The sequence below is a fragment of the Peromyscus maniculatus genome, chromosome 7 (assembly GCF_049852395.1).
Source record: "Peromyscus maniculatus bairdii isolate BWxNUB_F1_BW_parent chromosome 7, HU_Pman_BW_mat_3.1, whole genome shotgun sequence".
In the NCBI taxonomy this organism is placed as follows: Eukaryota; Metazoa; Chordata; class Mammalia; order Rodentia; family Cricetidae; genus Peromyscus; species Peromyscus maniculatus.
Genome location: NC_134858.1, coordinates 29,529,098 through 29,673,276, shown reverse-complemented (window position 1 = coordinate 29,673,276; position 144,179 = coordinate 29,529,098). Strand labels below are relative to the sequence as shown.

General features: G+C 43.2%; 1 protein-coding gene across 1 annotated transcript; it reads left to right on the top strand.

Moving 5' to 3' along the window:
* The first annotated feature begins 24,987 nt into the window (after positions 1–24,987).
* Positions 24,988–96,714, top strand: Barx2 (BARX homeobox 2). The gene is made up of 4 exons (XM_006994495.4): positions 24,988–25,570; positions 83,458–83,764; positions 88,372–88,456; positions 95,730–96,714. The coding sequence occupies exons 1-4, from the start codon at positions 25,384–25,386 to the stop codon at positions 95,994–95,996; spliced, it is 846 nt and encodes a 281-aa protein (XP_006994557.1). The 5' UTR covers positions 24,988–25,383; the 3' UTR covers positions 95,997–96,714.
* The last annotated feature ends 47,465 nt before the right edge of the window (positions 96,715–144,179 follow it).

Genomic DNA, 144,179 nt, shown 5'->3' with positions numbered 1-144,179 from the left:
CTTAGTCTGTCCACCCTAGCCACTGTTTCCTGTCCTAAGGCCGCTTCCCCTGGGCATACAAATAATTCTTGCCCATCTTGTACTGTGTCACTTTGTGCGGCTGGTGCTTGCGGATTTTCTTGCAGAATGTCGGGTGGGTCTTAGGAACGAATGTTCACTGCTTTCGTGGAACTGACATCCGCACAGAAAGCCAGTTGATTTGTTTTAAAAATGCTGTTATGAACGGAGGTTCCCTGAATAAGAAAAAAATCTCACCTACATTGACGAGTCTAAGGACTGAGTAGAATTTCATGACTGTGTAGAGTTAGTTGTGAAGAGAATGTGCTGGAATCCAGAGCCCAAATTATCTTGGAACATCTGAAGTCCCTGAATGGCCATCTGCTGGCTGCCCACCGCGGGAGTCTGCTCTGCCATCCGGGCCTTCCTGACCACCCTCCCAGGGTGTTGTATACATGTATTGACTTGTGACTTTTTGTTCTGTAACTATAAAAGTTCATGTAACCATTTCCAAGTGCAGCATGCCATTTGATGCAACCTGAATCAGTGTTCCCAGGTCATATGCACGCAAATTTGCCTCACAATAAACTATCTTTTATCCCTTTGGAGTGAAGGGTTTATTTTTGTTTGTTTTTGTTTATTTTAAATCCTAACAGTGCCAAGATAGCATGGTTGAGAAAATTAACTTTTTATCCAATGCGTCTAGGACAGCTGGGTGTCCATAGGAAAGAGGATAAAGGGACTCTTTCCTCATGCCATTTGGAAAAAATTAAGAGCTAAAATGATAAGACTCTTGCCAGTACATTTTAGGAGTTAGTCCTTTTGATTTTATGTTTGGCAAAGCCTTGTTAAATACTACACTGTAAGTGTAATCTATAAAAGAAAAATAAAAAATAAAAAAGACCCCAACAAAATGCAAGTATTTGTGCTTTGAAGAAAATTTAAAAAGTGAAAAAAAATCAACCCACAGAATAGGAGACAATATTTGTAAAGACATGGCTGGTAAGAAACTGCGGTTGGGCCTGGAATGACGGATCGCTGGTTGAGAGCACTGGCTGCTCTTCCAGAGAACTGGATTTCCATCCCAGCACCAATATGACAGTTCACAACCATCTGTGACTCCAGGCCCAGAGGATCCAAACCCTCTTCTGACCTCTGGGGGCACTACATGAATGTGTGCACACTTGCAGGCAAAACACACACACACACACACACACACACACACACACACACACACACACACACAGTGTTTTTTTAAAAAGGAAAGAGAAAGAAACTGGTTGGATACACCCAGCAAAGTGACGGGAGATGGTAGCTGACGTGTGACACATGAACCTGTCGTAGATTGTCCACTGCCTGGGTAAGCCGAGAACATGGGGACTGAGAAATGTGCTGAGGAAATGTGCGACAGAGCCATGAATTCATTGCACATGAATGGGCTCGATCTGAAACTTGGGAGAACTCCAGGGTAGACACCAAGAGACACAGTGGAGCACTGGTAAGGCAAACATTTCCAGCTCTAAATATGACCAACAGAGGGGCCACATCAGAACTGAACTTAGAAACCCAATGCCTGTGCACCAATAACTGGTGGAGATTTCCCACAATAGTTCACGCTGAGCTCTTGGGAAAAAGACAAGGGGTGGGCTGACACCTACTGGTGACTGGGCAGAAGCTCAACTTTTTTTTTTTTTTTTTTTTTTTTTTTTTCCGCTCCACTGGGACTTGGCATTTGGTACACCAGCAAATGCTTTACAGGTTTGAACTGGAGCTGTAAACCGCACCTGCTGCTTCTGCATAATTCAAAACCAATTCTCCAAAAGGAGCAATGCTATAATTTAAAAGACAGAAACTTTAAAATGTATTTATTTATTACTGTGCCGTGTGTGTGTGTGTGTGTGTGTGTGTGTGTGTGTGTGTGTGTGTACAACTTTGGGGAGCCTGTTCTCTCCTCCCACCTTTATGTAGGTCCCAGGCTTACTCAGCAAGCTCTTTTGCTGCTTGGCCATCTTATCTGCCCACTATTAATAATTTTCAAAATCTATTTTACGTTTATTTAAAAATTTGATTCCTCTTCATGGCTTTGCATTAGTTTATATTGTTCATTATTGTTTATGCTTATTCTGTATGTTTCTACACCCATTCCACATCTACTACCCCTCCTACACACCATCTGTGTACTACACCCCTCTCATTTCTACCTTATTTTCTCTGTCTTTCCCATCCCTTCCCCTTTACTTCTTAACTTCCTATGGCTTTAATTCTCTCTCTCTCTCTCTCTCTCTCTCTCTCTCTCTCTCTCTCTCTCTCTCTCTCTCTCTCTCTCAGCAGGGATTCTCTGTGAGCCCTGGCTGTCCTGGTACTCCCTCTGTAGACCAGTCTGGCCTCAAACCCCAGAGATCTGCCTGCCTCTCCCTCCCCAAGCACTGGGACTAAAGTCATGTAGCACTACCGCTGCTGGCTGGCTTTGATTATCTTTAAACTCTGTGGGTCTTAACACCATCCCAACCTCCTCTTCCCACCTACTTTCCCTCCTGGATTTTTTTTCTCAGTTGGGCTAATAGTAATTTCTGACCTGGGTGTGGCAGTGTATGCCTGTAATTCTAGCACTTGGGAGGTAGAGAAAAGGGGAATCATGAACTCAGGATGAGATAATTAATGGGCTTGAAGACAACCTGGACTGAGATATTGGGAGGGAGAGAAGGAGACTGACGGATTCACACCTATCCTCAGTCTGATCTATTCCGTCACTAACCTTAGACACTAATGTCCTCAGTACATGCGATGCTATTCTTGTCACTTTATTCCAGAGTTGTTATTGAAGTTAGAGATGACTGTGGCTGAATTTTTAGTTGATAATCAGTTGGGGTTCTCACCTAGCACCCTGAGCACATGGGCTGCGGGTTTAACAGTCGGACACAGTTCCCTGCCCTGGGGAGGAAAAACATCTCAATTTCCCTCCGAGAGTTGTCAATACCTAGTTGAATCAGTGTATATTGTCTAAAAACATTATTTTCAATAAAAAACAAGAGTAAATGCTGAAAGAACACAGCTGAAATATATAAATCCAACTAGAACAAGGCCCACGTGAAGGTGATTGAGCAGAGTTGGTAGCTACTTTTTCTTTCTTTCTTTCTTTCTTTCTTTCTTTCTTTCTTTCTTTCTTTCTTTCTTTCTTTCTTTCTTTCTTTCTTTCTTTCTTAAGTTTTTTTTTTTTTTTTTTTTTTTTAAGATTTATTTATTTATTATGGATACAGTGTTCTGCCTGCACATATCCCTGCAGGTCAGAAGAGGGCACCAGATCTCATTACAGATGGTTGTGAGCCACCATGTGGTTGCTGGGAATTGAACTCAGGACCTTTGGTAGAACAAGCAGTGCTCTTAACCTCTGAGCCATCTCTCCAGCCCGGTAGTCACTTTTTCTGTTGCTGTGGTAAAACGCCCAACAAAAACCTCTTAAGAGAGGATTGATTTTGGCTCATGGTTCAAAGGCTACCATCTATTTTGGTGGGGAAGTCCTGGTAGCAGGAGCTTGGGGGAGTTGGTCACATGGCATCTGTAGTTGGGATGCAGAGAAGAATGAAGGTGTGTGCTCAGCTAGATTTCTCTTTATATAGTCCAAGCCATGGCATGGTGCTCCCACCTTTAAGGCGGGTCTTCCTACCTGAATTAACCTAATCAAGACAATCCCTCACAGGCATGCACAGAGGCTAATGCAATCTAGATATGCTCTCACAGGCATGCACAGAGGTTAATGCAATCTAAATATGCCCTCACAGGCATGCCTGGAGGCTTGTCTCCCAGGTGATTCCAGATCCTGTCGAATTGACAATGTTAACATCAGGTGCACACACATGAACATTAAATTCACCCCCCCCCAACACACATACAATGTCTAGAAGCTCACAAAACTTACAAGACTCAGAGGAGACTCTTCTGCTGAGAAGCTGCCTGTAAGTTTATCAGGGATGCAGCCTTCTGAGTCCTCACCCATGCTGATTGGGCTTTTTAGTGACGGGAGTGCCTTTGGGTCACCATGTTTCTCATGTCCCCATAAGTAACTATAATAAACTCATTGGCTTACCTAGACTTGCATGAAATAAATTTTTTCTTTCTTAATTTTCTTTTTATTTATTCTTTATGTCTTTCACATCATACATCTCAATTGCATTCAGTTTCCCTCCCTGTGTATCCACCCTATGCCCTTGCAGGCCCCCCACCCTGATAAAATTTAAGAGAAAAAAGGGAAAAGAATCTTGTCATGGAAGCTGTAGTGTGACACAGTGAGTCACACAGTATACCCTTTTATCCATGTATCTTTGCTTGCAAGTGTTCATTGCAAAGAGTTATTGATCTGGTTTGAGGGCTCTGGTTTCCACTACACTCTCGATGCTGGGCCCTCATTAGAACTCCTCTTGGTTACCCTGCTGTTGCCCTGTGTTATGGAAATCTTGAAGCTTTGGGTTTGCAGGACCGATCCCTTGTTCACATGCTCTAGCAGAACACAGATGGGTTCTGTTACTTTGGCTGGGGTGGGCCAACCCGTAACCCTGGTTCTGGGACTGGGTAGTTGCAGGGTTGGTCAGCCTGCCAGCTCTCCCTTGTTCTCACCACCAAAGAGAGATCTCCTGCGTTGCCTTGTCGGAGGAGTTCACTGTTTGCAGCAGCAGTGAGCAAAGAGGGGGTGGGGCCAGTTCTCCAGCATTCTTGTCCTCAGGGTCAGATCTCCCACACCTACACCTCCAGGACCAGCTCTACTCTGTTGCCCAGGCATGGCGTAGAGACCACTCTCCTGAGTGCTGCAGCAGATGATGGGCAGCTCTCCCACCTGCCTCAGGCATTGATGGGTGAAGGGGGTGGGGTGGAATAGGGGGCATCTCTCCTCTCTCCCCCACCCATGCCACCATATGATAGATGAGTAATAGAGACAGCTTTCCCACACTCACAACTTTGGGGCTGGCTCACCCACATCTCCACCAACAGGATTGGCTCTATTGTGCTGCCCATGTGAGGTGCAGGGCCTGCCCTCCCAAGTGTTGCAGCTGGTGGTGGGCAGGGCCATCTCCCCCACCTGCCTCAGGTGTTAATGAGTGGGTTGTGTGTGGGGGAATCATTTCGTTCATCTGTTGTTTGTACCTTACCTGGAGTTAACACATGTTTGTTTACATTTCTCCCAAAAGTCTTATTAACTGGTACTCTACCTAATGTCTCTATAAATTTATCTATTCTGGTATTTGGTATAAAATTCTTTTTTCTTTTCTTCCTTTCTTTCTCTCTTTCCCTGTGGGAAACAAACTTCCACATTTACTTACCCCAGGGTACTCTTGAGGAGTGAGGGATAAGAGACTTAGAAGTATGGGGGTCTGTGGGGTGGGGACAGAAACACAGGATAGCCTCGGATGGATCTAGATCCTTATCCACTGGTCTGAACTTTATTCAAAAGGGCTTTTTATTACAACACCAAGGGGAGGGGCAAAAGACCTCCCCCTTGCTAGATACAGCCAAGTGTAGACCCTTCCAAACACCTGGTACCCAGGCCTGTGGCCCAGTCATCCTCTCATGCAGTCCTGCTGGGTAAAGCCACCAGGAAACCTTGATGGGCTCCAACATTCCCCTTCCCTCTCCTTCTTTTCTTTCTTTGAAACTGGGTCACAATATTAGCCCAGGCTGACCTCAAGCCATGTCCTCCTACCTCAGCCTCCAACATGCTAGATTTATAGACACGTGCCTCTATGAATGACAGGCCTATACATTTAATTACACAATACTTATATACTTGTATCTGGCTTATTTCAGTCAGTACAACACTTAACTCATCCATGTAGAATGTATCAGAACTTTATTCCTTTGTTTAGCCAAATAACATTCCCTTGTGTGTATATAACATTTAGTGTTTATCTAATTTTTTGTTGGTAGACTCATGTTATGTTTATTTTTTTTAGTCATAATAGATAATAGTGTAGTGAATATCTGAATATACTTTTGAAATTCCTTTTTAAGATTATTTTGAGTACATTTCCAGGGCTGTATATCTAGATAGTATGTGTGGTGGTTTGAATGAGAAAGGCCCCCACAGGCCTTTATGTTTGAATATTTGGTCTCCAGTTAGTGGGACTGTTTGGGAAGGATTAGGAGGTGTGGCCTTGTTGGGGGAGGTGTGTTCCAGTGGGTGGACTTGGAGGTTTCAAAAGCCCATAGCATTCCCAGTTAGAGTTTTCTGCCTTGTGTTTGTGAATCAGGATGTGAGCTCCTAGCTACTGCTCCAGCACCATGCCTGCCTGCCATGATGGTCATGGACCCATCTTCTGAAGCTGTAAGGCCAATGTAGTAGTTTGAATGTAATTGGTCCCTGTAAGTTCATAGGGAGTGGCACTATTAGGAAAGTGTAAATTGGTTGGAGTGGGTGTGACTTTGTTGGAGAAAGTGTGTCACTGTGGGGGCCGGCTTTGAAGTTTCCTATGCTCATGATACTGCCCAGTGTGTCAGTTGACTTCCTGTTGCCTGCAAGATGTAGGACTCTCAGCAAATACTCCAGCACCACATCTATCTGAATACCACCATGCTCCCTGTCATAATGATAATGGACTAACCTCTGAAACTGTAAGCCAACCATCCCCAAATAAATATTTTCATTTTCATTTATAAGAGTTACCATGGTCATGGTATCTCTTCACAGCAATAGAAACCCTAACTAAGACAGAAGTTGGTACCAGCATCTGGGTTATTGCTGTGATAGGCCTGACTGCTGTAGGGTGCAGGAATATATCATAAGAACTCAGCTGGTTATGGCAAAGTCACTACCTGGGGGAATCAGGGAATTCCTCCAGAGGAAGCCAAATTCCAAGGAGCTTTTGGTGTTACTTGGCTTGTTATATATCAGCTGTCTCCTGTTATGAAAATCATGTGTGCCTTCATAGTTTTCCCAATTGATTTTTCCCTAAGAAGAGCTAACAGTGTGGACTGATCACTCTCTGGAAATACACATTCCAGGTATTTGGAGAACAGCCTCAGGAAAGGCTTTCTCCAGAATCAGATATCTCCCTTGGCCACTTTTAAGGACTAGCAGTAATAACAGTCCACATGCAAATCTCCTGATTTAAGACAAATTCTACAAGGAGACACTGCCTAGGTCAGGTGGATGTTCAGTAATAGCTTTAAACAATTTAGCTCGGACCCTCCTTTCTTACAGCCTTACTAACTTTGTAGACCTCTAACTCCTTATCTAACCACTTCTAGGAATATTTAGATAACCTTCTGCACTAACAGCTATGCTCAGCCAGAACTCCAGTTCAAGCCTCCCTGTAATTATCATCATTGGCAGCATCCAGCCAGGTCCATCCCCAGATGGAGGAAAGTACTTTATCAGAGATACCTCTGTACTCTCTAAGAACAGACTTAAGCATCCGGGCTACCTGTTTGAGAAGGCCTGGCGGATATGCCAATTAAGCTTTACTTCCTCCTTTCCCAAACCTTACCTCTAGTTCCAGATCTCCCTTTAACTATCACTAGAGGCATCTAGCTGTACACAGGTTGCCTAGCGACTGAGCACACTTTCCCCCACCCTGCAGAAAAATGGCAGATAGCTTGGACAGATACGAGTCACAGGAAAAAAGAAAACAGCTTTATTTTCTCCCATTGACCTAGCAACTTATAGATTCATAACATTTTCTACCAATTACGTTTAAGATTATAGTTGAGCACATAAGATCCCTCTTCTTAGATATTACCTGAATTTAGCCTTTAGTTAATTCATTTCCCCATTGGTCACTTCCTTTTGGGGTTGTAAATGATAATTAATGGTTATTGCCTCCCTATGTGATTCTTATCACCCCTCCATTTGACACTGGAAGCCTGGCTTTGCACTGCTAAGGGAATACTGCTTGTAAGTGTATATATATGAGTACTTTCAGGGCGCGTGGGGGACAGAGAAGAGAAAAGAGAATGGAAGAACTAGATGGATAAGAACTTGAGAGGAACAAACTGAGATGGGAAAGAACTAAAGTGAAGGACTAGAAGAAAGTACTAGAGGAACAAGATGGGAGATGAGGAAGAGCCAGATGGGCAAGAACAAGATGAGGAAGAACGAGATGAGGAGAGAGAAGGAGATGGGAGAGGAGATGATATGGGAAGGAAAAAGATGGATGAGAACCTAGAAGGGCAGAACTAGATGAAGGAATTAAGATTGAACCTAGAGGGGACTGCAGACAAGTGTAGAGAGAAATGAGCTAAATATGAAAGCAGAATATAAGCTTTTAACTGATACAGAATAATAAAGTATATGAACTAAGGAGTTTTGTGTACATAGATTCATTTCTTCTCATCAAAGATTAATTATCAGCTGGTTGTAGATTCTTCCCGGACCCTGGGAGGGGCTATCGAGGGGCTGGACCCCCATAGTCCTCGATACCTGACCATGTTTTTGTTTGGAGTAATATGGACTTTGGGAGTTTGGGTTAGGTAAATGTGGAGGCTCACAAAGGTTTCCTAGTGAGATCTGAGCTTGCTTTACCCAGCAGAGCTGCACTAGAGGATAGCTTGACCACATGTGTGGTTACCAGGTGATTGGAAAGGGTCTGCACTTGGCTGTGCTAGAGGGAGGTCTTTTGCTCCACCCCTTGGCATTCCTATAAACAGCCCTTTTGAAGAGACAGAAGGGGCCAGTGGATTGGGATCCAGGCACTCCTGAGGCTATCCCGTGTTTCTGTTTCTCTCCCCTCTGTCCTTCTATCTAAATTTCTCAATCTTCAAGAGTGCCCTGGCGTAAAATATGGGAGCTGGTCACCCAGCTGGCCTCCCACAGGAAAGCAGTGGAATGCTGTCTTTAAACATTGATTAATGGGCCATACTGGTAGGAGCATGGAAGACAGTGGTTCTGGATGTGATTTGAACTGTGGGGATCAAGAGGTTTCAGAAGAGAATGATCTTGTGATATTTTGGTAAAGAAAGTGGCTGCTTTTGCCCTTGTCCAAAGAGTCTGCCTGAGGCTAACATGAAGAGCTTTGGATTAATTCTATTGGAAGAGGAAATCTCAAAACAGCCTAGTGTAGACTCTGTCATATGGCTATTAGAGGTAACCCTTATAACGATTTATAATGGAAGGGAGCAAGCTGTGCAGGGTAAATTACAAAATGTGAATTCTGAGGAGAAAAAAGAGCACCAGGAAGTGGAATGGAGCTAAGTCCTGTGTTCAAGGAGGTGAATGATTTAAGAAATTGAATAAAGGGAGTGGTGAACTCAGGGAAAGATTCCACCCAGCTAAGATTCCAACCTGTGAAAAGGAACTAAAGAAAAGCTTAGAGCCAAGTGTGGTGGTGCACACCTTTAATCCCAGCGCTTCAGAGGCAGAGGCTGGCAGATCTCCGAGTTTGAGGCCAGCCTGGTCTACATTCAGAGCAAGTTCCAGAACAGCCAAGCTTAGGCAGTAAAAGTAACAATCAAAACCAGAAAGCTGGTGAAGATGTAATTGAATGAGGGGGACATGTTCCAGCCCCAGCAAGAAGAACTTGGCAGCTTCGTCCACGTAGTTCTAGCTTTAGACTTAAGGATAGAGGAAATGGGTTATGGAATTTGCTCCACACCTAAGTAAAGCTGCTGAGACTAGACATGTGTCAGGGGTGTTCCTGTGTGGAGGCCTAGAGAGGATATTGTGTGAAGCTGTGAAGTTGAAGCTTGGATTGGCTTGAAGAACCTAAAATGTTAGAGATGCCAGAGTCCTGGGATACCAGATTCCAGAGTCCTGGGATACCTGCTGAGGAGAGCTGCTAACAAGGAGTGGAACGAGCCCAAGAGAAAAAAGTGTGGAACAGTCAAAAAAGCTGAGCAGAGTTGGAGATCTGAAGAGCATTTTGATATCAAGCATGAAATGCAGAGTTTGAATTTGCCCAGCAGGTTTTTGGCCTTGCTATGGTCCAATATTCCCTATGTTCCCTTCCCTATGTTTTGGAATGGTAATGTATATCCTGTGCATATGTTGGAAGTATGTGATCTGCTTTTTGCTTTTTGCAGGTGATTACAGTTAAGAGATGACTCTTAGAAGAGACTTTGAACTTAGGACTTTAAACCATGTTAAGACTGTGATAGACTATGGGGACTTTTGAAGTTGGACTGAATGCATTTTGCATTATGATGATGTTACAAGTTTATGGGGGCCAGGGAGTAGAATGTGGTAGTTTGAATGTAATCTGCCCCCATAAGCTCATAGGGAGTGGTACTATTATTGTTGGAGCGGGTGTGGCCTTGTTGAAAGAAGTGCGTCACTGTGGAGGCAGGCTTTAAGGTTTCCTATGCTCAGGATACTGCCCAGTGTGTCAGTCAACTTTCATTTGCCTGCAAGATGTAGGACTCTCAGCTACCACTCCAGCACTGTGTCTGCCTGCATGACGCCATGCTCCCTGTCATGATGATAATGGACTGAATCTCTGAAACTGTAAGCAAGTCACCCTAATTAAATGTTTTCTAAGATTGCCATGACCATAGAGTCTCTTCACAGCAATAGAAACCCTAACTACAACAGCCAATAAACTCTCCCTTCTTTCTATAAGTTGCCTTGGTCATGGTGTCTTAGCACAGCAATAGGAATGTGACTAAGACGGTGTGGTGACTTTATGTTTACATTTCCGAGACACTGAGAAGCTACTTTCTACAGCACTTGCACCACTTAACTTCTTCACCAGCCATATCAAACGCAAGGGCTCCAATTTCTCAACATCCTCACTGAGACTTTTGTTTGTTTCTTTTTGGTGGTAATATGTGTGAAGAATCATATCATTATAGTTTTGATTTATTCATTTAATTTAATTAATCCTAGTGATGAATAATATTGAGCATCTTTTCTTGTCTGTGTTTGACATTTCTATAATTTCCTTGGAGGAAAAATTATTCTATCCACTTTTTGAGACAGGTTCAAGTGGGACTGAATTCACTGTCTAGCCCAGGCTGGGCTCAAATTCCTGGCCACACCTGGGCTTCAACCTCCCAAGTGTTGGCATTATAGCTATGAATCAGTACACTGGCTCCCTTTTGAATGGAGTTGTTAGGAAATTTAAATGACCTGGATATTAAATTGTATCATCTTCTCTCTCTCTCTCTCTCTCTCTCTCTCTCTCTCTCTCTCTCTCTCTCTCTCTCTCCTCTCTCTTCCTTCCTTCCTTCCTTCCTTCCTTCCTTCCTTCTCTCTCCTCCCCTCACTTCCCTCCCCTCCCTTTCCTTTCCTTTCTTTCCCTCCCCTCCCCTCCCCTCCCCTTCCCTCCTCTCCCCTCCCCCCTCCCCTCCCCTCTCTCCTCTCCTCTCCTCTCCTCTCCTCTCCTCTCCTCTCCTCTCCTCTCCTCTCCTCTCCTCTCCTCTCTTTTCCTTTCCTTTCCTTTCCGAGACTGAGTCTCCCTATGTAGCCCTGGCTGGCCTGGAAGTCCCTGTGCAGAGTATGCTGACTTCTAACTCAGAGAGATCTGCCTGTCTCTGCCTCCGGAGTGCTAGGATTAAAGTCATGCACCATCCCGCCCTGCTCTCATTCTCATTTTGAGGAAATGTCTTTCTATATAATGGCCTAGGCTTGCCTGAAGTTGCTATGGAGTCTAAGTTAGGCTCGAACTGCTTAGTATCGTTCCACAGCCTCCCAAGGCTGGGATTATAGGAAGGATCACAGGAAGGGTCACTATGCATGGCCAAATGCAGCCATTCCAGACTTGGCTTTTCTCACATCAGAGTAATCCTCGAGTCTCACAGGTTCAAAATTCCTCAAACTGCTTCCACCTCTCCTTTTACTTCTTCTCCATCACTTCAGGAAATAGCTACTACTCACCAACCTTCATACCGTAACTTCTTAAGTGGTTTCCTGTCTCTCTTTGCTTTTCTCACGTCCACACATGTCTGTTTATATCACTCTCTTACCGTGGAGGTGACAGGGCACCTGTAGGTCTTCAGGATAAAGTTAAATCGGTGACAGTTTAGAAGATGCTTTATGGTCTTGCCCATCCTCTCACCCTGCCCTCTGCTGACCTTGCCCTCTCTGTAACTACATTCAAGCCACACGTGCCTCCTCCAGGCCACCAGACGCTTTCACTTGCCTCTGGACTTTGGATGCTTCTCTTGTCGACCTTGAATGATTTTCACATCCCCTTCACTTCTTGCAAACTTATCATCTTCTTTCAGACCTTAACTTAGATGGAAGTTTTCTTTTCTATTTCTGAAATTCCTCCGTGATCTCTTCTAAGACTGGGCTATGGCTGGGCTAGTTCCAAACACACCCTTTGGGCATAGGTAGCTGCCTGCTGACTCATTTGTCTGCTATTCTGAGGAAGGACTGTCTGCTTTTTACCCATGTTCCTCTGACAACGCCCCCCACCCCCACCCCAGGGCTTCTGGGACAGAACTGACACTCCACAGATAATTAGATAAATTATCTCTATATTTAATTTATGTGTACTCTCTCTACCACACAGAATTATAATACATAGCCGTGATTGTGAGAAGGCAATGCAGTGCACAGGAAAAATGCTGCTATTGAACAATGTGGTATTAAATATCAAGAAGCAACAATGTCCTGTTCCCAAGCTCAGATATCTGATTGGCTAAACGGTCACCAGGAATGCAGTACTCAAGCCAGCTTCTTAATGATTATCCACAGTGCTTTGTAGTTTGTGCTGGTTTCAGCCAGCCACATGAATTGGAGCTCTGCTCTGAAAGGTTCCACAGGGCTGAGGGTTGTAGAGACATACAAACTTGCTATTCATGCCTAGCCAGACTGGTTAGCTTGGTATGTCCTATTGCAGAGAAGGGGAGAATAAGGAAATAGGCATTTCATGTGAAAACACCAATGTCACTGCTGCCAAGTCAACAGTGACCCAGTCATTTCTAAGGCCAGGGCTTTTTCTCCGTGGTAGGAAAGATGAGATGTTTACAGTTTATTTTCTTTTATGTGCATCCCGTTATCAACATTTTGTGCCTTATATTTTGTATTTCAGCCATGTTCTCTATTCCTTTTCCCAGAAGGTTTACAGCCTTAGTTAAAGGAGACCAAGTGTATCTGTAAGTTCGAGGTGATGTTAAATGCAATCCTCAGAAGCTGGATGTGTTAAAATATGGCCTGGAGCTGGCACACATACACTAAAACACACTGTAAGTACATAGTGTAGATCACATTGGAGATTTGCTGAGTGCATTAATGAGGTCTCTGAGGCTAACTCTCTCGGGTCAGTGGGCTTTTAGTATTGCTTGAGGTCCACAAAGGGAGCTCAGACTTGGGATCCCACAGAAGCATCAGGACACAGCCCAGGTCCTTGGGTAGGGTGCTGTAGACATTCTTCTTGTGTTCTGATCTGCTCTCACATCTTTCTTTCAATACCTTTGTTACAAAGTAAATTACTTTAGATGCACATTCAAGTCCTTGATGGTGGGGATTACCAGGACCTAAATGAATATAAGATCAGCCAAGAGTCTTCCTTGTCACATCTAAAGCTGGTTCCGGATCTGGGAAGAATAGTGGTTAGTGATGCTTCCTACAGAGTGTTGAAGTTAGCTCCCTAAGGGTCCCTAGAGAACACAATTTAGAGCTGTCTTGGTGTCCCAGGGGCCCTGTTTTCAGGGACATTCCCATGTCCTGCCAATAGAGGGAGCCATGATTCCGCACAGAGGCCATCCCTGTCTTCTGACAGAGGGCAGTAACCACCTAACAGCAGCTCTGAGATGTTGTCTATGCCTCAGGCTCCTGAGGGTTCCAGGCAGAGTCAACAGCTAAATTTGCTTGCTGATGAATCTCCGCCAGGCTCCTCGCTGGACTGCTGGCCCGAGAATGCTTAGGAGAGCTCACAGCCATCCAGTTGGCAGCTTTTACTCCACATACTTAGTCAACTAATTTTCCTTGCTCATGAAATTTCTGTTAATTCCAAAAGGCAATTGGAACTATTTATATTTAGATTACTTCATAACTGAAGCTTCGTGGCCCATGAGATGATTAGGTTTCTATAAATATGTTTTGCTGTCAGTCTTCTTAATATTCAAATAATTTCGGTGTTACCAATGGCTTGACATAAAAAGACAACAAAATCATGGGGCAGACAAATGAACAGTGGAAATTCGATTTAAAAAAAAAAGCATAACTGGGATCAATAAGAAAGCATTGTCCAATAGACAGTATTCTGGACTTGGACAAAAACAAACAAGCAAAACCTAAACAACCTGGATTTGGCATTCAGCTCTAAAAATTGAGCTGTCATTGGAAAACCTAAGGGAAGCAGGTGACTTCCTTTTCCTCAGTGTGAAACAGGAGTAGTACACACATTGGTTTCCATACACAGTATTGCTCGAGGCTTCTAGGAAGCAATGCACACAAAATACTTCTGTAAATGTGTTATTCAAATATGTTATTAACGTACACTTTACATTGTTAGACTTCAGTATACAACTTTTGCTTTTCTTCCTTCCTTCCTTCCTTCCTTCCTTCCTTCCTTCCTTCCTTCCTTCCTTCCTTTCTTTCTTTCTTTCTTTCTTAGACAAAGTCTCACTCTATAGTTCTGACTGGCCTAGAACTCACTATGTGGACCAGGCTGGCCCCAAATTCACATTGATCTGCCCACCTCTTCCTCCAGAGTGCCGGGATTAAAGGTGTGTGTTACTATGTCCAGCTATTAAGTATACAGTTTTTGAACCTAACTATTATAGTTTTGGGGACAATTGTACATTTTAATATATATAGTATATATTATATATATTTACTTTATATAGATAATATAAATTAGTGGAAATATTTGTTTAAAATTTCAGATAAATCCTGTAAATATCCACCAGCAAGAAATTATATTTGAACATGTTTTGGGACATGTCTGCATGTACATACATGTCCATGAACAATATTTCAAAAATTAAATTTTACTTTATATTATATTATTTAAATGGACTTTTTCTTTTTTAAAAAAAATGAACTTTTTCACTGGGAGTCTAATTAGTGAGAAAGAAGAGGGTTTATATGAGCGAGAATTGTTGAAGCCAAGGTTGGATAAAGCACAGGGACAAATAACCAAATGAATGGAAGCACAGGATCTATGAACCAAAGGCTGAGGGGCCCCCAACTGGATCAGGCCCCCTGAACGGGTGAGACAGTCATTTGGCTTGATCTGTTTGGGAGGCAGCTGTGTGTTGGTGCCGGGTCCTGGGCTCGTCGCATGAGTTGGCTGTTTGAATCCTGTGACCTATGCAGGGACGCTTGGCTCGGTCTGGGAGGGGGGGACTGGACCTGGCTGGACTGAGTCTACCAGGTCGATCCCGGTCCTCGGGGGAGACCTTGATCTGGAGGAGGTGGGAATGGGGGGTGGGGTGGGGGGAGGGGGAGGGGTGCGAGAGTGGGAGAATAGGGGAATCTGTGGCTATTATGTTGAACTAAATGATGTTGTAAAATAAATTTACTAAAAAAAAAAATGAACTTTTTCATTCAGTATTAATAATTAACAGTTGTTCATCTTTATGTCAGGCATTGTTTAAATGTGTATCTTTTCTAAATCCCATAAGAGCTTCAAGAGATCTATGTGTGTATGTATATATGTATATATATGTGTATATATACATATGCATATATATCAAACACAAGAATACTGAGGTTCAGAATTGTCTCTAATTTTTGCAATTTAAATGAATCTTACAATTAACATATATCTTCCTGCTCACGACCTTCCCACTTTTATTGTAAAACCAAGAGCAGACTGCTTATTTAAAAATGTCGATTCTTGCCTGGCATGGTGGCACCTTCCTTTAATCCCAGCACTCTGGAGGCAGAGGCAGGCAGATCTCTGTGCGTTTGAGGCCAGTCTGGTCTATAGAGTGAATTCTGGGACAACCAAAGGTACATAGACAGACCCTGTCTCAAGAAACAACAACAAACCAAAAAACTCAAAAAACAAAGAAAGGTCAAGCCTCACACCTTTCTTTGTTGACAGTTCTCAGGCAGGTTCTCCTAGACTCTAGGAGAAGTCGAGGACTCCAGGACCCAGACATTATGTGCATATCGCACTGGAGAACCACAGCTGTGGTTTCTAACGTACCGGAGAACCACAGCTTTGGTTTCAGTTGCTAGATTGGGATTTCTAGATCGCTTTTGAATTAGACATGATGCCAAGCAGCCCTCCAGAAGTGTCATACCAGGCCACATGCCCACAAACAGCGCGTGAGTCACTTAGCCTCTTTTATGTGTGTCTAACTGTGCTCCAGACTATGACCTTGTAAATGACTTCTCAGCTTGTCATTTGGACAGTAGCTCACTTGTAGGCTGCTAGCCTGCTAGCCTCCATGTGTCTGAAGGCAGGTATGCCATTCTAGAGTTGGAACTACAGGTCTGGCATTTTCTTCTTGCTTGTCAGTAACTCGGAGGTTTTAGGAGTTGGTTGTCATAGTCTGTCCCAGGATGTACTCTCAGCTCTTCAGTGTTCTTTCGTGCCCTGCTCACCCTTTGTTCTCCAAGCACTCTCTTCAAGGCACACTTTCCCCATAAGGTACAAACAGCATAGGAGCTGGTTGTATAACTCAGTGTAGAATACACACATGGGGTTGTCTGGGCTCCATCCCAGCACCCACTCTGCTCAAGTAGTGTGAACTCAGGACTTTCATTGTTAGTCTGAGTAATGAGTAAAATTTGTTTTTACTTATTTATTTAAATTTGTTTTTTGTCTATGGGTGCTATACTTGCATGGATGTGCACCACATGCTTGCCTAGTACCCTTAGAGGCAAGAAGAAAGTGATGGATCCCCTTGAATGAGAGTTATAGGTGGGTGCTGGGAATCGAACCCAGGTCCTCTGGAAGAACACCCAGAGCTACTAATCACTGAGTCATCTCTTCAAACCTTATTTATTTTTTTAAAATAAAGCAAGATTCTATTCATACTGAGATTTTTAAATATTGTTCCCATAAAAAAAACTTTCTCCTACTGAGAAAATGAGTTCTTTTAAATTTCATTGTCCTTGAAGCAAAGAACTACATTCTCCCCTTTAGAAGAAAGACTTTAAACAAAACAAAACAAAACAAAAAACTAGTTCATTAACAATCAACTCTGAACCATTAAGCTATAGCCATCTAACAAGTTCTACACACACATCAGCATAAATGATTACGTGCTCTGGAATATTCAGTAGGAAAGTGAGTCACCCCCGACCTTCACACAAAGTTTATGTTGTATGGTATGACAATAATTGTTTCTAATCGTCTCTGGCTTTCCTTTTCAGTTTAAAATTATATGCAGATAAGAAAGCTATAAAGTAGACAAAGCTAGGTAATCTGTCCCCAATGTCACAAATCAATAGGAAAATGTTTTCTTTTTCTAGTGTGTTTTTTTCCTCAAGGGAGAATCTATAGTCTCACGCAGATTTCTGAACCAAATCATTCAACAGAATGTTACAAATAGTAGGATATTTCCTCCCCAAGTAACATATGGGGAAGGGAAATCAGGACAACGTCCTCAGAATGCCAGGCTCTTGGGGCTTTCCCTCTTGTTCTCTTGGGGCTGTGGCCCTATGATTCATAAAGATAATGATTTGAAATTCCGGGTATCAGTTGAGGATGTCAGATGAGAGGCTGAAGAAATCAAAGTTCTCTGTTGATCTCAGGTTATACTAGATCTGATAGAGAAGCATTCTGTGTACAAAGGTTCCCGAGAAAAGCTGTGGCTAGACATCCTTTAGGCAATGAAAATCACGTGTGTGTGGGGGGGTCTGTTACAGTGAGGACACCATTCTGTGATTGCTAGCACGGCTACTTTTATTTTTCAGCATTCAGGGAATACCAAACAGCTTCAGTCCGTTGGCTTGGTTCCAACTTCCAGAACACAGAATTCAAATGAACACAGACTTGTCTCACAGAACAAGTAAGTCAGCTTCACACCCATTACGTCGTGAACTGAAGATCTGTCAGAATACTTTGCAAGCATTAACTGATAAAAATCACAACCCCTTTCAGGAATTATGGACTGTATTCTGGTTTCCGAAGAGAAAACCTAAGCCGGTGGAGCTATAGCCACTTACTGTGTGCGCGAGGGAAACAAGCCCTTGTTCTGCCTATACAAATGAGTAATCGGACTAATATTTTCCCCCTGACTTGGCACAATCTCTCATTGACCTGATTGAAACCACCAGATGTTTTGGCAGCTCCTGGAGACATAACCTAAGTAACTCAATAATTGATTTAAGTAAACGTATCAGAATGTGGGCTGGCAGTGGGATCAGGGATTGATTCTCTGTTCTGTGATGACTTTGAATGTTAAAAAAAAAAAAAAGTGGTCTGCTCACATAATTGAAATGAATAGAGATTGGCACCATCTCGTTCATTTTCTTTGGTAATTTACAGGCTGTTTTAGGTCTGTACATATCTATAACTGTTGAAAGAAATGAAAGAAAATCCATAACATCAGAGAAATGGAAAAAGTGTCCTGAGGTTGTCTGTTGGAAGTTAAGTAAAATGTTTCTCCACAGGGAAAAAACCCTGACTAAAAAAGAAAAGACAGCAACAGAGATTCCTTTGACTGATTTTCTAGGAAGGATATTTTAGCATTTTTAGTTTTAGATTATTTCATGTGATATTGTTTTATGCCAGAATTTTTCATACTTTTTGTTTCTCTGCTTTTCCTTGAGTACATTTGCTATATTATCATCTCCACAGATGATAAAGAATATTCCTTATAAATAGATCTTAGAAATGGAAACGGTTTATATCTCTTTGCATGCAGCAAAGACTGGTTGAGAATAGGGCAGAACTATGCTTTCAATGTGAAACTTTGGGCTGTTGAGTATGCTTAGTTTTTTGTGTTTCCTCCTGTAGTATGGGGCTAGTTCTCTTGACTGTGCTTAATAAATACAATTTAAAAATGTCTTTCCCCCCCTTTCTCCTCTCTTCATTGAAGAAAAACAAAAACAAAAACAAAAACAAAGCCACAATGGAGAGAGAGAGACAGAGAGAGAGAGAGAGAGAGAGAGAGAGAGAGAGAGAGAGAGAGAGAGAGAGAGAGAGAGAGAGAAAGGATAGACAGACAAAAAGTTTATGGAACAAGACCATATGGGCATACAGAGCCTCACACACACACACACAGCCTCACACACTTACTCACACACACCCTCTGCACTTAGACCTAAGTAGGTGATTAGCATCTGTGTCCAGGACTCTGTACAAACTTCCTCTTTCTTAAGGGCCTGGAGTGCAGAGACCATTACACTCTTTGATTGGCATATTGCACCCAGTGTTCTTGGTAAATATTGTTCTGTATTAGCAGAGTAACAACCCTGCCAGCAGATTCCCCTAATCGCCCAATGCTCTCCGTGAGTGTTGTTTTTCATCGAGCGCGCTCTGAAGGCAGACTGGCTCCACAAGCCTTTTTCCAGGGCTGCCTGACAGGGAGACTTCTGTACTCATTAGCATAACAGCCGATGCTAATGACCCAGGGACTGCTGGCTCTCATAGAAACCCATCTCTCTTGGTTGGCTACTTGCCCTGGGTTGGGGAAGCCTACAGAGAATATACACACAATCCAGTTCAAAACTACTTGAGAGCAAGAAGAGAAAAACATATTTTAAGAAATGATTTGGATGAGCTGTCTCCTAGTGGATGCATGATCAAACGTAAGAATCCTAAGTGATCCAGGCTCCTATAAAGTGCTGGGTAAACTGGTTAGGAAACTGTAAGGTCCTGGGTAAACCTGCAGATGTGCCTTGTCTGATGTGGTAGGGCCAGATGCTTTTAGGGGTCCCAGGTAGCCAAGGCTGTTTCTTTACTTTAGTCCTGCCCTCGAATTCATTTAAATATATATATATGTATACATATATATATATATATTTCTTTTTTGAGCGAGGGTTTCATGTATTGCAGGCTAACCTTAAACTTGCTTTGTAACCAAGGATGAGCTTGAACCCCTGATTCTCCTGTCTCTGTCTCCTCAGGCATCACAGGCACATGCTGTCATATCTGGTTTAATGTGGTACTGAGAATCGAACCCAGGCAAGCATTTTACAAGCTGTGGTGCTACATTCCGTTTCTGCCCTCCCACTCTTAATATCTTGGTTGATTCTGGGCTGAGAACGTTGAGAAAAATCTAACACTAGGCATATGAAGCAGGAAAGGCAGGCCCTCACGCCTATTAAGGGACAGTTTTGTGTGGTGAAAATCATTTATTTTATTGAAACAGTGAAGGCGGCATGGACACTAGCAATTCTTGAGTTAGTGTTGGGTACATGGAGCCTCACCGATCTTCCTTGAAACTTGCATCTGCTCTCCATATACACAGGTGGCTGGAGACCAGAGGTCAGAGAATAGCTCAGTGTTGAGCTAGGAACGGAACCCAGATTGGCCTGACTCAAAGGTTTATTTTTCTTACCCCAGATGCAGTTTCACTGTGTGCCTTGAACTGCTGCTGCTTTCTTGTTGCAGCTTTCTCCTTAGCGAAGGGATAATGGGGAGGTGGGAGGGGGGTCGGGTCAGCATTGTCAGTGATGCTCCAGGCTTCCCATGTGTTTCGCACAATATTATGGTAAACTTCACAATGACAAATTTTAGTTTCCTGGCTATACCAGCTGGAATAACTGAGGCACATAGGCCATTTGCTAAAACATGTCTAAATGATATTGGCATAGTACTGCTAATAAGGAGAAACACAGCCAGGTAGTCCTATAATCTCAGCACTTGGGAGATGGACATGGGAGGATCTGGAGTTCAAGGCCAGCCTTGGCTACATAGTAAGTACAAGGGAAACCTGGATACATAAAATAGTATCTCAAAAAAAAAAAAAAACGTTCAAGCATGCGTGCTTGTGTGTGTGTGTATGTCTATATGTGTGAGAATCTATGAATCTTCATCTGCATGCTAAGCTTCTCAAATTTGGAACTACCTATATTATTTCCTGAACCTTTTCATCTTTATATTAATGCTCAAGGCTTTATAGACATAGCTATTGTCTTACTTTTTTTTTTTCCCCCGGTTTGAATTTGGCTTTTGGGCAAGGCTCAATGTCTCTAGTTCATCCTTTCTAAGCTCATTGGTCAAGTGGATTGCATTTGTGGCCTCTCTTAAAAAGGTGCCTTACAGTGTACCAGAGCAGTTTTGTAAATTAATATCATCATTAAAAATAAGCTGGCCTCCTCGTCCACCTCCTTTAACTTGTTATTTGAGGCTGCCGGGTCGGGCTGCACAGACAGCCAGAGGTTTTGGCATGGACCTGGGGCCCAGGGGAATATTAACTTACAAGACTTTCCCTATTTTGCTTTTACATGTCTGAGACTATTTCAGAACTTAGTGGCTGTAATACAAGTTATTAAATACACGTGACCAGACTATAAGAAATGCTTTCTGCTCCCTTGGTTCCCTTTGAAGAAATGATGGCTGGGGAGTGAACTGGTGTATTTGTCATAATTATACCCGATTGCATTATAATCAAGATTATAAAAGGGTGGTTAGCTAAAAGTTAAGGTGATAACACCCAAGCTAGGTTCTACATGTAATTTAAGTGTCACATTTGGAATTAGAAGAATTATTTCATTAAACTTCGAGAGTTCTTGATGAGTAGAGATATTGGGTGTAAGATCTAAAGGAGAATGGAATCCTTGGTTTTTAGATCATCTGGTCCAACTTTCATCCTTGTACCCTTCTCTTGTGCTGGCTGGGCTGTCTCAGGAATCAGGGGCCAAAGTGGGGAGGGGTGTGTGTGATCCTCTGAAACCAGGGTGTGAATTTTTCTCACCTTGTATGCTCACCACTCAGTGTAAACAGTCTGTCCCTCTCTGTGTGTGTTCCTCTGTGGCTGCAAAGGCAGACACTGCCTGGGTATGGTGATGGGGACTCCGAAGAGTGTCTGCCAGTCTCCAGCAGCTGGAAAAGGTTTGAGCCCCTCTGGCAGATGTTTGTTGTTCCAGCCACTTCATTAACTTTGGAAACAAAACCCCCGACTATTCTGAACAAAGTTCCACTTTGTGATTGACAGCTGGGGTGTGCTTCCTCCCATGGAAATGCTTTACAGTCTAAGAGTGGCAGAAAGGGGCTGGAAAGAAGGAGCTTGAAAGACGAAAAAAAGAAAGAAATCGGGCTGCATGCCATTTGCTCAAAGCTCAAAATTAACAAGGAAAGGGGAGAGATTCATTTAACGAGAAAGACACATTTAGTACAACTAATTAAGATTTGATGTCCCATCAAACACATTATGTAATTTTGTTTCCAGAGCTTTCATTCAGTCGTTTTATTCAGGACACATTTACTGAGAAGGGACCAAGTGTCAGGGAGTAAAGTATGTGGACATTGATGGTAGGAGATGAATAATGTTGAACAAAGCATTGGCCCGCAGGAATTCATTGTTCAGAGGTGGAATGAGCATGCAAAGGACACACAGTGAAGGAAATGGGGGGTAGAGGCAGGAACAGCAAGGGACAGGCCTGAGGATGAGAAAGGGCTTCTTGGAAGGAGGTTATGTTTGAGATGGGTCTCTATTGTTTTCTGCTAGAGAAGGGCGGAGGGGAGAGGTGGCAGGGCATTCCAATCAAAGGCAAGGCTCCTAAAAGGCCAACCTCATGAAGTAGAAACTAGGATTAGCGTTTGCAAAAGAAAAGCCAAGGTCAGTTTGGGAAAGGAATACCAGAACTCCAAAGACTCCAGATTCCAAGATCCAGAACCACTCACTTCTCCCTCCAGCGGGGATTTGCTCCTACAGACCCCTCTGAGATTTCTGGCCATCCTAGTAAAAAGTGGGGAAAAAAGAGAAAAATCGAAGGCATTGATGGGGGATGCTCTACTTCTTTGGCTACCAAAATTCACTAGATTTCAAACCAAATCTACAGCCGGGTCTAAGTGAATCTTGTGCCCGCAGCTCTGTGGAAATAGAGAGTAAGAGGGCTGGAAGATGGCTGCCTTGTCAGGGGGGCGGAGGCCAGTCCAAGGGTTGATTCCTGCCATCTGGGATAAGGGTTCGAAGCTCTGTGTCTTCTGATGAGCTTCCGCCGGTATGGGGTACATAAATGCCACCCCCGACCCGAGTTGGGGAAGAGAGAAGGTAGAGAAGAAAAAGAGAAAGGAAGAAAAAAAATAAAAAAGAAACAAGGACGCGCTATGAGGGAGAACAGAACAGAAGCAAGGAAAGAGGAGAGGGGAACTAAAGAGAGAGGCCCCAAATGCGACCACAAATGAGGGGAAAGGAGAAATGAGAGGGGGAAAGAAGAGTTAGCAGGAGAAGGAGTGAAAAGTGCCGAGCAAAAGGTTGACGGAAAGGAGCGCAGTACGTAGACTGGGTTCCCGCAGAGTGAGCTGGAGCGCCCGCCTTCCGTGCGCCCACGGGGGAACCTGCCGGCTTAAGCACCGCCGCACTCTCATGCTCCGGCCCTGCGGCCACTCCGGTGCCGGGGCTCCGAACCCCGTAAGCCCGCCTCTCTGTTGCCTCGGTTAGAGGCGGATCCCGCCAAGCATTCAGCTTCTCTGCGGCGGCCTACAGTGTGGCACTGTCCTGGGGACGAAGAGAGCTTCCCAGGATTGCCCTGGTAGCGAGCGTTGCGCCCGGGTCTCTGGCCTCATCTCCTCGCGCAGCGGGTCGCGGCGAAGGGTAGCAGCGCTCAGACTGATCAGGGGCAGGTCCTAGGTCCTCGATCCCTCACAGCAGATAGGCCACAGGTCCAGGGATGAAAGCAAGGAACGCGCCCACCACTGTGGTACTTAGCTGCAGTCCTGGCGGGCTGCCTCTGGAGAAGAAATGGAAGCAATTCCAAATGGCGAGGAGGGAATAGGGCAGACGCAAACTCGTGGGAAATAAAGATCGTCAGTCCCGGCTGCGGGCCATAGCAAACGCTCGGTTGTGATTTGGTCTATTAATGACTATTTTCCCTAAGTGCTTCATTATTAGTTGAACGAGTTTGTCCCTTCGCGAGTTTAACCACCGGCCCGGGTGCGCGTCCCGACTTGCTTCCGCAGCTAGCCATGCTCGGAGCGCGCAGCCCCTGAGAACACCCAGAAGACTCGTGGTCACCCTCAGGGTGCGAGTATCGAGGAAGCATTACCCGTTGTCCGTGTCCAAAATTCTCTGTCCCACTGTCGGTTTCCTTCCCAGCTCGCGTACACCGCTTCAGGGACACAGCTTGGGGCCGGGAGTGCACCGGGAGGTCGCTTTCCACTGCAGGGCGCGTCGCTGACAGCAGGAGCTGTCCCGGGCGCGTAGGTGCCGGCGCGGTGTCTTTCACCCAAGGACTGTGGTTGAAAACAAAAGTTCATCCAGACATTGATTAGGACAGACTCTGAGATTAGGACGCTAAGAAAAAAAAAAAAAGAGGCAAACCATCCCTAAACACCTGAAGTCCGTCATGCCTGGGAATGAAAACTGGGATTGGGCACAAGGAAAAGCCAGAATTTGGGCTGACTGTAGAAGGGCCACGGACACGCCGCGATCCCGCTGTTTTAGCCCTTTCCAGCAAAGAAAACCGTTTTATGAACAGAATTTAAACACACACAAACACACATTATTCCCTCGGTTTATTATTGGGGTAACGGACTGCGCTAAGGTCATTTGTAGTTTGGGATCCGGAGGCAATCAAGTTTACAACCTCGGTGCAAACGCCTCACGCCGGGAGCGCACCGGTGCAGCGCGGGCTTGGGAGCTGCGGGCTGAGAAGGGGACGCCGTGGTCCTGGGAAACCGCCCAGGCGGGGACAAGTGAGGCACAGTGGCCATCGGGAAGCGAGTGCTCTGGGGCCGGGAGCCTCGGGAGCCTGGACGAGGACTTCACTACTACGTGGCAAGAGACGCGTTCATAGCTACCCGCAGGGGATTGGGAGCCGTGCCCCCTCTGGCAGGACTAGCTCTAAGCGGGGACAGAGGAAGATGCAGCTCGGAAAAGCGGCGGCGGGGCGCCAGGACCGTAGGAGGAGGCGGCGCGCGCCGGCCGTACTGCGCGTGCACACACACACAAGCGCGCGCGCACCCCGGTACACACACCTGGAGCCTGGGGGAGGGGGGAGAGGAGAGCCGAAGCGAGTGTCTTAAAATAGAGAGCCGGCGTGCGGAGCGCTCGACTCGGACCGGCGGGAGGCGGCGAGCACGAGCAGCCCGACCCTGGGTGCGCAGGTCAGCGCCCGGACAGCACGGACACGCAGGGGCGGGGTAGCAGCCGACGCCCCTCGGCTCGCGCTCCGCACCTGGCCCTGCAGGAAGTGCGCGCTGATTGACAGCTGCGGTGTCCCAAAAAGGCTGTAGTCAAAGATGCTGCTCCGCGGGTGGGTGTAGACACTGCAGGCAGGCGCGCCCGTGCCCTCACTGGTCCGCGCTCCTCCCCGGGCCCCGCCGCCCCTCTGGCTGCGGAAGAGCGGGGCTCAGGCCCCAGCCCGCGCGCACCAGCCCCCGCGGTCCCGCACGACCCGGCGCTCGCAGCACTCAGGTCGTCAGGCTCTAGTCCGGGCTCACCATGCACTGCCACGCGGAACTGAGGCTGAGCTCACCCGGCCAGCTCAAAGCAGCCAGGCGGCGCTACAAGACTTTCATGATCGATGAGATCCTCTCCAAGGAGACCTGCGACTACTTTGAGAAACTTTCCCTTTACTCTGTGTGCCCGTCGTTGGTGGTGCGACCCAAGCCCCTGCACTCTTGTACCGGTAAGACAATCGTTGGGAGATAGTGGGCTGTGGTACTTTCGCCCTTGTGCGGTCGCCGGCCGCTGCTTTTCAAACCGAGAGCTAGAGGGACCAAGGGATTCTTTTCCTGCGTCCTTGTAAGTAGAACAGACTCGCGAGCGGCGGACCTTCAAAAACGAAGCGTTTGCAACCCCGGCCCGGGCAGGTACTTAATGTGAGATAGGTTAAGACCAAACGGTCCTTGGAGTGGGACACCTCCGTAGCGCCGGGTCCTGCTTCTTGGAGAAAACTCCCTCCTTTCTGGCGCTATGGAGTTCCAATGAGAAACTTCAAAACACTTGACCAGATTCAGTGCCTAGGTGGTTTCACGCAGTGCGTTTGTCGGTTTCAACTTGAGTTTGGTGGTCTTCCCCTTATTGCCCAACTTCTTATGTCTTCTTTGTAATTTTACAAGTAAATCTGTTTCCTGGGCTTCAAAACAAACTACTGAATTCACCGAACGTGACTTAAATTGATCTCTCTTTGGGGAAGTAGTTTTGGACTATGCTGCGTTTTGACACAAGCAGAGAATCAACCCCTTGTTTCTTTTAAGTGACTAAAACCAACACTAGTAACAGTAAAAATATCTCTCAGACCCGGTGTCCCCTCTTCACAAAAGCTAGACCAATAGGAAAGAGACAGAATTTAGTAATAATACTGAAAACGTAGATATGTAGGAAACCAATCCAAAGACTTTAAAACACTTTGAGTGCAGTGAGAGAAGGCCCGGCTTTCAACGTTCTTGGCGGGGTGGGAATTCAGGCTCCAAAAACCGTGGGAGTAGCTAGGAAAAAAAATAAAAGTTGAGGCAAAATTTTTTTTCAAAGAAATTCTTCACCATGCTTTCCATTAAAAGCAAACATTTATTGCTTCCAAAGGAGAGGGGTCTGTGGCATTATGCTTGTTGTATGACTGCCGTGAAGTAAGTTCATGAAATCCTATTTTGAAAAATTGAAGTGTGTGCTACAGTGGTTCTCAAAGACCTCTTATGGGAACTGTTGGGATAAAAAGCTGCTAAATATAACGCTTGGAATCTCATTTCTCCCTTGCTTCGACTGACAGCAAGGACCTTCCAAAAGCAAGATATTCCTACATTTGTTTGGCTATAAAATTAATATTACACATTTTGTCAGCAAGATAGAATTGGATCTGTTATCCTAAAGCAAACCTTGTAATACTGAATTTTACAAACAAGGAAATAAATAAAATACACAAAAGAGATTTTAGAAACAACACAAGAGCTATCCATCATGTTGACATTTTTACTTTTGTGTGTCGGCTATATGTGGTGCCTCACATGATGAGTGGTCTGTGAATAGGCTGGGCTGGGAGAAGTAGGCTGAATCTTCTTTTAAGAACATCTATTTGCTACAATAATGGAAATCCCATTGAGGATTTGTGTATGTGGCAGACGCCTATGCACCCTGTTCAGTCACTGCCCAGGAGAGAGACTCCTGGGAGGAAAATACAGTTCCTGAGGACCTAGGGGTGGTTTAGTACCTGCTGACTTTCAGGGGCTCTGCCATAATTCTAAGGCAGCTTTTCATGGCTTGTAGGAGTCACAGAATTGGGTCATGAAAGAAAAAAAAAACAAACCTGCTGGAAAAAGAGAGGGAAAAAAAGGCCCAGAAAATCATCATACAGTCAGTCTAGGCTGAGTAAGTTCCATGATTTATTGAACCTTGTGTGGGAAATAAAACAGAGAAAATGTAATGATTCAAAGGCAGTTTTGTGAGTGCTAAAAGTGAGTTGACAGACGTCCTCGTTGCAGGCTAGTCCTGTGCTCCTAGAAGTTCCTTGATGGTCTGCAGCAGAAGGGGTTCTTGGCTGTGCTTTTCTTGCCTTATTTTCCCATCCTTCCTCTGGATTGTTCCTTTCAAAATGCGTCTTGATTTTGCTGTAGTTGAGACTTAAAATATAGAAAGTAGGATTTGCTAGTGGAATTAAACTCATAAAAACTGGCTACAGCAGTTCATACTTTCGGATCTTAAGCCTTCCATGGGTTTACGATTTCACTGGAAGCCTTACATGTAAGATCATGGGAAGTCCATTAGTGACTTCTCTGGGGCTTCATGTTTTCAGAGCCCCTTTGCACTTTTTAACTGTCAAAGGCAGGCTCAGAAATCTTAGCTAGGATAAGTATGATCTTTTAAAAATCAATTAAAAATAGAAACCATAAGTTGCTGGTATCTATAACAAAACAGCAACTTATTTTTCTGTGTAGAGACAGATTTTTAGCTTGTGTGGCAGGAGCAGTGTACAAGAAATTCAGAGGAAGTGGAAATTTATACTGAATTAAAGTTACCGAATTTTCTCATCTTTTAGTTTGCCCATGTCCACCAGCTTACATAACTGGAGCAGAAGAGAACTTTGTCAGGCAAAAGACTGGACACTAAGACTAGAAATTGACTTACCAGCATGTACAATAATCACACAGTACAGGAGTGGAACAAAAGCCACATTTAAAAGACTTCTATCTAATTAAGCAGTCCATGTTGCTTGATTTAGTAATCCAAGTGGCAATGCATGATATCAAATCTCCTCAGGCAGATGAGTATGTATTTATGTAAACAGAGGAATGGAAATCTTTTTCACTAGTCAGATAATCACCTGGAAGTAATTTATTACTAAACATTTTCCCCTTGATGGAATACTAATCATCAAAAAGTATTGTTTAACAGGCCCCTTACTGAAAACACAATAATTTTACTCTTTGAGAGTGGTCTCTAAATCTTGTTTCCCAGTAGTTCCCCCTAAATTACCTTAATAGATGCTGAGGAGAATTGTTCTCTTTAAGCCAAACTAAAGAAAGTTTATCATTAAATTACAAAAGAAAAAAATCTAAAGAAAGACTCCATTTAAGCAAAGTTTGCTGTCCACACTGTCAGAATACTTTTGACTTAATTGTGTGTGTGACCTGTACGTCTTATCTTTAAAACTGATAACAGTAATCCTCATACAGAGTCAAATATATTGCCAATGGGAAGTCAGTAATCATCTCTCAAACATTAGGGTGGAGGCAGTGATCCAAAGTTTACCCAAACAAGGTACACTTTATGATTTGTCTGTTTTAGATTGTCATTAACTCTTGATGGAAAGTCATTTGAATAAAACTGGCCCCTCACAGTGGACTAGATTGTAAAGCCATTGGCACTGGAATTTTTGAAAACATTGCCTCTGTGTTGAAATCTTTAGAGATGGTCAGAGTTTCTAAATTTGAGGAATGTTCAGGGAAAACAGGTAACTTGTTCCACAAACACAAACATGCAACAGTTCACCCTAAGGGTTTTCCTGTGAGGTTATTGATAAACACACCTACAGTATTAATTACTTATAATTTATTGTTGCTATTTAGAAGGAGCTTACATTTCCACTTGCTCATCTTGGGGAGGAGAATACAGATATTTGGACACTAGACCTGTGTCTTTCAATTATCCTAGTACAATCTTTAGTCTACCTCCTTTCCCCTTCTTGGGTAGGATGGTTCTGCTGAATCTATTCGTGACCTTCAGAGTCAATCCTTTAGGCCTGGCCATGGCTTTGGAGCTGGCATGGGTCAAGAGGTCAATCTCCCCAAGCAGAAGATAGATTTATCTATCTATTTTTTTTTTCAGAGTGCCAGCATCACACTGGTGTTTCAACATATCCAATCCACTTTTTACACCGTTGCCCTTGTCAGGATTCTCAGAAATCAGGAAGATTTCTGTATCTTGGTTACACACCCTGGATAAACTCGTGCGGTCGCACCCAGGGGACAGTCAACCAATTAAAAGGGGCGTTTGGGACAGGGTGATTATCTTAGGAGGTGGCATTGAGAACATTTTATCCTCTGGTGGGTCCATGAGAAACAAGTTCTTTGGGGTGGTGTCCTTGGGCACATTTATCACAGAGACTGGGTTGTCACACTGGTGAAAAGTTAACTGAGGCCCAGACGTGCAGGACTCTGTGGCCGTGTTAGAAAACCAGCAACTGCTTCATGAAGTCCCTTCCACTGATTCTCCAAACCTCAGCTTCTTCAGTTGGAGACCAAATCCCGTAGCATATTGGGAACTTGAGAATTGGGCCCTGGAATGTTAATGGAGAAACGTAAAGCAGGGTCTGGGAAAATGATCGTTATCAATGCTGCCAGAGGCAAGCAGGCTTTAGTAACAATTACTCACAGTGGTTTCTCCTATTGCTGTTTGAAGGGTGAACACACTGAGGGACATACAGCGTCGTTGGGGACTTCCTCAGGGTCAGGATAGATTCGGAGAGGAGCTGTTGACTTACCCCCTCTCAAATTTTATAATTTCTCTTTAAAGAGATTCAATTGAGACACTGAGGGGTTCCTTAGGAACTGGCTTTAAGAGCTTATGAACTGTTTACCAGCAGAGTCTGGGCTGCCGCTGATCTCTCTAATGGCAGGTGGGAAAAAGATTGGAAATTTTGTGCAGAGTTAAAATGCCTCTTCCATTGCTACAATCCTTGGTATCACTGAATTCAATAATTTAATTAAATGAATATTTATATTTGCGTGGAATACACACACAGACATAGACATACTCATTTATAAGGCCAGTTACATACAGGCATGCAGGCTATTTATTCTTTGAGATGGAAGACTGAATTTATAATGCAAATATAGACAGTGTAACGTTAATTTTAGCACACTGTAGGTTTTGCAGCAGTCTATATGAGAAGCAGTAAGGATTGAAATGGTTGTTTAAATTGTAAAGCGAGACTAGAAAGGGAAAAAAAAACAAGGTAATAGAGACAAAGAGAAAGAGTCGATTTCTGTGAAATCTTGAGGCTGCTCAGGTTCCATTTTCTACCACAGGATATTTTAGAGCATTTTGTTGTACAGACCAAATAAAGGTGGCTTCTGAAATCACTGTCCACAGACAATAAACAGGTAACACTGATTCTACTTAGATTCATGCTAGGCACCTTAAGTGGAGTTCCCTGCAGCCTGGAACTGCCCATCATTTACCATTCATGGGGGGTGGATAAGCGGCAGCGGCGGATGAAATGTCATATGTAAAGCATTTTGAGGGTTTATTTCTCTTTCGGAGGATGGCTTGGAGCTTCTGAGCTTGGGAGGGCTGCAGGAGGAGCAAATGACAAGTGAGCAGCTCCGATGGCCCAAGCTTGTCACCTTGTGTGGGAGTGGGGGAGTCAGCTCTCCCATTTCTGCCATTTGTCCTGTCCTGGAGTAAATTTTGTGGCTCATGGTTGAGCTAGTTTACCAGCACTTAACTGGAATACGATTGAAGGGCTGCAAGGATTTGGGTGATAGGAGATTTGTGCATCTTCTTTTAGGAAGTACTTGCTTGGTATTTCTGTTGGGTAGAAGAACTGTTTCCAGTGTGTCCCCTGAGATGGGGTCACATCTGGATGAGCCAGCATCCACCTTCCTACCCAGGAACTTGCAAAAGCCATGGGTGCCCATAGACTGCTCACAAAGCATTCTGCTGCAAGGATGCATGTCTATCACAAGCTGCAGGACAGGGAAAAGAGAGGACCAGGGGGCCTACACATCAGTGCCCGCTGTTTTAGCTGCCAGAGAGCTTCGAACGTATCTCTCCACAGCAAGTGTGGCTGATATAGAATCAGCATTAGGACTCACTAATAATGAGATTCTGATCTGAACCTTACACAGACTTCATGGCATTAAATAAAATAAATACTCTCCAGGAGAGTGCTCATTTTTTTTTTTCAAAACAGAATGTCTTTGTAAATTCTCAGAATTTAATTTATTTTTATTGCAATTTAATAATAGTTTGAAAAAAAAGTCTTGTTAAAATAAGTGCTCTAAATAAAAACACAGTTAATTTTCCATTCCAGTGTCTAATTACTCATCCTTGCTAGAGCATTTTATATGGCAGTTTAAGTTCTGGAAAGTGGAAACTTGGCACTCCTGTGAGGAAGAAAGCCTTGCACCTAGATAGTTTCAGAGGGCGGTCTAATTATATTTGGGCTTCAGCTGAGTCTGGAGTCAGTTCTGGAGAGGAGAGAGAACCTCTGAGCGTGGTTACTGAGGAGTTTCTGGTGTCTGCGTGCCAGTTGAAATTGATTGCAGGGGATAGTAATCATGAACTTTAGGTGATATGAAAGCACATCCGAGGAGGCCCTGCCAGTCACCAGCGGGTGCTGATGCCAGGACTACGAGATAGGGCTAGCATGCAGCTGTGTATGTTTCCTGACTCTGCCAGCTAAGGTCGCAAAGACGAGCACAGCTGTCCACAAAGGAAAGGTCAGAAGCAAGTGAAGGCAATTGATCATAGGGCATTAAATATGTCACGAGTCTGGGCAGAGCACACCTTTTATTTATTTATTTTTTTTAAAGATTAGATTTCACTATGTATTCTATATTAGATTGGAATTCACTGTCCAAGCCCACATCAAATCTGAAATGCTACTGTCTCAGCCCCCTGAGTGAGGGAAGACAGATAGGTGCCACTCTGCCTGCTCAATATACTCTGTTTGTTTGAGACAGGGTCTCACTGTGTAGCCCTGGCTAGCCTAGAACTCCATTTGTAGACCTGGCTGACCTTAAACTCACAAGAGATCTGCCTGCCTCTGCTCTCAGAGCACTGGGATTAGAGGTGTGCGCTACCTTGCACAGAGTAATACACTTTTGATTATTGCTTTTATAGCACATGACTTAGTTTTTCAATAAATGCATGATCACCCTTTCTCTTTGCATATGCAAGATCACTGTGGCCCTGTGGGGGACATGGAACGGCCTTGGGACTAGTGGAGTTTATGAAGACCTGGCTATATTTCCACTCCAGGAAATACTTGGGCATGGCAAGTCCCTGTCAACCTCTACCGCCCTGTTTTTCAGAGTTCCCTTTACTCTGTGACAAAACAATTGCTGAGATTCAAGATAATGATCCTGTCACAAACAAGGGGCCAGTCACATGTGTATTGACTGAGGTCTAGTTTACGTAACACCTTGTGTGGCTGGCTGCACTTTTCCTGAATGGACACTAGAAACAGACAGGACGGGCTTCTTATCTTGGGGAGCTGTCTTGATTGAGCAAGAGAGGTTGCAACGAGTCTGCTTTCTGAGGCTTGCAGTAATCATCCAGAGGAGACTACAAACTTGGGAGAAATGGCAGAAGCATTTTCTGTTTCAAACCTCCTTATTCACATGCATAGCCATAATAGCATGAGTATCTCAGTTTTCTCCTTGCACCGTGTGGATCCAAGCGATCGAACTCAATGTTGTCAGAGTTGGCGGCAAGCTCCTTTGCTTACTAGGCCATCTAGCTGATTTTTTTTTTTTTTAAATCTACTGACATGTTATAGCACTGGAACAAATGCTTTGTAATCAGTTCTAAAACATCCCTGAGAGGGGGCACTATTATCTCCATTTGCTAGTGAGGACCTGGAAAAGTTAAGTCACAGTGATGGTCTAAATGGCCAGTGAAATGCAGGGATGCTCAGCCTCAATGTGGTCAGGAAAATGTAATGAGACGCTGTCTTATAGCCACCATGTAGGCAAAGCAGAGGATCTGGCAGTCTCAGTTGGGGATGAAGATTAAAGAAGTGGACCTTCTCAAACCCCAGACGCTGATGATTAGGGTGTTATTTAGTCTGATTACTTTTGGGGGGGATTATCAGATTTTTTTTTTTTTGGTGGTGGTGGTGGGCTTTGTGGGGGCTGAGTCAGGATGCCAGTCTTGGTTAGATTACTGCAAAACAACAACAACAGCAGCAGCAACAACAGTTGGCAGCTCCTGGTAATGCCATGGATACATGTACCCTGCAGTACAGTGCCTTGAGAGGTTGTGCCTTGAGGAGTCATGGTAGATGTGCACTGGGACATGGATACGAATATTCATTTCTGTGTTTTTTAGATTAAGGAAAATTAAAAACAAACAAACAACCTAACTGGCCTTTCAGGGAATAAAATAACATGTGCTGTAATCATGCAATAAACTTTATGTAGTAATTAAAATAAATGAACTAAATGTGCTTGTGTCAACATGGATCATTTTTAGAAATAAAAATGCTGGGGATGAACAAGCTGTAGATTGGTGTGTATAGCCCAGTACTATTTATAGGGTGACTGAAAACATTCAGTGCAGTACAGGATATTAGCCGGCGGGAGGGTGGTGGTGGGGAGAGGTACCCGCAGATTTTTATTTTCCTAGGTAATTGTTTACCATTTAAAAGGGCCTTCTGTGACTCAGTCTAAGCATTACAAATCTGTCACTTGGTTGTGGGTACACAGATGTCCATGATATTTGCACTTCAGTGTATAGTTGAAACTTTTCATAATGTAAACATTGAAAAGTGATAGGATATGGGACCACACATATCCATGAAACTCTTAATCTTGTGGAACCTTTGATGGCTTTCTCAGTAGCTTTCCATCCTGAGACAAAAGCTTTTAAATACAGAGCTTGTCGACAGTTTCACAGTGGGGACGCAAAGGTCGCTTTATAATTAGATACATGAACAGCTCATACTGAACAGCCACTGTGGCTTCTGAAGCTGGAGTTGGGGTCTTGCCCACCTTCCCAGCCTGGTTGAAAATGTTATTTCTCTCCAGGGTAACTGTTGTACCCCATCAATGCTTTGGCATGCAAGTAAAGAAACTCTAAAATTCTGAAGAAATTATTAGAACTCTTAGCTCTTAAATGTTGTTGCCCGCTAATATGTATTGATAATTATGTAAGTCTGAGTTATTGGGATTTCTTTTTGTTAACAACACTTAAAGTCATAACAAACTGCCTCTGCTTTACATCCTACTTTTATAAATATTTGCTGATATGGTAATATGCTACCCTTGGCTTTTGGCCAGTAGCTCATTGGTATTGGTATTTTAATTTACAAAAATTGTCTACGATAGTTGTGATTAAATATTGAAAAAATGTAACCTTACATTGTAGTTTCTTTGGCAATGGAGATAAGACAATTGGTATGTCATCTTAAGTTTTCTTTATGTTTTGTAACCATATTTAATTTAAAACTGTTCAGTGTGTGGTGTCAGGGATTGTTGGAAGGGATGAATGTTACCATGGTGATCTCCAGAGAGATGTCTGTTACCAGTAATAAATGGTCATCTTGTTGTTTGGAGGTGCTAATCTCAACTACATTATTCTGTAATGCCAACTCTAGTGGCAGATGCTTTATTTAGCTCTCTTAGCAGTCCAGACATTTTAATTATCATTGCATGGCAGGTCTAATTTAGAAATACTGCTTTTAGATATTTTGGCAAAAATAGAGCCCTTTGTGAGCTTTGCCCTCCTTTATGTGAAGTTGTTGGTCGAGTTGAATTTGCCAGAGCATCCCCCATTCACCAGACTATGCCTTTACGTCCAGATAAATGTATGAGCAGAGATACAGCTAATATCTCATAAGATGGCAAGAAGGGTAAGAACAGTTCAATAAGATGTTGGTAGAGGCATTGCTCTTATATAAATATAGTATGTATAAAATTAATGAATTTTAATGAATACAGTTGTTCTATTTTATTATTATTACTCAACTACTGTAGTTAATAAATTAAGCTTTATGACAGATATATATGTATGGAAGGAAGCCAGCAGAATACACAGGGATTGGTACTAGCTACACTTTCATATATCCATGGAGGGTGCAGAAATGAATCATCTTTGGATAAGGGTAAGGGTGACTGAATTCCAAAGAGCTTCCAGGCAGCCATGTGTATGTCTATGAGAAAAATGCAAGGGACATCATTCTGCAAGTTATGAAAGTCTGTTCACTGGCATCACATCTGAGATCTGCTTTTAAACCTTCATGTTGAAATTACCTGGGACAGGGGCTGGAGAGGTGGCTCAGTGGTTAAGAGTACTCGTTGCTCTTGGTCTACACAGCAAGATCCAGCCTGCTCAAGGCTACTCTGTCTCAAAGAACAAATTATCAAACAAACAAACAAAAAAAGTAAACTACTTGAGACAAGGAGAATTAAGATGTAGGATATTCAGGATATTCAGGGAATGGGGCTTGCATTAGCAAACTGGGGGGAGAAAAGCCATTTTATCTAAGTTACTTCTTTTTCATGATTCAATTTTTTTAATTAAAAAAATTAGTATGTCATCTCTGAGGAGATTTTATTTGAGGGTGTCATTAATCTTGTTTTTCCTGGATATAATGATAACTCACTTTTGCTCTCTGTGCGTTAGACAGCTGAGTCTACTGAAAGCTAATTTTCTGAATTGCCTCTTCAGATCATAGTGCGACAGATCACCTTGTCCTAGGGCTAGCTATGTGTTTTTCTACTGGAATATTCTGCCTTTGATGCTCGGAACAATCAGCCTAAACAGAAGGTGTTTTGCTGTTTAGGATGGGGAGGGGGGAAGGCAGCTGTGTGCCAGGCCCTGTGCTAAGAGCTTGTAGACATGAGGGCAGTTGAACTTAATAGAGACCCTGTATGAAGTTGTCCCCATTACCACTGTTTATGGAAAATTACGGGCAAATGGCCGAGTTAAGACTAGGCCACACGTCTCTTTCAATGTAAAGTTACATACTTCATGTGATTATTAGGCATGCAAATTAGAATTCAAATCTGTCCCCTTTTATGCAGGCTTCATAATATATATATGTATACACACACACACACACACACGTGTGTGTGTGTGTGTGTGTGTGTGTGTGTGTGTGTGTTTATAATATACACAACAAAGTCCAAAATTTTCCCTGTGGCTGAGGTTTTCAGTGATTCCAGAAAAGTCTCATGAGGCAATGGGATTTTGGGTGGGAAATGAAGTTATCTGGAGTTTCAAATCGTCATCTGCTTCTGTGACTCACCTGTTCCTGAGTCTCTCTTGGGCAGCATTGAGCTATGATTCACTTCTTTTCACAGAAGAATCAAGGGTTGAATCTACAGTCCTTCATTGTCATGAACTGGATAGAGAATGCTTAGCAACTCAGATCCAGCCGCCACTTGGTTCCATTTTAATTGACACACGCATGTGGGGTATAGTGTGATAATTCAATGCATCATGTGGTATATAGTGATGAAAACCTGTAACTGTCATTTCCATGTCTTTGAACGTTTCTTACTTCTCTGTGTTTTGAGGTCCGTCTAGTTACCCACAGCATATGTCATAGATGGCTATAAACTGCAGCCTTCCATTGTGCTATAGAATAAAGATGCTTCCTCTTCCATCTAACCATTTTTTGATCCCCATTGTCCATTTTCTCTCTATCTTCTACCCCATTTTAGCTCCTTAGAGATCAACATTTTTAGTTTCTAATCAGCAGGCATAATTTGTTTTCCTTTGCCTGGCTTACTTCACTCAATATACTGCTGTCTGGTTTCATTAATTTTGCTGTAAATGACAAGATTTCATTTAAAAAAATGGTCACAATCTTTGTTTTTCGAGACAGGGTTTCCCTGTGTAGCCCTGGCTGTCCTGGAACTCACTCTGTAGACCAGTCTGACCTCAAACTCACAGAGATCCTCCTGCCTCTGCCTTCCAGGTGCTGGGATTAAAGGCATGTGCCACCACTGCCTGGCACAATCTTTGTTTTTAAAATGTTTCTTGGAACCACACATTAGGAATCACTGGTTCGTGGCTAACTACGTAAGGATAAATTTGATGTAATTTGTGTCCCGTGTTTACAGACACATGAAATTATTTAGTGGAGGCACACTGTGTACAGGCTTTTAGTTAGACAGTCCTCGGTTTGTATTTTATTGTCTGTGTGACCTTAGGCCAGCCACTTAACCTCTCTGACACTTGATTTCCTCATCTATAAAATGGAGATAATAATGACTACACAATAGGGTTAGTTGTTTAAGTTAAATAAGGTAAGTGTTTATAAAGCTATTAAGCATCATTCCTGGAGACAAAGCACTCAGTAATTGATAGCTTGTATTAAAAATAATTATCTTATAAAGAGAGTGTCTTCTCAGTTGATTGAGGCGCAGCCCTTTAGGGAGAGATTACCATTATTTATGAATTAAACTCAAGCAAAATTAACTCTCTCTCAAAAATAAACCCACTTTACTCTAGGCACCCTTCTGGATTACGTCATTGCACGGACTGCCTTTTAGGGCAACGTGGGTGGTCTGTGTGAGGCGTCTGAGTTCAGGTCTTCCTGAATAGGTATGTTTCATTCCTCCCACTATTCTGTTTTACAATGGGAGCTCAGAGTTTTATAAATTTAAATGAGTGGCACAAACAGGTCAACACTGTAGCCTCACAAAATGAGCTTTGTTGCTTTCTTTTCAATGGGAGTTGCTTAGGATTAATTACCCATAGGAAATGTTTCGTCACTGGGTGTTAGAGACTCCAGAACAGTATTAGGAAAAGAGAAGAACTCCTCAAGGAGTTTGATTTCTTTTCTTCCATAAGAGTAGAGTTTAGGGATCAGCTTTTAGAGAAGAATAGGAGTTCATGTTCTTTTATTTCAGAATACTGAATGAGGAGGAAAGAACTTGACAGAGATATTTTTTGCTAATTGGATAGGATGGAAGAAAATAGCAGTTTGAGGGTGACTTGCTTTTTCCTGGTTTATTTCTGGGTCTGTGATTTGGGGTGCATTCTGCATAAAGCCGCTATTTTATAATTTTGAATGGGTGGTGAATGCTTTGGTGATCTTCTAAGTGGTAATGGGGGATGGCCATTATGTGGAGGGATTGCCTAGAGAAGAGTTCTACATGGATCTTTGTGGAATTGTGTCTCAGAGGATCACTAGTATCTTAAAACGTTTAGTATCTGCTGGTGATACTTTATTTGGTGATTCCCTATAGTGTGAGAAAAGTCCCCTGACAAGCAGTTCTGACTGAATCCAGGGGCACAAAGGAAAGGCTATGCCAGGGCAGTGCATCTGTCCGACTGCTCAAATGTTGAGTCCTGTAAACAAGATCCAGTGTCCTCTTCCACATTCATGGTGGTGGGGGCCAGGCAGGAGGAAGCGAGAGGGTAAGAGAACGTGGGTGTGCCACCATGGCAAGGTAGGGTAGTGTTTTCGAGGAGGGTGGTCAAGTCTCTGGAGGACCTCCAGCCACAGCCTTGAGTTTTGACTAGCTAGGACAGGATTCACTTGAACCTACGGACCTTCGGCAGCTTGTTGAAAATATTCTGTGAGCCTTGTGTTTCCAGACAAAGTGTGTGTGTGTGTGTGTGTGTGTGTGTGTGTGTGTGTGTGTGTGTGTTCTCATGGGAGGACAGGAGTCAGGAATGGGGTGGGGGTGAAAGAGGAATGCTACTAGACGGGGGACGAAAACTCAGGCACGAGGACACGAGCCAGTGGAATGCAGCAGGGTCCCGAGATGCTGGCTCAGCACCTGCTGTCCTCAGGAGGAAAACAAATGTTAAAAACAAGACCGGAATACTGTATCCGGGGACAGCCCTGTGCATACGTGCTCCTCTCAGAGGCGTTCCTGCTAACTTGCAGCAGCCACTGATTTCTGATGGGGCAATAGCCTGCCCAGCCACACATGTAGACTAATTATCGCACACATTAATGATGCATTAAAGAGTGTCATCATCCTGGATCATGAAAGATCCTTAAGATTATATTTTAACACAGCCACGGTTATTCATGCAGTGCCACACAAGAAAACTGTGTACTTGATGAACACAGACAGTGGCCAAGCAGGGATCAAGGTGGAAATCCTGCCCAAACCACCTTTCTTCCTGGGATGGGGATGTAGCACAGAGGCAGAGTGCTTGGCTAGCATTTGTGAAGCCCTGGGTTCCCCCTGTGGCACTGCACACAAACCAAACCAGAATAAACCAGCCCGCTCCCAATGCCTGATTACTGTGGACCTTCCCTGACTATCATGTTTGAATGCTTTACATTCTGTTATTGATAAAACAAGCCCCTACTTTCCCATTGTGTTAGGGAGGAATGACTGATTAAGGAATATTAACTTAGTTCTGAAAGGACAAAAGCACGATAAGCGTATAGGAAGCTAAATGGTCTTTGTAATTATATACATTACTGTGTTCTGTAGATGGGTGGGTGTAGGGGCTGGCTAAATCTGGCCCACTATCTATTTTTTGATACTGTGAGCTAAGAATAGTTTTCATATCTATAAATGCTCACAGAGACATCAGTAGAATATTTCACGATCTGTGAAAATTTTATGAAATTCAACTGGTGCCCATACATAAAAATTTCACTGGAACTTAACCGTGTACTCCGGTTTCTGTATTGTGCCTCTTTTACGATGATCCGTAGAGGAAGGGAGATGTGACAGAGACAGTGTGGCTCACAAAAGCCTTAAGTGTTTATTTTCCAGAAAATGTTGCCAACCCTTGACAGAGGCTGTTAGAAGGTGAGTTCCTAGCCGTGAAATAAAGCGGTTACTGATCCGCAGCACCTGATGTCATCCCAAGCCGCACAAATAACTCTCTTCATCCACCAAGGCCCCGGGTGCTGCTGTCATGCTTTGACGTGTGAAGAGCTGAAGGTGAGTGTGAGTGGGGATCTTTGCAAGGACTCCCAAAATTGAGATCAGGCTCAGGCTCTGAGGATAACTTCCCAAATTTTTCTCAAAATAATTCTGTATCGAGAGAGTGGTCAAAAATACTCCCAATAAAGTGAGTTTCAGCCACAAGAGAGTGGTGGGAATTCAACAAAATAATTTTAGGATTCCCTTTTTGCTGTTTCAACCTACACTGTTTTTCCGGGAGGGAATCCGAGGGTGAGAAGTGAGGGCAGTCTGGAGTATCAACTTGACTGGTAGTTTCTGCCTGAGATTTGGTGACCGTTCATAGGCTTCTTAATTGGGTTTAACTTGTCACCCATCCCTAGATATAATATTAAGTACAAAAAAAAGTTATGTAGTCATTTACCATAGCCCTGGCTGGAAGGAGAATGCAGCATAGGATGAGGCAGTTCACTGTGGTTGTCTGTCCTGCTGTGGAGTGGATGTCTCTCTATGCCTAGGAGTTCTCAGATGCCTGGGTCAGGAGCTCACAAATCCTTCCAGGAATGACAAAGTGTGATCCTCTAGCTCCTCCGTGGCTCCTGTGCTTCCATTTAGAAAGTTTACTCATGATGAGGCAGCCTTTGAGCAAAACCCTTTAGGGAACAGGGTGTTTGACAGTAAGCTGGTTTTGTACAGCTGCCTCTGCATTATAGGGTTAACCCAGACTCTACAGCTGCCTCTGCATTATAGGGTTAACCCAGACTCTACAGCTGCCTCTGCATTATAGGGTTAACCCAGACTCTACAGCTGCCTCTGCATTATAGGGTTAACCCAGACCCTACAGCTGCCTCTGTGTTATAGGGTTAACCCAGACCCTACAGCTGCCTCTGTGTTATAGGGTTAACCCAGACCCTACAGCTGCCTCTGCACTATAGGGTTAACCCAGACCCTACAGCTGCCTCTGCATTATAGGGTTAACCCAGACTCTACAGCTGCCTCTGCATTATAGGGTTAACCCAGACCCTACAGCTGCCTCTGCATTACAGGGTTAACCCAGACCCTACAGCTGCCTCTGCATTACAGGGTTAACCCAGACCCTACAGCTGCCTCTGCACTATAGGGTTAACCCAGACTCTACAGCTGCCTCTGCATTATAGGGTTAACCCAGACTCTACAGCTGCCTCTGCATTATAGGGTTAACCCAGACCCTACAGCTGCCTCTGCACTATAGGGTTAACCCAGACTCTACAGCTGCCTCTGCATTATAGGGTTAACCCAGACCCTACAGCTGCCTCTGCATTATAGGGTTAACCCAGACCCTACAGCTGCCTCTGCATTATAGGGTTAACCCAGACTCTACAGCTGCCTCTGAACTATAGGGTTAACCCAGACCCTACAGCTGCCTCTGCACTATAGGGTTAACCCAGACTCTACAGCTGCCTCTGCATTACAGGGTTAACCCAGACCCTACAGCTGCCTCTGCACTATAGGGTTAACCCAGACCCTACAGCTGCCTCTGCATTATAGGGTTAACCCGGACCCTACAGCTGCCTCTGCATTATAGGGTTAACCCAGACTCTACAGCTGCCTCTGCACTATAGGGTTAACCCAGACTCTACAGCTGCCTCTGCATTACAGGGTTAACCCAGACCCTACAGCTGCCTCTGCACTATAGGGTTAACCCAGACCCTACAGCTGCCTCTGCACTATAGGGTTAACCCAGACTCTATAGCTGCCTCTGCATTATAGTGTTAACCCAGACCCTACAGCTGCCTCTGCATTACAGGGTTAACCCAGACCCTACAGCTGCCTCTGCACTATAGGGTTAACCCAGACTCTACAGCTGCCTCTGCATTATAGGGTTAACCCAGACCCTACAGCTGCCTCTGTGTTATAGGGTTAACCCAGACCCTACAGCTGCCTCTGCATTATAGGGTTAACCCAGACTCTACAGCTGCCTCTGTGTTATAGGGTTAACCCAGACCCTACAGCTGCCTCTGCATTATAGGGTTAACCCAGACCCTACAGCTGCCTCTGCATTATAGGGTTAACCCAGACTCTACAGCTGCCTCTGCATTATAGGGTTAACCCAGACCCTACAGCTGCCTCTGTGTTATAGGGTTAACCCAGACCCTACAGCTGCCTCTGTGTTATAGGGTTAACCCAGACCCTACAGCTGCCTCTGCACTATAGGGTTAACCCAGACCCTACAGCTGCCTCTGCATTATAGGGTTAACCCAGACTCTACAGCTGCCTCTGCATTATAGGGTTAACCCAGACCCTACAGCTGCCTCTGCATTACAGGGTTAATCCAGACCCTACAGCTGCCTCTGCACTATAGGGTTAACCCAGACTCTACAGCTGCCTCTGCACTATAGGGTTAACCCAGACTCTACAGCTGCCTCTGCATTATAGGGTTAACCCAGACTCTACAGCTGCCTCTGCATTATAGGGTTAACCCAGACCCTACAGCTGCCTCTGCACTATAGGGTTAACCCAGACTCTACAGCTGCCTCTGCATTATAGGGTTAACCCAGACCCTACAGCTGCCTCTGCATTATAGGGTTAACCCAGACCCTACAGCTGCCTCTGCATTATAGGGTTAACCCAGACTCTACAGCTGCCTCTGAACTATAGGGTTAACCCAGACCCTACAGCTGCCTCTGCATTATAGGGTTAACCCAGACTCTACAACTGCCTCTGCATTACAGGGTTAACCCAGACCCTACAGCTGCCTCTGCACTATAGGGTTAACCCAGACTCTACAGCTGCCTCTGCATTATAGGGTTAACCCGGACCCTACAGCTGCCTCTGCATTATAGGGTTAACCCAGACCCTACAGCTGCCTCTGCACTATAGGGTTAACCCAGACTCTACAGCTGCCTCTGCATTATAGGGTTAACCCAGACCCTACAGCTGCCTCTGCACTATAGGGTTAACCCAGACCCTACAGCTGCCTCTGCACTATAGGGTTAACCCAGACTCTATAGCTGCCTCTGCATTATAGGGTTAACCCAGACCCTACAGCTGCCTCTGCATTACAGGGTTAACCCAGACCCTACAGCTGCCTCTGCACTATAGGGTTAACCCAGACTCTACAGCTGCCTCTGCATTATAGGGTTAACCCAGACCCTACAGCTGCCTCTGTGTTATAGGGTTAACCCAGACCCTACAGCTGCCTCTGCATTATAGGGTTAACCCAGACTCTACAGCTGCCTCTGTGTTATAGGGTTAACCCAGACCCTACAGCTGCCTCTGCATTATAGGGTTAACCCAGACCCTACAGCTGCCTCTGTGTTATAGGGTTAACCCAGACCCTACAGCTGCCTCTGCATTATAGGGTTAACCCAGACTCTACAGCTGCCTCTGCATTATAGGGTTAACCCAGACCCTACAGCTGCCTCTGCATTATAGGGTTAACCCAGACTCTACAGCTGCCTCTGTGTTATAGGGTTAACCCAGACTCTAGGCTGATGAGCTTCTAGATTTAGCCCTTACTGCTAAGCGGGAGCTGGAGCACCATAAGGTCAATTAATCTCAGAGGAATAAATTAATTGATTTTGGTGGGTAAAATTCCACTAAGTACAAATTTTCTTATTCAATCTTAGGTGAAGTTCATAAAACAATAATGTTATCAAACACACATCATAGCAAACACTTGCATATGCTACCTTTGGCACCCTGAATGTTTTACATGAGCTCATTTGTGTAATTCATACCATAATCGTGGTGGGCACAGGGTAACTTACCTCATTTGACAGAGAAGGGATCACCCAAGACCTCCCTCACCTGGAAGGAACAGGATGGAGAAGATGAAATAATTCTCTGGGTGGGGCGAGGTTGCTTGCATTGAGGTCAATCTCAGGTTTCTGCCAAATCACACCCCCAAACAGAATGGGTAAAGGGTCAGAAGACAAATCCAAACCTTAACATGCTAAGGGTACTGCTGCCCAATTTAGATCTTGGTTATCTGAAAAAAATATTTCTAAAAGTATATTCTGTGTAGAGAATAGTGGATCCTCAGCAGTACATATATTTAAAAATTTTCTGGTTTTGAGAGGAAAATTTATTTATTTATTTATTTATTTATTTATTTATTTATTTATTTATTTATTTATTTTGTGTGTGTGCACACACATGCACGCATATGTTAAGGTGTGAAGGTCAGAGGATAACTTGTTTTCTCCTATCATGTAGATGCTGGGAATTGAGCTCAGGTTGTCAGGCACATTCTCCTGAGCTATTTTGGAGGCCCTCCTGCTTTTAATTTAATTGTTACTGGTTCAATTTGTAAATTAAGAATATACCAAATTATCCCTAAAAAAGGATATCTTTTTATTTCTTTCTTCGTTTTAGAGCCATTCAAATCTCATGTGGCCGAAGTTCTAGGAAGGTACTTTATGCCGAATTTGCAAAGCCAGTGAGTGACAGGGAAACCACTCCACTCTTGCCCATTAGACTTTGCCGGTTAGGTGCTGTTCAAGGATGCAGATATCACATTTCAATCACTGTGGCTCTGCTTTAAAGTTTGGTTGAGCGTGTGGTTCAGTGGTAGAGTGTGTGCTTACCATGCATGAGGCCTTGGGTTCAATCCCAAGTTTGAATGCGCACGCACGCACGCACGCACAAGCATATAAAATTATTGATAAAATACAGTTAGAACATCAAGAATTGCAAAAAGGAGCAATAATACACCATCAGCCTCTTTGGAAAAGAGCATCTTTGCATGATGCCGGTCCCATTAGAGGCCACCCAAGTCTCAGCTCTCTGCTAGGACTGCTTTGCTCTGTAGTTTTGACATATTTGTGTCCCTGTCATGTACTGCTTTGCTTTGTTCACTTTTGGGTGTCACATCAGTGTAATTGAGCATGTTTTATGTGACTCACCTTTCCACCTAGTGTTGTATTTCCAAGGTTCCACCTTGCTCTTGTGTGTGGCAGTAATTCACGGATTTTCATTACACTGTATAGAGCACAAATATACCACACTCTGTTTCCTCATCTTATTGATGGACTTTAGAAATATTTTCTGTTCCTTTTTTTTTGTTGTTGTTTTTTGTTTTTTTGAGACAGGGTTTCTCTGTGCAGTTTTGGTGCCTATCCTGGATCTTGCTCTGTAGCCCAGGGTGGCCTCGAACTCAAAGAGATCTGTCTGGCTCTGCCTCCCGAGCACTGGGATTAAAGAAGTGCACTGCTGCCACCTGGCTGTTTCCTGTTCTTGTTATTGTACATATTGTTACTTGAAACTTCTTGTTAAATTCTCCCCCAGCTCATTAACTTGAAGAGTCATTTAAATAAAATAATTTTTTCCCTACAGTTTATAATTGCCAATGGCAATTATATCTGTTCTGAATACTCAAAGATACAGTTTTAACTTGGGGCACAGATTTACCAGTTACATAATTTTATTTTTAGTTGGTTTATGGATTAATTTTTTTCTAGAATTGAATGACTTGTTTAATTTTATAAAGTAAATCAAAGCATTTATGATTTAAAAAAACACCAAAAGGTGTATATTTAATAGTTAAGATGTTTATATTTCACAAAATGAATAAACTTAAAATATTAAATTGTGATAGAATGTGAAATACTTTCTTTTGAAAACTAAACATTAAGTAAGCTTTTCCGTGCAGAACAACAAACAATATTACTATATAATATCCGTAAGATGATCTCTGTACCACACATTTATTAATAGACTGGAAAAGAAATTTAATTTTTTCACATTTTTTTTCAGTTAAAAAAGTAGACCCTAAAACCATTCTGGAATAATCTAGAGTTATGCAGAAGGGTCGAGTTGGAGCAGAGGACCTATCTCTGAGTCTGCTTTAACTGGAGAGGAAAAGCAATGCCCAGAGTAATGAGGTCATTTAATCAAGATCCCTGGGAGTCCTGCTGTGTGTCCTTTAAATGTGGTGCCCGAAAATAGTTCTGGGAATTTGTCATTTCTTCTCAGTTTGAAAGCCACAGGCTTCTTCATGTATAAGTATTTGCCTCCATGCAACTTCGTCCGAATATTGAATATTATTTGAAGACACCAAGTCTCTAATACAGTCTCCGAGTCTTAGAGGTGTGAATATCATCACACCAACTTTTCTCCCCACTGAAGCTGCAGGGGTCTCTGCTTCCTGGTGGTGACCATATTTCCATTGTCTTACAACTTGCTCTCTACCAATGGTATTCCAGGCTGAGTACTGTTGCATCAACAGAGGCCCAGGCCTCTCCCGACAGTTTGTCCACCCTCTGTATTATGCTGTCTGGGTTGGGGTAGGGTGGGGTAGGTGGGGTGGGGTGGGGGTGGGTGAGGCTTTTCTCCTTAAGGAAACAGCAGCTTTGCAAGGGAGCCCTTCAGGAGGGCATTTGGATTAGCCTGGGTTAGTGGGAAGTGAGGGCCTCCATTTAGGGCTGGGTGTGAAGCTTTTCATGTTCTTGACATCCCTGTCACACCCCTGGGGCCAGCCCCCCACCCTCCGCCTGTGTCCTCATCCTGAAATAGCCATGGTTCAGCATGGAAGAAATGTAGTCCCTTAATCCCTCAGGAGCTGGTGCACTCTACATTTGCTGGTCGGGTGGGCTTTGCCTTTCTGCTCCTTGAGAAGTCTCCGCATGCTTAAAATCTATTTAATTGAGAACGTTAGAGGAATGCAACCAGGCTTGGAGCCGGCTACCTCGGACTCAGCTGTGGACAAAACTTCTGAGATAACTTTTAAAAAACCAACATGTACTTCTTTAGATATTGTAAGAGAAAGCCAGAGAACAAGAGGCCCTACTGACTCTAGATGCAGATTTCTGCAGCTTGAGCTATGGGGCCACCAGCTTCTCAGTCCACTATGTTAATGGCTTTTATTGGCTCCTCCCTGCTAGGAAAGCTAAGCTTTCTTTGGGCAAAGGCCTACCTTCTTAATCTTTTGTCTCTAGCACGTAGGGTGTATTTTGGCATCCTAGACACTAAAAACTCTGCTTTTCTTGCTGTTGTTTGTTTTACCGTACTGGAGATCAAGAAAAAAGTTGGCCTTGGCTAGACAGGTACCCTCTCTCAGGGCTCTATCCCCAGTCCTAACTGTGGATTTGAGCCTTGGCAAACTGCTGAGAATTATCTTTGCCTGATGGTTCTTGGCCTTTCCTTTCTTACTACGAACAATTCATAATTTCTCTTCCCTTGACCTTTCCCTGATTCTTCTGTCTACGTGAACCTTTGCCAGGCTTGGGGTCCTCTGACTCTACATGTGCAGTTTTCATATGTTGCAGCTCCCAACTTTTTCCCCCGCTTTGGACTAAGTACTTAAAATATGCAGCTGGAGTTGTTGTCTGGAATGTTCTGCTTCAACTTTAAAATCCTTAATATTTAAGGCCTTATTTATAGACATTAAAGTGTCTGCTGGCTGTGTGTGTGCGTGAGTATCTAAATTCTCTAAGTTCATTTTGATTGTATTTCATCCTGAGGGATAGGAGTTCATTTCAAGTTAATCTACAAGACTAAAGTGTAGCCTCTTTGGGTGGATGTGGGGGGATAGCTGTGAAGCGGCAGCTGTTAAGCGTGCATAGCAACTCTTCACAACAGCTTAAACATGAAAAAGAAATCGGAGTCATAGAATATGCTGGAATTTGATGGGGACACTGAGAGCGGGTAGACAAGGACTGTCTCAGACCGGAACTCTTGAACCTTTGCCCCAGGATGTCCCAGGAGAAAGGCTGGCGGGATCCTCAGCAGGGGCACTTACTCCTGGAACTGTCTCTACTGCCTCTGCACCTCGTCTACTCTGTCCTTCTCCAATTAAACTTCTGGGAGAAGGACAGCATAGGTGGTGTCACCTCACTTAGTGTTCTGTAAAGAAGATTCACAGAACCCTTTAAAGCCTTCAGAGATAAGATGATATACCAAGAAACAGGGAACATTAAACCCTCAGCACCTAATGTGCGTAACTGCAATTAAACACGTTTTTTTTTTTTTTTTTTTTTTTTTTTACGAGAGAGTCTGGCCTTTGCTGGCAGATAGTGGAAAATTCCCTGGGAAATTTATAGCGTTTAAGAGCGCTAACCCACTTGGAAATGAAATTATTAGTGAGCTCATTTGCCTCTTTTAACTCACAGGAAATTGTCTAAGCATTGCAGGGTTTTAAAAAACATTTATTCAAAATCAAGTTTCAAAGACATTAATAAAGAAGTTACAGTGCAGCGTGGCTTCTCTACTCAGAAAACCTTGAGTCCAAAAGGCACAAAACCTCAAAGTTTTAAGAAGTAACGAAACACCCAAGAGCTTTGAGATTGTAGAGCAGGGATGGGTCTGGAGAATAGATCTGAGGTTAAGACACTGTTCTTCTGGAGGACCTGGCTTTAGTTCCCAGCACCTGCATCAGGTGCCTTCAGCTCAGGGTATCATCAGCTGCACCAGCTCCATTGCCCCCTTCTGGCCTCCACAGCACCCATATCATGTAATGCGGGCACATAGACCACAAATATATACATTGATAATAATAATAATAATAATAATAATAGTAATAGATTGTAAGTGTTTTAGATTTTTGGATTTTTGGGTTAGGGATGCTCAATTGCTAAATTCTATGAAAATATTAAATCTGAAATAACTCTGGTCCCAAGCATTCTGGATAAGGGACACTCAACCCATATCTACATGAAAAGAAACCTCATTGAATTGAATCCAACTCCAAAATGATTGAGTGATCTTACTACTTGACTAAAACAATGAAAAGCTAATGGCCTTTATTAATTCAACTAAAGCTTAAAAAAATGTCCTTGCTCCTGACTCTCACTGTGCAAGAAGTGGAAATGGAACATTAGCATCTAAATCCTGCTGGTCTCTCACATGTAGGTGAGTGGGTCTGAAGGGACCATGCCAACACTTTCTGACAGATCCCATGTTTGGAGGTGGATGTGCTAAGGGGGCCTTGAAATCCCACTGGGACTTGGAACAGTAAGGGAATGCAGCTTGAAGCTGAGCCTACAGGGCAATCGACTGGTTAGAAGGAGTGCCCCACGAGAGGCAGAAGCTTTCTAAACGCATGCCCTTTTTCCTGAGTGGGATAAAGAATATAAACAAACACGTGTGGTGGTTGAGGTTCTCAAAGCTTTTAGGGTATTAACTTTTTATTTTTTTATCACTAGTCTTTACACGGTGTCATAAATGTCCCATATAAAAAATATAAGTGGAGTCTGAGTGATAATATAGTTGCAAATGTATATTTCCATGGTATGTTTGTAAACTTGTATTAATGTTTGTGGGCACAAGATGACACAGTGAGTCATATGTTTGAATCCATACTTACTGCTACTTCATGAATTTCAATTTTTTTTTCTTTTTGACATAGATGCCTTTCTTTTTGCATAGTATCTATATGTTTCGATGAAACTGTGGCTTTGTGCTTTACCAGGAACAGAGGGGCTCACTTGACCTGTGACATTTACTCATAACGTTGTAATGAGCCCCCAGAGTGACATGGATAGGTTGTTTCTCCTTTGAACTCTTTCCCCCTCTTGTACAGAGATATCAGCCTCATTGCATAAGTCCTTGACATTCGTACACAGCAACTAAGAAACAGAAAATCCAAAAGAAGAGTTTTTAGGTGTTCCGAACATATATATGTTCTGCTATTTAAATTTCAGAGTTTAAAAATTCACAGTTTATAACAAAGCATTAGAATTGTAGTTTCAAGCTAGATGTAGTGGCACAAGCCTTAAAGGCCAGCACTGGGGAGGCAGAGGCAGGCAGGTCTCTGAGTTTGAGGCCACCCAAGTCTACAAAGTGAGTTTCAGGATAGCTAGGACCACACAGAGAAACCCTGTTTCAAAAAATGTAACAAAACAAAACAGAATCCTTGTTGCAGCTGATGAATAAAAAATTCTGTATTATTGCTGTTCCCATTGGAATTTGAGAGTTTCATGTTTGAATAATTTCTATTTTGAGTCACATGTCATTTGAATATGTATTAGTTCACCTTGTGTATAGAGTATAGTTTAGAGCCATTGGTAAAAGCTGAGTTGTAAGTTCTATTCCCTACAGTAAGGGGCTACACAATGATATTTCTGCTAATGACTGACTCCATCATATACACTTGTGATGCCATAAGATTGTGTTTCCTAGTGACACTGTAGCTGTCTTTGTATAATCACACTATACTGTTTGCACAGGGAACTACCTGGCTGTGATGAGGTGAGAGCAGGGGTCTGATGAGCTGTGAACTTGTTCTTCCATAACACAGTGGCTCAGAGAAAACATTGTGTGCTACTTTATCTTCCTAAGCTCCCATTGTGGGATTGTAATTCAGCCCCAGAGTTATTGTCAAAGAGAGAAGCATGACCATTACGCTGTAGTTTTAAAGGACATCTCGACAACCTTGTCCATCAGCTCATGTCTGTCCACAGTAGCCAACCAGTGTTGCATCTGCGTCTTTCCCCAGCTCCGTAGGCTTTCCAGAGGTGTACTTCATGACTTGTTAGCATTTGGAGAATTTTCCTCATAGGAAGACATTCAGGTTGATCAGAGCTCACACTGGCTAATAGCCGGGAGAGCTGACAGGGCAAATTTGACTCAGCTGGCTACTTTTCCTTTGAAGACAGAGAGCTGGTTCTTTGGTTTGAACCACAGACCTTACACCAGAAAGATACCTAGGATTCCTTTCATAAACATTTTGATTTGGTGGAGGAGAAATAGAAGTGAGGTCAGTTCCAGAAACATTCATCAAGAGCTTCCTCTTCACAGTGTTGGAGAAGCAGTTAGAAGGATGAATTACCCCCTACAGAGCTTTCTGACTAATAAAGGGAGGGGTACAAGCAAGTAAGAAGTCAGCTCGGATACCCGGATACCCCGGGAAGCTCTGCCTGGGAGGCAATAAGCAGGGGGGCATGCTGGAAGTGCAGAGGAAGTGGACTGGCCCAGAGTGCAGCAAAGGGAGCAGGCAAAGGCTTTAGAACACTTTCTGGATGAGCAAACCAGACACGACTGAAGGATGGATAAGAATTAGCTAAGCGAACGAGATGATGAGGTAAAGCAGGAAACAAACCTTCTGAGAAAAGAGAAAATGTCACCAAAGGCGAAGTGGCTTGAAGCAGCACATACATTTGGGAGTCCAGGTAAGTCCATGGAATTTGAAGTTTTATAAAGAGAAAATATTAAGGGGTGAGATTGGAGAGGAGGGGCCCAAGCCATGTTGTAAGGCTCTAGAGAATCATGAAACTGACTTAAGAAAGGGAAAAATATGACTGGAGTTGGATTTAAGGAAAATGTTTTTGAAAGATGACCTTGACAAGGTTATCAGAATGATGATGGGAGAAGCCATTTGGAGGTGTTTGGAGGCTCCTACCAACACGCAGGCAAGAGACTTGAGGAGCCACACGCAGGCAAGAGACTTGAGGAGCCAGGTTGAGTTCTAGCACTTACCAGGAAGGGGAGGCAGGGAGCCTGAGCAAACCCAACTGGAGGATAAAAAGAAAATCAGTCAAATATCAGGGCCCCGCTGGATAAAGACGATGGGGCTACCAATCTGCAGGTCAGGGCTGAGCAGCGCCAGCAGCTTGTCAGGACTGCAAACTCACCCTCCGTGCTTGGAGGTGCTACTGGAATCTAGAACTAGTTGTTGATGACCTTGACATACCATTTAATTGAAATGGTTGGGACAAAGAAGCATTACTGAAAAATTGCTAGGGATGAAAAAACTTACTAGGAATGAGAACGTAGAGACAATAGAGTCTTAAGAAACTCCATGACAGCAGGAAAAAGGGGCAGTCGTTAGAGATGGATGTAAGTTAAGTAAAACATTTTTATTATGACAGCAGAGCAACCTCCTTTAGTTGATAGGAAAATAGAGAGTTTGAGCCTTATGAAGAACTTGGAAGATGGATGTCCAAGGGATCGAGTTCAAGATGATAATAAAAATACCTTTATTTATATTAAAAATATTTCAGCCTTCAGTAGTTTGACCATGGGCTTTCTGTAGTTAAGAAAAAGTGGTTGTATTGATTATAGATTGGCATACAGGAGATGGAGACAGAATAAGAAACAGCAACTAACTCTAGCCAGAAGTTTATATATAGTAAATAATGCAAGCTTTCTATGTAAAGGTTTGTAATGAGCATCATCAGCATTTAATGAAATAATGGCCAACTTCTAGCACACAGGTTGGCAGAGGTCTTGTTTATTGATTGAAGCATTACCAAACATGCAGAAGACCGGTGACTTTATACAGAAGTGTGTGAGCAAGTATGAATCACTGCAGTGTGGGCTGACATGAAGTAACTGCTGCTACCCAGGGGTGAGGCCTGGCTTTGAGGCCTGGCTCTGTCTTGCGTTGCATTGAGAGATGTCGGTGTACCTTAAGAACAGCTTGTAGTTCGAGAGGGACAGGCCTCATGTGGCTCTTCGTGTGATAAAGTGGTCAGATGACTTAGCCACTTTGAGCGTTTGTTTCTTCATTTCTAAAACAGGCATGCATGCTAATACCCACTCTACAGGGTTGCCATGGTGACCAAATGGGCAAGTGTGTATGCAGACTGTCAGGTGTGCCACATGAGTACCCGCAGACACGATGCCCAACAGCTGTTTGAATGATGTGTGAGTGAATGCAAGAATCACCGGATGACTAGGCAGCCACTTAAATTGGAATGTCACAACTTCCCCAGCTCCCCCTTCCCCCTAAAAAAAGAGGTCAGGGAAGCATTCTTCTGTTTATAAGATTTCATGATGAAAAAAATGAGCTATTTATGAAAAGCACTTTTATGAAATGAAATGTTTTGGAAGCTGAAGGAATAATTCACTGAGTTTGTACGTACTGAGTAGATGTTGGTGGTGAGATGGTCAGCTGGATGTTTAACTCTTCCTGCCCCCCTCAAGTTCCTAGTAGGTTCTCTACATGAGAAATAGGCCCATCAGTCAACAGATTGCTAATTAAGTCCCTAGCACATATAAGTCACCATAATTCATCAGGAAGAACCAGAATAAACAGCGGAGGGCAGGACTACCAAAGGGACGAGATGCTGGGAAGGAGAATTCCTCAGAGGAAGAGGAGCACTGCTGTGAACACAAAGATGTGCAAATGCGTCTTTGGAAGAGAAACCGGCCTTTGAAAACCCTGGGAATGAGGTGCCCCAGGTAGCTCTGGAGCTGACGGCCACCTTCCCTCTGCTCTGCTGAAACACAGACCTGCTTTGCTCGGCCTCTAGGTTTCCTAGTTGGAATTGTCATCCGTCATTTACTTAGAAGTGGCTTCTGCTTCTTCCCCACAGAAGAAGTGGTGGGTGGAACACGGGTGGGTACAAGAGGGCAGTGTGGCAAGCTTGCTTTCCTGGTGGAAATTGGGGGTTCCTGTGCTGGACCGCCTTGAAAGTTTCATGTGAGACGTGGATCTGCCTTGGATGTCACTTCAGACTTACTCAACAGGAAGCACTGGTTTCTCGGCCTGTGCTCTTGGACCATTTCATATGCATAGGACATTTGTCCTGCCACCTTTGGCCACAGTCCCCGCTTAGCCCTCTGGGAGAATGTCCCTGCTAGTCTGCATTGTACTAAGTGTGCTGTACCCTGCTCCCATACTGCACAGCCGGTTCATGGTTACCATGCTGCCAACTGGTGTTTCCTGCTGTGGATTGCAGGTGGAATTACCAGAACCTGGTTGAGAAAGCAGTGGCCTAGCAGTCACCCTGCTTCTTGCTGATATAGTCCTTGGTCATTTCCATGGCTATGAAGTCTGTGTCAAAATTCAACTTGTCTTTTTCCCACATGGAAAGGTCAGCAGATGTAAGGACAAAATTGAAACAAGGGTCAGGGCCCTAACCTGTTCTACATAGTGATTGGATGGAAGATACAATTCTTATGTACTCTCATCTTGAAAATTTCCAAAGGAAAAGAACTATTGAGACCCAAAGTCACACCTGCCACAAAGCCTTTTTTTTTTTTTTTGGTTATGGTGTTGATTATTATGACTATTTCCATAACTCTGAGCAAACCCTAGGCAGCTTGGAGAAGGCAGTAGGTATGGCGCAGGCTGATGAGATGAACAATGCACCATTCATAGCTCACAAGGGCATGCTTGTCTCCAGAGCCAACCAAAATGGTGATGGATATAAATGTCACCCTACAGTTTTGCTTGAGGTGATTAGAACCAATTAAGAGGATGACATTGTAGAAAGGGGGGAGCAACACCCCAGAAGGTGCCAGCTTTTTCCTTTAGGCCCAAGAGAGAAAGCGAGAGTGTTTGCCACCTTCCTGAGTCTGCCTACAAACGGCTGGCTGGATAACCTTTAGTTTGCCAATTGACCTTTGCAGGCCTTTTCTTTTTAACCCCACCCCTTTTGGTTCATAGAGCAGTGTGGTGCTATGTGCTCTGAGATAGGAATATGGCCTCAATAAACCTGGTGTGAAATGCTTTTTCTTTTGAGAGTTTCAATGTTATTCCATGGTTCACTCCCAGGGGAGCAGAAGTATGTCCATCTGGTGTGAGCAGTGAAAGGAGGATCCCAACAGGTGCCGCCACAAGCCTGCTGCTGGGGAGCCAGGCCAGGGCCGACGCAGCCTCATTTTGATCTTTGCTTATGTGCAAGGCTGGAGTGGAGCACTCTCCCAAGCTGGCTAGGGACTCTTTGATGTGCCCGTGCTGAATAGGCAGAACTCTCTTCTCTGTTTCCTCTAAGGACGAAAATAAACAGACAAGCTGGGTTTGCAGACAGCTGCATAAACAGTGCAGTTTGGAAGTATGCAGAGAGTATGTGGGTTGTATACACATTTGTGCATGGATGCTCTCCATCCCCGTCTGTCTTTTGCATCCCTGGGATCATAGCTTGATCTGGGGGAGATTTCTTTCTAATGCAGGGAAATCCAGGCCCTTTTATGATCTGAGGGGTTTAAGGTCTCAGAACATTGGGGCATTTCTCTTGGCCGAGGATCATTTCTGAGATGTCACAGCTACATAAGGCCTAGGATTGCCAGTGCTTCTACTTAGGATTTCTTTAATTGACCTTTTATCACAAATAGGCTTTAGATGGTTTTACACAACTGTAAGCTAGTTGTATGCACTCTGAGCACAGTAGAGGCAGGTTATATGTATTAACTGCATTTTTGACCTGCATTATTACAACTCATAATGGTTTTATTGGGACAGAATACCCTAAGTTGAGGAATCTCTTAGTGAGATCTTCTTTAATATGCCAAAAGGCTTCCAACACTCGGGGCAGAAACATAAGGTGCTTTTCTGAGTGTGGTGAGTATAAACATGGATGTTGGAGTTTGCAAGGCTGAGCCCAAACTTTCCTTTCCTTTCCCTGTTCCCTCCCTCCCTCCCTCCCTCCCTCCCTCCCTCCCTCCCTCCCTCCCTCCCTCTCTCCCTCCCTCTCTCCCTCCCTTCCTCCCTCCCTTCCTCCCTCCCTCCTTCTCTCTCAAGGGTCTCTTTCTTTTGACTTAATGGGATTGCCATTTGCTTCCTTACACAGAGTGGAGAAGCCTCTCCCTCTTCTCTCTCACCAGTCTCCAGAGGCCATGCCGACTTTCTACTTTGTGATCTGCTTCTTCACTAATACATTCAGCCCAGGCCATTATTACCAGATCTGAAATCCTAATGGGTGATCAACCCTCACACTGAATGATGACAGAAAGAATTAAATTTTGGGATAATGCACTAGGCGGCGGTGGTGCACGACTTTAATCCTAGCACTAGGGAGGCAGAGCCAGGTGGATCTCTGTGAGTTCAAGGCCAGCCTGGTCTACAGATCGAGATCCAGGTTAGGCACCAAAACTACATGGAGAAATTCTGTCTCCAAAAAAAAAAAAAGAAAAGAAAAAGAAAAAACGAAAGAAAGAAAGAGAGAAAGAAAGAAAGGAAGGAAGGAAGGGAGGGAGGGAGGGAGGGAGGGAGGGAGGGAGGAAGGAAGGAAGGAAGGAAGGAAGGAAGGAAGGAAGAAAGAAATTGGAATAATGCATATGATAGGATGACAAGTTCAGGCATTCCCTGTGGGACCTCGGGGGGGGGGGGGTCATAGAAGAAGCTGTGACTTGGAAAAGGTCACATACTTTGAAAGCTTAGAAATTAGATTTTGTATCTTGACATAAGTCTCCACTTACCTTCCATGACTTTTCCTCTAACCTATTATGGACATTTTTGTATTTTAGCCTCCACCCTGAGGTTCCCTTCTGCCTGGAATGCTTTCATGCCTTGTCTGCTGGTCAGAAATCTTTTCAGAGTCCAGCTTATTTGCCATCTTCTATCAGGACACTCCAGGCAGATGGTTTCACTCTTTCTTTTTTGTTTGTTTTTTTTGAGACAAGGTTTCTCTGTGTAGTTTTTTAAAAATTATTTATTTATTATGTATACAGTATTCTGCCTGCATGTATACTGCATGACAGAAGAGGGCGCCAGATCTCATTATGGATGGTTGTGAGCCACCTTGTGAGTGCTGGGAATTGAACTTAGGACCTCTGGAAGAACAACCAGTGCTTTTAACCTTTGAGCCATCTCTCCAGCCCCTCTGTGTAGTTTTGATGCCTGTCCTGGATCTCGCTCTGTAGATCAGGCTGACCTTGAACTCGCAGAGATCCTCCTGCCTCTGCCTCCCAAGTGCTGGGATGAAAGGCGTGTGCCACCACTGCCGGGCAGTTTCACTCTTTCTAATGAATACCTAGAACACTTAACATAACTGATTCTACTTGTTTGACTTAATCCCAGAATGTGAGAGCCTGAAGCAGGGAATTGTCATGAATTGAAGGCCAGTCTGTGCTACATAGTTAGATACAGTCAGTCCTGGGCTACAGAATAACTCATTGTCTCAGAAAAATAACCAAAAAAGTAAATGGGTGGTATTAACCTATGACAACCACATATTCATCTAATATCACCTTTGTCCATAAATCTAAAATGAAGATGCAAAGAGATCTTCATTAATAAGACTCATATAAATATCATTTAATCCTCATGATAATCTCATGGAATAGGTTTTTTTTTCCTTTAACTTTTTTCATTTCATTTTAGAGAATCAGGCCTCAAAGACCTCAATTCCTTCCAAGCTATCCAACTTGTTGGTGCCCGAGTCTGAGCTCAAATTCAGGTCTGCTGACTCCAAAACCATGTTTGAACTGGTGAACTGTGCTTTCCTCAGAAACAGAAGATAGAGCCTAGCCAGGCTAGTGGGGGAGATGGGTCTGCAAGTTCCAATGCAGTGACAGCCACTGTGGGAGAGGCCAGGGAAGCCGAGGAGTGAGGACATTGCAAGACATTTCACCAGTGAGAGGAGAGGGCACTGTGTAGGACGGACTCACAGTCCTTCTCACGCTGTGCTGACCATCCTCACCATTGATTCCCCTGGAACTATCCCTTTTCATGGTCTTAGCAGAGGGAAACCTGTTTTCACAGTCAACTGGGACACTGACCTTCAGTTTTGGCATCTGTATAAAACAGAGGGTGTGGTGGTAAGGATGGAGATGAAAATGATGATAGGCCGAGAGAGCATATGAAAGGCTAAAGAAATAGGTCTATAGATTTTGTAACTAAAAAAAATTAGGTTAAGGGGCTGGAGAGATGGCTCAGTGGTTAAGAGCACTTGCTGCTCTTGTAGAGGACCTGAATTTGGTTCTCAGCACCCACATGGAAGCTCACAATTATCTGTAGCTTCAGTTTCAGGGGGACCTGGCACCCATTTCTGGGCTCTGTGGGCACTAGGCACACATGTGGTGTACATATGTACCTGCAGGCAAAACACTCATAGACATTAAAAAATAGGTTAAGTATGAAATTGCTGAAGAATAAATAGATTATATTCTAATTAAAATTGGGTTGAGAATGTAGCCATGAGTTTTCCTTGCTGTTAATGAAGACTTAGCTTGTTTTGGCTGTCTTGATCTATAGCCAAACTCTACCCTCGTCTATACTCCACAGGCAGCTGCTATGGCGTTTTCCATGTTGTGTTTACTATAACACGCTGTGGAGAAAACCCAGGAAAGCACCGAGGGAGCATCTAATGAAAAATCGGACAGTATCTATAGGAAGCATGTTCTTGGATTTTCTCTGCACACACGTGTTTTTCACATGTTCTCTGTTGTAGACTCTGGGTCCTAGAGCCTGTTAGCATATAGACCAAGACATTACTTGGTTTAGTATTCTATATACCGTTGGTCCTTTATTCTCAGGTCACCGTGCTGGATGGCGGCCTCTGCTCATGCACAGCTGGTATGGAGGACTCCCGCTTATCTGCCTATGCAGTCCCCAGGCACCTTCACTGGACTATAATCACCCCAAATCTTACCTTTCACTTAGCCCTACTTCACAGGCAGCCGCCAAGGCATTTTCCATGTTGCATTTATTTATTAGATACATTTATGTGACAAGCCATGGGTATCTATGAACTATTAAGCCTTTTCCTATGTACTGTTATTCTAAGATATAACCCATGGACTAAAGTATGTTTTTAGATTCTAGTTGAGTCCAATAGGGAAGACAAACAGAAATAATCAAAATATCATGTTGAATGCTATGATGAAAATGCACGCAACAAGGGTTTTTCCCTGACTACAGAGGAAAACCCTTGTTTCTCACTTACAATGGAAGAGGGCCAGAGAAGCATTTCTGGGTCTGGTACATTGGTTAGAACTTGGAATGCAAAAGCTTCCACTAGTACCCCTTTTCTCAAGATTCCATCATGTCTCAGTAGTGCCACAAGCTGATGACCAGGCCCCAACACATGGACCTGCAGCATGTTTACAGATGACTATGACATGTTTAGATGGTGCCCAACACTGCTGTTGAGATTTTCCAGTGTTTGCTTTTTTGCTTTACTCTTCTTAGTGTATTTGATAGCTATATGCTTTTAATTTACTTCTTGTTTATTTGTCCATTCATTTATTCTTAAGATGGAGTCCTGCTGTCTGGTCTAGGCTGGTCCTGAACTTGTGATCCTCCTGCTTCCTTCTCCTGAGTGCTTGGGTTAGAGGCATGGCCCAGCATGCCCAGTTTACTGCCCATGTTATTTTTATGTTTCAACTCTATCTTTGGAAACACTGGGGTTTTGTTGCTGTTGTTGTTTGTTAGACATAAATCAAAACATTAACTGTCATCTATCTATCTATATCTATCTATCATCTATCTATCTCTATTGATCTATCTATCTATCTATCTATCTATCTACCTATCATCTATCTTCTATCTGTTGTGTATGTGGAGATGTGCATAAGCCATGGCACACGAGAAAAGGTCAGAGGTTTATTTGTGGGAATTGGTTCTTTCCTTCTACTGTATGGGTTTGGAGAGTGAACTTAGGGCGTTAGGCTTGGCAGCAAGTGTCTTTTCCTGCTGAGCCTTCTCACTGGCCCCAGCTATCATATTTTTGTGTTCGAAAAGTTTGTCCTTATCCTCTAATAGTTCCTTCTATAAATAAAATAGCATTCTATTTCATGAATATGAAAAATTTTCTCATTTCTCTGAGGATGTTAATGAGTTTTAAGTTTTTCTTCTACTTCCCCGAATTGTCTTTAATTGCACCAATTTCCCTTTTTCTCTCTATTTTATTTTTGACTTTCATGTTCAAGGCTTGCTTCAATGTTTAATGACTTGGGCTGTGTCTTTTTTATACCAGAATGGAACTGTAAGCCACTGAGTGGGAAGGCTGTGTGTATAAGAATGGCTGTGTGCACACCCCCTCAACAGGTGTGCTTCCCGTGGGGTGTCCAGGCATGGGGAAGGCAGTCCAACTGGGGGACACACAGAATTATCAGTGCTAGTAGATCTTTTGCCAAGGCTGTTTCTCCCCCACCCTGCCCCCCGTGAAGGCTCCCATAGATTTCTGTTGGAAGGTGGCCTGAGATGTGTCTAATGGGTCAGGAGAGCAGAACCCCAGCAGGGTTTTCATATTAAGGCTCTGCACACAGACACCCAGTGAACCTGCCTGCTCTATGCTCCACCTTGCTTTGTGGAGTCTAGAGTCCTTATGGATCCTGGAATGTGGAATGTTGAAACAACGATATCTTCACAACATAAGCTGTGTGGCTGCATTCTAACGTGTCTGAATTATTACAAGATTCTTTCCAAGTAAGTTCTTGGACAGGCTTGAAGTCGATCTGTGCTAGACAGATCTAGGCTCTCAGTGCAGCAATAGCATGCTGAATGGAGAGGGAGGGGGTATCAGAGATTTGCACAGGGATGCAGCTGAGGATAAAATGGATGAGGAGTCAAGGGCAGCATATAGCACTGAAGTTTGCGGGGAGCTTGCTTAGGTAGCAAGTCTGTAACTGAGGTGTGGGCCCATGTGTTAGATGGAACCGGGGAGAACAGAAAAACCTGAGATGAAGTCCAACAAGGGTATGTTTGGAGAGAGTAAGCTCACTATCATGAAGACAGGGACAAAGAGGCTTCGCTGCAGTCCACAAGCTTAGCATCAGTCTCTCCACAAGAACTGTGTGATTTGAGCTCGATGGGAAATCACTTCTCAGCTCTAGCTGTGCAGTACAATCACCAGGGCCCACCACATGCCAGTTAATCAGAATTCCTGGGTGTGAGGCCTGGGAATTACTGTTTGTTAAAAGTTCTTTGGGTCATTTTGATTTAGAACTATAATGAAATCCGTGGGAGAGGCAGAGTCTTACGGAAAAGAATCAGATATGAAGTGATCTGTCGGAGCTTGTAACTTAACACTCAGGATCTAAGTTATAGTATGAGATATCTATAAGTCACAAATAGGCAGCTTATGAAATGTAATATAGGAGTTAACAAGATGGCTCAGGTAGTAGGCGTTCTTGCTCACCCAGCCTGAGGACCCGAGTTTGATCCCTGGGACCCACGTGGTGGAAGGGGTGAGCTGACTCCAGCAAGTCATCCTCTGACTTCCGTGCACACACTGTGACACACACTGCTTCATACACAAGAAGAAATAAACGGAAAGAAATTCTTTTAAAAGTGAAAAAAAATATACTCATGTGGTTGAGCTTAGAAGAGGGAGCTGGCTGTCTTTATAGTTGGGATGGTTGGATAACGCCTCCTAACGGAGGGCTAGTTTTGGGGTCTGGTCTGAAATATGTTCCAAAGCAGATACAACAGTCTGTATTCTGAAGAAATTTCTATTTTAGATTGAGGACAGTAAGAATAACAAGCTTGAAGAAATGGAGATATTTGATGCTAAATTATGTTTGTGAATTTGAGTGCAAAAAGAATTTGAAGATAGTTTGGCTATGTTTGGAAAAAGTTCCTAGTTGCACATCTAATTTGAGTTTTGTCATAAAGAACTCCAGAGAAGAGCTTAGTAACTTAAGCAGGGACCAATGAGCATTTCAGTTTCCCAGTGAGCATTGCTCTAAACATTTACACAGGGCGCCTCTTACTTTCCAGGAGGCATGCGTTATTGTTATTATCTCTGTTTGGCAGGTGGAGAAGCCAAGGCTTACCAGTTGGAGTTTTCCTCTGAAGTGGGGCTGTGTGGCTCTCATTCTGGGTTTGTCAGCACCATTTGCAGAACCAGAGTAGGCAGAGGAGACGCCAGTGTGGACCATGTGCTTTCTGAACCATGACTTGATGACCCGTTAGCATCCAGCATCCATAAATACCTCCATCTTAGGTTTTGCGACAGATCTCTCACTGAACCTGGAGTTGGCTCAGCTCCCCCGTGCAGGAGTTTCAGATATGCGCCACGCCTGGCTTTTTCCGTGGATGCTGGGGATCTGAACTCAGATCCTCACGCTTGTGTGGCGAGATCTCTATCCACTGAGCCATTTCTCACGCTGACAGTTTGTCAAGAGCTTCCACTGCCGTTCCCCAGAACTCAGTTTTATGTTTTGGATACTGTGGAATACTTGAAGGTTTTTTTTTGGGGGGGGGGGTAGGGAGAGATGGAAAGCATTGTTTTGAAAGACAAAACAGGAAATCCTGGAGACAGTTAAAAAGGTCAGTTAAAAGGAGATCTCCGTAGTCAAAGCATGAAGGCAGAGAGACCTGAGCAGGTGGGAATGGAAGGGCAGGAAAGAGCAGGAAAGGTTGACACTCCTGTGAGTCTTCCTACACTATAGTAAGCAGGGAGGTCTTAGAGTTGAGACTATATATTATTCACAGACTTTTAAGAAAAAGGTGTTTTTCTTAGCTGGTGTAAGTTCTGTCTTAGTTCTAGGCTTATCAGGACTACATGACCTTTGATTCAGCTCAGTGTTGTGTATAATTGAATTTTGGCCTCTGTGACTAAGCTATTTTATATGCCTTATCTAAGAAGTTCTGAGATAAAAGGATTATGTTAATTAAATACAATCAGATTCTGATGCCGGACTCTGACAATATTTCTCAACTGGCCAGTAAATTGTTTTCTTATTTCCTTGTTTTCTTTTCTTTTTTGTTAATTATAGCTAACAAGTTAAATACACCTTTTTCTTGAAGAACTCTAAACCATTGTCTGCCAAACACCATCTTCTCTGAGTCTAGGGAAAGGAACATCTGCACATCCTTTCCTGGGCTCCCATGGTGCTCTGTTTCTGTATCTCACCAGTGCCTTTAAATGTGTTAGCATGGCATGCAAATGACCTCAGTGGGGAGAACCAGGCAGTAAATCAGGGTGTGTTTATACCTCTCTTGTGATTGCAGTCTTGTGTTAGCTTGAGAAAGACCCTGGGCCTTGATTACTCCTATCAAAGGTATGTGGAGCTGCTACCTGAACTAGGTGTGAGAAATTCAAATGCATTCTTACTAATGATTTTCATAAGGGCTAAAGAGTTTAGGCCAAAAATAATTAAAGTGAACAATAGCACTGTCAACAACACTCCCAAATAATGAGATAGCAATTATTGAATGAGTGAGCTCATTGTCCTTTTTGGCTCCAGGCAGCAAGCATCTCACATGATAACTGGTGCTCACTTATACCTTTACTTCCTACTGCTCTTTTAATTTCGATCTGTTTAACTTTCGTTTGTTTCTACTTAGTTGTCAGTTCTTTAAACAGAAGATGACCCCTAAGTCCCCCTCCCCATTATAAGCTTTATGAGTAACTGTGGCTTCCCTACTGGGGAACTTCCTCAGCTCACTCCCTGTGGTAGGCCCCATAATTAGGTTCTTAATAGACGGTTTGATGGTGCTATTGATGATAATGATGAGTTTTAAGTGTAGGCCTATTGCCTAATAGGCCAGCCTCTTTGATGTCTTCTCTGACTTTGTTATGTGGGCTCTGCCTGGCCAGCTGTTCTTTTCTTGGCGATTTCCCCCTCCTCCCCCTCTGAACTCCCCTCTTCACAGCAAAGCCTGCAGGGAATCATGGGAAGAAGCCTTCTGAACTGTCTCAGGCAGTAAGCTAGCTTCCTCTGTAGCTGGCCTGACACCTAAGAGAAGCAAGAGTGTCTGTTCTGTCTATTTTCAACCTCTTTCCTTTGTCCCCAGGCAAAGCTAGGTACTCTGTTCACACTACCAAAGCACTGAGTTCTGGAAACTTGTGGTTCTTTTTCAGGCCTGAATTGTTAGTGAGCAGAAGATGAACACATCCTTTAGTGCATACGATGTATTTAGACAAGACACTTACCAAGTTGTTTTATATCTGTGCTATTGAAAATAATAGGGTTGTATTCCTTGTTTTTCCTTGTGCTGCTGGGGATCAAACCCTGAGCCTTATGCATGTTAGGGAAACACTTTACCACTGAGCAATAACCTTAGTTCCTCTCCCCACCTATCCCCCTGACCTCCCTGAGACAGGGTTTCTCTGTGTATCCCTGGCTGTCCTGGAACTCGATCTGTAGACCAGCCTGGCCTTGAACTTAGAGATCTGCCTGCCTCTGCCTCCCAAATGCTGGGATTAAAGGCTTATGCCACTACTACCCACACTACTTCCCTCTTTTTATGGCTGAGTAATAATAGTCTATTATATACACGCTCTACATTTTCTTTATCCAATTACCAGTTAGTTGATGGACACTTTCCATTTACCAGATATCACGAAGAGAATTACAGTGAATACAAGAGTACAAATGTTCCCCCCCAACACACATACCTCCTTATTTTTGGTATTTTGAGACATGATCTCTCTATGTAGCCCTAGATGTCCCAGAAGTCTGTGTAGATGAGGCTGGCTTTGAACATACAGATATCTGCCTGCTTTTGCCATGCAGACCTCAATGACAAATGGACTTCACTTCTTTTGTTTATATGTGGATTATACAATACTGAGACTAGAATGGTGTTTAGCCAAGGCTGGGAGAGTGGGGGGCAGGGGCAATGAGGAGAAGTTGATTAGTAATAGTACTAAGACAGGAGTCAAAACTGCTGTGCCCTTGTACAAAAGGGTGACAAAAGGCAGTGATGGGGTTTATATATTTCAAGGGGCTGAAAGAAAGGATTTTGAATATTTTTACCATAAGGAAATAATAACTATTTGAGGAGATAGACAGGTTTACTCTAATTTGAGTATTATGCAATGTATATGCAACACACACACACACACACATACACACACACACACACACACACATACACATATGCAAGGAAACATAAAATGGTCCACTCATAAATACATATGATTTTATGTGTCTGTTAAATTAATTTTAAAAGATTTTTTTCATAACAATCTCTTCCCTTCCCTCCAATTTTTCCTTGTGCCTCTCCTCCAGAAGAAAAAATGTTAAAATTCTTTGATAAGTCTTATTCTGCAGTCATGGATGAGCCTAGATATTTCTTCAGTTAGTTGTGGCTTAGGTCTCAGAAATGGCAATGTTTCCATGTCTTTGTATTGGGTCTGACACGGGCTGGGCTTTTACGTTCTTTCTTAGTCTCCCCATGTTTATCCCTAGAAAGACTCATCTAGTTTCAGAGGTGAGGATTTCTTTATAAATCTCGGGTTGCCTGTTTGTCTTTGTCTCTTACAGGAAAGATTGATTGGGTGGGTGGGGCTGTTCTCACATGAGCTCTGGAAATACCGCACCTTCACGTCTTTTTTTTTTTTTTGGTTTTTCGAGACAGGGTTTCTCTGTGTAGCTTTGCGCCTTTCCTGGAGCTCACTTGGTAGCCCAGGCTGGCCTCGAACTCACAGAGATCCGCCTGACTCTGCCTCCCAAGTGCTGGGATTAAAGGCGTGCGCCACCAACGCCCGGCTGCACCTTCACGTCTAACCGGCAGTTAGTTTCCTAGATGGGGCTGGGACTCAGAATACATCTGAATGAACTTTTTCAGTCTCTCTACTCTTAGACCCATCATTGCATCTTATAGGGTTTTGACATTTCTGAAACTGGGTTTTTTTATTACCCACAGATGACATTTGGGGGTGGGGGCTGGTTATCAAGAGAGGAGGGTGTGGTTAGGGATGGAGGTGGGATGGTTAAGGCTAGCCGATACTCCCATGCTGAGAAGGAGGAGGACCAGGCCTGGGTATGGAGACATTAACAAGATGGCTCTTCCTACAGAAACTTTCTGAAGAGTTCTCAGAAGTGATTTAGCTTAGCATCTCTGGACGCTTCCCTTTATCTGCAGTGCCCCAAGGATTTTCAAACCAAGAATTGTATGGTGCCTCATCAGTTCATACGATTAAGAAATTGTGTGGTCTATCAAAACACTTGGGGCTGATATGTGGAGGCTGCTTTGAACTCTGACCAGATAGAAGCCCTAACTGGTGAGTGGGTGGGCTGACAAGTTGACAGTGGCAGTTTCTGCTTAATTAACACGTTGGCAACTGGAACCTGGCTTCACTAACTTCATTATAGGCATAAAAATGTAAGAGACCAACTGGTTCTTCCTCTCCTCAGGGATGGGCAGTATCTGTCTGGATTTCGGCGTGATATAACTCAGCTGCTATTTGAGGCTGTTTGTTGGAGACTTGTGGGATATTCTAGGAGTGCATCTATCCAGTGTCTGTTTCATTTTAAGGGATGGTACAGCACTCCTGCCTCTTCTGGTCCTTCGCTGAGTCACAGGATATAAACATGGGCAAAGTCCAGTGAAAAGAAAACCCCGCTCTGGCCCAACTCCCTCTCAGATCTGCTCCCCAGGACAGAGAAAGACGCCCCTTGGACTAACTCTCCATCTCTGCTCTCAGATGGACAGAGAGAGAGAGAAGGTGGGCTCTGCCCTCAAGACAGTGAGCACTAGACGGAACACCTATGAATTTAGTCCCTAAACCAGAACGGTGGCTCAGTTCAGGGCACGTACCCCTGCAGTGCCAGCCGTGTGCTTAAATTCTCCTTGTGGGGCTCAGTGAAGAGACCTTTTCCCTCCAAAAATCCTCTTCTCTATGCTGGATGAAATTGCAGCAATGAATAGATGCTGTAATTTTTGGAGGCCTGTGGATATATTTCAGAATATAGATCTTCATTTTTGATGGGAATTTGTTCTCTGACGCCAACAGCAAGAAGAGCGATGTTCTGGGGGAGGACTGAGCTCAGGAACAGGATGTTCTAGGGAGGACTGAGCTCTCGAACAGGTCCCTGACAGATGATAGTAATGATTTCCATTTGTGCTGCTTTTTCCTTTTCAGGTTTTTCTTAATCAAACTTTCCCCTTAACTGTACCACAGGTACAATAATGCTTCCGAAGTACGTTCACCAAATTATCATTTTAATAATTTTCTCTCTTATAACAGAATTTCAGAATTATTCTAACATCCATCTTACTAGGAAGACAGAGATCCAAAATTTATATTAAGACAGGCTCTTGAGATTAGGGATTTAGCTGGGTGGTAGAGCACTTGCCTAGCAAGCGCAAGGCCCTGGGTTCGGTCCTCAGCTCCGAAGAGGGGGAAAAAAACACAAGCTCTTGTATAGATAGTCTGGACTTAAATTTATATTTCTGCCTCACATGCCCGAGGGCCAGGATTATAGGCATATTATAGGTATATATGCATGCCTACCTAAAAGGCATGCTTTGAACTTGTCATGGTAAAAATAAAAAATTGCACTGTCATTTATTTATTTATTTCCTTTTAAAGATTTATTTATTTTTATTGTATGTGTATGGGTGTTTTGCCTGTATATGTGTTTGTGTACCACATGTGTGCCTGATGCCCAAAGAGGCTAGAAGAGGGTGTCCAATCCCCTGGAACTGGAGTTCCAGATGGCTGTGACCACCATGTGGGTGTTGGGAATCCAACCCAGGTCCTCTGGAAGAGCAGCCGGTGCTCTACACTGCTGAACCATCCTCCAGCCACTGCTGTGTATTAATCTTAACCCTTTTCTGTTGGGGGAACAATTTTTGAGCCTATAATCCAGGGTCAATCTTTGGAGGGGGTTACACTCCTTTTAACGTTAGTTTTTGTACTTGTGTTCCTGAAGTACTTATTATATCCTCACCAGTTTAAGAAGTAAACTTGACTTTTTAAAGGAACCCTCAAGCAATATACATTCTCACATGGTCAGTGGGCAAACAGGTCATGGAAAATGAGGAAGTACCTGAGCATCTGGCTGCAAATCTGAGTTCATAACCCATGTGTATATTGGCTCAGTTCTCTGGATTTGGTAATGGGGTCATTACTTCTGTGTTAGATGGATTTTTAGAATGTTGTATTATTTCAACCCAAGCTGTTCCCTGGGAAACACAACTGTTTGTCCTCTTCTTACCTGAGCCGGAACCTGGGTGCCATCATTCTCCTCAGAGAAGAACCTCTCCACATTGGGCCCCCTTTATCTTTTAGAAACCCATGGACTTTTGGTAGCTTTTCTGTATGTGGGAATATACACGTCTATTTTGGGGGACACATATTTCTGTGTTTCTCTACACTGAAATCTATTATTGCCTATTGTGGAACAGTTGTCATCTAGAAGAAACAAAATGCATCCTTTCACTGTCTCTCTTTTGGGAATCGGGTACCATGTCAGAAAAATCATGAAGGCCTTGAGACAAGGTCTGATCATTCTTAGCAATGTAAGCTAACATCTGGCATAGAGCACACTTTGGGAGAAGCAGGAGATCTCAACAGTGTCTGGAGGCACGCTGCGTGTTTAGGGAATGTAAGTATGAGAAAGGCGGGCGAGCGCCTGGTGAGCTGTGTTCTGGAATTTTGCAAGGTGGTATTATATAATTAGAAAAGAGTGTCTACTAATTGAAAAGGCTGTGTTCAAATCCAAGACACATGCCCTAGTCACTGGGTGGTGTTGTGAGGAGGAGGAGGAGGAGGAGGAGGAGGAGGAGGAGGAGGAGGAGGAGGAGGAGGAGGAGGGGATGAAATACACATGGTGGGACCCAGTGAACTTTTCTTCCTTCTATTTGTTCTATGCCCATTGCCTTTAGATTAGGGGTCTTACTTAAGAAATGTCAAGTTGGTTAAATGGCTTAATGAGCTTTCTTTCCTTTAGAGAGATTGAGTCTTCAAGAGACTGGGATTATCACCGCTATTTTTTAGTGAACAAGGCAATGCCAACATCACTACTGCTGTGTAATCAGCCAATCAGAAGCTTACCCTTTCTTCCCGAGCCTCTTCCTACATATGTATTGATCTTAAGGGAACCTTTCTAAGCAGAACATTATACACAGGCTGGCAATAAATGTGACTGTTAGCTCTGATACTCTAGCACACAAGCTTCTGATACATAGACTACATGAAGCAGAATAAGGGGCGGCAGTACTCAGCATTTGGTGGCCCTTGTCTGCAAAGGCAATCTAGTGAGGTGAACAGTCCTCTCCTCCAGAGGTCTGAGCTCTGGTCTCTGAGTCAGACATGGACTATCTGTGTGGCTGTGTTCAATGCTTGCTGCCTCATCCATCAAAGGCCGGCTTAGAAAACAATAATCTCATGTTTTGTTTTCAGTGTGTCATTAGGTATAAATCACAGAGCCTCAAAGTCTCAATTGTGCAAGTTGAGAATTATGCAGAGAGTGTCATTTGCCTCCTAGTTAATCAGGCATCACCTATGGGGATATCAGATAAGTAAATAGCTATCACCCCACTTCCTGTGAACCAAGTAGAACTGGAGACGTTTATCTGTATGTATTAATATTCATGCTCTTTGAATGCTTGTATAAGTCAGCTAGTGTTTGTTTAGTTGATATCCTATGAGAAATATAATAAGAGCAAGTAGAATTATAAAGCAAAGACTTCAAATCAGATTGAGAAATATAGAAAGACTCTTGTTTCTCAGTATGACATACCGATAAAACCACTGCATTTTGGTACCGAAAAGGCCATAAAATCATCCACCTCCCTATTTACAGATGAGGGAATTTCAGAGAGACCTAACTGTGGTTGAAAGGCTGAACAAGCTGAATGGACTTACTGCAGGTGAATCTTAATCTCTAAGGTTTGCTTCGGTGTAGGTAAGCCCAAAGCCATTTTGCTGAAGGGAGAAACTGTCTTTGGTCCTGTCTGGATACCATGGTCTGCACAATTGCTTCTCATGGTGTTGTAACATCATATTGCTGTTATCTCAGCATGATATGCACCTTCAAGAGTAGGCCTCGCCGGGCGTTGGTGGCGCACGCCTTTAATCCCAGCACTCGGGAGGCAGAGCCAGGCGGATCTCTGTGAGTTCGAGGCCAGCCTGGGCTACCAAGTGAGCTCCAGGAAAGGCGCAAAGCTACACAGAGAAACCCTGTCTCGAAAAACCAAAAAAAAAAAAAAAAAAAAAAGAGTAGGCCTCAAACATGAGTAAGTATTTATATGTGACACACAGTTTTCACAATTGGGGTACCCTTGCTTGAGTAAGAGAGAAAGGGAGAGGAACACTTTCTTTTTTTTTTCTTTTACAATACTATTCAGTTGTACATAACAGCCACAGATTCCCTTGTTTTCCCCCTTCCTGACCCCTCCCCTTCCCCCCAGCCCCCCATTTCCACCACCTCCAGATCAAGGCCACCCCCGAGGTCTGAGATCGACCTGATAGACTCAGTCCAGGCAGGTCCAGTCCCCTCCTCCCAGATTGAGCCAAGCGTCCCTGTGTAAGTCCCAGGTTTCAAACAGCTAACTCATGCAGTGAGCCCAGGACCTGGTACCATGGCCTAGATGCCTCCCAAACAGATCAAGCCAATCAACTGTCTCACCTATTCAGAGGGCCTGATCCAGTTGGGGGCCCCTCAGCCTTTGGTTCATAGTTCATGTGTTTCCATTCGTTTGGCTATTTGTCCCTGTGCTTTATCCAACCTTGGTTTCAACAATTCTCGCTCATATAAACCCTCCTCTTTCTCACTAATTAGACTCCCAGTGCTCCACCCGGGGCCTAGCTGTGGATGTCTGCATCCAGATTCCTCAGTACTTGGATGGGGTTTCTGGCACAACTATTAGGGTGTTTGGCCATCCCATCACCAGAGTAGGTCAGTCCCGGCTGTCTCTCGACCATTGCCAGCAGTCATTTTGGGGGTATCTTTGTGGATTTCTTTGGGCCTCTTTAGCACTTTGTTTCTTCCTTTTCTCATGTGGTCTTCATTTACCATGGTCTCCTATTCCTTGTTCTCCCTCTCTGTTCTTGATCCAGGTGGGATCTCCCACTCTCTTTCCCTCGACCCTCACCGTTCATTGCTCCCACTCATGTCCAGGCTGTTCATGTAGATCTCATCCATTTCTCCGTCATTGGGTGATCCCCGTGTCTTTCTTGGGGTCCTGTTTTCCAGGTAGCCTCACTGGTGATGTGAGTAGCAGTCCAGTCATCCTTATTCCACATCTAGTATCCTCCTTTGAGTGAGTACATACCATATTTGTCTTTCTGAGTCTGGGTTAGCTCACTCAGGATGATTTTTTCTAGATCCATCCATTTGCCTGCAAACTTCATGATGTCATTGTTTTTCTCTGCTGAGTAGTATTCCATTGTGTATATGTGCCACAATTTATTTATCCATTCTTCAGTTGAAGGGCATCTAGGTTGTTTCCAGGTTTTGGCTATTACAAACAATGCTGATATAAACATAGCTGAGCAAATGCTCTTAGGCTAGGTGGCGGTGGTGCACGCCTTTAATCCGGGGAGGCAGAGCCAGGTGGGCCAGGCAGATCTCTGTGAGAGGAACACTTTCATTCTTTTCACTGAGATCCTGTCAGTGGAATCTAGAGAGATGTCAGTGGTTAAGAATTCTTGTGGCTCTCATAGAGGACCCAAGTTTAGTTCCCAGTATGTACATTGGACAGCTCACAACTTCCCTGTAGCTCCAGCTGCAGGGGACCATACATCCTCTTCTGGCTGCTCTTGTTACCTGCATATATGTGCCTACATATAAATAAAAATAAAAAATTTAAAAGACCCCACCATCACACAGGGCTTTCCCTTCCTCCCTCACCTCATACTGGAGAAGTTTTTGCAACTGTTTTGTCTCCCGACCACAAGCTGCCTAACTTTTAATCAGACACTTAAGAGGAAACCTACCCACAGAGATCATAGGACTGGGTGTATGACATCAAAATATCACAGTGTCTTTCATCACAACCATGGGCACTCTTCTGATCCCCAACTGTCTTTTTGGACCCTTACCAGACAAGGGTTTGTTTGAGGGTGTGCTGCCTTAGTGACTTGCCTTCATGTTCCAAAGTACTTCTCGCTCGCCTTCACCCCGTGGAACCAGTTTCAACACAAGAACTTCTTCGGAGGGTGTTGGAGTAAGGCACAGGTACATTTTCCTCTGTTTCCTCTACCCCATGCCTGCGTGCTTCCTCCTTTGTAGTTTTTAATGCTGGTTGGCAGATTCGTATGCTTTTGTGTGAGCATGTCTTACATTTCGACTTATTCCTTCTTAGCTGTTTTGCTATTTGTGTTGGCATCTCCGCCAACTGCACCCTTCAAGCCTCAATTAGATCTGCTCTTGCAGGAGAATCTCCCTCCCCCCTCCCCGACACACACACCTTTTGTTTGCTTGGGTCCGCCTGCTGCATATTCTGATGCTGGCTGAATTAAGGGCTTCCTTCTATTAACTGTACAGGTGCTGTCCCCCACAAACCCCAGACCCTAACTAGAAACCACTGGATGGGAGGGGGACTGAAGGACAAGAAAGTAGAGTTGTTATTCCCTAGTGAATATGGGCATCTGTAAAATAGGAGGCTTCAGTTGGGCCTGATAAATAGGTGTTTGAGAAGAGAGAGAGAGAGAGAGAACCTTTTTTGGAATAATTCTTCATCGACTCTCATACTTATTATCCAGTGTTGCCCTATGACATGCTTGGAGAAAAGTGCTACTGACATTTTCAAAGGAGAAAATAGAAGCTGTGAAACATGATTTGACCAAAGCTGCAGAGCCCAGTGGGTCAGAACTACTTTCCCTGACCTTAATCTCTTGGCTCTGGTAAAAATCGGTTCAATGGGGGTCCAGATTCTATGAAGATATCTTTCTGATTTTGTCTTCTGATAGAGAAATTTGGAAGTTGATGAGAAGCAGATGGGTAATAAATTATCTTGTAACTTAAGGTTTGAATTAAGTAAGGGTGAACAAGGACATAAACAAAAGGTGTGGGTACATGAAGGTAGGAGTGATTAATTCTGTCTTTGCAATAAACAACAGCTGTTCTGGGCAGCGCTCTGTCAGCTCTGTCACTCTGTGAGGAGTGGATGAGAGCAGGTGTGGCTGTACATAGACTCTAGGATGGCTGGGAGGGAGAAGAAAGGCCAGGCCATTGCCCATGTGTCCTTGGCAGAGGGAGCTGAGGACTGCTGAAGACTGACAGTGCTGGTGGGGTGAGGCAATCTGTGTTTTAGCAGTACAGAAAGGTCCGGGAATCCATCCTCTTGGCCATCTTGATTGATCTCAGCTTCCAGCATAGCCTAATCTTTTGTGGCTATCTACAGATCTGATAAAATTGCAGGTTGAATGTGACAAGACTGAGCTTGTATGCATAACGAATCAGGAGGGTGATGCAACCAGCCTCCCAGGGTTTCTCTGGTCTCTGCTTACCTCCCAGTCTCCCTTCATTTTTGCACACCGCCTTGACTTCTCTTTTGTTCTGAACCTTTCTGAATCTTCTTCAGTGTTTGTTTGTTTGCTTGCTTGCTTGCTTTATAACCACAGAGATGGTTATTCTAGAGTCGACATCATGGCAATTTCATGTGGATTTTTAAATAAATTTCTTCCATGTTTCAAATTCATCTACACTTACCTCATTAAATGCCAACACCCCCTTTTAATGAGGGAGCTAACAGCTAAGACATTTTATTGGCTTTTGAGTTGGCTTCCCAAAAAAAGTTTCTCTTTTCTTCAGCTACACAAAGCTGTGCTGGGAGCCCAGGCTGTTTCCCTTACTGTGCTGGACTGGAAACCAAGCATCTCATAGAGTTAAAGGGCCATCCAGCACCCCCTTGTGTTTTCTTCCCACCTTATATCCCCCTCATTCAACACTCACAGCCACTGAACTTCATGCCCAGTTCTTGTTTACCCTCAGCTCACTCATCACAAAGTCATTTGAACAACTGTGTACTTGTTTTCCCGCACTTTATAGACATGGACTTCCATTTTGTCTGTTGTGTCCTGAAATTCATCTTTCCGTCCCCATTTCCCTGACAAGGGCTATGTCTTGGGATGCTCAGGCTGTTCAATGAATTGTGTGTGTGTGTGTGTGTGGGGTATGTGTGACTGTGCATATGGTGTGTGTTTGTAAGTATGTGTGTATGGTGTGTGTGAGATTGTGTGTGTGTGTGTGTATAAGTGCATATGTGTGTATGTGTGAGTGTGACTATGTATGTAAGTATGTGTGTGTGTATATGTATGTGTGTGTAGTATGTGGTGTGTGTGTGTGTGTGTGTGTGTGTGTGTGTGTGTGTGAGAGAGAGAGAGAGAGAGAGAGAGAGAGAGAGAGAGAGAGAGAGAGAGAGAGAGAGAGAGAGAGAGAGATGCTGGGGTGAATCCAGGGCTTCTTGTATGCTAAGCAGGTGTTTTGCCATTGAGCTACATCTCAAACTCTGTTACTTTTTTTCCTTTTAGATTTATAAAATCAACTGTTTCTGGACTTCTGGTGGTTAGGAGAATCTCTGGCCAGCTTACATTGATGTCTTTGCTCTTTGGTTGTGGTCAGTACCAGCACATGGCTGCCAGAGCCTTTGAAGCCTTTCACTAGACAAAGAGAAACTGGCTGACTCTGGGCTGTTGGTTTTTGTATTGCATCTGAATACACAAAGGTCCATAAGTAGGTTTGCCCTTTTTCCCCTTATTTTTGACACTGAGATTTGAGTCCAGGATCTCATGTGCACTAGGCAAGTGCTCTACCTGAGGCAGTTAACAGCTGTCTGACTACTTCCTGGACTAGTCAGGCCTTGAACCTGCAATCCCCTATCTCAGTCTCCTGACTAGCTGGGATTACAGGCCTGTACCACCAAGCCAAATTTAAGTCTGCTCTCTTGATAAGAAAGTCAAGCCTACTCCCTTTGTGGTTCAATTACAAGTAAGTGAGTCAAAAATGACACAAGGGGCACTGAGAACAATCTGGTGCCCACTGCGCACTTCCCATATTTTAATTCATTTAATTCTCACAGTCACACATGGGAAGAACTGGTATTTGTTTGACTTTATAGATGATGACATTAAAACAAAGGGATACTTGACATCTATCGGCCACAGATCACTCTGAGAGTCAGAAGCAGGCCGACTGAGTGCATCTACCTCTTTGTGTATGCGGCTTGGGTTGCTCTGAAGCGTTCTACACATATGTAGGTCACACATTCCTGGAACATAAATGAGTCAATCAGCAGCTTAGAGATTCTTATTCATTCTGACCTTTGGCCCTCGCTGTGTCAGCCAGAAATGTGGGTGTGGAGAGGCAGTTTGGGAACTAGTATGTTGAAGAAATGGAAGAGAAGACCACAGGAGATTTGTAGGAGAAGGTATTATTGTCTGGGGTCTCTGCCCTATGGTTCAAGTACAGCCAGGACTAAAAGTGAGACGTAATAGGACTTGGCATCTCTGGATGGTGTCCATGCCTGGCTCTGGCATGTACACACATGTGAGCTCACATACAGTGTGTGGAATCTGGAAGTACTGTCATCCTTCAGTAATTGCGGACATTGATTCTAGGTCACCCTGCCTCTGTAGATATGCAAACACATGGATGGACAGATTCCTTGTGTAAAAGGGCACATGTTCTCCTAGATAATGTAAGCCTTATTAGATGACTTTAATACCCAACACAATGGAAACACTGTGGAAATGGTTGTTATACTCAATTGTTTAGGGAATAATGAAAAAAAGGCATGCATGTTTAGTACAGACTCAATTGTTTAAAAAAGATTTTCAACCTGAGGTTGGGTAAACTTGTGGGTGCAGAATCCATGAATCCAGAGTTGTGACTACTCTATTTAGCCTATCTCTTCAAACCTTTGAGATGTTCCTAGGCATCACTCAACCACTAATATATGCAGGTTTTAAAATCCAAAGGCAGAGTCTCAGAAAGGCCAAATATTCAGCAAGGGAAGTATTTCTAGATATAGCATACACACAGTTATGCTCTATTCTTCCTATGGGAAAACCCTGTTTAAGCTGAAGAAAAACAACTATTAGAAAATGTATCCAGTGCGGTCATGTTTACACTCCTTCTGTCAACGAAAAATATGTTTGTTTAAATAGAGTGTCCAGTTTATTACAGTCATCACTCCCTCTCAGGCAGATAACTGCCCGGGTTTCAAAAGTGCATGTGAATGGTCCAGGCTAGCCTGGCAGCTGTATTCAGTCAACATTCTTAGTGATAATTTCTAAGAATTATGCATTCATTTGTAAATGCCCCCCCCCTACTTTTAGGTAAAAATGTAGGCATATGACCAGAGTATCTCAGCACTTTGATGGGGATATGAAATGGTGATGTAACTGGTTTGTGAAACTAAAGCTCTGAGCAGAGCTATTTTTGATGAAAATCAGGTCATACAAGAAAAGACAGGAGCATCTGACTTGAGCGTACTTTGCCTCACTTTTTTATGTGTATGGATTTACCCTTCAGGAGACTCAGGATTTTGATGCACACTCCTTACCCACCATGCTAGGCGCTTCTACACTTTAGAGATCTACAGCAAATACACAAAAGCCTGAGTCTCACTGCAACTGTATTTCTCATGATGGTGGTCCTCCCTCGGCGTGTGCTCTCAACCTTAGAAGTGCTCCTAGGTGGTGGGAGCTGGATGTAATTTTTGTCACTGAATTTGCATTAGAATATTCAGTTAAGATTCTTGATACTATAGATTTTGGTGATTCTGATGTGCCCTAAGGTACTATGCCCCACCAGAAGATGAGAAGAGAGATGGAGAGAGAGAGAGAGAGAGAGAGAGAGAGAGAGAGAGAGAGAGAGAGAGAGAGAGAGAGATTTTAGAGGTTTTCATTGGTTTTAGTTTTTATTGAGCAAACTGCACAAATCTCTGGAAATCATCTTCATTAGAGGGTAAGATCATCAAGAGTTCTCCTTTCTGAAATTAATCTATGAGGTTAGCATAATTTTACTAAGATATTATTGGTATTTGCTTCTTCATTTTTTGGGGTGTGTGTGTTGTTTCTTAAAAGAGTTCAATTAGACAAGTAATGAATGACAACAGTCAAGATTTATGAAAAGAATAAAGGGGAACTTGGTCTATCTGATAAAAAAATATCTTAAGGAACCTACAGGAGTTAAAGTGAATTTGTTGTTATTTGAGACGGGCCCTCTCTATGTGGCCTTGGCTAGCTTAGGACTTGTTATGTACACTGGGCTGGCCTTGAACTCATAGAGATCCACCTGCCTCTGCTTCCAGAGTGTCAAGAATGTGCTCCCATGTTTAGCAGTAGTCAAAGTGAAATTAATACAGCAGAATAGACTTCAGAATCAGACTGTATTTATATAAAATATTAACCAACCACCTCTAGGGCCCTGAGTGGTACGCATAGAATTACATTTGAAGACAATGGAAATCTGCTTGGCATGGAGCCATACATGCTACATACTTTCAGTCCCAGCACTTGGGAGGTAAAAAGCAGGAGTTTATAGCTATAGCCTTGGGTTTATAGCTAGCCTGGGCTACATAGCAAGAGACCTTGTCTTGAAAAAAAAAAAAAAAGAAGCCTTGGGTAGGAAACTCTTCTAAGCTTTCCATGGATGTTATACAGTACACCTCTTAGTTAATACCCTTTCCAGAATCATTCTCTTTATAGCCTCCACTTTTATCAAAATTGCAGATTCCCAACACCCTCTAAAACATGTCCCCACCACTCTTGTCCTGTCATCGCCTCCTTCTTTCCTCTCCTGTCTTGTATTCTCTGTGTGACTCCTGTATAGAGGTCGCCTTGGGAAGGGCAGTTCCTTCCCAGTCTGGCAGCTTTTCTAGGAAGCAAGAGTCTCAGGATTCTGGTTATAGGAATTCCCCTGCAGGCTCCCAGAATGCTGATGAACGAAAATTCCCATCTTCTTTTTTTTTGGGGGGGGGGGCAGTTTACAAAATCTTAAAGCTGGCATTTAAACGATTGAATAGCCCAATATTATGGTGTTAGAATTGTTTACACTGAACTGACATCTCACAGCTATGCATTTCAGAGTTCATACATATCACTAGATTTGGTACACATGTTTGTACGCACACAGCAGCACTTCTGCATTTATCTTAGAAACTTGGCGTTAACAACACTGAGGGGGTGTTTTTTACCTTATACACTTTGAATTGCTTTGTATTCCTTTTTTTAAAATGTGTGTTCATTTGGTGATAAAAACAAAATGATTAAGATAGGTATAACAGCCAGGTACGGTGGTGCACTCCCATAATCCGAACACTTGGGAGATGGAGGCAGAGGATGATGAGTTCAAGGTCATCTTCAGCCACATAGAAAGTTTAAGGCTTGCCTGTGATATATGAGACCCTATCTTAAAATACAAGAGCAATAGCAGCAACAACAACCAAATAAACAAAAATTTATAGTTTTGGATGTGAGCCTAGCCTTTAACAGCCAAGCTATTTCTTCAGCCCAAACAAAAACTTATCAAAAGATAGACATTTAATTAGTGACAGAATGCTTGCCTAGCATATGTGAGGCCCCAGGCTCAATCTCCAGAACCCAGGGGTAGGGAACCCTACATACAGATTCATGACATCTGAGAATACAAATGTATGGAAATTAAAGTTGCCTTAAAAAATCTGAGCTGTTTTCCATTTCTTTTAGTTTGCATTCAGCAAAATTTCAGTATTATATGGATATGAGTTTTGACGAAAAAAAAAAAAAAAGCTGTCTAACTACTGCTGGATTCAAGGTACAAAATAGTTTCAGCACCTTTCAGTTCCTAACACAGTTATGCTGTGTCCAGAACATGATTTCAGGCAAATGAAATCATGCACCATTTAGTGCTTTACTTAGAACAATGCATTTGAGATTTCCCTGTGCTCTGTGCATCCCAAATTTTCTCTTTTCCTCTCTGGGTAGTATAGAGTGTTTATTGTGAATGCTGGGTTATTTATCCCCCTCTAGCAAAGGAGCACTTGGATTGTTTCCAGTGTTTGGCAATTGCTAATGAGCTGTCGTAAGCATCAGCTTGTAGGTTTTGTGTGCTCTTCTCACTTGGATCAACACCTAGGAACTTGCTTTGTTGGGTCATATAGTGTCTGTGTGTTTAACTTTGTAAGAAACTGCCAGCCTTATTTCCAAAGAAGATTGGCCATTCAGCGGCGTGTAAGAATTCCAGTTGCTACTCTTTCTTGTCAGCACTTGATTTTATCAACTTATAAAAAGTTGTGGACATTTCTAACCCTGTATGTTGGAATTTCAGGTTTGATTTCACAGTGACTAATCATCCTAATCACCTTTGATGATGTGTTTTTACATAAAACTTCAAATCTGTGTCATTAAAAAATATATTCAGAATACGTATGACTAGTTGTCACTATCTAGCCCAAGCTGGCCTCTAATTTGCGGTCCTCTTGCCTCAACCTCCCTAGTGTTGGGATTACAGATATGGACCACCACACCTTGCCTACTTTTGCTCATTTTTATCAAATGAAATCTTTAATATACTCTCTATGCAAATCATTTATGAATTGTGATACATATCACACACACACATTTAAATCTAGATTCCACATATGAGAAAACATGCTGTATATTAAAGATTTAATTTTGATGAAGATCGTCTTTCTTTTTTCCATTTAAAAAATGCATTGTAGCCGGGCGTTGGTGGCGCACGCCTTTAATCCCAGCACTCGGGAGGCAGAGCCAGGCGGATCTCTGTGAGTTTGAGGCCAGCCTGGGCTACCAAGTGAGCTCCAGGAAAGGCGCAAAGCTACACAGAGAAACCCTGTCTCAAAAAAAACAAAAAAAAAAAAATGCATTGTATTTTTGGTGCCACTACTGAGAATTCTCAGCCTACTCCTCCAAAGCTATGAGATTTTTCTCTGTGTGTTTGGGATCTATAATCTATTTTGAGTAAACTTTTAAATAATTTAGGAAGCATAGGGTTTTTTTCCCTCACCCAAGGCTCTTTTCTTTTTCACATGTAGAAAAATCTCTTATTTTTCTACATATAGTGAAATTTATTCTAAAGGAAAGAACATGATTCAACCTAGGATATGAACTCAAACATCTCCCAGCATAAAGAAAAACTTCTGTAGACCCTTGATGTGATGAAGAGAGTCCCTTTGGCCTAAGAGAACTCCCGGTTTGCTTTCCAAGAGTGTCACAAAACATCGATTCTCTTTGCCCACCTCCTTAGAAGCTCAAGAAAAACTGAAAATTAATCAAAACTTTAGAATGAGAATGGAACTCAAGGCTCGTTTAACTGAACTCTGCCTTTTTAACATTGACAAAAGTAACACAAGCATGTGACAGGGTCCAGGCAGCAGACGTGTCATCTGGGTTGGAACACGAGGGAGGGCATGCTGCCTTTCCATTCTCCTGTCCTTTCCTCGATGTCTGGGGCTGGCATCTCTGCCTCCTTGTGAACGCAGATGTTGGTGTGCCCCAGGCTCAATCCGTGGGTCTCTGTTCCTTTCTTCTACTCACTGCCTAGGTGATCTCATTCAGTTCATGGCTCAAAATGCCTCATACACTTTGTGAGTCAAAGCTCCTCCGGCTTCATGCTTCCCTCAACTCCAGACTGGTTTACCCAGCTGCCTCCTCAACACCTCAGAGATGTCTAACAGCTCCTGTCTACCACGGCAGTCCTTGCTCTTTGACCAGGCTTTCTGTTGTGGTGAAGTTCTGTGCCATTTCTCCATTTGCTAAGACAGAAAACCTGGCTGTCACCCGAAACTGTCCACCAGACCCTGTCATAGTATCAGTGAAATAAACCAGAATCAGACTGCGCCACAGCCACAAATGCCTCTAGGGCCATGGTTCTCAACCTTCCTAACGCTGTGACCCTTTAATACGGTTCCTCAAGTTGTGATGACAGCCCCTCCCCCCGCAACCATAACATTATTTTCATTGCTGCTTCATAACTGTAAATTTGCTACTGTTAGGAATCATAATGTAAATATCCGATATGCAGGAGATCTGATATTTGACCCCTGTGAAAGGGTCATTCGACCCCCAAGGGGGTCATGACCTACAGGTTGAGAACTGCTGCTCTAGGGCCTGGGATTTGGCCTGGACTTCTCACTGGTTTTGTAGCTTCCCTAGCAGCTTCTGTAGCCTGCTCTCCAGTCTTTATAAAGCTCATTAATGACTAGGCCAGATTAATGATTAGGTCAGATTCCTTGCCCAGCTGGACTCTCATGGATGGCTTTTCATCCTTCTGAATCACTTCTCACCATCAGGTCTCTCTGAACTTTTCTGTTCTTCTCACTTCTGCCCACTTAGTAGTCTTTGAGTCGAAGCTTGTCGCACCGAATGGGTTTGCACATGCTGGTTCTGTGCCTCGGTGCTCAGCCCTGTGTCTTCTGCAGACTCCAGCACACTGAGGTGCACTTGTCCTCTGCGAGGCCACCTTTCCTCAGAGGCCTTCCCTGACTCCATTCCTAAGCACCCTCCTTCCCTCCCCTGCTCTGTTTCTTCTCGCTTTGCTCTATCTTTCTTCATAGAGTTCACCACCGCCTGTGACTCTGTTACCTTCTCTACCAAAATGCAAACACCATGTAGGTGGAACTCTACTTGATTCATAGCCGTAACCCCGGCTTCCAGAGCGGCTATGACCCATAGTCCATGCTCAGAGAGTATTCTGGGCGATTACATACTCGATGAGATCAATACCAGTAGATTCCTTTCTATTCTATTTTACTTTCCCTCCCCCTGGAGGTCGTTATTGTTATTTATGAGGTAATGGTTTTCTAAAAAAGAATGCATTTGTAACAGCGGTCATACAGCTTTTCTGATGACGCAAATCTTATATTGTATTTTTTTCACTGAATAGTATATATTTGGACAATTAGTTTATCCATTCATCTATGTATTTATCAGATTATACAGATAGCTCACACTACAAATAATACCCAGTTTATTGTCCTCTTAAATAGGTCTGTGGATTGTGTCCCCTTTCCACTACTGTCAATAAGATTGTAGTGGATATGCTGGCACACACAACCCTGTATGCATGGACAGCAGAGCTCATACCAAGTTTTCTGCTAGTGAGTGACTTCGTAGATGTTGATGATGAGCCTGTGAAATGCTTTTTCCTCTTTTATATTCCCAGCAACAGTATATGAATGCCAGCTACTCCACATATTTATCAATACAACATATTATACCACTTTTAGCAAAAAAAAAGGAAAGAAAGAAAGAAAGAAAGAAAGAAAGAAAGAAAAAATGTTCAACTCCTTTACAAATGAGAACAGTAATAAAAACCTAGACTTACAAGTAGATATTTTCCATTTCCTACATGGTAAACTCTTAAATTCCTAGGTCAGAAACTCATTTCACAAAGAATGAAGTTTGTAAGAAAGTATAGAAAGTGATTTGAGATGAGAAACATTTGTCTTCATAGAAGCTTGTAGACTTTCTTATGTAGTGTCAATTCTCATGTGTGCTGAGAGATCAAAAGTCCACATCCAGGATCTTGGTTTTCAGCCTATAAAGTACTACTTCTAGATGAATTTTTTTCTTAAATTAACTTTTATTACCTTTATGTGTCAGTATGTGGATGTGTGTAAGTTATTGCAGTGTCCTTGGAGACCAGAGACCTAGGATCCCCTGGAACTAGAATTACATACAGATGTGTTCTGCCTATCACAGGTTCTGGGAACCAAACTTCGGTCCTTGGGAAGAACAGAAGAGCTCTTAACCACTGAGCCCTTGCTCCAGTCCTGATTTTTATTGTTTCTTAAAATGAATCCACAACATAAAACCTCAAGTGTTAGAGTTGGCTTTAGGGTTCCTGGAAGTTGTTGCGCTTGGTGATTTATTGTTACTTAACAACTTTGTGGTCTCTGCTGGGCCTCACTAGAGCATGCTCAAAGGACAAGGGCGGTTATCTGTTTTCATGACTAGGCCTGGCGTCCAGAACACAGACACAGGGATGAATACAAGAGCGATGCCAAGCTAGAGGAGAGCCAGTTCACGGCAGCACCCGGGGGCTGCTATGATGTAGTTGGTTTCAGCCCAGGACTAGTGTGAATGTTGGTTGACTCTCGCTTGTTCTGCCTTATGGCCACTGGCAGGGATGCAGCGAGGTTCAAAGGACAGCCCCCAGTCTTCTCTGTTTTCATCAGCTGTCGCATGTGGGATGAGAGATACTTTGGTGGCATCATTATGTCAGAATTTGAAGAGTTCTCTGAAGCTAGCTACGCTTATTGTCTCAATGTCAGAACTGAGACCAGAGAGACAGAGTGAGATACAAAAGTGATAGTCCAGACACTTTGACTCTCATACTATTAAACAGTGAAAGGAAAGCGGTCACTTTTATGTGCTCTTCATAGACTTAGATTGTTAGCTGCAAAAGCGGTTTTGCTTTGAAATTCCTAAGAAGCAGTGTAAAACCAGTACATATGTCCCTGAACCCTTGCACCCACCACCTGCCCGTGGCAGACATTGTTAATCAACCCCAGAAAGTTCCAACCCAGCCCGAGAACCCTCCTTAAACAGTGCCACTGGTAGCCAGTCATAATTGAGCCAGGTTTTTATGTGAACTAAACATCTGTTGGTTCCCCCTTATAAACGTGTGACTCATGACCCTGATGCTAAGAGTCCTGGACTTGGAGCCAGAAGATTGTGGTTTGACCCCTCGATCTGCTTTTCCTGGTTATGTTGTCTTAGACAAGTCACTTAACTTCTTTAGACTAGTTTGCCCTGAAATAAGGGAGTTGAGTGAGATAATCATTAAGCATCCTCCTGCTCTGAACGTCGTTACGATTCAAGGCACAGAGGTTTTTGAGTCTGTGATTTTATAAGCAGGTCTTTGGTGAAGACCATAGGATTTTAGGAAATTTTCATATTACAGATCTGTTATTGGAATTCAGATGTACATGTTTCTAGCCTCTTAGCTACTGCTTTTTATTTGCATGGTTTCATTGACCTACTATATCCCTGAACCCAGAATTTAGGCGTTCACAGAGGGAAGGGGAGTTATTTAAAAGAGAGGACGTTCAAGAACCTTTCTTGGTTAAGTGGGGCCACAGATGGCCTCACACGCCAAGCTAGAGCAAAGTTCCATGTAGCTGGCCCCACCCTGAGGCTCAGGGTCTTGAGCAGCTTTTCTCTTCATTTTTGCTTGCCTCACCTGAATCTTCTGACCAGCAAGAGGCCTAGCATTCATGCAGGTCTTAGCAAGGGATTGTCTTCTGACTCCTCGTCCCCGGTCTCTCCTGCACTCTGTGGTGACTTGACTCTTTGTTTTCCAGGCTCTCCTTCCTTACGGGCATATCCTCTCCTCTCTGTGATCACCCGACAGCCCACAGTCATCTCCCACCTGGTTCCCACCGGCCCGGGAATCACCCCAGTGTTATCCCGCCATCCAGTCACCGAGGCTGCCACCGCCGCCGCCGAGACCCCTGGTGCTGAGGCATTAGCCAGCAGCGAGTCCGAGACAGAACAACCCACGCAGCGGCAGAAGAAGCCACGCAGGAGTCGCACCATCTTCACGGAGCTGCAGCTCATGGGCCTGGAGAAGAAATTCCAGAAGCAGAAGTACCTGTCTACACCAGACAGGTGAGGGCATAAGGAAGGCACTCTCTGTAGGTACCACCCTGAAGAAGAGTTTTGCTCTCTGTGGGGTGTGGATTCACTGAGGACACATTCAGTGTTGGGTTCCACTCTCGGTTCAGATTCCATTCTTTTGCTCAAGTCCTGTCAATGTTGGGTTAGAAGAGGCAACCCACCTGAATCTTGTGTATCAGCCCAGAGCCTGAATGTATGCTCTCCTCTGTCTCCTCTATGTGTTAGATTAACCCCTTCAGTGTAACAAGCAGGGAAACGTCTGGCAAATAGTTGCCTAGGCTCTCTGCCAGGAAGCTAGCTGGGTTTGTTAAGTCCCCAACATTTCGTGCGGTGGGTCTAGTCCTGGACACTGGAGCTGTGATTTCAGCCCTTCCTAGCAGACTCAGTTTGCTGGCCTGGCTTTGGTTTGGAAAGGCCTGAACTGATTCAGGTGAGGAGGCTTCTGATACCATAGTGTGTCTGATCAGGACTGAAGCAGAGCCACTTGGCAGAGATCCCCGCAGAGCGGGAGGGAAGTCTCCTCTTTAGACCCCAACTCATGTGGGGATATTGTAACCCTTGCTTTCTGTAGAGCCCAAATACCCCACCCTCCGTCTCCAGTATCTTAACTATAAAATACGCTGAGGTGTGTTGTCTTATCTCATCCGAGATGGCTGAGTTCAGGGATGAGACTATTTATTGGGGGGACTTTTCCAGGTCTTTTTAAAAAATCTTTTTTTTCCCTTTTGCTAACTGCTTTGTCCATATTTGGTTGACCCCAGTCCTATGAAAGAGAATGGGGGGGGGGGTAAAATGCAAATCAATGCCTCAAGCTATTTAGTAGTTGTTTAGAAAACAAAATGGAAGTGAAAGAGCAATCTGCAAATCACTCCTTCAGGGAGAATTTGTCTGCTGGTTCCACAAGCCGGCTGGTTCCTCAGCTGCTTGCTGAGGGTCTCTTTCTTGGGTGCTGGCAGAGCAGGGTGGCAGGGGTCCAGAAAGCAGTAAATGGAGCCCTGCTTTGAAGGACTTCATGGGGCAGAACGACTGCCATCGCTGTAGCTTAGTGAGCCAGAACCGGTGCCTTATGTTGCCATAGAAACCCAAAGGTATTGCTAAGTGTGGCAGGGAAGCCGTTAAGAAGAGCTTTGGATCCAGAAGAGACAGAGCATCCTACATAGAGGGGATGCCCTCAAAAGGCATGGACTCTTGTCTCCCTGGGCAGGTTGAAGGAATTGCAAGCATGGGTCTTTCCACTTAGCGTGTAAACGGGTAAGAAAGACCTCAGATGCCTGGCTGAAGAACAAGGTCTTGCTGTTGAGGCAGTCACTGACCCATAAGAGCCAGGTTTACATTTTAGAATCAGAGCTTTGGTAGCACCACAGCTGGCAGGTGATGGGGCAGGAACGAATCTAGGGATAGCTAGCTGCAGGATGTTACACTGGAAATAGAGAGGTGAGAGGAGAAGAGGGGATGTTTGAAAGTGGGATGGACGGCACTGATGCTGGATGAGGGGGGAGGGAGGGAGGAGTTGAGTGTCCTGTGGTCCCTGAATGAGGCAGGCCACTAGGAAACGATGCTATTCACGGAAGCCTAAAGGCGGTTATAGGCTGGGATGGGAGGGGAGAAGTGAGCTTTGCTTTGAACCTTGACACTGGGGGTCACATTTGGGCAGACAGGTCTGTGAATTGGGAATTAATACACGTGATGCCCTGACAGCAGGTAACTAAGCTTCATGGACTCGTGTGACCAGGTGGAGCAGCCATCATTGTTAGTTGTAAGGTTGTGGTATCTAAGAGGCTTCGTTCAGAAAGTACGGATAAAAGTTAGGCTTATTTCTCAGACGCTAGAGGACTTTAAAAAAATCAGAAATGTTAGTTCTTAAAAAAAATCTGTTGGGGCCTCCTGATACTTGCCCAGGCATCTCTCAGGTGACCCACACAGAACTGATTCACTTGCCTAGGGAGGAGGACACCATCTGGCTGGCTTTGAGGCTGACGCCTCAACCCGCCCTCCCCATGTTCCCTACCTCCCTACGTGACCAGAGCCATGAGCACTCCCTCCTCCCACAGTGCCCGCCCGCCTCCTTCGTGTTTGTTTCCCCGGTTTCCTAGGTGACTCCATTTGAGTGGATGTGCAGGGAAGTGAGAATTTGTAACGGTGGCAGGTAATGAGAGAAAGCTGATGACAGTGAGACGTTTCTGCAGCCAGTGTGAGTCAAGGATGCATTTTTCCCAAGTGAGCTAACAGCATTTGCTAATGCCGTGGCAGAACCACGAGCCTTCCACTGACTAATGCACCTGATGGCCTCAGGTGAACCAGGCTCAGGGAAACCCTGCAGGGGCCTGAGAGGACCCTTAGGACCACCAGAGCCTAGAATGACCCTGGGACCAGAACCGTGGGATCCCCCTGAGTTTCTGGTTCATATGAGTGACTGCTTAGGGCACAGTGCTTCATTAATGGGAAGAGCTAAGTGCTATGGGCACTGGAAGTTTAATGCTTTGGTTGGTTATAAAATGCTCAGCTGCCAGTAGCCCCTCTGCAGGGATGACCAGGTACGTGTAAATGGAGCTTTGAGACAGGCTCAACATTCCTTTGAAGGCAGATTCTATTTTTAAAATTATTATTAGAGGCTTAATTAATATACCCTGATCAGGAATCCTGGGCAGCTGTGCCTGTGAGCATTAAGAGTTGGCTGATAACCAGGGTCAGAGCTCAATGTTCCTGCCAATGCCAGGTCTCCTCAGGTAAAGAAAGCTGCAGCTGAGGCATCGCACCTGAACTGCCCATGGCTTAGGTTCGAGCCTGTGTAGGCTTGCAAGAAATAGCGGGCCCTAGATCCGAAAGTGGCAATTCTCAGAAACCCGGGAACCTTCAGGTAGTGGTGGTCTTCGCTCAAGCTGATGGCTGAGTCATAACTGCCTCACTCAGCAGGCTTGGTGCTTCAGGGAGGTTGCAGGCAGGCAGCTCATGTTTTCTCAGGTCTCATGTCCCTCCACATGGGGTCCAGGTAGCCACATGGGTCCCTGGCTGCAGCCTTAAGGACTAAGGGTAGAAACCTGACTAATTGCCCCTTCCCTCATTGTGCTCCATTTGGAGTGATGGCTGTGCCCTCAGGCTGTGGCATCTGTGTCCCTTTGACAGTTCTGCTTTGTAGAGAAGTGTTGTGAGGTGGGCCATCACCCCAAAGGTGGTCCTTACACAGAAGGTGGCATACAAGTCAGCCATGAGTGGATTTCACTCTCAGTCCAGGACCCGGGAGTCAGCAAAAATAGAGACAGAAGACTGTTTGTTTCAGGCTTTTGGAGACATATGGTCTGTCACAGCTACTGGAGTCTGCTGATGTGTCACAGAGGTAGCCATGAGCAATATGAAAGCAAACAAACTTGTCTGTGTTCCAATAAACTTTATTTAAAAGAAAATCAAGTGTCAGGAAGAATTTGGCTATATGGTTGAGAAATTCTAATCTCTCTCTAAGCTTTAAATCTTCTATCTGTAAAATGGGAATAATTATACCAGCATGATGAAAAGATAGCACTGGACAGGGGCTTAACCTGTGTCTGGGATGCTGTCACACTCTGGAAATGGTTGCTGTGTTGTCGGAATTACCTCCCATTGTACACTCTGTGACAATGGCTTTGACTTCAGGGCTTTTCAGAAGACCATAGAGAAAAGTAGAAACATGATGAGCATAGAAAGCAGGAGGGACTATGGATTTAATGCTTCATTGGACTCGTTATGGTTCTACATTCCAATCATTATAATAATTTAGGGCAGCTACAGTCAATTCCTGGGACTGAAGAGATGGCTTAGTGGATGAGTCACTTGCTTCACAAGTATAAGAACTGAAGTTCAGACCTCCAGAACCCACGTGAAAGTTGGACAGGTGTGGCTGCTCCCTGTAATCCCAGCATTTAGGCAGAAACAGGGGATACCCGGGGCAATGAGAGAACTCTGGGTTCAGCAAGGTATCCTGTCTCAATAAATAAAGTGGAGTGTGATGGAAGAGGATACCAGACATCAATTTTGGGTATCCACACATCGTACACCAACATGCATGCGCCTAACCACACATACATGGCTATGCATGAACCCTGCTTCTGGATTTAGCATGCAATAGTAGGTACTTTTGTAAACATAAATGATGTGAAAGACTTGGTCTTGGGCTGGGGAGGCTGAAGTAACATGTGCTCTGAAGATAGTTGACAACATGATCCATTGGGGGACTGCTGAGTAAGAGAGGTCATGGGAGCTGGGGGACTTGAGGGCGGTGGATCTGGACTGATGAGTGGAATTCCCATAGAAGTATACTTTTACTTTTTAATTTCCAGTGTTTGGGGATCAGAGTGAAGATTGAAGGCTCAGATGTCCAGGTTCATTTCAGAGCATGTATGTAGGAGAAGGACGTTTGCCTGTGTTCTCGAGTGTGGTCACTATTTCTAAGCATTCCAGTTTCCTGCACAGTGTTCTCAGAAGGGAGACGTTCTTCCTCTTGGGGACGGACTGGTCTAATGGTGACAGTCTGAGATTTAGAAGCAAGTGCCCGGTGCCGGCATGACCTTACCTCTCTTGCTGTCTCCTCTCTTCCTCACGCTTCCTTTATGTCTCATGCCTTATAGGTTGGACTTGGCCCAGTCTCTGGGACTTACTCAGCTGCAAGTCAAGACTTGGTATCAGAACCGCAGGATGAAATGGAAGAAGATGGTAAGAAAGGGCAAAGAGTGTAACCCTGCACCCATCCTTATGGGAGGAATTCCCACCGTGGGACTGTGGGGGGGCAGGAAGGACCATTGGTAGTCTGGGCATCAAGACAGGAAGGTCTTCAAAGGCGCTGGCTGGGAGGGAGGCTGTTTGAACTTGACCTCATCTCTTAACTAGAGAGATAGTCTTTTTTTTTTTCCTTCTTCAGTTTCCTTAGACATCAAAGAAGAAAGCCTACGAGCTTCCCAGCTGCTATTCTGAATCCCACCTGCTAGTGCTTCCAAAGAACTCTGTTCCCCTCCCAGCAGTAGCGAAAAATCATAAAAAAGACATGTTTCTGTGCCTCTGTCCCTGGATGCAGGAATCTTTAAAGTTGGTGGGTGTTATAGTAACCTGGGTAGCAGGATAAGCCCTTCTGGGGATTCTGATTTCAGAGACCCATGTCAGAGCTAGGGACAGGCCAGGTTATTTCAAAGCTTGCTCCCTTCAACCAGTTCCCACCTCCCAGTGGCCTATCAGTTTATGAACCTGTCATAAAGTCAGAGCCCTCATAATGTGGTCACTTCCTTGAAGTCCCACCTCTGGGACCATGCTGCGACACACTCCACATCCAAACATTGCTGTTCCTCACCTAGCCATCCCTGTCCTAGGCACCATGGGAAAGAAAAGAAAATATAACCTCTGTTTCCAGTGGAATTTGTTTTGGAGCTGGAGGAAGAAGGCCCAGGAATTAGCAAGGGGGTGCAGAAAGACTCAGCATGGTTCATTTGAGTTGATGGGCCCCCAAAGAGTTCAGATGAGGTAGTGAAGACAGCTGCAGACAGATGTTGAAACTGAAGGACAATGAAATTCAGATAAGTAGAGTCATTTTAAACGTTCTATAAGGCTCTACGCACATGAAATTTAGGGTGGAAACTGGGGTGGGGGGGTGTCATTTTTTGAAGGAACCGAGTTTGGGAGTGAGAGGTGCTGGACTGCATTCCCATTGTGTGCCCCTCCCTGCCCGTTTTGGGCCCGTCCCTTTGGTTCTTTTCCTTTTAAGTTCCACCACCTACCTCTTTCCTCATCAATCATCATCATGGAAATCAATGTCTCCCGAGTAGCAGAGTATTGTTTAAATTGGTTATCAGCAATCTTCTCATGAGTCATTTGAATAACGAACTGACAACCAGTCCTCTGGGCCAGCACCGCCCAGTCCCCCGTGGGACAACGCGTGCGCCCTGGGCCCTGACGTCACTTGTTTTCCATGAGGCACTCGGCTGCTGGCACAGTTGTGGGGTAGTTGGTGGTGATTATCAACCATACACATCAAAATGGAAGTAACTGCAGATTGAGCCTCTGAGAACATTCTAGGCAAACCAAACTCAGGTCCCTTCTGGAGAGAAGAGAACAAAGCTGTTAGTTCTTGTAGCAGTAATAACATATGGACCAAGTAATTTATAACAGGTAATAGAGACAAAGTGACAAGCGGAATCTGTCCTCTTAAAACCGTTTTTTTTGCAATTCTTTGTGTTTCCATGTGGTGGCTGTGAGTGTAAGTCAGGAAACTCAAAAGGACTGTGAGAGGAGAAAAAGGTGTTGAAGGGACAGGAAAGACAGGCGAGGAGTATGAGGGAAGGCTGGGAATGGGAGGGAAGAGGGAAGTCACCACAAGCAAATGATATTTGAAAACACTTAGTGAAATCTAAGGCTTGGCGTGCTAATTAGAAATAGTAATCAAAACACACGAACTATAAAAATATTTTCAGTCACGTCGGGGACACAGACCTGAAAACTAAGCTACACAAAGTAACCAGGGCGACAGTGGAAGGTTTGACAGGCTTCAGAAGCGGAAGAGGCCCCGTGAAGCTGATTTCAGTGGATGAATGGAAATGTGTCCGTGATGTCGGGGAACAGACAGCAGGCAGAACGCTTTGGGGCGCTTAGGAACTTCAAAATGGCGGGAGCCACAAGGGCTTGGCGTTCAGCTGTGAGTGCTGAGTCCGACTCCTTCAGAACAGCCAGGCATTGTTGAGCTCCAGATTGCTTCACTTATTTTCCTGCTAAAAACTCTTTCAAGGCTATCTCTTCAGGTACTGAGAAGGAAAGAAAAAGATAATTGGGTAATAAAGATGTCTCAAGGCTAGTAACCTAATTGGAACTGGAAAAAGATTAGTGTTTGATTCTCAGACTCACTCCTGAGGCTGCCAAGAGCAAGATAGGATCTCGGACGAGTTTTGACTGGTCAGCATTTGTAACCTATAGCGGGTTGAGTAAATTTAATCTTGCACATTAGATGGGGTGCTTATCCTACATCACTTTTCTGTGGATCCACAGCATTTGTATCAGGCAGAAAACATCTCATTAGTCAGTATCTGCAGTGTTAAAACTCAATTTTCTTCTGAAAGAGGATCTAATCCCAGGCCAGAATGTGGGTGTTCTATACTGTCATGCTTTTTTTTTTTTCCAAGTTTTTGCTTTGTCTCTAGAGAGTCAACAGTCATTTGTATGGCCCTGGACAGGTTACTGTGTGTCTCTACTTCACAGAGTTGTGCTATTAACTGAGGTAACATCTATAAAATATCTAGGGCAGCACTTGCCACACAAGATACAGATAAGGGATATTAGCTGCCATTTTTATTATTGTCTGTTATCAACAAAATCCATGTTTCCAGATAATCTGAACCTTTGGAGACCACAACAGGTAAAGTCAATGTGAATTCTACAGACTTCCAGGACCCCTCAAGCTGCTCTTTTGGTTGAATGGAGTCCTGGGTTGTTGGTCCCCTGGTCAGATCTTTGGCACTGGGATACAGTTTGAGACCTTGTATGACCCTGGGTCTTCAGCCTGGGACAAATAACTAATATGAGGAGTAATGCTCTGAGGGAGATTCATGCAGGAGAACCAGGACATTTTTCCTCTGGCATCACTGAAACCATCATCAATTCTGTGGTCCCCACTGTGCTGGAGGGAAGAGAGAGGGGAAAGTGAAACAAAACCCTGGAAGCCTGGCATCTGTAGGGTAAGTGCAGATGACTAGGAAACAGAAAAACACTGGCGTGTCCTACATGTCCACTGCACATTAAGCAGAATAAATTGCTGGTAAGAATATTAGGTTTGAGTGGTTAGGGGTCTTCTGTTTAAACATAGCTCTGCCCTTGGCTCACTTTCAGGACCCCTGAAAGCTCTTTCTGTCAACCATTTCTTGTCTGGAAGAGGAAGGAAGGCAGATTTACCCTTCTACACTGCCATCCTATTCTCTCTGAAGTGACTGCCTGAACCCCTTCTTAGTACCTCAGCAAGAAAGCAAAAAGATCTATCTTGACGTCCTCAGCTACAGGACATTCTTCTTTCTCAATTTAGAGTTCAGAGGAGGACTACCAACAGACACAGCTAATAAAGCACACTGTTCCAGATGTATTTGTGAGAGACAGAGAAGCATCTGACCTCATGTCCAGTGGGTTGCCTGGCCTCTCTGAACTAAGGAACAAACTGTCTCTAGGAATTAATGAGGAGGCAAGCCCCCAGAGAAGGCTGCAGAGTTCGCGGGAGTGTGCAGTCCTGGTGCAGGTCGGGTGTGGGATAATTGCATGTCTCAGGTGTGCTGGGAGGCAGGGGCCAGAGGTCGATTCGGAAAGCAGCCAGGAGGGTAGCTGTCTTCTAATTATTGCTTGCACTGGAATGTTTTATTCCATTTAGAAAATGGTTTGATTGTTTTGACTTTTTTTTCATGCTGTAGGAAAACAGCCAGGTGGGGTAAATCCAAGCCGTGTGGGTGGTGTTCTCTAATTGCTGGGCTTTCCTTTGCCAATTAGGTGGCTTCCTTAGACCTGCCCTTTCTAACTTGATTACTGCATGGGGCAACTGCTTTTTGTATAACCTCTTTCATACCCGATGGAGCTGCTTTCAACATGTAGATTCTGTCTTGGCACAGCCTGGCACTTTCAAAAGCACTGACATCAAAATCAGATACTGACTTACCCAAAAAGGAAGATGGGGTGTCGTCTCTCCAGAGGTGATTTCTGTTCATGTCTATCCCTTGTTAAAGGTTCCTTCCTGTCTCGTGTGAGCTATCTAGTTGGGTTCAAGTAAGTCAAGAAGGATTGCACTGGAAAGGGGTGTTTGTTGAGAATACATAGTTTTCCTGGCCTTCATACACAAAAATTAACTCAAAACAGATCACAAATCTACATAAGAGGTAAACCATAAAAGCCTTAGAAGAAAACATAAATAAATATCTTTATTTAGGACTAAACAAGGCCTTCTGATATATCAACAACAGAAAGACTAAGTTGGATTTTATGAAAAGATGTACAAATAGCCAATAAGCACACAAAAAGCTGCTCAACCTTGTTAGCCACTAGGGAAGTGCAAATCAAAAGCACAATGAAACCCCACTTCTCACTAGCAAGGACGGCTATGATCAGGAAGGCACAATGACAAACGTTGGGGAGGAAGTGGAAAACTGAAATCCACACACATTGTTGGTCGGGATGCACAGTGGTGCAGCTACTTTAGAAAAAGTCCTCAGAACATTAATCATAGATTTGCCATATGATGCAGCAATTACATTTCTGGGTATGGACCCGAGAGAGGTCAAAGCAGAAACTTGCACAGGTATTTGTTCACCCATGTTCATAACAGCATTATTCACAGAGCCAAAGGTGGAAGTAACTCAAGTGTCCATCAGCTGATGAGTGAGTCATCAAGCTTCAATACAGACATACAGTGAATATTATTTTCTAGTACATTCTACAACATAGGTGGATCTTAAAAACACTATGCCAAACGAAGTAAGCAAAGCCTACATGTTAGGATTCTGTTTATACAAACTGTCCAGAATGGATTCATCTATAAGGAGAAAGGGAAGACTACTGATTGCCGAGGCATGGGGCAAAGAGGTTGTGGGGAATGGGGTTTTGGTGCTAATGGATATAAGGTTTCTATTGGGGATGAGGAAAAATGCTCTAAAACTACATTGCAATGATAGTTGCCCAAGTTGACAATTACAACTAAACATTGTTGAACTGGGCAGTTTAAATACATGAAGCATGCATGCAGATTAAATCTCAAAGCTGTTTTGATAAGAAGTTCAAGTTTGGTGAGTTGCTGTACTCATTCTCGACCACATTCCCTCACATGATAGTCTGCCTTCAACACACGTCCAAAAGTAGTCGGCCAACCATGCAGTAAAACCACTAAAACTATGAGTGAAAAGAAACCTTCCCTTCAGATAGGTTTGCTCATCTCAGGTTGTATGTCCCAGAGATATGAATCTAATTAATATAGAAAGTAGCAAAAAATATCTCCTCCTCTTTCTCTGTTTAATTCCAGCCCTTGCAAAGCTCTTCACACTAGCTGCCCAGAACATTAATTACAAAGAATCAGGGATTGGAGATAATGAAGGAAGGGCTGCATATTACCTTCTAAAGTAAACTATGAACATTGAAAAAGTGATTTCTATCTGTCTTATGGAGGTTCTTGTATAGATCACAAAGTGGATCGCAAAATGGGATAATATATAAATCTTTTATACCAACATGTATACAGTATATCTTGGTCATATCTACCTTCCCATTCCCCTAAATTCCATTTTTTTTTATTTTGAGATAGGGTCTTATGTAGCTCAGCTGGCCTTGAACTTGTTATGTAATCACAGATGACCTTGAACTCTAATCCTCCCAACTTGCCTCCACCTTCCAACTTCTGGGATTACAGGCATATGTCACCATGATGAGCTTTTTGATCTTTCTTCAACTTTCTGAAGTGTTTATTGAGAAAGGTTCTGTCCATAATAGTTGTCACATGCTTACTGCGCACAGGAAGCTAGTGGGATGGGTTGGCAAATATGCATGTAGAGCTGGTGTTTTTATGGAAGTTCTCATAGGGCACACGGGGAGAGAATTTGACTGACTCAGGAGAGTAGGGCAGGTAGGCTTCCAAAAGATGTCAGCCAGGGAGAGGCTGCTATGAGCAGAAGAGAGCTGCCATTCAGCAGCCATCCTGGCTTCTCAGGTACACAATGGGTTGTTCCCCGTCACCCTGTGGTAGAAGGTACTCTTGAGCCCCATTTTACAGATAGGAAACAGAGGCTTGGGTTCCTTAAAGAGCTTCCCACAGACAAAGCTGGGAAGTGGCAGAGTTGGAATTTAGTTTTTGTGGTTACAACTCTTCATGTGATGGACAACTACCTCTTTAACAAGACAGGAGAATGTATTTATTTTTTTAACACCTTTTCTTCTGATAACAGAAATTCTTATAAATGGTCCTTGGTGAAAACTTAGAAAATAACATAATATAAAAGATGAAACATTATCTATGATCTTGATCCTGCAAACAAAGTAGCATATAGCTCTCTAACCTCAAAGTTAGACTATGCTGTATTGTAACTTGTTTCTTTATAAAAATATATTCATAATCTTTCCCAAGCAAACACTCTCCTCTTTAACAATTGTTTTGGTTATCAAGAATCTCTCTTTGGGCCGGGCGGTGGTGGCGCACGCCTTTAATCCCAGCACTCGGGAGGCAGAGCCAGGCGGATCTCTGTGAGTTCGAGGCCAGCCTGGGCTACCAAGTGAGTCCCAGGAAAGGCGCAAAGCTACACAGAGAAACCCTGTCTCGAAAAACCAAAAAAAAAAATCTCTCTTTGGAACTTACTGTAATTATCTGACTTTTAGGGTACCCACTCTAACTTTTGCTCTTATAACCAATGTTGGGTTGACTATGTTTTGCAGATCAACCATTTTTTAGACATGGGTGAGTGTCGAGAATTTATCCTGAGGAATTTCTTTCTTTTTTCTTTTTTTAAAAGGGGTTCATGTTTTAGAGCTTTTAAGTTGAAATGTCAGATTGTCTTGAAAAGATGATCAGGCTCCATTTTCACACAGTGTGTTTCTTCTCTTGCTTGCTAGCTACAGATTTCGTCCTTTTAATCTATCAGTTCGATAGTTATCACATTGACATTTGAGGTTTAATTTCTTTCCTTTCCAAAGGAGGTGACTTTTTTTTCTGTGTTTATGATCAGGGTATTAAATGCCAAAGTATACGATGCCAACTCAAAGTCCACTGGACACGGAAGAAGCTGACTTCAGGGGATGGCCTTAAAATACATGTGGCTAAACCCTTCGGCTTTGCTCTTGGGAGGGAAACTACACAATGCTGTGTGAGGGTGGACCAGGACCAGGAGGGTGCAGGATGGAGGGATTTCTTAGATTCAATAATCTCTCTCTCTCTCTCTCTCTCTCTCTCTCTCTCTCTCTCTCTCTCTCTCTCTCTCTCTCTCTCTCTCCCACATAGGTTCTTAAAGGTGGACAGGAAGCACCCACAAAACCTAAGGGGCGTCCCAAGAAGAACTCCATTCCCACATCAGAGGAGATTGAAGCGGAAGAGAAGATGAACAGCCAGGCCCAGAGCCAAGAGCACCTGGAGTCCTTGCAGGGACACGAGGAGCCCTGTGATACCCAGGAACCCAAAGCATGCCATGTTCCCCTGGAGGTGACAGAACCACCTCACCAGCCCCAGGAGTTGCCAGAAGCTTCTTCTGAACCCCCACCGTTAAGCTAAACTAAAGTTCGTTGGGGGGAGGGGGAGACTGGGAATAAGGGAAGAGAGAGAAGGCAAGGAGACTCAGGAGAGAAGCCTAGTTACCTGGGTGGAGCGCCACCCATCTCCCTCCTCCCAGCGGCATTTTCATCTTGAGCATTTGATGAAGACTTGTTTGCCTTGGGACTTGCCCTTCTTACAAGGCTGTGTTAGCCACAGATACCCTTGAGTAAGGGAGATAGCGCCTTGGAGCTCTTTGCCCAGGCTGGGTGATGGCTGTGGGGTTGGATACGGCAGCCTGTCAGTGTGACAAGCTAGCTGGGCTGGCCTGCAGGGAGGGCTGCTCTCTCCCTGCTTCCCTCTGGGCAGCCAGTCAGCAGAGCGGGGAGAGGTAGGTGGGCCGGCTTGAGAAGCCTGCCCAGGCTCCTCGCTGACTCAGCGCTTATTTCTGTAGTTTTAAGAGAATTGAATGTTTGGGGGGTTCTTTTTGGAGGGTGGGGTGGGGAAAACTGCTGGAGACAGGCAAAAAAGGAGTTGGAGGGAGCTGTGAGTTCCTAGGGACCTCTCTGCTTGTCGGTTTGGAGACGTGTGCCTTTGTACCTTTCTAAGATGGTCAGACGACAAAGAATTTAGGAGCCTTGGCTTTTCTGCTTCATTAAGTTGCCATCCCTGGAGCTGCAAGTGCAGATACGTTAAGATAACTTTTATTTTTTAATTAAAAATAAATCTTTCAAGAGGATTGTCTTGTTCTGTTTTCTTTCTTCCTTTATTTTGGGAAGTGTCCTATGGAAAGGAAGGTAGCCAGGTTCCTTGGACCTTCCTTTCCCCATCTACAAAGCAAAAGGTTGGGCCAGACCACTAATGCTTAGGGACAGGAGCCACAGAAGTGATGCTGTGGTCACGAGGTGAGGGAGCTGGGAAGCTGGGCTGCCCCCACGAAGAAACCCCATGGCCAGCAGCTGTCCATCTGGGGCTTCAACTTTAAAAGTTGTGAGAAAAAAAAAGTTGTTGTGGCCTCTTAAAAATATATTTATTGTATTTGTGTGTGTGTGAATGCCTGAATAGATGCATCTCTCCTCTCTCTCTCTCTCTCTCTCTCTCTCTCTCTCTCTCTCTCTCTCTCTCTCTCTCTCTCTCTGTGTGTGTGTGTGTGTGTGTGTGTGTGTGTGTGTGTGTGTGTGTGTGTTGGGGGGCATGGAGTGTGTGTTCATGCCACAGTATGTGTGGGAGCCCAAGGACAAATTGTGGGAATCAGTTCTGTCTTACCATGGGGATTCTGGTGAATGAACACAGGTTATCAGACTTGGAGGCGAGTGAGTGGCTTTACCTGCTCGGCTGTCTTGCAGGCTGGCCCTGTTTTATCTTTTGAATAACTAACTAAGTGATAATGCTTTAAAAGGTCAGAACTATAGAAATGAGCTTTGCTTCTATCCCCAACCATTAAACACAATCACTTGTATTGGTTTCTCGCTGGTCCTCCCAGCTTTTCTGTACGGAGTATCCAACTTTTAAGGAAAGAAGGCCTAAGAACAGACTGCCCAGCCGTGTGAAGTCACGTGGAATTTAAAAGCAATGTCCCAGACTGGGGCTGGTGCCCAACGGTTAAGTACTTTCTTCCATGCTCAGGGGCTGGGGCTCCACTCCCAGCATCGGAGGAAAACAAATGAGAGGCAGTAATGATGCCCCACTTTCAATAAGACCAGGGAAGTGCCAGGCACCAAATGTCACAAGGAGGGCTTGTCTGACTCTCATGCACTCTGGCTGGGAAACTTGCTTTCTCAGGGTCCCCTTGAGGGTTGTTTCCCTGTGATGCCCTTCAGGACTCAACGCCTAGCTAGTGGGTAGCCGGTCATCGATTACTGTCAACTCTGCCCAGGAGGCTTGGAGAATGAATACCAGCCAGCTGTTAACGAGGCCTCAACTAGGAAGCAGAGCTGATTACTATTTCAGAAACGGTCCTATATATAACACTGCAGGGGCAAACAGGAAAAACCCTGCCTGTGCGCACTCATCGCGCTGCCTGCCTCTCTCCATTGACAAGCAGACGGCAGCAACTTTGATGCGGCCACGGAGGACCTTACCCCTCTGTTACTGAGCAGAGCAGAGCAGGCCATCTCTCTTTTCACTCCTGTGAATAGACAAAGGAGTCGAGGACTCGGCCTCTGAGAACCAGTTTGTGCAGACCACACCCGGCTGCCTGTGTGAGGTGGCTTGTAGCAAGTGTGCAGAAAGCTGTCTCCCTCACCTCTGCCCACCCCACAGTACAATTTTACAATCTGCCGGCCAGGTGGTGTCACAACAAGCCAAAGAATATGCACAGTGGCCAGAGTAAGCATGTGGATGAGGGCTTTCGGTCTCTTGCCCCCGGGGGCTCGCTATGTCCCTTACTGTGCTCTGACTACGACCTGTTGGTGCACATACATGCTGCTTTTCCCACATGCTGGGTTCCAGGTGCTTCTGATTCCAGTTTATGCCTTGGCCCATCCTCTTTGGTTTGTTTCTTGCCTGGAGGGGTTGAAGACATTTCACTGGTGAATTTAAGACCTGGGATTATCGTTCCTTGTGTTTGGTAAGGCCCAGCCCAAGGGTACCTCCACTTACAAGCTCTTAGCTTATCCTCCAGCTCAGATGAGCAATTCTGCTTTTTCTCTTTTTCTGATGAATCAAAGATGTGCCAGGCGGGGCCTTTATTATTATTTTTTTAATTGACAGATACAGATTATACATACTTAAGGCATACCTGATACTTTAAAATCTGCACACAATGTGAAATGGCTACATTAGGCAAATTGGCATTTGCATCATCTCATATACCATTATTTTGTGGCTAGAATATGAAAATCTATTGGCAGCAACTTTTAATTACTTAATACTCTAAACCCCATAATCACTATGTTATACAATAAATTCTTGAACCTTTTCATCCTAACTGAAATCTTTTAAAAATTGATTATTTTTATTTTGTGTGCATTGGTGTTTGACCTGCATGTATGTCTACGTGAGTTGGTTGGATTTTCTAGAACTGGAGTTAAAGACGGTTGTGAGCTGCCGTGTGGGTGTTGGGAATTGAACCCAGGTCCCCTGGAAGAACAGCCAGTGCTCTTAACCACCGAGCCATCTCCCCAGCCCCATGAAATCTTGTATCCTTTACTCTGCATCTCTCCAGACCTAGTCCCCCATCCCTAACATCTGGTCATTGCCATGGTTACGCTCTACTTCTATCATACCCTGGACTGCTTGAGCATCTATATACCAAGTAAGAACATGTCAGGGTTCTCTTCAATAGGTGTTCCCCTTTTCCACTTAATATGATGACCTTCAGACCCAGTTATTGTGTCCCTCATTTTCATGCTAAATAGTATTCCATGGTAGTTATGTACCAGTTTCTTTATCCATCTGTCAGTTGGACCCTGGGACTGACGGCCATCTCCCTCCGCTATCGTGAGTAGTATTGACATGAACACAGGCATGAAGACGTCTCTTTCCCTAGCAGTGGAAAGGAAAGAGCTTAGGCCTCGCTTGTAAGCCAAGTCCTTCTCTTCTTCCAGCTCTGCCTTTCCCTTTTAACATACTTCTCAGGGCCTGTGATAGGCATCCAGGTTCCAGCTGGGTCAGTCTCCTCTGTAACGTCACAGTGGGTAGCTTGTTCTAAGCAATTCTGGAACAAACTACTGAGCGACTCCCCCAGCATTTCTTAGTGCCTCTTAACTTCCTTTCTCCTTTTACAGGCCTTGCTAAGTGAATGCATTCTCCCTCTTCTCTGAAATACAGGATGATGGTCACCAAGGGTTCAGATTTTAATGTAAGGGGTAGTTTCTGGCCAATTTTTCAAGTTTTCCAGAGGAAGAGAAAGAGCTTAGGCACTTTCAGAATCTGCTGCGAGCAACTGACCCAAGAGATTTTGATTTTGATCTGGGCAGTGGTGGTGCACATCTTTAATCCCAGCACTCTGAAGGTAGAGGCAGGTGGATCTCTGTGAGTTTGAGGCTAGCCTGGTCTACAGAACGAGTTCCAGGACAACCAGGGATACACAGAGAAACCCTGTCTCGAAACAAACAAACAAACAAAAACAAAACAAAACAAACAAAAGAATGAGAGAGAGAGAGAGAGAGAGAGAGAGAGAGAGAGAGAGAGAGAGAGTTTGACTTTTCTCTTTGGGAGTGACCCTGCTCTGGGAGGCTTGGACAGAGCCTTTTCACACACGTTTTTGATGTACTGCTGCCTGTAGCAAGCTTTCTTATTGGACTATCTTTGGATCGCCAGTCCCCAAGTAACAACACAGAGACTTAATATTAATTATGAAAGTTAGATCTTTAGCTTAGGCTTGTTTCCAACTCACTCTTATAACCTAGTTAACCCATATTTTTTTTTTTTTTTTTTTTTTTTGGTTTTTCGAGACAGGGTTTCTCTGTGTAGCTTTGCGCCTTTCATGGAACTCACTTGGTAGCCCAGGCTGGCCTCGAACTCACAGAGATCCGCCTGGCTCTGCCTCCCGAGTGCTGGGATTAAAGGCGTGTGCCACCACCGCCCGGCAAACCCATATTTTTAATCTACATTCTGCCATGTGGCTCGGTTACCTCTCCTCAGTACATCATACCCAACTTACTCCGAGCCTGCTGTCGAAATCTGTACACTTAGATTCTTCCTCCTCTTCCTCTCTCTCCCCAGAAATTCCACCTATCCTCTCCTGCCTAGCTCCTGGCCATTCAGCTTTTTATTACACCAATCACAGCAACAGACCTTCACACAGTGTACACTATCCCACAATAGCTGCCCAATTAGGCCGTGAAATGGGCTGATTCTTTCAGTTTCATACAAGCACATTAGTCAGAGACAGACCAATGCTATTTTCTGGGTCCTGCAGTGGCTTGCGAGCCATGCTGAGGACCAAGCCAGGGTTCCAGCCCCTGAAGAATCTTGGTCATAAGCATGGCTTCTTTCCTCCCAGACAAGGGCCTGTGATGGGCATGCTGTTGTCCCACTGAAGGTTTCTGAGGAGATTTCTCGGGCTCTGCTCCCACCGGGTGCATTCATTCTGGTGGAAAAGAGGCTCCTGCTGTAAAGCCCGCTGTAGGCTGTCAGTGAGCTGAGCTAACCACATGACTGTGCTCTGGGTCACTGTGTGTGCCGGATGGCTCCCATGCTATCTTTAAAGATTTGCTAAGAGGTACCCAAACCATGCAGAATTCAGTAATGCATTGGGTCTCACAGTATGAGCCATAAACCCCCAAATTCATCTAGCTTCTGCCTAAATCTGTGGCTAGGTCAAGACCTAATCCTCTCAAAACTGTCTGTAGGTCCTTCCTTACTGTGTTTGAAAGGAACCAGAGGTGGATGTTAGGGGCAGAGCTGAAATGCACTGTGCACAGGAACTCCTCTCTCGGGGTTTCTATGCGTTTCCTTGCCCGCACCGACTAAAGCCTGGACTGGCTGGTGCTTCTTGACCCGGCCCGAGATCCTCACTGCTCCCTCCGTGGTTGTGTTCCAGGCCTGCTGCACTCTTTCCAGGCACAGAGGCACCCTGCTTCCTGGAGTCATATGACTCGGTCTCTGAGCTACCGGACCCCAGCGTGCCCTGTGCCCAAGGGACAGTGTCCTTTCTCCACTCCCTTTTCTCACACCTCAGCAGGACAGTGTGAAGTCACCTCCAAGGAGTGCTCTGTAACTAACCCCACCTTCTTGCCCGTCCGACCTGTTCACTCCTCCCTCGCCTCTTCTTAATGCGCCTTTTGTAAGTACTGCTGCATCCTGCCATTTTCCCAAGGAAGACAGGGATTCTTTTTTGTTCCCCTCTTTAGAGCATAAATCCCCTGAGGCTGTTTCTCAGTTTATGTGCTGGCACTTCCTCTTTCTCTGCTGAGGTCTCCAAAGGCCCGCAGCTGTCCAATTAGAGGGTCTGTGTTCTCCTGACTTCCTGCTAAGTTATTGTTATCATTGTTGTTGTTGTTATTATTATTATTATTATTATTATTATTATTATTATCTCTACAGAAATTTGCACTGCTTACTGTCATGAACCCCGAGGCCCCTCATCATAAAGTACTTCTCCTGGTCCCTGGCCATCCGCAGAATAGCGGATCTGTCCATGGAAGTTTGGGGTTGTCTGTAGTTTTCTGAGTCAAGAAGGTCAAAGAAAGAGCTTCACTGCCTGCTAAAATTCTCCCAGAACCCAAGAAAATAATGCTGGGCCACCTTCCCCTGGGAGAGCTGTGCAGAAAGAAGGGTGACAGTGAATCCATGCTGAAGGCCCTCGTGGGAAAGGGCAAAGGCCACTGATGGTGCCATCTCCTTCTGGAAAGAGTCTGGCCAGGGCTTTGAAGATATCCTCAAAGTGCTTTCAATCAAGAGACCTGTGCAGTGTGAGCAGTGTGTTACCTGGGGGAAAGACAATGCCTGCTGAGTATTTATCTAAAACAGAAATTAAAATCTGTCTAGAACAAAATGATACTGGGGAGCTGGTGGAGAGTCAGGAGGCTGTTTGGCCTACGAAGACAATAGGAGGAGTGGGAAGATGAGCCCTAGAATTGGGTAGAAGGTGAAGACGGTCTGAGCCGTGCCTACAGCCTTGACTTTAGGATGGAGCCGAGCTCCAAAGCACAGGATGAGCAACAGTCAGAGGCATACTTTCCATTTCGCAGAGTGGAAGCTGATGGAGACGGCAGTGATCTGAAAGGGGTCCCAGAGCTTGCAGAACCTGAAGCCAGGGCACCTGGGGCCCCAGAGAGCCATTAGCAGCCTTAGGCACAACCCAGCAAACATTTTAACATCCGTTTTTGTGCCTAGTCCTAAAATAGTACTAAGTGGGGGCAAGAGATGGGCAAAGAAGAAAAGGAAGGGTGGATTTGCCCTCAAATGAATTCAAACCCTAGAGAAATCTATAATCCCAGCTATGTTTTCGCTATACAGACATTTTTCTCTTTCCTTGTGTGACGGCGTTCTTCCTGGGCAAGGAAGATGATTCACGGCAGATACACCACAAAGCATGTCCTTACCATGCTGGGCTGGCTAAGAAAGGGTAAAGGTCTTATGCAGGCCCCTTGTACACCTGGAGTGCTGATTAACACTGGAGCAACAGGTGTTTGTTAAATTTACCCGAATGTCTCTAATCCCGGTTTGTCTCCCAAATCCTGGGTGGAGGATGATTTGGGGTAGGCAGAAAGAGCCTGGTAATGCCATTTGTAATCTGGGTGTGGATTCCGAGGTGGTTCAGCACTCGTCTGGTTTTGTCTCCTTGCATTTCGATCTTGTCTCTCGGATGGGCAACGGACTCATTATTTCCTGCCCACCATTCACACCCTACCCAGGTGTGCTCTGGAGTCGGCTTCTACCTGACTGCTTGGGACTGCCTGCAGGTCCACTGGGCCTGGGAGCAGCTGGACACCTTGCTCTCTAAGGGTCTGTGTAAATCAGTGTGACAGGCTCCTTTCATGCCTGCCAGCCTGCCTGACTTCTTTCTTTCCCCAACCCTCCTCCCTTCTGTTTATTTTTGTTGCGGATTTATTAGACACACAGTTAAAGTGCCCATTTAACTCTGCGAACTGTCATCATGCCTGCTTCATGAATAAGTTCATTCACGGACAAAACCCTTTAAACATTTTTTTAAGAAGGTGGGGGAGGCTCAGGGGGGAGAGGAGGAGGAAATAGTGCCCCAGGTCAGTGAGGAGGCCAAGAACACCCGAAACCCAAGCAGAGGCCTCTCCTACAGCTCAAGAATGCAACAAGGGCCCTCAGAGGTGCCTGGATTTACCCTGTTCATCAAGACATGTCATCGCTCCCTCAGGATGCTGGGGTCTAGAGTTCACTCCTTTGTTTTGCCTGCTAGAGAACACACAGTTGGAGGCAGCATGAGTGGCGGGTTGTGCACCTGCTCAAAAATGCCTGCCAAGAACCTCAAGACATGCCAGGCTGAATCCTCATCCCTGTGGGATTAGAAACCAGCTCCTTTCATTCAAATTCCCTAGGTTCCTTCAGGGTTTCTCTCCTTCAGGTGGCCTTTCTTCCCAAGCACTTGGATCCTCTCTCATGTAACTTGCTTGATGGAAAGTGGCAATGTCCAGATCGGCTGTCTATTTTAACACATCCGGACAACACACTAGATTCTGCAATGGGAACTTTGTTTCCCTTATCAGCATAATTCCCTTAGCAGACCAAGGATGTAGGCATTATTGCCATGTCCATTTCAGAGATGAGAAAACTGAGACCTAATGTGGTTAGGTAGTTTGTACAGCTACTTCACATGGCTGGAGCTCTGTTGTTTCCCTGCACGAGGCTTTGGTAGCTTGCTTGTAAGATGGCTGATTCCAGGACAAAGGAGCATGGAGCTAGCAGGCCTTGTGAACCCTCAATTTCCCTACAAGCATCCTTTGCCTCTGTTCCCACACAGCTGAAATAAAGGCACCATTTCTCATAGGTTAGGGTGCAGTCTGCCCCCCATAAACATGGCAAGTCGGGGTCCTTTCTCACCTCTTCTGTTATATGTCCAGAGGCTCAAGAGAATAAAAGAGGACTGAAGTGGGCTGTCCTTTGCAGTAACCTTGGAAGCAGGTGCTAACATCTGGATGAACTCGAAAGGGGGAGTCATATCTGAAGCAAAGGAACAGGACTTCTTGCTTCCAATGTTCAAGGATGTGGCCATTTACCCCAGGGAGGGAGGGACATATGAGGAAGATGTGGTCCCTGTGGACCACTAAAATGTAGAGTTCCTTGTTACAGCTACAGAGACAGAGGCCACTCTTCCCCGGATGTCCTTGAAGTGACCTATGAGGTCCCAGCAGCCTTTGTGTCCTGTCCCATTCCCAGGGTCACCTGGTTTCTGACCGCCAATCACACCAGGGCACCCTTTCCTTGCCCCGACTGTCCACTTCTTCATGGTTTTGGTTTCTGTTTCAGCCACTGCTTTCTTTTCACGGGCACTTTGTTTTCAAGGCAAATACAGTACAGACTCCTCACTCCTCACTCGGTAAGATCCAATGAAAACAGCTGCTCCTAATGCAAATGCAGAGAACGCTCAAGGACCCCTCAGGTTTGAGGTGGCTGTTCTGACCACTTTCTGGCATGGCAAATGCTGGCTTTGGTTATCAAGGTAGTTGTGTGTGTCTGGACCCCAGAACACGGCTGTGTGGTCACAGGAGCCAAAGACTTCGGTGAGTGTGAGTTTCTTTAGAAAGGCAGCTGTGAGCCGGGCGGTGGTGGCGCACACCTTTAATCCCAGCACTCGGGAGGCAGAGGCAGGCGGATCTCTGTGAGTTCGAGGCCAGCCTGGGCTACCAAGTGAGTTCCAGGAAAGGCGCAAAGCTACACAGAGAAACCCTGTCTCGAAAAAACCAAAAAAAAAAAAAAAAAAAAAAAAAAAAGGCAGCTGTGGCCAAAGGGACTTTCCAGAATCAGGTCAGTTTTAGAGTTAGCATCAAGCACCAAGGAAAACAACAGCTAATGCATGGTGCTCCAAAGGCAGCCTGATTTTGGTATCAGGAGTACTAAATAATGTTCACAGTGTAATGAGGGTTCTGTGAGCTAAATTCAGGTGTTAGAAAAAAATGGTTTTAGTCCTTTTTATTAGTGAACATTAATGGCACAATGTGGGGATTTTATTATGATGGCTTCATCTATGAATGCGACGCCCTTAGAGAGTGTTCATTCCCCACCATCCTCTCTTGTCCCTTTCCCTATTCCACTGCCTCCCTTATCTTCCCAAACACTTCACTGTTTTATTTTCAGGTTTTTACCTTAAAAATCTAGACTCTGTATATGAGAGAAAACATAAAATATTGTCTTTCTGAGTTGGTTTATTTGGTTTACTCTGGGGACTTCTGGTTCTTTCCATTTTCCCATAAAGGGCAGAACTTTATTCTTTATCACTGGATAATATTTAATTAATTATGTATGTATTACATTTTATCTACCCATTTACCCATTAATGGACACCTAGGCTGCTTCCACAGCTCTGGTATTGTTAATATCGCTACAGTGGCAGGTATGGTATGGTGGTGGCAGCGGCAGGGGTGGGGATGGGGGGGTAGGGGGGTGTTACTGGTCTTGTATGTTGACTGATTCCTTTGTGGGTATACCAAGGAGTATTACAGCTGGAGAACGTATAGTAGTAGCTTTAAAGATTTGTTTCTAAAATGTATGTGTAAGTACATATATGTGAATGTATATCTGCCTCAGTTTGTGTGTACCTTGTTTGTGCAGGTGCCCTTTGAAGCTAGAGGGCATCAGATCCCGTGGAACTGGAGTTACAGGTGATTGTGAGCGAGGAACCAAACTTAGTCCAATGTGTTGGTTAGGTATTGGTCATTTTGACACAAATCTGAGTCAGTTGGGAAGAGGGAATCTCAGTTGGGGAACTGCCTCCATTAGACTGGCCTGCGGGGGAATTTTCCAGATTAATGACTGGTGTGGGAGGCTCTAGCCTCACCACTGTGGACAGTGCTAATCCTGGGTACTGCACTGTGTGAAAAGGCAAACTGAGCAAGCCATAAAGAGCAAGCCAGTATGCAGCTTTCCTTCATGGCTCCTGCCTCCGCTCCTGCTTGAATTCACACCTTGACTCCCTCAATGATGGATTGTGGTCAGGATGTATAAGCCACGCAAGCCCTTTCCTCTCTAAGTCACTTTGGTTTGGGTGTTGACCATAGCAACAGACAGCAAACTAGGACACTGGTAGTAACCGCTCTTAACCACAGATCCATCTCTCCAGCTCCTGTGCTTAGCTTTTGAGGAAACGCCACACTGATTTCCACAGTGGCTGTACCAGTTTACATTTACCAGCAGTATATAACGGGTCCGGGTCCTCCTTCCACAGCATCTTTGATTTGCTGTTTCTCCTCCTCCTCCTTGTTCTCTTCTTCCTTCCTTCCTTCCTTCCTTCCTTCCTTCCTTCCTTCCTTCCTTCCTTCCTTCCTTCCTTCCTTCCTTCCTTCCTTCCTTCCCTCTTTCTTTTTCTTTTCTTTTCTTTTGGTTTTTCAAGACAAGGTTTCTCTGTGTAGCTTTGCACCTTTCCTGGAACTCACTCTGTAGACCAGGCTGGCCTCAAACTCACAGAGATCCTCCTGCCTCTGCCTCCCGAGTGCTGGGATTAAAGGCTTGTTTTTTCTTCTTTAAAAGTTTTTATAGATATTTATTTCATGTGTATGAGTGTTTTGATTGCAGGTATGTCTGTGCACTCTGAAGAGGTCAGAAGAGAGCATCAGATCCCCTGGATTTGGAGTTATGAGTGGCTGTGAGCCGTCATGTGGACGCTGGGAATCAAAGCACTGTCCTTGGCAAGAACAAATGTTCTTAACTGACGAACTATTGCTCTACCGTCTTTATTTTTTCTTGTTACTGTTTTTCAGTAGGGGTCTCATGCTTTCCAAACTGGTCTAGAATTTACCATGTGGCTGAAAATAACTTGAACTTCTGATGCTTTTGTTTCCACACCCCAAGTTCTGGGATTACAGACATGGACCAGCATCCCAGTTTATATGATGCTGAGAATTGAACTAAGCTCTCTGTGCATCCTAGACGAGCACTCTACCAACTGAGCTGCATCCTTAGCCTCTTTTTCATTTACTTTTCTTAAAAAATAGATTTTTTTATTCTTTTAGAATTTCATACATGAGTATTGTATTTACATAAAAATGCATGCGCGCGCGCGCGCGCGCGCGCGCGCACACACACACACACACACACACACACACACACACACACTCTACTGACCCCATTTATCATTGCTGTCATGTACATATGGTTAGGACCGACCATTTGGGACTGGATAATATATCAGGATGCTTATACCTACAGAAGACTATTTCCTCCTTTCTCAGCAGCCGTTACCTGTAGGCTTTCATCTAGGCACATGTCTGCACTGACATGTCACCTGGTGTTCCATTATGCAGGCCATGTCTAGGCGATGATAGTGTTGCCGTGTCTAGAAGACACAGTTTAGCAGCAGTCATCCTGGCCCTCTGGCCCTTACATTCTCTCTGCCCCTTATTTTGTGTTGTACTCTGAGCTTTAAATGCGGGGCGGGGCGGGGCGGGGCGGGGGCATGTTGTAGAAGTGCCAATTGGGTATAGGTTCCCCATGGCCACCATGTATTCTCTGTATTTGAATGGTTGTAGATCTCTGTGGTAGCCTCTATCTGCTGAAAAAGAAGCTGCTTTGATGAGGGGTAAGAGCCACATTTACCTGTGGGTATAAGGATAGGTATTCAGAATATAGTTAGAAATTATCTTGGCTTAGAAAAATGGCAATAGTAGGTTCCCTATAGGGTTTGTGACCTCTCCGGCCATGGGTCATTGGCTAGGTTTACAGTAGCAGGCAGGAGTTCCATTCTATTGAGCAGGCTTTCATTCTAATTAGACAATATAGATAACCCCTGGGATAAAAGTAGCACTATTACACCATTGAGGCTATATTGTTGGGCCAGTCATTGTCTAGTTTGTGGGCTTTACAGCTGGTCAGGTCTGTTGATTGCTTTCTCTTTTGGCAGCTTGCACAGGCTCTTCTGATACTATGAGAGCTATTCTTCAGGGAGGAGGCTTCCAGATCATGTCTAGTTCAAGTACTCCAAGTCCTGTGTTTGAAGTGTTTGATGTCTTCAACGATAAGGTCTTGCCTTCAAGTTCTGGGAAGCAATCAAGGACAATAACAATGGGCTACAGTGTTTTGGGAGTCTCTTGTTCCCCGATAACAACTCACTTGATATACTGTGTTTTGTTGATATCCATGGGAGGCCTGCCCTTCTCTGAATAGTCATGGAGGAGGAGTGGAAGGTGGGGGCAGAGGGGAGCTGTGGGGGACAGACTGGGAGGAGGAGGGGAAGGGAAACTGGTTGGGATGTAAAATAAATAAATACAGTAAAAAAACCCTTAAGTCCCTTTACCCATCCATTGATTAGATTGTTTTTAGTGCTTAGCTTTCTGTGTTTATATATTCTAGATATTACTCTGCTGTATGGCAGCTGCTGACGGTGTTTCTCCCTTTCTATAGGCTGTCTTTTCCTTCTGATTATTGTTTCTTTTGCCAGGCAGAAACTTTTTAATCAAATGTCATCATTAGTCAATTCTGTTATTTCAGAATTTTTTGAGTCCTATGAAAGCCATGGACTGTGGTAATAATGCTTTCCCTGAGGTTCTCGGGTCTCTACCTCCCCACTCCTACTAGGGAATGCTGAGATTATATGTACACGTCTACCACATATGGCTTTCACAAGGGTTCTGGGGATGTGAACTCAGTCATCAGGCTTATATGACAAGTGCTTTCACTTACTGAGTCATTTCTCCAGCCTGATTCTAAAAACTTTCCAATTCCTCTCTTGCCTTCTTCAGTACAACTCATCAAAAAGTATACTGTTCAGTTTTCACGTGTTGATGTTGTTTCTTTTGCCAGTTCTGGTCTGTATGATTTCTTAAGAGATTATTTCATTTTTTTAAACTAATTTTATTATCACATAAAATGCAATTAATTTTGGACAAAGTATCATGAGCTACTGAAAAGATCATGTACCATTGCTGTAGGTGAAATAATCTGTAGATATTTGTTAAGTCTATCCAATCTGTGGAATAAGTTTAACTTTGAAGTTTCTTGTTGAACTTTTTTTTTTATCTGAATGATCTACCTATTATAGATAAAGCTTTGTTTTATTTTTTTTATCTCTGGACTTCTCTGTCCATTATGTTCAACAGTGTTTGTCTTCTGAAGTTACTATACCAATGTTCATTGGTATATTTCTTTCATTACTCAATATTCATTGAATTTATTTATTTATTTATTTATTTATTTATTTATTTATTTATTTATTTATTTATCTGGTTCATTAAGACTGGGTTTCTCTGTGTAGCCCTGGCTATTCTGGAACTCAGAGATCTGCATGTCTCTGCCTCCTGCTGGGATTAAAATCGTGGACTACCATGCCCGGCTCTACATTCAATGCATGTATAATACTTATACCTTCCTTATTAATATGTGATGACCTTTGCCCCTTCAATTACTTTTGGTTTGTTTTCTGTTTGTTTAGATATTACTAGGGCTTCTTTGCTCACCTCTGAATTTCATTTAGAATATCATCTATCTTCTCAATGTCTGTCTTTTCTTCTTTGTCAGGAGGATGAGTTTCTTGAAGACAACAAACATTTGGATCTTGTTTTTCCATCCATACAGCTAGTCTGCATATTTTAATTGGATAGTTAATGCCATTCACATTTAGTTATTTTTTTAAAAAGCATGTATTAATCTTGGATGTTTTTAGATTCCTCAATGAAAAGATTCTATTTGCTGATTCTCATTTGCTTATCTACATTATTAGTAAGTGTTCTTATTTTTTGAGTGCTCTTATTTGTATATATCTTTCTTCCTCTTCTATATGTATATGTCTTTAAGTTTCAACTGTAACAGTCACTGTTCCTAAATTGCTTTATTCTTATTTATTTATTTATTTATTCTTGTTTATTCTTATTATGGAAATTATTTTTCCTTTGGCACTGAAAGATAACTTTTCTAGATATAATAATCTGGGTTGCCAAGGGCTTGAAATATATCAGTTTTAGAGCTTAAAATACATCATTTTATGGTCTCTTTGCCTTTAGGGTTTCTGCCAAGAGGTCTTCTGTTATTCATATGTTTTCCTTGACTTGGATCGTCTCCACAGCATTTATTTTTAGGTTGCATTTATTTACTAATTTTTCTTTATTTTTGAGATTAAAATTGAATTACAACATTTCTCCTTTCTCTTTCTTCCCTCTAAAGTTTAGAGTCTAAACCTTCCCATATACCCTGCCCTCCCACTCTCCTTCAGATTCATGACCTCTTTTTAAATTAATTGTTATTACATACATATATGTATTTGTATATTGTCTTAGTTAGGGTTACTATTGCTATGATGAAACACCATGACCAAAAGCAAGTTGGGGTGGAAAGGGTTTATTTGACTTTCACTTCCACATTGCTGTTCATCATGAAAGGAAGTCAGGACAGGAACTCAAGCAGAGCAGGAACCTGGAGGCAAGAGCTGATGCAGAGGCCATGGAAGGGTGCTGTTTACCGGCTTGCTCAGTCAGTTTTCTTATAGAAAGGACCACCAGCACAGGGAGAGCACCACCCACAATGGCCTGGACTTTCCTCCATCCATCACTGTTGCACAAATCCCAAATGGTCTTTTTTTTTTTTTTAAGATTAATTTATTTATTTTATGTGTATGAGTGCTCTATCTGCATGTACATCTTATGCCAGAAGAGGGCATCAGATCCCACTATAGATGGTTGTAAGCCACCATGTGGTTGCTGGGAATTGAACTCATGATCTCTAGAAGAGCAACCAGTAGTGGTATTAACCACTGAGCCATCTCTCCAGCCCTCCTAAATGGTCTTATAATAAAAACCTGGAGCCAGATATTGGAGTAAAATGCTGAAAGGTCAGAGAAACAAAGGAACAAGCCATAGTTACTTCTCCCCTGACCAACTCCATGAATCAAATCCTCTGACTGAATGCCCTGAGTCCTCAGTTGAAAAAGCTTGAGTTCCTTCCTGTCTCCTCACGCCTTATATGCCTTTCTCTGCCCAGCCATTTCACTTCCTTCCTAGTGCTGGTATTTATGGAGTGTGTGCTTTCCAAATACTGGTAGCAAAGGCATGAGATCTCAAGTGCTGGGATTAAAGGTGTGTGACTCTCAAGTACTGGGGTTAAAGGTGTGTGCCACCAACGCCTGGCTCTGTTTCTCTTCTAGACTGAAACAATCTCATGTAGTTCAGGGTGGCTTTGAACTCACAGAGGTCCAGACGGATCTCTGCCTCCTGAGTGCTAGGATTAAAGGTGTATGCCATCACTGCCTAGCCTCTATGTTTAATCTAGTGGCTGGCTCTGTCCTCTGATCTTCAGGCAATTTTTATTTATTAATGAGTAAAACAAAATATCACCACATTATCACTAATTAAGAAAATCCCCTAAAAGCTTGCCTACAGCCTGATCTTATGACAGCATTTTCTTAATTGAGGTTCCCTCCTCTCAAATGCCTTTAGTTTGTGTCAAGTTGACATAAAAATATGCAACACATATACGTATTCCCAAATACAATTGGCTGAGTCCATATAATTTTACATATGTATATGTTTTCGGGGTTGACCATTTAGCACTGGACAGTCAATGGGTGTGTTCTTGTGTGGGGAGGACCCCCTCTCCCATTGCCCACTTTCCTCAGCTGCCTGTAGTTCTTTGTGTAGTGTTGCAGCTCCATGGGCTTTTCCCTGTTCAGTTTGGCATGTTCCTCAGTGTCATCTGTGTTCAGCTCATGTTTGGGTGGTCATTTTAACTACAGTATAACATGATCATTTCTATGTGGGAATCCTAAATGCTTCCTGTACTTAAAGGTCCAAATCTTCACCAAGGTCTGCAAAAAATTTCTGCTACAGCTCCATTGGATAGACTTTTCTGTGCCTTTGTCCTGTGTTTTGGCTCTCTCTCCTATACCACAGATTTACACCTTTGATCTGTTGATCGTGTCCTAGCATCTTGAATGTTGTGATAATGATGGCCTTTCTCCCTGCTTGCTTTATTGCCATCTGAAAACAATAACTCCTCCTCAGCCTTCTTTTGTGTCTCTGGTATTCTTTCTTCTATCTGGCCTGATTTAGCCATTTTTGAAAATTGATTCATTAGCTTTTTTAAAAAGGTATTTTTAATTTTAATCATCATCATCATCATCATCATTATTATTATATCTGCATTGGTGTTTTGCCTGCATGTACGTCTGTGTGAGAATGTCAGATCCTCTGGAATTGGAGTTACAGACAGTTGTGAGCTGCCATGTGGGTTCTGGGAATTGAACCCAGGACCTCAAAGAGCGCATCCAATGCTCTCGACCACTGAGCCATCTCTCCAGCTCCATCATTGAGTTTTGTATTTCCAGGATTTCATTTTGCTTTTCCTCTAGAATCTTTGCTGAATTTCTCTCTGTCTTCCAGTCTCTGTACCTTCTCCCATCAATGAGACTGGAGTAATCTTAGTGATCCCTTAGACCCAGTCTTAGAGCTCTAAGTCCTGCCCAGAGGCAAACCTCGAAGACAGAGGCAGCTCTGGAGCAGCCCAGCAGTTAAGAGCTCCTAGCTCTCAACCTCTCAGGAATCTACAGGCGATAGACTCACTGAGGAGCCCTGAGAGTGGAGCCACTGGTCCGCCCAGCACAAGCTTTCTGCTACCTACCATTCTCAGCAGATCCAGGTTCAACTCTTCCCTCACTCCATAACTGTGTCTCTTAACATTTCTCACCCATATACTGTGGCAAGGTGTCCCCAGGCTCTCTGACTTCCGATTGTTCCTTGTTTTGAAGTCCCCATGGTAGCTCAGTCTCAAACAATAAGTCCCTTCTCAAGATGACATTCTGAAACACAGGAAACAATGCAATGTCTTTTGTTTGTTTGTTTGTTTTTTGTTTTTTTGAGACAGGGTTTCTCTGTGTAGCTTTGGAGCCTTTCCTGGAACTCACTCTGTAGCCCAAGCTGGCCTCGAACTCACAGAGATCTGCCTGCTTCTGCCTCCCGAATGCTGGGATTAAAGGTGTGCCACCACTGCCTGACTGCAATGACATTCTTGTCAAATGTTAGCCTGCCATACAAAAGAAGTCATGAACACACCAACGGTTCCCAGTAGATTTAAGGTTTCTCCTGTTGGCCAGGACTTCCAGTGTGCTGCTGGGGAGACTGGCTTACCTTGTGGTTGTGGCTTTGGGTCCTTCCTACCCCGCTTGACCCCCCCACCCCCACCATAAGAGGAGTTACTGGTTGTTGCCTTCTTTCCTCTGCCTCACTTTATATATTTGAATCATATTTGTATTGATAACAGTAATGAGTAAAAGTTAGTAAATCTGACACAGACATTCTTCATTAATTTTGCCAGAACTGTCAGCTTTCAGAAGGAGCCAGCTCTATTTTCAGAAGATGGATTTAGGAAATGTAGCTGCTATTGGCCTGGGATAAAGGATCCACTTGAGCTTAAGAGCAAGTATGTCTCCTGCGTTTCTTTTTGTTTATGGACTTCTCCATATCATTTTGCCAGCCCTTTTGTAATTTATTTGTGAATCAGATTTATTGTTTCCATGAATGTATGAACTTCAACCATTGGCTTCTGGTATCAGTGTGAATTCATTCATCTCTACAAACAATTGCTTCTTAGCTTTGCCTGTTAAAAAATGCAAGCACCAATGGTTAACCCCGTAGTGCTCAGATGATCCTCTTTAAAATTTCTTCCCTCTAAATAATAACCAGGAGTCTTAGAGAAGTGACTCCTCCCAGATCTAGGGCGGGACTTTTGCAAGTTTGGTTTGGAATGTCTTGTTAGACCAGAAAGCAGTGGGGTTGTAGAACACTACTAGGTCATGCCAAAGGAATGGGAGACACAGGAGCTGGATCCAAGATGTTTTTGTCCGCTAAAGTGGATGATGTGAGGTGGAACCAGTAAGAATTATAACCATAAGTTGAAGTACATCAGAGATGCACAAATCCATGTGTTCAGAATTTAAAAATGTGAAATGAATTCATCCCCTGGAGAAGGATAATGGGAAACCAACTCATGCTTTTGAAAACTAGTAAAGAGAAAACATGAGACATTTATCTTCTACAAAAGATGCTTCTGGGTGTCTAAATAACTGGTGGCAGAAAGCTGTTCCCTGGAAGCTGAGTGAGAAATGATGTGAGTGATAATCACCCATGAATATTATAGCCACAGGGAGAAAGTCAGACAAACTCTGTCCCAATAAAAGTGTACAGCACTACTTAGGAAGGACTGCAAAACAGAAATCAAACTAGACTCTGATCAAACTTCTAGATCAAAATGTCTGTCCACATATATATTACAAAAGACTGAGGAATGTGTTAAAACATGCTCCAGAGATAGTCTGCAGTATCCAAACACTCTAATGATGCATTTTATATGGACTTTCATAACTTCACTCTCTCAGAGCAAGTGACTCTTGACATTGGTCCTTGTTTTTTTTCTGTTACTGTAACAAAATACTGCATGCTCTTTTTTTAATGAAGAAATGCAATTTAAGTTTACAGCTTTGGGAGCTGAAATACAAATATCAGGCTCATTTAAAGGCCTCTTCTGGCTGTGTCATCTCCTGGAGGGTGGCAGGGAATGAAAGATAACCAGACAAGAAGCCAGAGAGTAATCAGAGGTCCAAATCCATAGGCTTCAGATCAGTTAGCATAATGGCCTAATAATGGACTGTACCTCTTAAAGGTTTTTTTTTTTTGTTTGTTTGTTTGTTTATCACTTCCATACCACCAAACTGGGGACTGAATTTCCAACTGGAAGCCATAATATATATGCAGAGGACCTTGTACAGACCCATGCAGGTCCTGTGCATGCTGCCCCTGTTTCTGTGAGTTCATAGGAGCTTTGATCATGTTGATTTAGAGAGCTGTGTTTTGTTGGTATCCTCCATCTCCTCTGGCTCTTATATCCTTTCTGCTGTCTCTTCCATGGGGTTCCCTGAGCCCTGAGGGGAAGGATTTGATGGAGACATCCCCTGTAGGGTCGAGTGTTCCAAGGTCTCTCACTCTCTGCATAATATCTGGCTGTGCTTCTCTGTATTTATTCCCACCTGCTGTGTAAGAAGGCTTCTCTGATGATGGCTGAGCAAGGCCTGGATCTATGAGTACAGCAGAATGTCATTAGGAGTCATTCTATCACTACATTTTCTTTTTTAGAACAGTAGTATTTGGTTTTACCCTAGGTTCCAAGGCTACATAGTCTTAGGTTCTTGGTTACCCAAACAGCTTTGGGTATGGGTTCCATCTCATAGACTGGGCCTTAAGCCAAATCAGATATTGATCAATTACTCCCACAAGCTTGGTGCCACCACTGCCCTAGCGTAGCGTGCAGGCAGGACACCATTGTAGATCAAAGGGTTTGTGGCTGAGTTGGTGTTTACATTTCTCCTTTGTGGTGTGCTGAGTACCTTCCTGTACCAAAGATGCTAGAATGTAAAGGTGAGGGCTCTTTGTAGGCACAAGCTCGACTTCACCGTGGTAAAGGAGTTATACAGGTGTTGTCTTCAGCAACATGGAGCCTTGCTGTCATTTTGTGGAGAGCATCCTATTATCTTGGCAACAACTGGGTTATTTGGGGATTCTCATGGGGCCCCTTTAGGAAAAACTCAATTGGATGTAATCCAAACCTGGTACAGGAAGTTTCATTTGGTGACAAGAGATGGCTACGTGGTACTCTGTCTCCCCCCATTATTTGGCGATTTCATTAAGATCACCTTTGTGTGTGTGTGTGTGTGTGTGTGTGTGTGTGTGTGTGTGTGTGTGTGTTAGGAAGTCTCTACTGTATTAGGTTTCCTACAAATAGCCCTTAATGTTAGCTGTCTATCTCTCCCCATATTCCCTCTTTCTTCCCTCTCCCCATTGGATCCTCCCATTTTAGTGCCCCTTCCACCCCAAACTATCTATTCTATTTCTCTTGCCTAGCAATGGCTGTTTCCTCTAGTCTCTTCTCTATACCTACCCTCTGTGGTTCTACAGATTGTAGCATGGTCATCCTGGGCTTAACAGCTACTGTCACATACAAGTGAATACATATCCTATTTGTCTTTCTGGGTCTGAGGTATCTCACTCAAAGTGACTTTTTCAGTTCTGTCCATTTACCTGCAAATTTTATGTTGCCATTTTTTTTAATGGCTGGGTAATACTCCATTGTATAGAGGTACCACATTTCTTTTTTATCAATTCTTCTGTTGAGGGACATCCAGGTTGCTTTCATTTTCTGGTTATTATGGATAGAGCAGTAACGGACAGTCTCATAACAACTTTTAATTCTCTCCATTTTAAATTTAACTTACTCTATAATCACCCCCAAATATCATCAGACAATATTAGCCTCGTCCTTTTTGCTATGAATTCACCTTTGATTCTACACCCTGCTGGAATCCGATCTGTCTTTCCTTTTCATATTTTTTGCCGTCACTGTCTGCAGAGGGAGTCTGGTTGCTCTGGAGGAAATACCATGAAGAGCAGCAGACACTGTTACCTCTTGGTGATGAGTCTCCTCTGCCACGCCCTGACACTTCCTGGAAACTGTTTTTCTGCTTGAGAAAACTTGGCATTCTGTCTGCAGAGACTAGTCTATCCTCCACCTCATGTTCAGCAGATTACTTTGCTTCTAACTCTTCAATTAAAAAAAAAAAAAGAACAGAGACCTATATAGACGGGACTCCTTCAGTTTCCTGTTACAAAACCTACAAGCCATTATCTCTGTCTGCCTCCTTTTTCTCTTCCCTCCTGTTACTAAAAGATACTCTTTCTCTTTGTAAAATTACTTCTTCCACCTGTGCAGTGGATGCCCCTTTCTCAGCTAAACTTCAGGAAATTTACCATATATTCCCTCCTCTATAATCTCTGTGCCTACTTCAGAAGTATTATTTCTAAATAGCTTTACTGACAGATAATTGACATATAATAGACTTTAAATATTGCAGGTGTATAATTTGACAGGCTTTGACATATGTATATACATGTAAAAGCCATCACCACAATCAAGATGGTGAATATATCCAACACCCCAAAAGGTTTCTTCATGCCCCTTTTTAATCCTTTCTTCTAACTCCTCCCTGCCTGTCATCCCCAAATAACCACGGATCTGCCTTCTGTCATTATAGATTAGTTTGTTTTCTAAAGATTTATAGAAATGAATCATGCTCTATGTACTTTTTGTCTGGCTTCTTTCAGTCAGTGTAATTATTTTGAGATTCATGTTGTGTATATAAATCATTTTTATTGCTAAGTAACATTCTAAAGTATATAAAAACCAAATTAATTTATCCATTTATCATTGATGGACAGTGGGGGTGTTCCCATTTTCATGCCATTATAAACGAAGCTTATGTGGATATTAGTGTACTACCTGCATTCTTTTCTCATAGGTAAGTTCCTAAAAAAATGACTGGGAATTGTGTAACTTTATGTTTAACTTCTTACAAAACTGCCAAGCTGTTTTCCAAAGTGGTCGCATTAGCTTTGATTCCCACCAACAGTATCAGAGAGTTCCTGCTCTCTGTATCCTCACTGCCACAGGGTGCTCACTCTTTCTACCTGGAATGTTTAGGTCTGTACTGTTTCTTCAGCACGGTTTTAATTTTCTTTTATTTTTGAGACAGGGTCTCACTGTGTAGCATGACCAGCCTGGAACTTTCTGTGTACACCAAGCAGGCTTTGAAGTAGCAGCAACCTGCCTGCTTTTAGAGTGCTAGGATTAAAGGCATCTGACACCATACCTGGCCCACTTAGTGTGAGCTTGCTTTTATAAATATTTTTATTTTATTGTTCTTTAATTAAATTTTTTCATACAATGCATTTTAATCATTTTTCCTTCCCCCAACTCCTTCCAGATCCTCTCTACCTCACTACTCACCGAACTTTGTCTTTCTCTCTTTCTTTCAAAGAAATAAAAATTAAACGGAATCCCACAAAAACACAAAAGTGAAAATCAAAACAAACAAGCAAAAAACAAGCCAAGAAATACCCAGGCAAAACAAAACAAAAAGACCCCCTAAATGCATGAATGCGTTGACCAACTAACTATTCCCAGGCACAGGGTCTGCCCTGGAGTGTGGCTGATATGTCCAGTGACACTCCGGCAGAGAAAACTAATTTTTCCCTTTACCAGCAGGTATCAGTTACAAACAGCTTTTTAGTTATAGGGGCACCAAATATTCACTTCTCACTTTCAGTGCAGGGATCCCATTTGGATTGAAGCTGTACATGGTGTCATAGTTAATGTGAGTTCATATGTCATGTTGTATATAGAAGACACTGTTCCTTTCAATCTTACTGCCTTCTCTTCTTCCAATCTGAGGGATTGGAAACAATCTAGATGTCCATCAAATGATGAATGAATAATGAAAATGTGGTACATTTACACAATGGAATATTACCCAGCTGTTAAGAATAATGAAATTATGAAATGTGCAGGTAAATGAACGAAGCTATAAAAAATCATTCTCAGTGAGGCAAACTGCAGTGGGAAGTTTTCCTGTGTCCTACCTAGTCCCACAGCTGCTCATAAACACACAGAGGCTTATATTAATTACAAACCCATGGCTCAGGCTTCTTGCTAGCTAGCTCTTTCATCTTAAATTGACCCATTTCTATTTATCTATGTATTGCCACATGGCCTCAGCGTGACCAGTCTGCTGGCATGTTGCTCCTTGGGTGGCAGGCTGGCGTCTGCCCTGACTCCACCCTTCTTTGTCTCTGTCTTCAGTTTGACTGTGCCGCCTAACCTTATTCTGCCTTGCCATTGGCCAATAGCTTTATTTATCAACCAATGAGAGCAACACATATTCACAATGCACAGAAAGACATCCCATAGCACTTCCTCTTTTCTGTCTAATCAAAATGGAAGGTTTTAACTTTAACATAGTAAAATTATATATAACAAAACATTTATCAAGCAAGAATTACAATTACAATATCTAGCCTATTTGTATTTGGTAACAATTAAGGAAAATACTCTATCATCTATCCTATTTTTGTGAGTCCAAAGTTTCATATCTAATTTTCCTTTTATCGTAATTAGGGAAAATTATAACTATCTAGTCTTCATCTCCATCAAAGACCCCAGAAGGATATAATATTACCTAAGTCAACAGGAAGTGCATTGTAAGCATTTCCAAAATTCCAGAAATGACAGAGACATCTAGCTGCCTGGACAGTCACCCAAAGTTCCTTTGCAATGTTGGGGCATCCACCTTTAGCCTACAAGCCTAGATAGAGTCTCTGGCAGACTTTTTTTGTGAAGCAGGAAATTTGAAGGATTGTCTCACCTACTGGCAAAGTTTATCAGTCACTTTCCTCTGTGTCCTGCAGAGTGTCTGGCAGTATCTTCTGTGAAGAAGGAACCTGAAGGATCATCTTGCTCTGTTTAGGCAAAGTTTAGTGGTCATTTTCTTATGAGTTCTGTATGTCTAGTTTATACAATGTACTGTCAAGCAGTCTAGGCAGGAGCAGTTTCTTGCCCAAATGGCCAATTTGCCAAAAAGATAAACTCCATGTGGAAAGTCTTTGATGCCCATCTTCCTCTTTGAAGTAAATTGGTGCTGCCAGGAACATACATGTCTCACTGTCCAGAAAAGTCTAAGTTTTTAAAACATTTTAAATGCCATATTCTATAGGTCTTTGAAGTGTTTGAAGATTACCTACCCAAGTGAAATATATCTATACATACCTAGAAAACTTAACTAGTATGACTATAAGTTTGATTATCATAGATGACTAATTATTAATCTGCATTTCTTAGTTATACATTATAATTTTAAATGAGTTGAACACACACAATACCTTAAACAAGAGTAGAAATATATATATACAGTGTAACAAAATTAAATTTGTATCAATAAACTAAAATCCATAGCAATGTAAAACATTTTAAACAAGTTGTTGCTCTTTAAAAGTAGATTCAATTACCTACCCTTTTATCCTATCATATCTATATCCTTTTTTCTTCTTTAGAAAGAGATTGCATTTATAATCAGTCCCCTTTAAGTAAAAATAAACATTTATAAAAAATATTTTGGGAATTTGGGGATAGCTTTTTATATTACTTCCTGCTGATTGGGGGTGCTGACAATCTTATGGGGATCTTGAGAAAATTTGAGGTAATGGTCAACTCCTGAAAGGACCGGCTATAACCTTTGTAGTTAGATATTATCTGTCAGGGTTCAGGAGGTCTCACTTGATCAAATCTGATCCATTTTAATCTGGAACAAATCCATAGCCTCTTGCTTCCTGTGAAAACAAAAATAGAGCCTCCTTTCCAAAGCAACATGTCCTTAGAGCCAAATTTTGAAGTCAAGATACCTTTAAAATATATATATTGGTCTAACCTATCAGCCTTTACAATAAAATATCTTTTTGCAATTAGCTCTTTAATAGTAAAAAATTGTAAAGAAAACACAATATACATAATTTAAGCTCTCGTGTATTTTCCATCTTTATGTGGCTATTTCTTTCATATTACTTTTATTGTCTCTTTAAAGACTTTATTTTTTAAAACATCTATTTATTTGTATAACTGTCTACATTCTTTTTTTCTCTGTTCCAAATCCACGTATATTTTTAAACACAGTGTAACCCATTTAGAGCTTCTCCCGTCTGAATCTGTTTTATTGTGTATGTAATCATTTTCTGACCACTGCTTTAAACTGCAGTGTGACTAGGAGGAAAGCAGCAGCAGCCCTGGGTGCCTCTACACTGTTTGGCCTCCCAACATGGCAGAGGTATGTTTACTGCCAGCTCTGGGAGCCATGCTCACCACCAAGTCCAGGAAGCAGCGGATCTATACCTCCATCAAGCTGTGTGTAGCCCAGAGACTTTTTTGTCTGTATTAGCAAAAGCTAAATCTGCTTTTGTGTGCTGCTCAGCTTGGAGATGCCTCTGTGTACTGTGGCAGGAATCCACCATGCTGTAGGTCAAGCTCAAATGCCACAGTATCTCTGTACTTCAGCCTTCATTAGAGACATGAACTAGAAAGCTGCTCTTGGCTCCATTTTAGAACTCTTTTTTAAAGCTTTCTCAGGTTTTAGGTGGAAATTCTTACCCCATGTTGTGTGCCAGATGTAGTGGTAAGTTTTCTTGTGTCCCACTTGGTCTCACAGCTGCTTGGTCCTAAGTAAACACGCAGAGGCTTATATTAATTACAAACTGTATGGCCTATGGCTCAGGCTTCTTGCTAGTTAGCTCTTTCATCTTAAATTAACCCATTTCTATTAATCTATGTATTGCCACATGGCCATGGCATTACTGGCCTGTTAGCATGTTGCTCCTTGAGTGGCAGGCTGGTGTCTGCCCTGACTCCACCCTTCTTTGTCTCTGTCTTCAGTTTAACTGTGCTGCCTAACCTTATTCTGCCTCAACATTGGCCAAACAGCTTTATTTATCAACCAATGAGAGCAACACATATTCACAGCATACAGAAAGATATCCAACAGCAGTAACCCAGACCCCAAAAGACAAATATTGCATGTTTTCTCTTACATGTATATGCTAGCTTTTAAGTTTTTGATATATATTTTACAATCTGAATAACTACAAAGATTAGGTATCTAGTAAAGGACTGGGGAAAAGAAGGGGATCTCTCAAGAAGTGAAAATAGAAGATAGTGTTATGGAGAGATAAAGGGGAAACTGGAATATGGGGGTTAAACAGTAAGGGATGAGAGAAAGGAGAAATGAGGGAATTTGGGGAGGAGCAACTAATACTAATGGACATTTGAAAAACCACCTGGAAACCTACTACTTTAGAAACATTTAAAATACATACATATATGAAAGGAATCTAAATAGAGTCATTAAATAATTGGGAGACAATGCCTCAACTAGCCAAGTGAAACCTTAAGTGCCAAGAGTGGATTGCATTTTATTGAGTCAGTAGCCAAAGGGGTCCCACAGAATACTTCAAATATACAGATTATTGCTGTGGCTATTGGTTACTCTCTACAACATGATGGATGATAAGACCCTATTGCTGAGGACCACACTTATGCTGTCTAACAGGGAGAAGCTGGACTAGTGCCTACCTAGATGCTTCCTTCCTCATTATTAGCATTCATGGTGCTCGAAGGTACTCTGCATGTTATTGGAGGAGGAAGGTAATTATCAATACCACCCAGATACAAACCCTGAGACTTATAACAGTGACCTGTCTCCAAGCTACACTGGTATATCAGTGGCATACATGTTATGGGAGTAACCACTTTTGTTTTTATGGATTTAAGGCCCACTTCATGAGATGGAAGCCATATTTGATACTACTAAAGGGACCAAGAAATTGAGACCTGATAGGTCATTGGCCTATGGTGAAACCTAATACTGTTATTCAGTTACAGGAACACAGTAATAAAGTGACTCCTAATGACATTCTGTTATACCTATAAATCAGAGCCATTGCTTAACTCTCATCAGAGAAGCTTCTTCTTGAAGTAGATGGGAATTGACAGAGTCCTCCAACTAGACGATGTGTCTCTCTACATTTGGAGTCTTTGGAGGACTCCTACTGTGATTTTAATATGCATTTCCTTAATGAGGAGTTGTGTTGAACTTCTTTTCAGATGGCTTTCTGCTATCTGTATATCTTACTTTGTGAAACATTTATTCAAACCCTTGGTCCATTTCAACTGAATTGTTTTCTTATCATTAAGATTCTAGAGGTTTTCTCATACTCTCTGTACTAGAGATCAGATATGTGGTTTATCTTTTTCATTTCTTCACCAGTGTCTTTTGATAAACTGTAGCTTCATTATTTTATGGGTTGTGCCTTTTGTATTAAATCTAAGACACTTTGGTCTTACTCAAGGTCACAATGATATATTTTCTATGTTTTCTTCTAGGAATCATAAGGTCACTTTGCCTTCTATCTGCTCATGAATTAGGTTTTGTATAAGGTACAAAGGTGATCTCAAAGTTTTTTGGTATCTAGTATTTCTCTTTTTGAATATTGATATTTAGTCATCAAATGACTGTTTGCTATAAAATTTATCCCATGACCACTATATGCCTTTGGATTTTTGTCAAAAGTCTGCTGTCTATATGTCTAGACTTTCTATTCTGTTTCTCTGATCTGTTTTCTGTCATTGTAATAGCACCTCACTGTCTTAATTTCTATAGTTTTATAATAAGTATAGAACAAAGGTAGCATTACCCCTTTTGTCCTCTTTACAGTTTTGGGGGTGCTATTTTAAGCTTTTTGAATATATGGGCAGGGAGGTGACTCAAGGTTAAAGTGCTTGCCATACAAGTGTGAGGAGCTGAGGACCATGTAAATGCCAGGTTGGTATAGCAGGCTATCTGTAGTGTCAGCACTCAGAAGGCAGAGGTAAGGGAATCCCTGAACCAAGCTGGCTACCTAGACTAGTCATATCTGTGAGCTCTGGGTTCACCTGAGGGACCCTGCCTCAGAGAATAATGGAGAAAGTGAGTGAAGAAGGCACCTACCATTGTCTTTAGGCCTTCTCATGCACATGAACACATGTGTGCGCACACCCATACACCTGTGTTCCCTGCAGCATGTGTGGTCTCTCGAGGTAGCTCCATTCGGTACTGGCAGCTTTCCTACAGTATAGTACAGGACCTCATTTGAATATCCACTTATGGAAATGACTTCTGGTTCATCCACATAGACACTCAGAGGCTGTTGCCTCCATGGCCCAAAGATGCTAGGCAACTTCTCAATCTGTGAGCAGAAGTAGGCATTGCCCATGTAGCGCTGGTTTTGCAGGCATACAAGACTTACAGGGCCATTGAGGATTGCATCCAGATTCCAGAAAAAAAAGTCCAAGGATGACATATATGTGGATTAGAATATATGTGTATTGGAATTGCTTTATTAATTTATACAGAAAACCTTGGTAAGAGTTTGGCTATAATTTAATATACCACTAAATTTAAGTAGTCTTATGGTTTGATTGTGAAATTTCCCCCACAGACTCATGTTTGAACACTTGGTCTCCAGCTGGTGGCATTGTTTTGGGAGGCCATAGAATCCTTGGGATTATGGCATATCTAGAAGAAGTATGTTACTGGGGACAGACTTTGAAGGCTTGCCAGTCTTCAATTCTTCCCAAGCTCTTTGCGTTCTCATATACCCAGATATAACAATGGACAGAGACACCTGAGCACACACACCTTCTTTACTATAATGAATGGACTAATATGTCCTAAAACCATATTCCAAAATAAACTTATTTTTACTAAATTGCTATGTCAGTCATTCTTGTTACAGTGACACAAAACTGGCTGGGAGAAAATTGGAGCTGGGAAGTGGGAAGTGGGGCTGCTGCTGCAACACACAGCAATATGTGATTCCTAAGCCCTAGGAACGGGTTTACAGGAGAGATGTGGGAGAGTTTGGAGATGTGGCTAGAGCTTACGGAGCCATTCTGGTGGAAGTCTGGAAGAACGTACTATCTATAGAAATGAGGAGAGTAAAGATTGTGCTATCGAGTCCTCAGGCAGGAACAGGGAGTTTAAAAGGAAATGGAATGGAGGCCTTTTGTGTTACTTTCTGGTGAGGAGTCTTATTACGTTCTGTCCAGGACCTGAAAATTTGAGGCTAGTTTAAAAGTAATTAACTAATTTATTTGGCAGGGGAAGTTTTAAGTCAGCACAGATGTAGTTGCTGTTTCCCATCAGATTCATGTTGAGAATTCAAAACAAAAAGTGGAACATAAAAGATGTGGCGTTTGGCAAGGAAATGGACACGAAGACATTTAAAGGAGCAGCCAAGGCAGGTGCAGACAAAGTGGCTGTGGTAGGTGAAGAAATTAGTATTGGTAAAGAGTAACCTCAGATTTTGCTAGGGTAACAGCAAAGGTAACTTGAGGACAAGATCTCACCTGGTGAAGTCTCCAAGGTGTAAAAATGTGAATTAATTAGAAAGAAGAGTGTCTTGGACAAAGAGAGCCTCCAGGGCACCTGCTTGAACAGGGCTAGCAATGGAAGTGATTTTCCCGATTTACCCACACAGAGACTCATAGGCTGTTGTTACCAAGGCTACTGCTCTGCCTCTCGGTGGAAGCAGACACTGTCCACGTAGTGCTGGTTTTGCAGGCACCAGAATACAACAGTTGCAAGGCTTTGAGGGCTGCACTAAGGTTCTAGAAAAAAGGCATTGATGACAGGCAATGCATGATAGGGTCAGATCCTCTGAAGAAAAGCCCTACAGTGCAGATGCATAAAGCTGTGAGACTAAAATTCAGGTTTCAATAGATACTCCATAGTGTTGGAAGTATCAGGAATGTGGTTAACATGCCAATGAAAACCACAGGCATCAAGTGAAGCTGGCCCAAGAGAGAGGCCGTACATGATACAAGGGACAGAAATGGAGTTACCCAAGCCCATTATAGCCCAGATGGTGCCACTATGAGCCTCAGACACTGGACATGAGATTCGGGGTTTGGTGTCTACCCTGTGGCATTTGGAGCTTGCTTTGGTCCAGTCTTTTCTTCTCCTCCTTCTCCTCCTCCTCCTCCTTCTCCTTCTCCTCCTCCTCCTCCTTCTTCTATCCTTCCCTTTGGGAATGGAAATGTTTACTTTGTGACAGTGTATATTGGAAATATGTAGTTTGTTTTGACTTTAGAGAAAGCTAAGAATTTGCCTTGATTCTCAGAAGATCTTTGAACTATTGAACGGTATTGGGTGATCTTTTTTTTTTTTTTTTTTTTAAGACAGGGTTTCTCTCTGTAGCTTTGGTGCCTGTTCTAGATCTTGCTCTGTAGACCAGGCTGGCCTCGAACTCACAGAGATTGGCCTGGCTCTACCTCCCAAGCGCTGGGATTAAAGGTGTGTGCCACCACCACCCAGGACTAGTATTGGGACTCTTAAGAGTAGAAGTTCTTTTGAAGTTATACGAAGTGTATTTTGCATTATGAGATGGCCACGTGCCTGTGAAAGCCAAGGGTGGAATGGCAAAGTTTAAGTGTGAAATGTTGCCCATAAATCCCTTTGTCTGAACACAGTCCCCAGCTGGTGGAGTGCTATTTGATAGGTTGTAGACTTTGGGGGCTGGGACCTAGCCAGAAAAAGTGGGTTCTTAGGGGGCAGTTCTTAAAGGCTATGCCTGTCTCCAGGTTTTTCCTAAGCTCTCTCCTTCACCAAGGTGTAGCAAGCCACTCTGCAAGCTCCTGCTGCCCTGGGCAGAGCCATTCCAGCTGCTGTCTTCCCCAACAAACCTTTTCCCTAATGCCTTGCTTCCAGAACAGTGGGTCTCAACTTTCTTAATGCTGCAACCCTTTAATGCATTTCCTCATGTTGTAGTGATCCCCAACCATAAAACTACTTTATTTGTTATTTCATAACTGTAATTTTGATGCTGTTATAAATGGTAATATAAATATCTGATATGCAGGATATCTAATATGTGACTCCTGTGGAATGGTCATTTGACCATCAAGAGGGTCACAACTCACAGATTGAGAGCCATTGTTCTAGAAGATATTTTGTCACAGCAATTGAAAGTTACTAACACACATAGATAGGTATTTTAGTATCACATCTCTCCATCCAAGTGTACTTAGGCCTTCTCTCATTTCTATCAGTAATATTTTTCAGTTTTAGCATATAGATCTTTCATACCGTCAGTCTGACTTATCTGTTAAGTATTTGTATTTCTGAGACTATTGGCATTCTGCTGAATATACATGAGGGCATTCTGCAGTTTTCTGGATTTCCCTTCTAGGTAGTTTTGTCCTTATTGCTATTCAGTGCTGCAAACTTTAGCTCCATTTGTCTTGCTGGACTCCTGGATTTGTCTATTCAATTGAAGCCCAGAACATGTACCATCCTTCCATGCACAGCAGCCTGGAGACATGGTCAAGGTCATAAATTGTGACCATCTGTGATTCTCAATTCTGTGTCCTTTTTCTTTTTCTTTTGTTCAGTGTCTGAAAAAACCTTTTCCCCCCCATATACTCATTAAGCATCCTTAATCAAAAAAATCTGAAATCTGAAATTCTCTCAAATTTAAACCGTTTGTAATAGTCATAAGACATTGGGATATAGAAATGGCTCAATGGGTCTCATGTGCAAGGTCACAGTCAAAGCACAGGCATATTGAAGATATTCTGTAATAATACTTAGTGCCTTCTGTTTATGAGTATATATTAATAAGAATATAAATGGTGTTTGCATTTAGACTTATGCTCCATTCCCAAGGTACCTCATTATGTATATATGAATATTCCAAAATCCAAAAATCTCTGAAACCTGAAGCACTTTTGGTCCTGAACATTTTAGATAAGATATATTTAGCATTCATTTGCCTAATTGTTGATGCTGTCATGTCAAGCAGGAGGGTAGATCTGGTCTCTGTTACTCCATCTTGGGTGGAAGAAGAAATCTGTTTCATTGGTATTTAAATATCAGGAATAACATACCCTCTTGAGCATTCTTTTACCTCTAGCCATGGGCCTTGCCATTTTCCAGCAATGCCTTCTGGGAAAAAGTTGCCTGGATTCAAAATTGAGATTTCTTTATTTCCCATTCTCCTTAATTATCTCCAATCTGGATTCTGGCTCATCACATCACAGAAAGAGTTCGTAAACTCTGAACTACCTCTAAAGCTGGGACTAATTTTTAGACCCAATTTTACTTAAGTTTTCTACATATTTGAGCCATCTCTTATTCTTCAGTCTTTGTCTGATGACATTTATTCATCTTTTCTCTCATTTTAGCATCTTTTTCTTGGGCTCCTTTATAGGTTCATCAACATCTATGAAGATAATTAACTTCTTACATGTCTCTACATTCTCCACAAGTCCTCTGTTTTCTCTATCATGCATATTTATCTCGTGAGATATCGACTGTATCTCACCCATAGCTTCAAAGATAACAGCTGTCTGCTTGCCATGTGTATTAAGTGGCTGAAAAAAACACATCATAAGCATTTAATTCACAAAACTCCCCCAAGTTCGTTCTTCTCATAAAATAAAACAACAAAGGGAGATTTTGCTGTGCCTGTGTGAGTGGCATTATTATACACCCTGTAACTATGTCAGAGACCCAGGAAGCAGTTCCATCCTTTCTTATTCTCTTACAGGGCCTTCGTGGTCTAGCACTGCCTTGCTTGGCTCACCTTGCCAGCTCCTATTCCCACCCTCTCCCTCTGGCTGCTAAGAGCTCCAGCTACATTGACCTTCTCTGAGGTCTTCAAAAGCATCGTCTTCTCTTCTCTCAGCGGTCAGTTGTGCATGTCCCTCCTCCACCATCCATTCCCTTCCCTGTTAAGCACTGTTCCATGTTTTATTACTCACCTCACACATTATTAGTTTAGGGAAATCAATCATCACAGGCTTTCTAGACCAACTCAATAGTTCTTTTTATTCGCTCCTTATCTTGTCTTTGAAGTACTAAGCATGGTTTGCAATGATATATTTATGTGTATTTTCTTAATTTCTGCCTCCCACTGTCTGGGTTGTAAGTACTCAGGTGGTAGAAATACTGTCAGATTTTGCTTATCGTTATAGCTTCAAAGCCTCAAAAACTCCCTGACTAATGATAGACCCTTGTTATTCTTTTGAATCAATAAATGAAAAAGAATCCAGGGCCTTTCCTTAATAACCAGAGCCAGCTGATAATTACAGTTATAGCCAAACTCCAGCATTAGTTTTCACTGTGACCAGGACAAGTCTTGTATTGCCACAAAGTTCCAAATGTTAAGAAGGTCTCTATTGTCCTCGACACAACCACAGTTCACAGTTGCCTCCATCTGTCCTGAGCTCTCCCACCCACCCGCCACTAACACCAGGAAGGGCAGAAACACCCACCTGCCCATTGTGTGTCCCATGGCAAAGCTCTGAGGCCTTTGCACTTCTGTCCCTTCTGTTTCAAGTTAGTTCTATTTTGGATTGTCTGTCTAATCCCTGTGGCCAGTTTCCAAAGCTGGTGATGACTGGTAGGGGGATGAAAGGCAGTCCACTTGAATCCATGGACTTTCCCCAAATCAACACAACACAAGCATGAAACGGATCCACCAGCATAGCCTTGTAGAGGGGTCTCTTTGCCCTGAGATTCTCATCGCTTCCCTGTTCTTTCCTCTTCTGCAACTCCGGGCAACCATGGTTGATGTCTCCATAGTTTTACCTTTTCTAGCACATCACACAGTTGGAACCATATGGTAGTACTCTTTTCAGACTGGATCCTTTAGTAACGTGTGCTTAAGTTTCTTCCATGTGTTTTGAGGCCTTGAGAGGTCACACTTTTTAGTAATGCAAAATACTCATCTGTCTAGATCAACCATAGCTGATCTGTTCATTTCCTGAAGGATGTTTGCTCATATACTGAAGGACAGCTTGCTTGTTTTCAGGCTTTGTTAATTACGAAGAAATCTGCTATATATGTCGTATATTTACATGTTTTTATGAGAATCTGTTTCCAACTGCTTTCAGTAGATGTCCAAAGTGATTTCTGGAGCATATAGTCATAATGTTTAAAGTATTTTCGTATTATCGTAAGTAGGTTACTTGGGCCATTTTCATGTACATGTGTGATGTACTTTCAGCATATTTCCCCAGTTCTCTGCCGCTCTCTCCTTTCTGACCCTTCTACATCCCATTGTTCCTTTGTCCCCCAGACAGTTCCATGTCTATTTTTATGTCATCTATATTATACGATGTGCTGGCTAGTTTTAGGTGACCTTGACCCAAGCTAGAGTCATTTGGGAAGATGGAAGCTCAAGGAGAAAATGGCCCCACCAGATTGGCCTGTAGGCAGCCTTGTGGTGCATCTTCTTGATTGATGATTGATGTGGGAGGGCCCAGCTCACTGTGGGTGGTACCTCTCCTGGGTTGGTGGTCCTAAGTGCAAAAGAGCAAGCTGCGCAAGCCACAGGGAACAGGCAAGTGAACCAAACTTTTTTCAGACCTCTGCATCAGCTCCTGCCTCGGATTCCTGCCCTGATTTCACTGGATGGTGGACTAAAAACTTTAAGATGAAATAAACCCTTTTGTCCCCAAGTTGCTTTTGATCATGATATTTTTATCTTAGCAATAGAAAGCCTAACTAATATGTATGGTTCTGTGTATCTATATAGAATCCAGGATCCACAAATAAAAGAAAACGTAACATTTATTTTTCTGGGACTGACTAAATTTGCTTAATGGGATTATTTTCGGTTGCATCGATTTGTTTCCTGCAACTTCACTCATCTTTGTGACTGATATAATTCCACTATGTATATTCTTCACCATGTAACTTAACCATTGTGAGTGGTGCTGCAATAAACATCAGCATGCGAGCACGTCTGTGAAATGTTGACTTAGAGTCAGTCATTCAGGTAAATACTAAGGCGTGGCATAGCTCTGTCATGTGATAGCTCTGTATTTAGTTTTCTGAGGAGCCTCTATACTGATGTCCCCTAGGGCTGGACTAATTTACATTCATATCAACAGTGTATGAGTTCCTTTTTGTCCATCTCTTCACTAGCCTTTGTTATGTGTTTTCTTTTTTTTTTTTTTTTTTTTTTTGGTTTTTCGAGACAGGGTTTCTCTGCATAGCTTTGCGCCTTTCCTGGAGCTCACTTGGTAGCCCAGGCTGGCCTCGAACTCACAGAGATCCGCCTGGCTCTGCCTCCCGAGTGCTGGGATTAAAGGCGTGCGCCACCACCGCCCGGCTATGTGTTTTCTTAATTGCCATCCTGACTGGGGTGAGACAGACTCTCTATGTAGTTTTTGTTTGCATTTCTTTAATGGCGAGTGCTTTTAAACACACTTTCACATGCTTGCTGGTCATTGGTGCTTTATCTTTTGAGAACAGTGTGCTCATTTCATTAATTCATTTATTGATTGGGTTGTCTGATTTCTTGCTGGTTTTGAGTTATTTGTATAGTCTAGATATTAAATCTGTCAGGTGTATAGCTAACAAAGATTCTTTCCCATTGTACAGCCTGTCTACTCACTTGGGCTGTTTACTTTGTTGTGCAGAGGACCCTTAATTTAGTGAAGTCTCATTTGCAAGTGGTTCAGAGTTTCTGGTCTTTCATTAAGGGCCATTGATCCATTTAGACACAATTTTATAGAGGGTGAAAGGTAAGTGCCTCATTTCTTTCTCCTACAGGTAGATATCCAGTTTTTGCTGCCACCACTTGTAGAAGAGATTGACTTTTCTGTAATGGATACTTTTAGGATCTCTGTCAAAATCATGTGGCTACAGTTGTGTGGATTCACTATTCTGTTCACTGATCTACATCCTTATTCTTGTGCCAGTATTGTGTAAATTGTTACTATTTGTTGGGTGAACTTTTTCTGGAGAAACAGGAATAAGCATCTACTCACTCCAAATGAGGCACCACAGTATAATTCCACCAAAGTCCAAGCTCATGAACCAATTATTTTATTGACTTACTTAGAGAGCATGTGTGAAGGGCTGCTTATAGGAAACTGACTTCAAAACAACCACACCACAGAAGTCTCATCCAGCCTTGATGCAAGTTCTCTATCATAGCACAGCAGAGTTCCCTCTCCGGTTAACTTTCCACATTCAATATGCTCAGTCACTTTCGGAGACTACTAGTCCATGGGCAGCTTATGCAGAATTTCATGCAGAGGAAGGTATAGGAAACAGTGGTTTGACTCTCAAGTGAGGGTCTTATATCTCCAGAACACTCTTCTCTGAAGGAATACTGAGAGGCCCAAGCTTGAAGGGCTCTTGGACTAGTCACAGCTGCTTTGATGGAGATGATAACGGCCGTTAGGCTCAGAGGACAACCCCATGGCTCTGCAGTATAACTTGAAAACAGGTAGGTGACACCTCCAGCATTGTTCTTTTGCCCAGGATTACTTTGGTTATCTTGGATCTTGTCCTAGATAGTCACAACTGTCAACTTGACAAAGATCATAGTCATTTGAAAAAGTCTCAGTTGGGGGATTGCCCATATCAGATTGTCCTGTGGCCATGCCTGTGAGGAAATTGTCTTGACTAATGATTGATGGGGGAGGGCCCAGCCCCCTGTGGGTGGTAACATCCCTGGGCAGGTGGTCCTGGGCTGTATTAAAGGTGAGCTGAGCAGAGGACTAGAGAGCAAGCCAGTAAGCAGCATTCCTTCAAGGTTGCTGCCTTAGTTCCCCAGTGCCTGCCCGACTTCCCTCAGCGGTGGACTATGACCTAGAGGTGTAATCCAAATTAACCCTTTCCATTTCAAGATGTTTTGGTTCTGGTGCTTATTACAACAACCAAAAGTACCTAAAACACGTCTTTTGTATGCTCATATAGATTTTAAGATTTTTTTTCTATTTCTGTGAAGACATTGAAATTTTAATAGAAATGCATTGAATCTTACTACCAGATTACTTTTGGTAGTAAGGCCATTTTCATGCTGTTAATCTTTCTAATCCATAAGAATGCAAATTCTGTCTTCTAGTGTTTTTATTTGTTTGGTTTTGGTTTCTTTCTTCAGTGTTTTGGCATTTTCATTGTAGAGGTTTTTCATCTCCTTGGTTAGGTGTTTTCCTGTAGCAATTATACATGGGATTGTTTCCTGGTATACAGGAAAGCAACTAATTTTTTTTATATTCATTTTGCATCTTCCCTCTTAGAAAATATTCATCAGCTTTAAGAGTTGTCTAGTGGAGTCCTCAGGGTCCCTTATGTGTAGGATCACATTATCTGCAAATAAACATATTTTGACTTCTTCCTTACCTACATGTATACCTTTTATTTCTTTCTCTTGTCTTTTTTCTTCATCTATTTATTTTATATCCCAGCCTCAACCTCCCCCCACATCCTCCTCTCTCAGTCCCCAAACTCTGTCCCACCCCAAACCCCTCCTCTTCTATATCCATTCCGGAAAGGACAGGTCTCCTATGAGTATCAACAAAACATGGCATATCAAGTAGCTATAAGACTAAGTACCTCCCCATGTATTAAGCCTGGGCAAGGTGACCCAGTAAGAGGTATAGGGTCCCAAAAGCCAGTAAAAGAATCAGAGACTGCTCTTGTTCCTGCTCTTAGGAGTCCCACAAGAAGACCAAGCTACACAACTGTAACATGTATGCATAGTGCCTAGGTCAGTCCCATGCAGGCTCCCTGGTCATCCGTTCAGTCTCTGTGAACTCCTGTGAGCCCAGGTTAGTTGACTGTATGAGCCTTCCTGTGGTATCCTTGACCTCTCTGGCTCCTGTACTCCTTTCTCCTCCTCCTCCACAGGTTCCCAAACTCTGTCTAATGTTTTGCTGTGGGTCTCTGCATCTGCCTCCATCAGTTGCTGGATAACACCTCTCTAATGACAATTGGGCCAGGTGTCTCTCTGGGTCTATGGATTGTAGCATAGTTATCCTTTATTTTACAGCTAACATTCACTTATGAGTGAGTACATACCATGTTTGTTTTTCTCAGTCTGGGTTACTTCACTCAGGATGATTTTTTTCTAGTTCCACCAATTTGCCTGCAAATTTCCCGGTGTCCTTGCTTTTAACAGCTGAGTAATACTCCATTGTGTAAGTGTAACACATTTTCTTAATCTGCTCCTCGGTTGAGGAACATCTAGGTTGTTTCTAGGTTGTGGCTATTACAAATAAAGCTGCTATGAACATAATTGAGCAAGTGTTCTTGTGGTATGATTGAGCATCCTTTGGGTTTATGTCCAAGAATGGTATTGCTGGGTCTTGTGGTAGGTTGATTCCCAGTTTTCTGAGAAACCAAAACACTGACTTCCAAGGTAGCTGTACAAGTTTGCACTCCCACCAGGAATGGAGGAGTGTTCCTCTTGCTCCACATCCTCTCCAGCATGAGCTGTCCCTTGTGTTTTTGATCTTAGTCATTCTGACAGGTAGAAGATGGAATCTCAGAGTCATTTTGCTTGCATTTCCCTGATGTCTAAGAATGTTGAACATTTCCTTAAGCCATTTGAGATTCTTCTGTTGAGAATTCTCTGTTTAGATTTGTACCCCATTTTTAATTGGATTATTTGGTTTGTTGATATCTAGTTTATTGAGTTCTTTATACATTTTATATATTTTGGAACTCAGTCCTCTGTTGAATGTGGGGTTGGTGAAGTTTTTTTCCCATTCTGTAGGCTGTCTTATTGACAGTGTTCTTTGCCTTATAGAAACTTTTCAATTTCATGAAGTCCCATTTATTAATTGTAGATCTTAGTGCCTGTGCTATTGGTGTTCTGTTCAGGAAGTTGCCTCCTGTGCCAATGAGTTCAAGATTACTTCTCACCTTTTCTTTTATCAGGTTCAGTGTATCTGAGTTTATGTTGAGAATTTTGATCCACTTGGACTTGAGTTTTGTGCAGGGTGATACATATGGATCAATTTGCATTCCTCTACACAAAGACTTCTAGTTAGACCCGCACCATTTGTTGAAGATGCTTTCTTTTTTCCATTGTGTAATTTTGGCTCCCTTGTCAAAAATCAGGTGTTCATAGGTATTTGGATTTATGTGCAGGTCTTCAGTTCAGTTCCATGGATCCACATGTCTGTTCTTATGCTAATAGCATGTTTTTTAAAATTATTACTATAGCTCTGTAGTAGAGCTTGAAATTAGGGAACCTCTGAAAGTTCTTTTATTGTACAGGATTGTTTTAGCTATCCTGGATTTTTTTTTCCATATGAAGTTGAATATTGTTCTTTTGAGGTCTGTAAAGAATTGTGTTGGGATTTTAATAGGGATTGCATTGAATCTTTATACTGCTTTTGGTAAGATAAGGTCATCTTTACTATGTTAAACCTACTGATCTGTAAACATGGGAGATCTTTCCATCTTTTGATATATTCTTCAATTTCTTTCTTCAAAGACTTGAAGTTTGTGGTGGTATTGAGTTCCCTGAAATATTGTGCACTCTAATAAACTTATCTGGCGTCAGAAAACAGAACAGCCACAATATTAAACATAGAGGTTAGGCAGTGGTAGCACATACCTTTAATCCTAGCATTCCAGAGGCAGAGATCTGCCTGGATCTCTGTGAGTTCAAGGCCACACTGGAAACAGCCAAGAATGGTGACTAATGCCTTTAATCCCAGGAAGTAATGGCAGGAGGCAGAAAAGTATTTAAGGCATGAGGACGAGGAACTATAGGCTGGTTAAGCTTTTAGGCTTTTAGCAGCAGTTCAGCTGAGATCCCTTTGGATAAGGACACAGAAGTTTCCAATCTGAGGAAACAGGACCAGCTGGGGAACTGGCGAGTTGAGGAAGCTGTAGCTTGTTCTACTTCTCTGATCATTTAGTGTTCACTCCAATACCTGGCTTCAGGTTTGTTTCTACTAATAAGAACTTTTAAGATTCGTGCTACAGAAGTTCTTGTCATACAGGCCTTTCACTTGTTTGGTTAGAGTTATCACAAGATATTTTATATTATTTGTGGCTATTGTAAAGGATGATGTTTCTCAGATTTCTTTCTCAGTCTGTTTATTGTTTGTGTATAGGAGGGCTACTGATTTTTTTTTTTTGTGTGTGTGTATCATAGAAACTGAACAACTCTCTATAGTTATCTCTGGGTCAAGGAAAAAATAAATATTTTCTTGTATCCAGCTACTTGACTAGAGGTATTTATCAGCTGTAGTGTTCCCTGGTAGAGTTTTTGTGGTCTCTTATATATACTATCATATCATCTGCAAATAGCAAAAATTTGACTTCTTCCTTTCCAATTTGTATTCCCTTGATCTTCTTTTGTTGTCATATTGTTCTAGTTAGAACCTCACGTGCGATATTGAATAGCTATGGAGAAAGTAGACATCCTTATCTTATTCCTGATTTTAGTGGAATTGCTTTGAGTTTCTCTCCATTCAATGTGATGTTGGCAATCAATGTGCTGTATATGGCTTTTATTATGTTTAGGTATGTTCCTTGTATCCCTGATCTCTCCAAAACTTATATCATGAAGGGCTGTTGGATTTTGTGGAAGGCTTTTTCAGCATCTAATGAGAGGATCATATTTTTTTCTTTCAGTTTGTTTATATGGTGGATTACTTTGACAGATTTTCATATGTTGAATCATCTATGCCATCTGTGGGCTGAAGCCTACTTGGTCATGGTGGATGATCTTCTTGATATGTTCTTGGATTTGGTTTGCCTGTATTTTACTTAGTATTTTTGCATCAATGTTCACTAGTGAAATTGGTCTGTAATTCTCTTTCTTTGTTGGGTCTTTGTGTGGTTTGGGTATCAAGATTTGGCCTCATAGAAAGAATTTGGCAATGTTCCTTTTGTTTCTATTGTGTGGAATAATTTGAAGAGTATTGGTATTAGCTCTTCTTTGAAAGTCTGGTAGAATTCTGCACTAAAATGGCCTAGCCCTGGGCTTTTTTGTTTGGAAGACTTTTAATGACTGCTTCCATTTCCTTAGGGGATATAGGTCTATTTAAATTGTTTATTTGATCTTGATTTAACTTAGTTAAGTGGCATTTGTCAAGAAATTTGTCCATTTCTTTTAGATTTTCCAATTTGGTGAAGTACAGTTTTTTGAAGTATGACCTAATGTTTCTTTGTATTTCCTCAGTGTCTGTTGTTAGGTCCTCCTTTTGTTTCTGATTTTGTTGATTTGGGTATTCCTTCTTTGCCTTTTAGTTAGTTTGGATAAGAGTTTATCTATTTTGTTGATTTTTCTCAAAGAACTAACTCTTGGTTTCATTGCATTGTTGTCTTTGTTTCTACTTTGTTGATTTCAGCCCTCAGTTTGATTATTTCCTGCCATCTACTCCTCTTAGGTGTGTTTGCTTCTTTTTGTTCTAGAGCTTTCAGATGTGCTGTTAAGTTGCTAGTTTGAGATCTCTCCAAATTCTTCATGAAGGCACTTAGTGCTAGGAACTTTCCTCTTAGCACCACTTTCATTGTGTTCCATAGGTTTGGGTATGTTATACATTCATTTTCATTGAATTCTGGGAAGTATTTTAACTTCTTTATTTCTTACTTGACCCAGAGATAACTCTAGAGAGTTGTTCGGTTTCTATGAGTTTGTAGGCTTTCTGTAGTTTATATTGTTGTTGAACTCCAGCTTTAATCCAAGGTGATCTGATAAGATACAGGGGGTTATTCCAGTTCTTTTGTATCTGCTGAGGCCTGCTTTGTGACCAAGTGTATGTTCAATTTTATAGAAGGTTCCATGAGGTGCTGAGAAGAAAGTATATTCTTTTGTGTTTGTGTGAAATGTTCTGTAGATATCTGTTAGGTCCATTTGAATCATAATGTCTGTTAGTTCTGTTATTTCTCTGTTTGGTTACTGTCTGGATGTCCTATCCATTGATGAGAGTGGGGTGTTGAAGTCTCCCACTATTATTGTGTAGGATTCAATGTGTGATTTAAACTTTAGCAATGTTTCTTTTACAAATGTGGGTGCCCTTGTATTTTGGGCATAGGTGCTCAGAATTAAGATATCATCTTGGTGGATTTTTCCTTTGATGAGTATGAAATGTCCTTCTCCATCTCTTTTGACTAATTTTCGTTTGAAGTCTATTTTGTTACTTATTAGAATAGTTACACCAGCTTGCTTTTTAGGTCTGTTTGATTGAAAATCTTTTTCCAATCCTTTACTCTGAGGTAATGTCTGTCTTTGATGTTGGAGTGTGTTTCTTGTATGCAGCAGAATGCTGGATCCTGTTTTTTTATCTACTCTATTAGCCTGTGTCTTTTTTTTTTTTTTTTTTTGGTTTTTCGAGACAGGGTTTCTCTGTATAGCTTTGCGCCTTTCCTGGAACTCACTTGGTAGCCCAGGCTGGCCTCGAACTCACAGAGATCCGCCTGCCTCTGCCTCCCGAGTGCTGGGATTAAAGGCGTGCGCCACCACCGCCCGGCTAGCCTGTGTCTTTTTATTGGTGGACTGAGTCCATTGATATTGAGGGATATTAATGACCAATGATTGTTATTCCTGTCATTTTGTTGTTGTTGGTAGTGTGTGTGTGTGTGTGTGTGTGTGTGTGTGTGTGTGTATGAGAGAGAGAGAGAAAGAGAGAGAGAGAGAGAGAGAGAGAGAGAGAGAGAGAGAGAGAGAGAGAGTCTGTATGTGTGAGAGTCTGTGTGTTTCCCTTCTTTGGGTTTGCTGACATGAGATTATCTATTGCCTGTATTTTTTGGATGGAGTTAATTCCTGGGGTTGGAGTTTTCCTTCTAGTACCTTCTATAGGGCTTGGTTTGTGGATAGATAATGTTCAAATTTGACTTTGTCATGAAATATCTTGTTTTCTCCATCTGTGGTGATTGATAGATTTGCTGGGTATAGTAGTCTGGGCTGACATTCATGGTCTCAGCACCTGAAAGACACCAGTTCAGGCCCTTCTGGATTTTAGGGTCTCTGTTGAGAAGTCGGGTGTGATTCTGACAGGTCTGCCTTTGTATGTTACTTGGCTTTCCCCCCTTGCTGTTTTAATATACTTTCTTGGTTCTGTATGTTTAGTTTTTTGATTATTATGTGGTGAGGAAATTTTTCCCTTTCTGATCCAATCTATTTGGTGCTCTGTAAACTTTTTGTACCTTTATAGGCATGTCTTTATTTAGGTTGGAAAATTTTTCTTCTATGATCTTATTAAATACATTCTCTAGGGTTTTGAGCTGGGTTCTTTGTAGCAGGAATTCTTAAAAGTTCTTATTAATAAAATCAAACCCGAGTCGAGTTATTGGGGTCCATGCTGGTAGATCAGAGAGACAGAAAAAGCCACAGCTATCTCACCTCGCCGGATCCTCAGCTGGTCTTGTCTCCTCAGACTGGAAGCTTCTGTGTCCTCATCCCAATAGCTCTCAGCTGAACTGCTTAAAAGCCTGAATGCTTAATCAGCCACATGCTTAACCAGCCAAATGCCTCTAGTTTCTGGTCCTCACGCCTTATATATCTTCCTGCTTTCTACCACCACTCCCTGGGATTAAAGGCTGGCTTTCTGGGATTAAAGGCGTGTGTCACCATGCTTGGCTATTTCCAATGTGGCCTTGAACTCACAGAGATCCAGAGGGATTTCTATCTCTGGAATGCTAGGATTAAAGGTGTGAGTGCCACCATTTTCTAGCCTTTGTATCTAGTGGCTGTCTGTTCTCTGACCCCAGATAAATTTATTAGAGTACACAATATTTTGGGGAACACAATACCACCACAGTTCTTCTCTTTATTCTATTCCTATTATTCTTATGTTTGGTCTTTTCATAGTGTCCTAGATTTCCTGGTGTTTTGTGTCAGGAATTTTTAGATTTAACATTTTCTTTGACTGATAAGTCTATTTTCTCTATTGTGTCTTTAACACCTGAGATTCTCTCTTCTATCTCTTGTATTCTGTTGGTGATGCTTGTGTCTTGTAGTTCCTGTTTGCTTACCAGATTTTCCATTTCCAGGATTTCCTCCATTTGTGTTTTCTTTATTGTTTCTATTTCCATTTTCAGGTCTTGAACAGTTTCTTTTATCTATTTGTTTCTTCTTGGTTTTATTTTAGGGATTTATTGATTTCTTCCCATTTTTTTGTTTGTCTTTTCTTCAATTTCTTTAAGGGATTTTTGTTCATATCCTCTGTAAGGACCTCTATCATCTTCATAAAGTAATTTTTAAGGTCATTTTCTTGTGCTTCAACTGTGTTGGATTGTTCAGGTCTTATTGTTGTAGGATAGCTGGGCTCTGGTGATACCATATTGCCTTTCCTGTTATTGATTGTGTTCTTATACTGGCATTTAGTTATCTTTGGGATGATTTTAGGTCTAGGTGTTGATTCCTGTGTTTGTCTTTGTTAGATGAGTTTTTGTTTCTTGGTTTCTCTTTCCTCTCTGATCTTCTGGCCTAAATGGCCAAGGGTTCTGGTGACTAGTGTGTCTTCAGGTTCAGTAGGGTATCTACTCTGAGTTTGGGGGGACTATGGGTCCCCAGATATGGCCTAGCCTCTGGTAAGGCCAAAGTCCTCTTCCAAATTTGCAGACCAGGATATGGAGCCCAGGGGAGAGGGTCCAGACTGGGCTCCCTAGATCTGGTCTGATGTCTCTGGGGTCCTTAGGGCCAGCCTGGCCTCCAGTACAGCTGCTGCTGCTAGAGTCTCTAGATCTGGCCTGTGCTCCAATAAAACTGAATTCTTCTGAAGTTGTAGACCTGGGGTCCCTAGATCTGGCCTGGCCTCTGGTAAAGTGGAAGTCTTCTTCTGAAGTTGTCAACTGGGATATGGAACCAGGGGAATAGGGTTGGTGGGGGCAGGATGTGTGCAGTCTGTGGCTGTTGGGCAGGCTTTAAAGGCATTTTGTGGGCAGTGGGCAATGTCTTACCTTGGGCTCCATGATCCTGCCTGGCCTCTGGTAAAGCCAACGTCTTCTTCCAAATTTGTAGACCAGGATATGGAGCTAGGGTTGGGGGTGGAGTTGGGGCGTCAGTATGTACAGTTTGGGACTGTTGAGCAGGTTTAACAGGGTTTAGTACGTGGTGGGCAGGGTCTTATCTGAGGTTCCCAGGACCAGCCTGGTCTCCTGTAAGGCTGTCAGGGCTGTGGGCCCTAGCCTTCCTCTTGTCTTGTAGACTTAGCTAAGACTTGAAGCACTATATTGAATAGGAATGGAGAAAATGGACATCTTTGTCTTACTCTCAATTTTAGTGGAAATGCTTTGAGTTTTCCTCCATTTAGTATAATATTGGCTATTCTTTTGTTATCAATGCCCTTTATTATATTGATATATAGTCCTTCTGTTATGTTTCCTGAGGACTTTTATTATGGTGTTAGATTTGTCAAAACCCTTTTCTGTCTGTTGAGACAATCGTGAAATTTCTTCCCTGAGCCCATTTGTGTGACATATTACATTACATAATTCACCTGTTGAACCCCATTGCATCTCTGGAATAAAGCCAATTTTATTATGGTAAGTGATCCTTTTTGCTATGTTCTTAAATTTGGTTTCCAAATATTTGAGAACTTTTGTGTCTATATTCATTAGGGAGATGAGCATATAATTTTTTTATTGTTTTTGTATCTTCATTTGATTTTGGCATCATGGGTGTGTTTATCTTTCTCTCCAGTCTGAAGCATTCCTTCAGCTATCTTCAGTGGTTCAGTGGTCACAGATTCTTTCAATTGGTTTCTGTCATGAGAGTTCTTTCTCCTTCAGTTAGAAAGGCTTTGCTGGGTGTGTAGCACAGGTTGGCAATTATCGTGTCTCAGTACTTGGATCATGATAGTCCATGGTGTCTGGTGTTTAGGGCTTGGGAAACATGCTGTAATTCTGATGGGTTTCCTTCATGTGTGACTTGGTGCTTGTCTTTTTTAGTTTTCAGTCCTTTTCTTTGTTCTCTAACTATAGTGTAACGTGGGTGGTTCTCTTCTGTCCATTTGGTGTTCTAAATATTTGCTGAGAGAATGGTCATCTCTCTAGATTTGCAAAGCTGTCTAGGATCTTGTTGAATATATTGTTGATGACTTTAGATGAAAAATTTTTTGTGCATGTATGTGCATGTGCACGAGTGTGGGTGTGTGTTATACTGTATGTGTGGAGGTCAGAGGACAATTGTAGGAGTTACTTCTTTCCTTCTATCATGTAGAGTCCAGGGGTCAAACTCAGGTGGTCAGGGCTGCACATAAGCATCCTTACCCACTGAGCTGTCTATCTTCCCAGCCCATTTCTAAAATTTGACTTGTTTTCAGTATTTCTTTTATTGAATTTTTATTTTATATCTTACATTTATTTTATTATTTCACTCAGTTACTTGAATTCTTTTGGAATTCATTTAGAGGTTCATTTGTATCCTCTTTAATTTTAAAAATGTTTTTTATAATCATTCTTTTAAACTTCAAGATTTTATCTTGATTTTACTCTCATTACTATGGAATTGGCATTTTTCCGGGGGAAAACCACACAGTCTTGATTTCTCCTTTCTTATATTACTGTGTTTTCACAGATTAGCTTTAGTTTAATTTTTATTTGGCTGTATTCACTGAGTTGAAGTACTTGCAATATTCAGTTGGGGTTACATTGTGATGATGGTGTGGAGGTGCATTGCTCATAAGTTAAATATTGAATCCATGTACTTAGTGTAAGCAAGGGTGAAGTGAAACCACCGACCTAGACCACTCCATGGGTAGAAAGAACGGCTTATTCAAACTGCCAGGGCAGAGAGAGAAGCAAAAGGCAGGGAAAGTGTTGCCAGTTTTAAAGAAACAGGCTGCACCAGGAGGGAATCTGTAAGCTGGAACAGCATGGAAGTTAAAGTAGTGATGGGGGAGTTTGTAAGCCAGAAGAGCTAGAGGACTAGTGTGGGGCTTTGATGTGCATCACAGACAGCATTAATAGGGAACTAGATACCCCATGCAAGAGTGTAGAGGCCGATAAGGGAAGTAGTGGCTCTTCCTAACAGGTAGAAACCTCCTTCTCAAGCTCCTAGGGAATGCTGATTTTTGACTTTTGTTTATCTACTAGCAATCCCTCCATTTCCCAGGTCAGAGTCCAGCCTAAGCTGAACCCAGACTGTCATTTATGATCTTGTCAGTGGCACTGCCATTTGGGAGGTTGGGAGCCCACTTTGGCCCCAATTGCAGTTGCTGAATACGCCTGCTGGGCAATGTGCTTGCCAGTTATAAACAGTGATCCCTGTAACAGCAATAGCTATTGGAGAATCAGTCGGCAAGACTAGCACACTGTATACTAGAATATCACTTAGAAGGGGAAGGGAAGCAAAGTGGATTGGGGTAGGGGTTAGTATTAGATCAACTGAGAAAAAAATAGAGGGGAAAATTCAATGGGAAGGGAAGATGGGATAGTTCTTAGAGTCCACAAAGTCCCAGAGTTGTAAAAATTATGGAAGGTTGTAGTAAAGAAATAAAAGAAGAGGAGATGAGACAAAGAGAAGTAGGAAAAGAGGTAGGCATGAGACTAAATGTGTATGAGTTGTGTGTAGGAAGAATAATAGAACACACACAACAGTAGAATGGTTAGAGGAACATGCAAAACACCATAAAGCCCATCTGAAAAGCATACAGACTGAAGCAAGACCACCATAAGGCATTTATGCAAGAGTGCAAATTTAAAAAGAAATAGAAGGGTTAGAGAGATGGCTCTGAGGTTAAGAGTACCAACTGCTCTTCCAAAGGACCTAGGTTCAATTCCCAGACCCTACATGGTAGCTCACAAATGTTTGTAACTCCAGTTCCAGGGGACCTGACACCCTCACACAGACATACATGCAGGCAAAATACTAGTGTTTATAAAATAAAATTAAAAGTGAAATAGAAATAACAAAAATTGTCAGCAGAAAAGACCATGTGGAATAAAAGCACATTAGGTTATAAATATCGCATCTGTCAGGAATTCTTTCTTCATGGGAAGGAATTTGAAGATTTTTCCCTCCCTGTAATGTTTCTTGTAGCAAACTGAGCTAATGGAGGAAGAATAATTTGCAATTCCAGTTCAAGTCTATGAAACCTGATTTGGGGTGTGCACTGCCCCAGTGGAGTTGACGCCAATTCCTTTTGACTTTTCCCCACAACTGTTCTGAGTTGAGTGGTCTGGTTCTCAGTTCCCTCTTTCCTCCTTTCTCAGGATCCCCAGAGCTCAGAGTAGGGTGAGTGGATTAGTGCAAGAATATAAGATTATAATCAAGCCTCTGCTGAGGTCATATCTGCCGCAGCATCCTCTTACAGACACTAGCAGGCATTGTCTGGGACACTGTGAGTCCCCAGCTAGCAGACATCTATGGCTAGGCTCTCTCACCTGGGAAGTGAGCCAACATCAAAGGGGACATTGGTCATCACACATGCTGGTCCCTACCCCATTCCTAGCCTCTTGCCTGGGTATCAAAGAGC

Coding starts and splice junctions, on each gene's coding strand:
- Barx2 (XM_006994495.4), top strand. CDS start 25,384: ATGCACTGCCACGCGGAACTGAGGCTGAGCTCACCCGGCCAGCTCAAA. Junction 25,571..83,457: donor GCCCCTGCACTCTTGTACCG/GTAAGACAATCG, acceptor TTTGTTTTCCAG/GCTCTCCTTCCTTACGGGCA. Junction 83,765..88,371: donor TACCTGTCTACACCAGACAG/GTGAGGGCATAA, acceptor CATGCCTTATAG/GTTGGACTTGGCCCAGTCTC.